The 144179-nt window shown below is 43.4% G+C and overlaps 1 protein-coding gene across 1 annotated transcript; it reads left to right on the top strand.

Moving 5' to 3' along the window:
• Window positions 1–87546: 87546 nt before the first annotated feature.
• On the top strand, window positions 87547–142621 carry LOC122931473 (heparan-sulfate 6-O-sulfotransferase 3-like). The gene is made up of 2 exons (XM_044285538.1): window positions 87547–87626; window positions 141913–142621. Exons 1-2 carry the CDS (start codon window positions 87547–87549, stop codon window positions 142619–142621), a joined length of 789 nt encoding a protein of 262 aa, XP_044141473.1.
• Window positions 142622–144179: the final 1558 nt, after the last annotated feature.

The following is a 144179-nucleotide window of genomic DNA, read 5'->3' as shown; positions in this document are numbered from 1 at the left end:
ATACAATTATAGATCTGACCGTGATCAGTTTTGATCACTTCCAGATACTATAAAAGTACAAATGCTGATTAGCGATACGCTAATCAGCGAATAACGGACTGCGGTGCGGTGGGCTGGGCGCTAACTGATCCCTAAACTACCTAACCAAGGGGCCTAAACTATACTGAAACCTAACAGTCAATAACAGTGAAAAAAAAAAGTGACAGTTTGCACTGATCACTTTTTTCCTTTCACTTGTGATTGACAGGGGCGATCAAAGGGGTGATCAAAGGGTTAATTGGGGTGCAGGGGGGTGATCTGGGGCTAAAGTGTGATGTTTGGTGTACTCACTGTGTAGCCTGCTCCTCTGCTGGATCCAACCGACGAAAAGAACCAGCAGAGGAGCAGGCAGCCATATAACAGATCATATTTACAAATATGATCTGTTATCTGGCACTGTGATTGGATTTTTAAAAAATCAGCAACCTGCCAGCCACGATCATTGGCTGGCAGGTTGCTGACTAAATGCTCCTCTACGAAATGCCGGCCAGAACTGCGCATGCGCGGACCGGCAAAGCGCGTCATCTCGCGTCTCGCGAGATGACGCGTATATGCGTGACTGTGCGCAGCGCTGCCGCCTCCGGACCGCACATCTGCGTTAGGCGGTCCGGAGGCGGTTAAAGGGTTTCTATCGCCTCGTTTTGACATAATTAGCTATCAGACACTAGCAATCCGCTAGTGTCTGCTCTACCAAACAATGCTATTATAATACCTTTGTGTGCAGCCGTTTGCCTAAAAAAGTTACTTTTATTGATATGCTAATGAGCCTCTAGGTGCTATGGGGGCATCTTTTCAGCACCTAGAGGCTCGGTCTACTCACACAAAATGCCGCCCAGCGCGTCCCTCCAGCCCGCCCATCTCCTCTGGAATGCGATCCTCCCTCTGAGCCAGCGGACGAATTCTTGTACCTGCGCCGTGTGCGTCTGTATTCGGCGCAGGCGCAGTGACTGTCTGAACGCTCCCTGCGCCGGCATCTCCACTACACCTGTGCCATCTGTTCCTCGGAGCACTCTGACGTAATCGGCGCAGGCGCAGTGGAGATGTCTGTGCAGGGAGCGCTCAGACATTCACTGCGCCAGCGCCGAATACAGATGCGCACGGCGCAGGTGCGAGAATTCGTCCGCTGGCTCAGAGGGAGGATCGCATTCCAGAGGAGATGGGCGGGCTTGAGGGACGCGCTGGGCGGCATTTTGTGTGAGTAGATCGAGCCTCTAGGTGCTGAAAAGACGCCCCATAGCACCTAGAGGCTCATTAGCATATCAATAAAAGTATGTTTTTTAGGCAAATGGCTGCACACAAAGGTATTATAATAACATTGTTTGGTAGAGCAGACACTAGCGGATCGCTAGTGTCTGATAGCTAATTATGTCAAAACGAGATGATAGAAACCCTTTAAGTAACAATATGAGAATACCCCTTTAAGATAATTAGCAGAGATATTGAGTGAGGCGAAAAGACTAGGTTTGGTCAAAATGACGGAATACACCTACATGCTACCTGATAACCCCATCACGCCTGTGTTTTATGCTCTGCCCAAAATACATAAGGGGGTGAACCCTCTCAAAGGCAGACCCATAGGGTCTGCGATCGGTAGCCTCACGGAAAAGGTCAGAAATGATGTTGATGTGATGCTATGCCCTTTTGTGTTTAGCCTACCCATATACGTTAGGGACTCGATGGATGTGCTCAGTCGTCTTAATGACGTGGTATGTGAGAGGGGTACACTCCTTGCCAGCTTAGATGTAGAAGCCCTCTACAGCTCCATCCCACATGATAGAGGATGTGAAGCTGTGAGGGCTTTCCTGGCGGAAAGGGGGGGCACATCTAAGATCAAACAATGAGTTAATTATTAATTTGCTGACCTTCATCCTGCAGAACAACGTATTCCTGTTTGACAGACAGGTCTTCCACCAGCTCAGGGGAGTCGCGATAGGCAGCACTTGTGCCCAAACTTTCGCAAATCTCTACCTGGGCTGGTGGGAGAGAGAGAGGTTGTTTTTGGAGAGAGCATGAGTCGTAGGACCTTATGAATGTTATGGCTGAGCTTCATCGAAGACGTGTTCATATTGTGGGACAACACCACCTCTGCCTTTAAGGATTTTGTGTCTGCCCTGAATCAGAACAATCTAGGCCTATATTTCACCAGTAAGATTCATGACACCAAACTGACATTTCTGGACCTCACCATCAAGATTGGTCCTGATAGGACAATCACAACCAACATGTATACGAAACCCACGACTACAAACACATTACTTAGGTGAGAGACTAGTTATCCACTCTCAATTAACCCCTTATGTATCGGGTTCATTTTCAACTTAAGCACCAGGCCATTTTTTGCAAATCTGACCAGTGTCACTTTAAGTGGTGATAACTTTAAAACGCTTTGACTTCATGACACTGGTAAAACAAAGTAAAAGAAATTTGGAAAAATTAGCAAATTACAATTTCTCTACTTCTATAATACATAGTAATACCTACAAAAATAGCTATTACTTTACATTCCCCATATGTCTACTTCATGGTTGGATTTTTTTGGGAATGACATTTTATTTTTTGGGGATGTTACAATGCTTAGAAGTTCAGAAGCAAATCTTGAACTTTTTCAGAAATTTTCAAAAACCCACTTTTCAAGGACCAGTTCAGGTCTGAAGTCCCTTTGTGAGGGGCTTACATAATAGAAACCACCCAAAAATGACACCATTCTAGAAACTACACCCCTCAAGGTATTCAAAACTGATTTTTATAAACGTTGTTAACCCTTTAGGTGTTCCACCGGAATTAATGGAAAATAGAGATACAATTTCAAAATTTAACTTTCTTGGCAGATTTTCCATTTTAATAATTTTTTTTCCAGTTACAAAGCAAGAGTTAACAGCCAAACAAAACTCAATATTTATGGCTCTGATTCTGTAGTTTATAGAAACACCCCATATGTGGTCGTAAACCGCTGTACAGGCACACGGCAGGACGCAGACGGAAAGGAATGCCATACGGTTTTTGGAAGGCAGATTTTGCTGGACTGTTTTTTTGACACCATATCCCATTTGAAGCCCCCTTGATGCACCCCTAAAAAAATAGAAACTCCAAAAAAGTGACCCCATTTTAGAAACTATGGGATAGGGTGGCAGTTTTGTTTGTACTGTTTTAGGGTGCATATGATTTTTGGTTGCTCTGTATTACACTTTTTGTGAGGCAAGGTAACAAGATATAGCTGTTTTGGCACCGTTTTTATTATTTACAACATTCATCTGACAGATTAGATCATGTGGTATTTTTATAGACCAGGTTGTCACGGATGCGGTGATACCTAATATATATTCTTTTTTTTTTTATTTATGTAAGTTTTACACAATGATTTCATTTTTAAAACAAACAAAATCATGTTTTAGTGTTGCCATAGTCTGAGAGCCATAGTTTTTTAAGTTTTTTCGCGATTATCTTGGGTAGGGTATGATTTTTGCGGGATGACATGACTGGTGCGTGTGACTTTTTGATCGCTTACTAATACACTTTTTGTGAAGTAAGGTGACAAAAAATTGCTTTTTTTACACCGTTTTTTTTTTTTTTTACAGTATCCACCTGAGGTCATGTGATATTTTTATACAGCCAGTCGATTCGGACGCAGCGATACCTAATATGTATACTTTTTTTATATTTATGTAAGTTTTACACAATATCATTTTTTAAACAAAAAAAATCATGTTTTAGTGTCTCCATATTCTGAGAGCCATAGTTTTTTCAGTTTTTGAGCGATTATCTTAGGTAGGGTCTCATTTTTTTGCGGGATGAGATGACGGTTTGATTGGCACTATTTTAGGGTGAATATGACTTTTTGATCGCTTGCTATTACACTTTTTGTGATGTAAGGTGACAAAAAATAGTTTATTTAGCACAGTTTTTATTTTTTTCTTATTACTTACCGTAGAGGTGGGAATTTGAGGGATAAACTGGTACACAGTTCCTTCTCCACTCCGGGGCGTGACACTTGGCTACCCAATAGACCACCGGGTACTTTCAACTGTAGTGGATTTGTGGCTTACAAAGCTACAAAGAATGGGAAGAAGTTTGTAAGCACCACCACAAAAAGAGCTATGTGATTCGGTCTTTTATCGATTGTAGACCAGTGTGAGTGGTGTACGTGGCAACATGCTTATGCAAAGTACAATATGTTGGAAAAACAAAACGTGAGTTTCAACGTTGCATCGGTGAACATCTGCAGGATATTTCTTATAAAGCCGATACACCAATTGCCCAGGATGTCACCCTGATAAGACCGATTGTATTAGGTTTCAAGGAATTGAGCACATCAGAACATCTGCGCATGAGGGCGATGTGGATAATCTCTTCCTCCGCAAAGAGGCCCAATGGACCTTTACCTAACAGACTGTTAAGCCTCAGGGTTTAAATTCATTTATTTCATATACTAGCTTTATTCAATAATATGTGCCTGGGCCAGGCCTCTGAGTTCTGTGACTGAGTTACACCTGTCAATATGGTCCCCAACTATTAACGACCAGGGTCACAACATCCCTGCGATGACCTGACTATGTCTGAGACCTTGTCTAGGTTTTCTCGATTTACTGCTGTTTTGATCTGTTTACACAATTCATTGGTGTTGACATCTGTCAAAAATGGTCCTCAGCTATTTATGGCCAGGGTCTTAATATCCCTGTGATGATTTGAATATGTGTGTGACCTCCGTGAGGTCTCTTTGATTTACTGTTGTCCTGACCTGTTTATACAATTCATATGGGTCCATTTATTTATGTCACAGGCGGGGATATTTAATAGCCCCTTTTGTATGTGTCTATCTTCACCACATGAGTGTGGCTACTGTGAACATTAGGACACGTACACTGAGGATTCATTGACTTATTCAGTATACTCTTCATATACACATTGTGGAATGATTGATACATCCAGTGTATACTTGGGTGTATGCATTTTTATTATGGGACACTCCTTTCCGATTGTCATCTTGCTGGGAGTCCATGCTGTGGGTCCATTGGGCTCTGGCATGTCCTGGATGCAATGGTGCTGTCTGAGATTCACTCCCCTATATTATAATTACCCCCATGCCTTCTCCAACGATGTGAAGTGCTGTCCTTTGGCAGTGTCCCTGATCCATTGGCTCCCACGCTGCTAATGCCAGCCTGGGGGGCATGGCCTTTTTCTTCTTTATCAGCAGCGCTGGGTGCACGCGCGCTACGGCTGTCCCAGTGCCGCAGGTTAGGTGTCTGGACGATATGTACCAGGGCGTGCAGCATTTTCTTAGTATTTGTGTGTCTGTCTTATTTTACAATTGCTCCTGATGACTTAGCTGCATAATTAATAGCAGCTTAAGAAACGAGTCGAGCCAGGCTGTCCATCCTGAAGAGATAGGGGACAGCTTTAATGTAAAGAGTGACACATTGAGGTAGCCATATGCAATTGAGAGTCAAAGGGTAGCATATTTATACATATACACTGCAGTTAAGTAACTGGTTATATATTGGGGGAATACTAATGTGGGGGAGTGCTTTTGCTAGGTCTCCACCCCCCTGATTTCTAGTTACCAGCCTGCTCCCTTTGTATATATACAGCCCTGGGTTTTGGTCTGAGGGGTTAATAATATACCCTTTACCAGTGGACTATATATGTATTTTTAATTACACGCTAAGTTAAAAATACCCACTTTTCTTTTCTTTTTAACCATCAGAATAAAAATTATATTATAATCCTTGTATAGTTAAACACAATTGTTTGTGGTCGCCTACTTCTTACAAGATTATTTAGTGAACTGACAAGAGATTTATTTTTTGTCTACCACAAAATCGTACCAATAGAAACTAGAGCCCATCCCGCAAAAAAACCAAGTCCACAGACAGCTACATTGGCGGATTTTTTTTTTAATGGATATTAGTATATATGCCAATGCAAAATACAATTAATTTTTATTAAAAAAGGGATTTTATGATGCAAAAGTAGAAAAACTAAAAACTATATACATTTGGTATCACCATAATTGAATTAACCTGCAGAATAAATTTATCATATATACAATTTGCAGAACCCCAGAAAAAAATAAAAATAAAAAACACTGACAGAAATAACATTTTTGCCCAACTCACCCCTCCCAAAAAATGAAATAAAAAGCGATCAAAAAGTCATGTTTACCCCAACATGGTGCCAATAAATACTATAGCACACCTTGCAAAAGACAAGTCCTTAGACAGCTACATTGGTGGAAAAATAATATGGATCAGGGGTGTAGCTATAGTGAAAGTAAGGGAAGTGGCTGCAATAGGGGTAGGAGGACTGAAAGATTTTATTGTCAGGGCCCCCTCAACACTATAATAAAATGACATTATATACAATTACATTATATACAGGATTTCACAGGAAGAAGGTATTGCTGGGGTGGGTGGGGGGAGCTGTTCAAAAATGTATATGGCGCCCAGTCACTTCTAGATACGCCACTGTTATGAAATACAAATGACGCTTCTCCCTTCTGAACGCTGCTGTGTCCTCAAACAGCAGTTTATAACCACATATGGGGTATTGCTATAGTCAGGAAAAATATATAACAAATTGTGTGGTGCATTTTCTCCTGTTTCCCCTTGGGCTACAGCAGGCATCCTCAAACTGCGGCCCTCCAGCTGTTGTAAAACTCCCACAATGCCCTGCTGTAGGCTGATACCTGTAGGCTGTTCGGGCATGCTGGGAGTTGTAGTTTTGCAACAGCTGGAGGGCCGCAGTTTGAGGATGCCTGGGCTACAGCAAAATTTTATTAAAAAAAAAGAAATATTTCATTTTCACAGTCAAGTGTTTCCAAATGCTTGTGGAGTCAAAGCTCTCACTGCACCCCTTGATAAATGCCTTGAGTGTTGTAGTTTCCAAAATGTGGTCACTTTTGGGGATTTTCCACTGTAGGGTATCCTCTAATGCAACATGGCACCTGAAAACCGTTCCAGCAAAATCTGCCCTCCAAAAACAATATTGTATTCCTTCTCTTCTCAGTGCTGCTGTGTGCCTTTTAAGAGGTTTACAATCATATATGGGTTGTTTCTGTTAACTGCAGAATCAGGGTAATATTGTACATATTAAGGTTTGAATTGCTGTAAAACCTTTGTTTTATAAAAAAAAAAAAAAGGATTAAAATGGAAAATCTGCACAAAAAATAAATCACTTTTTTAAATTTCACCTCCACTTTGCTTTAATTCCTTTGGAACGCATACAGGGTTAACAAAGTTTAAAAAATCCGTTTTTGATGTCTCCTCTATTCAAATAAACTGCACCTACCATCTGCACTTGCACTGTTCAGAGTTTAGTGCAGGTTCAACGTGTTTGAATAGAGCAAATTGTGACTGTGACTAGTTTTTCTAAAATATATCTAATGCGAGATAAAAATCCATTTACCTCCTATGTAAGTCTATCTTATAGCTAAATGATCTTCTTAAAGGGGTTGCCCAGCTGCACATGTGCTGGGAAAGCTAGTAATAATTTTTATTATTGAACTATCAGTCCTGATGTTCAATAGTTTAACCACTTGCCTACCGCCGAATAACTTTCTATGTCGAGGCAGTAAGCTCTTATCTGTAACCCGACGTATAAAAGCATTGGGTTACATTGCAATCAGCCTGTGTCCTGTGCCTCCGCAGATCGCTGTGACCGTGCTGTCATTAGACAGCTGTGGTCACATGGAGGTGTGCCGTGGCCAGCTGGAGTGGTCAGGCAGAAATAGATGCTTGTAGCATCCAGCTACGAGTGTCTATTACATTGTAAAATCTAAAAGCAGGCAGGGAGAACTTTTTGTAAAGTAAGACCGCCACCTGCTGGCTTTAAAAATGAAATGTTAGCCTGCAGGCTGGGAATTAACCTCTTCCTGCCTTGACTGTGGCAGAAAGGGGTTAATTCACTTTAAAAAATAAAATAAATAATAAATAAATTAAAAAATTAAAAAAATTAAAAAATGTACTATACAAAATCCTTAAAATGTTCAAAAGTCGCTTTAAAGATTTTTCTGGCAGTATAGTGCGATAGAACCAGCAATCGAAAAATAGGCAGCCAAAATCCAAAATGCGCTCCAGTCTTTTAAAGTTTTGCGGCGGGCCCAGCCAGTAGATAAATTACATAAATAGCATCCATTTTCAGGGTAAAATCCTACGGGAATGGTTTTAGAAATGTTTTGTCTTGAAACCTTTTGTAATAGTTATTAAAAAAAAATTATAACAAAGAAAATGTTCACAGTTTTTCCTTAAGTTTAAAAAAAAATATTATATACAACATCTAATGGCACAAAAGGTCTAAGGTGTCCCGTGAAAAATAATATTAAATATTTGTAGGCTGGCTCAGAAATTAATCAGTTATTTGCAGTTAGACAGACGCATTGCTACAACTGAAAAACTGGCCTGGTAAGGAAGGGGAATAAACACTCTGGTACTGAGGTGGTTAAAATGAATAATTCATGTTTATACGCAGGTCAGGGGAGCTGTCCCAAAGTCCCGGCACTGTGCTGGGAACATGGCCGCTGATGGAGAATTACATCCATCAGAGGCCTCCATTCATTTATACCAGGGTCACACTGGGCATGCACTATTTTCGCTGTCAGTTCTGATGTAATTGAATGGAGATCGCTGATAGATAAAATTTTCTTTTAGCAGCCATGTTCCCAGCACAGGGCTGGCAATGTGTCCATCTAAATCTCTGAGAATAAAGCTATCTTTCGAAACAACTGAAACTTATTGTTATTCTAGTTACTTCCATATCTCATTAGTAATTAGTGTTCCCCTTAATAAACTCTCCCCTCTCAAATATATCCTGATTGCAACAGCCAGGCTAATCTTTCAGTCAAACATATACTGATGCCTCCACCCTGTACCTCACTGTACTGGTTACCTGTACACTATAGGTGAAACTTTTCAGACTCACCCACAAAGCCCTGTACAATGCTGCACGTCCCTAAAAATCTTCTCACTCATCTCTGTCTACCATTCTACCAATGCTTTAGATTCTGCCATCTTTCATAATCTGAACTTCCCAATCCAGGATTTTTATGGAGCTGCTCTGATTCTCTAGAATGTGCTACCCCAACTAATTAGGTCAAATCCCAACATCCACATCTTTAAAGAGGTTTTGCCATCTCAGTTAATGGGGGCATATCGCTAGGATATGCCCCCATGGTCTGATAGGTCTGGGTCCCACCACTGGGCCCCGCACCTACAATGAGAATGGAGTGGGGAAATGAATGGAGGGCGGCTGCATATGCACAGTGCCGCCATAGAAATGAATGGGAGCAGGGGGGAGCAGCGCTTGGTGGTGGACGATCCCTGGGAAGTTCGCGGTCCTACAGCCACAGCTCTCCCCGCTCTGTTCTCATTGTAGTTGTAGGTCCCAGAGGTGGGTCCCACACCATGAGATGGAAAAAAAAACTTTAAGCATGGCCTACAAATACATATTTTGTGAGTGGTCTATCACAATCCCTAATCTACTGCTTATCTTCCTTCACCCCCATTCTATATTACTACTCAGGATCAGTTCCGTTCATCCAATAGTAACTACACACTCAATGCACTGAAATTCCCTTCATACAGTATCCAAGTATACACAGATACTGGGTGGTGACCAGCTTATGTAGCTTTATAGGGTATTCTCTACTGTGTTTGATAAATTATGGCTATTCCATAGTACAAAACAAGCACTTTTTACCTTTTGGGTCATCCCTGATCCCTCATAGATTGTAAGCTCTTTCAGTAGGACCCTGACTCCTATTGTTTGACTTGTTGATTAATATGCTACTATGTAATGTATTATTTTGTCTGTACCATACCCGCTGATTGCAAAACCCTTTACTATATGTAATGTTATGGGGGAAATTTATTAAAACTGGTGTCTCGTAAGAAGTACATTTAAATAACATGTGACACATTTATTAAAAAGTGAATAGACCTATGGTATTTATAAATTTGGAACATCTTCTGACATCGTCAGTGCACTAGAAAAAACTAATCTATGCCAGTTATTAGCTGCCTTAAAGTTAAGCTATAATTTAGGCCATCTTTTAGTGTAAATTATAATACTGTATCTGCTGGGCCCCAAAACCTCACACATCAACAACAGCGTAAAACTGAAAAAAGTTGTCATTTTTTTATGGCACTTATGGCATGGCACTTATGCAAAAATTTGGAACACCTCCAGCCTTTGATACATTCGCCCTTATGATTGGTTTACATATATATACAGTAATAGTAAAGCAGGTTATGCACTCAATATTAATACCCACTTTTGCTTTATTTCTCAAGAGGATGGAGGTCTTATGGTTAGCATATATTATCCCATTAGTGCATTTGTATCCCTACTATACATTTTTTTTATAGCTAACATTTTGCCATTTACAGACTGTCCACGGGCTGTAAATGTTGCAGACACTACATATTGGTAGATGTAAATTCGTTCTTAGAATATGACGCTTGGTTTCATATTTCAAAATAACTCAGAAACAGCATGAAATGAATAAAATATAATATAAAGTGATGCCTCTTTCATTTGAAATAAGTGAAGTAAAGGTCTCAGCTGACAGGACACATTTAAGGCAAAAGAACTTAAAATTAAAATGGAAGAGTAGCTTTAGGAAAAATGTGCATTGTTCCATTGTAATGTTTAATACTCCTGGTTGCTCTTAGTAATCCTCAGCCTTCCAGGTTCTCTGTGTCTCAGCAAAGTTAGTGTTTTATTTTGATTTATACCATGCATTGTGCAGATAATGCTATTGACTGTCGAAGTCCCAATTATGGAATTTCTATGACTTTGTAGTTTGTCAAGTGAAAAATAATAACTGTGCTTAGACTTGTGCAAGCTTGATGTGGAATATATTTCACGGTAGCAAATTTTGTTGCTTACATACTTCTTTGAAGGGGCCTAGAGCTGTGCTGTAAGAATATTATATTGTATTGCAAACCTAGAATGCAAATGCCATAGACTTTCCCTTCCAAGATGCTAGTAAAACTATCTGACTAATATCAAAGTATTGCTTATTTATTTTCTATTATGTTATGGCTTAATAAAGGTTATTTTGCATTATTTTTAAATATCTCTAATAATAATGATAATTTTTATTTATATAGATATAAAGCATATTATTTGTGGAAGTAATAAAAAATAATTTACTACAAATATTCCGATACTCTATTATACTATCAGTTTTAATTGTTAGCATTGTTTGCATGTATGCAGTTGCTATGGGTTAAATTCATAATCAATCAAAGGAAACTCTAAAGAGCCGACATTGGGCCACTGAGAGATTTTTTAGAAAAAGCTTTATGCCGTTATTGTGAAAAGTCACGGCATATGTATGCCATAATTTGTGACTTTTCTAAAGGGGCGTAGACCACTTTCTGGCACACGGAGGGGCAGAGATACAACTAATTTATTGAGAGGCATCAGCCTCTTAATAAATTAGGTGTAACTCATTCCAGTACAGAGAGATCAAGACTAGTGTATGAGTTGGAAATTACAGAAATACATGCTACATATTTATAAAGCGGCTTACCACCATATTTGCATTTTATCATTTTTAGTTGTTTGGCCATAATATTAAAACCATTGACAGCTGACATAAATAACATTTTTTATTTCAGAACAATGGCACTTGTCAAGGGATGGTATATAGCAGGCAGTGAGAGCAACTAACAAGGACCACATTGTAATGATTAGAAAACTAGTTCAGATCATTTCTAAAACTAACAGTGGTTCGTACCTACCAAAAACAGTCAATGGAATGATAAACAGGAAAACAGTGACAGGGTCATGGCTACCCAAGGTTCATTGGTGTGTGTGTGCGTATGTGCGTGTGTGTAAAAAATAAAGGGCAGTCCAGTCCCGCAGAAGATTACCATAGCACAAATTGATGCAAAAGTTAACACTGGCTGTGATGGCAAGGTTTCAGAACAGTGAATCCCAGCTTTCCCATCTATTGGGTTGCATAGCCACCAGCATTCAAATAATATGCAATTTTGACAATACATTCCCTTCAAGGGCTCTAGTTCTGTCTTGCTACTAGGTATCACAGGGCACATTCAAAGATTAATATTGGTTTTAATGTGATCGCTTGAACCTACAGAAATGTACATGTATTGCATATTTAGGTCTCTAATGGTATGTTTTGAATGACATATATTCTTTCAGGAAAAAGGTTGATAGTTATTTGAAAGGTCTATATGGTAGAATTCCCTCTGTACTGTAAATATGTAATGTGCCAAAAATTCTAAAATACGATTAAGATAATAAGGTAAAATGATACTTTATTATATCCAAAAGGTGAATAAGTAACCATGAAACACATAAAAGATATAAACGATATATAAAATCAAAAACAGAAAAAAATAAAACATCAAAACAGTTCACATTACATATAACTCAATTCACAATTCTACAATAACCCATTGTAAAGTTCAATAACTGATGTCAAAAATCTATTTCCTATACTGGTTTGTACTACAGCAAGGAATGGACAGATCTGTTATAAAAAGTACTATGCTGCACATCCACCATGAAGTGTAAAGGATGGTTTCAATTCTGCACAATGGCCTAAACTTCTTCAACATTCTTAGCTGACCTACATCCTCAAAACTTTCAAATGAACATTCACCTACCTTTCTTGTCTTCTTTATCAATAAGGCTAATTTATTTGCATTAACCATAACACTATCACACCAACTTGCCACCACAAAAAATATTGAAGCAGCTATTACAGTTTGGTAAAACATTTCTAGTATTTTTTCACGCACATTAAAAGACCTGGGCTTCCTAAAGAAGTATAATCTAATGAACCCCTTTTGTAAACCTTGTCTGAATGTATCCTTCAATCCAACTTCTTGCCTTTGTGAACTTCCAAATACTTATAGGTCCCCATTCCTCATTTTGACCATCAGTCACTACGCATGCAGCATTTTCTATGCTTCTTCCAAAATTCATAACCATCTCCTTTGCCTTAGACACATCAAGAACTGGACTGTTTATTACAAACCACTCCAGCAGTATAATTTCCTATATTCTTGTTTACATCCTTCTCTAACACAAACATCAATCACAGAACCATCAGAAAACTCCTGAAAATGACAAAACTCTGTGGTGTACTTAAAATCAGCCATATACAAAGAAAACAAAAATACCATCTCTTAGGGTGCACCAATACTATCACTTGGTATGGGAGAGAACAACCTCCACTAGAAATAAGACATACAATCCAGTTCTCCTTCCAAAAGGACAAGAGTACTGAGTGGCCTTGAGGGTACTCTTGGGGGTGCTCTTTTTGATAATGGAGACCAAGTGTGCATGAGGAGTATTGTAGTCCAGCCAACATTGCTAAGCCTTTATGGAAAACATTTTTTTTTTTTTAAAGAAAGCTTATTTTGGATATCTTTTCCAGAAATCCAAAGGTATGCAAATGATCTATCCTTAGAAAAACACTATGTCTATCTGATGCCAGCAGATATAAGTTACTAATATTTGCATATACTGTGCCTTGAAAAAGTATTCATATCCCATTGAACTTTCCACATTTTTTTATGTAACACCTACAAACTTACATCTATCTTATTGGAATTTTATGTGATAGACCAACACTAAGTAGCAAGTACGGTATGTGTGACGTGAAAAGAAAATGATATATTTTTCAAACTTTTTAATAAATAAAAATCTGAAAAATGTTGTGTGTATTTGTATTCAGCCCCCCCCCTTCCCCCAAAGTCAATACTGTCCATCCATATGACCACATCTTGCTGCGATTATAGCTGCAGGTCTTTTGGGGGTTTGTTTGCCCATTCTTCTTTGTAAAATAGCTCAAGCTCAGTCAGATTTAAATGGAGAGTGTCTGTGAACCGCAATTCTCAAATTTGCCATGGATTCTCGATGGGATTTAGGTTTGGACTTTGATGGGGCCATTCAAGCACATAAATATGTTTTGAAATAAACCATTCTGTTGTAGCTCTGGCTGTATGTTTACGGTCATTGTCCTGCTGGAAGGTAAACATCTGCCCCAATCTCAAATTTGCAGACTCTAACAAGTTTTTTTTCAGGATTGCCCTGTACTTAGTTCCATCCATCTTCCCATTAACTCTGACCAACTTATCTGTCCTTGCTGAACAAAATCATCCCCACAGCATCATGCTGCCACCACAATGCTTCACAGTAGTAATAGGGTGTTCAGGGGGATGTGAAGTTAGTTTTCCACTGTACATAGTGTTTTGCATTTAAACCAAAAAATTCAGCTTTGGTCTAATCTGACCAGAACACTGGCTTCCACATATTTACTGTGTCCCCTATGTGGATTGTGGCAAATGATACTTCTTATGGCTTGCTTTCAAAATATTTGTGGAGTATATAACTAAAAGTTGTCCTGTGGATAGATTATTCCACCTGAGCTGTGTATCTCTCCAGCTCTTCCAGAGTGACTATTGGCCTCTTAGCTGCTTCTCTAAATAGTGATCTCCTTGCCTGGTCAGTTTAGGTGGAAGGCCATGACTTGGTAGGTTTGCAGTTGTGCATACTCCTTTCATTTTCAGATGATGGATTGAACAGTGCTCATGTGAACAGTGAGATGTTCAGAGTTTGGGATTTTTTTTTATAACTTAACCCTACTTTACACTTCTCCATCATTTTATCCTTGACCTTTCTGGCATGTTGCTTAGTTTTCCTAATACTGTTAGATCACTACTGTTCTCTAACAAACCTTTGAGGCCTCCACAAAACATCTGAGAATAAAATATATACAATTGGACTCTCTTTAATAATTAGGTGACCTCTTAAGAGAATTGGCCACAATGCATTTTATTTAGGGATATCAAAGTGCAGGAGGAAAAATCACAATGCTTTTCAGATTTGTATTTATGCATGATTGTGTATCATTTTCTTTTCACTTCACCCATACTTGCTACTTTGTGTTGGTCTATCACATAAACTTCCAATAAAATACATTTAATTTGTGGATGTAAAGTGAAAAAATGTGTAAAAGTTGAAGGGGTATGAATACTTTTTCAAGACACAGTATGTTTCCCAGAAATACTGAGGAGCAATGACTTGACAATCCTCCTTATGTACTTTTGGTCTCCCTAATGAGACAGAGTACCCTCAAAGCCACTCAGCTAACCAGGGCAATTTTCTCTTGAGACACCCAACACTCTTGGAAGGAGAACTGAATTGCATGTTTCATTTCTTGTGGAGTATTTTCTGTTTTATTTATTTTTTCATCTAGTCCTGTTAATTTACCTACCCTAACTTTCCACAATTCTCTTCTAACTATCTCAGAATTAACACATTGTCTCTCTGTCCAGTTCACTTACTTTGTCACTGTTGTAAAGTTAGCACCCTCACTCATACCCACAGAGCTAAACCTATTAAAATGATCATTTAACAAGTTTTCCCTAATGACAATCCTGCACTCCAAATCATGCTTAGCCTTAAAAAAGAGTTGCAATTTACTTTATGATAGTATTATTCTCCAACCTTCTAATCCATCAAATTTGTCGTCAATTTATGTCTCAACCTCTGCTGAATCTGCTTTATTAACTTATCTTATTTCTTATCTCCATTCTAAGCGCTTGTTTGTTCCTGTTTGGCTTGTCTTTCAAATCTTTTGCATTCGAAGATTAGGAAAACACCTTACCTTTTTTTAACAGAACTATAATGTCCACTGTCCATTTATATCACCTTCAATTGGTGTGGGTCAAAAACAAAGAACAGGTGCAAGTCTTTCCATTATACCTTATCCCTTTCTAGCCTCCACACCAGGTTTCGGCTCAGAATCACTGATGGATGTCACTGATCAAATGCTTACCAAATACAGACTGTGTGAAAGAAGCCTTTTATTGACTCTATTTCCTCAAATGTATATATCTTTAGTATGCTGCCTGCAGATTGCCCTGCATTATTTACATAAAATATTACCTTTAATACTTTACTTTGAATATGTGACCAATGCAATGTGAAAAGAATATTTTATTTCAAAATTATACTTATAATTCTGCTTTTTATTTATTGCAAGTAAATATTGCATTTGTAATTGTTTCAGTTTCGACAGCCTATTAACATAGCATTATAATACTGAAATAATTATAGCAAGAAAAAAAAAGAATATTTAAAGAAAGAACATCGTAGGCTTGAGCATAAGTATAGTAATTTCCACTTCTATTTCAAAGTCTTTCACTTATCTATTAATTCTTCTTGTAATGTTATTTATATCTCTCTGCTGAGAATGTAGCTGTATACTTTTATATATATTTAAGGCAAGTTAATAACACGTGGTTGGATTTACTTAGTAGTTTTCCTTACTAAATAATGCCTTTTCAAGTGTTCACCTGACTGCATAATATATGGGTGACACAAAGTAAGTACAATTCACAATTCTACATATACTGTATATTTAATTTACCTCTTTCCTGAAATGTTCAACAATTATTTGCCTTGGGAATTTACTGTTCGACTTTATTTATAGTGCTGATTAACATACCTACCAATATAAACCAGAAAATACACAACGTTATCTGTAATGCATAGATTAAAAAAAAAAGGGTAAATTATCTGTTTGTGATCAAAGCAGAACCAAATTATGATGTGCTCACAATGGTAATAATTTTGTTAATGGTAAAATATGTACGATAGTTAGTAGAGATGAGCAAACTTTAGCAAAATTTGATTCGGCTGCTTCACCCAATTTTACAAAACAATTCTCTTCATGATGAATTACTTTGTCACGAAGCGCATTTTTTTGTAAGTAGCAGGTGCAATGACAGGGAGCAGCACCGCTCCCCATCATTGTATACATGAGTTCGACATCTGAGTGTAAAAACAGTGTAAAATTTTTATCAAACTTGCCTCCTCTATGGGCCGGCCGCCTCGTGATGGGCCGGCCGCCATCATGCTTGAAGAGCTGGCGCAAAATCTCGCATGGCCCGAGATGACGTCACCAGGGACGGGATTTCGGCCGAGATTTTCAATCAAGATGGTGGCGGACGGCACATCGCGAGTAAATGGAGGAGGCAAGTATGAGTTTTTTTGTTTTTTACACTATTTCAGATTAAATCAATTCACTAAAACAAAGCACGAGGAAATTCGGCTTCGAGGCGAATTGAATTTATCCTGAAATTCGGATCGAATTCCATTCGGTGGGATTCGATTCGCTCATCTCTAAAAGTTAGTAATCAAACTTATTTCAGTTAATTGTTCAAGAATTATTGAATACATGTGAACAGGTTGAATATTATGTTTAAAACTTTCTACATTTCATAATTTCCTTTGCTTGGGGTATGCTTGTTGTTGAAATGAATGGTTATCTATGAGATGTCAATATACAGTATATTGGAGGAAAGTCTGCCAAACCTGCCAACGTTAGTGGGATGTCCCAACTTTCCCCCAACTGTAGGTCTTGAGCGATAGAGGAGTTGGAAATGTTGGATATCAACATCCCTGATCCTGTGTTCTCATAAGAGGTAATCTACTGCCAGATTTGTCTCGCTACAGCTAATACCCCTCTCAATAGAGCCAAAGATGCATATGTGATGAAGAATTGTCAGACAAAGGTGCATTCACCTGACAAAGGTTGAAGATGAATGGAAATATGAAGAGAAGGAAATTACATTGCTAGTTCATGACTGCAGCTGTCAGTTTGACTTAAATATACATAAAAGTGTGACTGCAGTAGTAAAATGTCCAGGGCTGACATACAAGTAGAATCATATACAGATTGAGTACCTACTGGGTGAAACATCTAGTTCTCAGCCTCCAGAACATACGGCTTAGAATTGATACAGCTATTTTTCATTGCATTTTTCAATTTCTGTAGTATGCAAATTTGCTGATTTCATAGATCGAGTGATCACAACTGAAAGGGAATATACTCTACATGTCAAAAATTTGGCTTGCTAGCAAGGATAGTTCTTACATATAAAAATGATTGAATAATTATTACCGACATACAGTAGTATTTAAGTACAATGATTATTATCTTTATATGGAAAATTATATTTTTTTACTGTATTATTTGTTAGGGTACCTGTACATGCAGTCTGTGGAATTGTGACAGGCTTCTCTCAACAGGCAATTTTATATGGGAGGCTGTAGATCTTTCAAAAGGCCTTAGGCTGATATAGCATCCGATCATTATGCTACAGCATCACTATGGGGCTCTTATCAGAGGATAGAAAAAGCCCCCTCCTATTGACTACTGCATCTGAGGAGTTAAATGTCTGGAATCTTAGTTATCTTTGATCCTGGTCATTGTGGTTGTGTGCAGGGCCGGTGCAAGGATTTTTGCCAACACAAGCGAAGCTACATTTTGGCGCCCCCCCCCCCCCCCCCCATCCATGATCACATCATTACCCCCCCGCCCGGACGGCCCTGGACCCATCCATGATCACATCATTACCCCCCTAATGTGTCACATTTTACCCCCCCCCAGGCACATCATGTGACACCCCCCTTCCCCCCCAATATTAATGATTGTTGTTTTGTTATAAATTTAACGCTCATCTCATCATTTTGAATTAATTTTAAAGGGAGTCTGTCACCACATTTTAGCATGTTAGACCGTTAAAATAGGGTTATGTGATCCAGCCAGAACATATAAACGGTACCTTTGTGGTAGAAAACGGACTTTTCAATTTGCAGAAAACGAACTTATAAGATTATCTTCTGAGCCCTCTCAAGTGCCCAGGGCGGTCTCTCAATCCTCGGAGCCCCAGGCAGGCACCTCCTAAACGGCTGATAACTCCGCCCTCCGTGCGCCTCTGCCCACCCTCCTCTGCCCACACCATCGCATTGCGCATGCGCCCGCTACGATTTGTACCGCACAGCCACAGTGGAAAGGGACAGGGGAGGGGAGTAAACGGGCGGGCAGAGGCGCACGGAGGGCGGAGTTATCAGCCGTTTAGGAGGTGCTGCCTGGAGCTCCGAGGATTGAGAGACCGCCCTGGGCACTTGAGAGGGCTCAGAAGATAATCTTATAAGTTCGTTTTCTGCAAATTGAAAAGTCCGTTTTCTACCACAAAGGTACCGTTTATATGTTCTGGCTGGATCACATAACCCTATTTTAACGGTCTAACATGCTAAAATGTGGTGACAGACTCCCTTTAAATCAAATGATCATATTAATTATTATAAAATAACATTCAAAATTCAATTGGGACCTACCCTAACAAGTCCTGACCCCTGTTTAGTCCTGAAAGCCTGCCGAGTGCCAGTGTGCGTCTTCTGTCTGAAGGTCTGACTGACTCTGCTGAAGCCTGAATATATATGACTGACTGAAGAATCATGATCTGATCTAAGGGTACTTTCACACTTGCGTTGTTTGATTCTGGCAGGCAGTTCCGTTGCCTGAACTGACTGCCTGATCAGGCAAACTGTATGCAAACAGATGTAATTTTTTTCTGACTGATCAGGCATTTTTCAGTCAGAAAAATGCATTGCAATACCGGATCCGTTTTTCTGGTGTCATCAGGCAAAACGGATCCGTTTTTTTTTTCATTTTTAAAGGTCTGCGCATGCGCAGATCGGAAGGACGGATCCGGCATTTTGAATGCCGGATCCGGCACTAATACATTCCTATGGAAAAAAATGCATTCAGGCAAGTCTTCAGTTTTTTTCGCCGGAGATAAAACCGTAGCATGCTACGGTTTTCTCTTTTGCCTGATCAGTCAAAACGACTGAACTGAAGACATCCTGATGCAAACTGAACGGATTGCTCTCCATTCAGAATGCATGGGGATATGCCTGATCAGTTATTTTCCGGTATAGAGCCCCTGTGACGGAACTCTATGTCGGAAAAGAAAAACGCAAGTGTGAAAGTACCCTAATCTGATGATAATTCTGATTCTGATACAATTTCTTGGCGGGCGCAGGCCATGGCTGCCGTCTGACTCTGCTGAATATATTATGTCTGAGTGACTGAATTAGATCAGAATTCGGTCACTCAGACATAATATATTCAGCAGAGTCAGACCTCAGACGGCAGCCGCGGCCCGCGCCCGCCAAGAAATTGAATCAGACTTATCAGATTATGAAATACAACACTTTCATTGTAGCTACTATTATCTGACCTAGAAGAATTTTGCTCATTTCAATATACTGTATGGTACAGAGCAGCCTTTCAGTATAATACAGTACATATCTATGCGCCTTGTGTATTAACAGCACATACATAGTTCCTTTCACTTGGCTTGGCTAATGCTGTTAGCTGTACTCACTCTTCATCTCTAAGCCTGTAACATCTTTCAATTTCTTGGCGGGCGCGGGCTGCAGCTGCCTGTGTCTACTCACGCCCCCCTGTGCACTGCAGGTCAGGTGACTTGAGTTGTCAGTCACTAGTAGTGGCAGCCAGAGCGGTGCGCTGCTGAGTCAATGAATGAATATCTATCATTCATCTGTGCTCATCTATCTCTGCCTGCCAGTGCCTAGCTGCTGCTATGTTGCTCTGACTAGCACTACGAGTCCGGCAGGGCGGCCCAGCCAGCACACAGCCGCACTCGCACACTGTCCACACAGGGGGAGGGGGGCGGGGCAAGTGATATCTGTTGCCCTGAGTGAGTCCCTGTCCCTGACTACTGTCTCTAGACTAGACGAGCGCCGCGGCCGCGTCCGCGGCCGCCGGCCGGCACACGCAGGGTGGGCGCGGCAGGTTCAAGTCAGTCAAGTCATAATAAAAAAAAAATAAAAAAAAACATTCATCCATTCTTCCGCCCTGCGCAGGGCGCGCCCTAAGGCGACCGCTTGGTCTGCCTTATGGTAGCGCCGGCCCTGGTTGTGTGTCATCTGAATCACACAGCTGGCACCTGCTGCATAAAGAGTGGACTTTGCTTGTGAGCTCGCTCCATTCACCCCTCCTGCATCTGACACATACAGGCATGTCAATATGCTTAGGGTAGGGTGTCAATATCAGATTAGGGGAGTCTGACTCTCAGAACTCCCACTGATCAGCTAATTTAAGGGGGTTCAGCACTCCAGCGACTGTATACCAGGTAAAACTATTAACATTTTGTAGCTGCTGTAACTGGTTTTTTTAGGTCAATGCCATGTACTTGAATGGAACTGAGCTTCTAAGAGCATCAGTTCCTGCACAGCTTCGACAAATTTGATAGAACTGTGCTTAGTAAGCAATGAAGGGGACAGGATGCTTACTGGAGTGCCATAGTACCCAATCAACAGATCAGTGAGGGTGCTGAGAGTTTGACCTCTGCCAATCTCATATTGATGTACCATGTAAAAAATAAATAAAAAATCATCCTACTATCCTCTCACTACATTGGATCCTGGCATAAACTTAAGTGTCGTCAAAAGTGTGCCACATCCTTTTCCTTTAGATAGCTCCTTATCAAATTCTATAATAAGGAATGAGAAGGATTCTATTTTTAGTAAAAAAAATTACAAAATCCCCTTTAGATGGGATGCCTCCAGACTAAGCTTGGTTTCCTATTAAAATAACAATGTGGCCTCCTGCCAATTCTTCCTCCTCACCTTTCTGTGACAGCCAGTGGCCAACTCACCTTAAGGCACAAGGGTCAGGGGACCATCATTTGCCCAATAGGCCAGGGTATAAGTGGGGATCCTAAACGATTAAACATGTGGATAAGACATACATGTCAAATATAGGAAAATTCCTTTAAAGGGACACTAAACCCTGAAAAACAACAAACAAGCATAACCTGCTAAATAAAGTCTGTCTTTAGTTCTTTCTACATGGTCACTTGCAAGTGGATAAACAAATATCCAGCAGTCAGATGTGTTTTTTACTCCCTGTCTCTCAATCTTCAGCTGGGGAGAAGCTCTGTGCATAAGCATCTCTTAACACTACATTGACCATATGTGTGCAGGGGTACGAAACAAAACCAGTACTTTTACACTGCAGAAAGTGCTGCCTATGTTTCCCAGGTGCCTGAATGTCAAGTTTGCCTATTTAGCCAGGAAGGATTTACTCATTGCCTGTCTGGGCAAATTCATCATTGACATTCATAAGTGTTGGAGACATGGATTACAAGTCTTGTGGAGCTGTACAATCTGAGCATATAATGTAACCTTTACAAATAAGTGCAAATAAACCAGCTTTCCCAGGACCCTGAATCTGTGTATCTATGACATTATTTATGAGTAGATAAGGAAATTTATCTTGGATATTTAGTATTCTGCAGTCTATTATGGTTTCACATAGTAGTGACCCAGCTTTCTTAGGACCCTGAGAGGCAAATCTGCCTAGCTATGACACTATTTATGAGTGGGGTGGGGGATTTATCTTGGTAGATTTCGAATTTGTATTCTGCAGTATACTATAGATCCACTTGGTTTTAACTAGGAATGAGTGAAGTTATGAAAAATTTTATTCGGATGCTTCACTGAATTTCACAAAGAAAATTGATTCATCACAAATTACTTAGTCACAAAGCAAATTCCCTTGCATGCATCGGGCGCAATGACGGGGAACAGCGATTGCGCTGGCCCCATCATTGAACCCCCTCAGATGCTGCGTTCATTGCTGATCGCAACATCTGAAATAAAAATTAAGGCCTTTCAGGGGCTAATCCAATACAAAAAAAAAAACATACTGACCTTATCCATTTGATTGCTGTTAAAAGAAACCGCATAAAATCCATATATTTTTTTTTTTACGTCATCATGCTGGCTGGGCGCTGTGGTGTCATCGCTGATGATGTCACGGCACCCGTCCAGCGCGCTGATGCAAACGTCACCCTACATGAAATTTTGCGTGGTTTCTGCAAATAAGATTGCTGCGATTGCCTCTTCGCGCGCAAATATATAAGGTCAGTATGTTTTGTTTTTAGCACCATTTCAGGAAAAATAGATTCATTACCACGAAGCGCAAGGTAATTCGCCTTTGCTGAAAATCTAATTTTTCCTGAAATTCGGTTTGAAGTCCACCTTGGATACTTCGATTCACTCAACACTAGTTGTAACACAGTTTTCCCAGGACCCTGAAAGGCAAATCTGCCTAGCTAAGGCACTATTTTGGGAGTAATGAGAAATTGAGACTGATTTATTTAGGTAGACTTATCATTATTATTATTATTATTATCCTTGTTACAGGGCCATAACTTATTTATTTTACTCACTTAAGAAGCGCCAATAAACTCTGCAGTGCTTTAATGGTAATATCATCATTAACTTGTTACCCAGCTTTGCCGGGACTCTGAATGACAAATCTGTCTATGGAAGATTTGTTACTCGAATTCTTGATCAGCTCCTCCAGGTTCCTGGTTAGAAAATCCAGCTAGGTATTCTCCAATACCTGGGATTTATAAATTCATATACAGGCTGATCAGGCATTCTGCAATCTGGGAACCATCTGTGTGGGCCTACTATTGGGGCATATTAATTATATAAAATATGCACAATGCCACCCTGATACACCATGTGAATTTATCATGTGGTACTAGGGCAACATCATCTGTTGTCACCAGTGCAACTGCACAGTCTTTCCAGAACCCTGAACTGCAAGTTTGCCTAGCTATATGAAGAAATGTATCACTACATAAATAGGCAAATTCTGAATTGACCTGTCTGGGAGTTCTGAGTGACAAACTCTGCAGAGATGTAATAGAGGCCACACTTAGTACATACATTCTGTATGCACTATAACCATTCACATAGTAGCAGGACAACCATGAATATAAGTTACATAGGTATTTTGATCTCCAGTATACTACCACATGTTACCCAGCTTGTCAAAACTGCTGAAAGGCAAACCTGAACACTTATGCAGTGAAGGAAAGCATTTACACTATGAAAGTGGGCAGATCAGCTATTCAGCGGAATGCTCTATGGCTGGTATTATGTATATACTACATCTGGTACTATGGTACTATGGCTGGTGCTGTTGCCAAATCTGTTTTGTTCTATTAGTAATTAGGAGATTCCTTTCAACAAAATGGCCACTCTCCCTGTGTAGACAAATATAATGCTGCCAAAACCCAGCCCCCTATTCCTAGACTTCCTGGATCACCTGCACTAGCATCAAAGAAGGAGAAGGAGGGTGAGAAGACATGGCTGCATCCTGACATAGCAATGCACTGCTTTGTTATTTTATTTTCTGATGTCTGCAATTGTGATATCTGATTAAATAAGAGCAAATAACAAAGACAAAAAGGAGATGATGTTACTTTTTTAATTCTGGGGTTATTGTCCTTTTAATACATTATGACAGAATTTTTTATTATATTATTGCATTGTTATTGTTTTAAGCTAAAAATATTTTTTTCAATTGCTCTTTATCAAAATTACGGAATCCTTTATTCTGTACATGGCTGAAATACTCTACTGCCTGTGGATTTTCTGTCTTTTCCGTCATTTGGGGAGCCGAGGGACTCCTTATGTCAGCTCCCAGATGTCCTTATAAACAATCCTTATCTTACTGATAGGAATGTGGCTTACATAAGTGTTTTTGACCTCTTAGTAGTTTAGAGATAAGGGTTATTAGATGACCAGCACAAACTGAAAAGTCAAAGTACCAGTCACACAGATAGAAAAAACAGTTAACCCTTTGTGACAGAATGGCCCAATATTTTAAATAAAGGCCAATTGAAAAAAAGATTTTTAGCCAAAAATGAGTAAAATGCAATTGTAAGCAGAAATTGCCTCCAAAGGTGTATATAGCCTTTAAAGAAAACCTCTTTCTCACCTTTATTTTTATTTTTTATATTTTGCTAGCATCTAGGAACAAATCAGATTTTATTGAATCCAATAAGAATTACAGCAAACTTGAGCAGTATACAATGTACATCATACACTACAATAATAATCACCAGCATCAAAATTACTGCTGAAGTCATGTTTCAGAAAGATTGTGCATATAATCTATTACTACACCAATTTCCAATTTAATAACAACTAATAGCATAAAAAGTTACTCCTAAATTATTTTATACTTCTTCATCTCTAGAACCCAGTCAAATAAAATTTCTGCATATGAATTTGTCATTACCTACTGTTTTATTGATCTTTAGTGAATCAAACCCTTGAATTGCACCCAGTTTGACGTAACATTAATATTCCTTAAAATCTGATTTCAGCAGCTTGATATAATAATTCTTTTCCAGATTCACAGTCTGCCACAGAATTTTATTTTTCTCTTATTCTGTGCAAGAACTATTGATTTACTCCTGATATGAGTTTAATAGGTTCAACTGAAGAGCTGTTTTTAAGTGTTGTGGACTTTTTTATTACTTCACAAGCTTTCTGCATATACTCTTGGTATTTTTTCAGACAACAATGTAACAAAAGACTGGCATGATTATGAATGTTCAACTTTTCTATTCTCTAGGGAACTATAAAGTCAATATGGCAGCAATAGATTTTAACGGTATAAATTTTGAGAAGGTCATTTCAAAGAGACAGAGTTGAGGTTGAGCTCTTCAATATCCAGCCATTCAATATTGCAATAAAATGTGTTGCCATAGCTCTCTATTTTTTAATTATTTGTAGAAAATAAACAATTGCGTACATGCAGTAACAAATTCTGTCTCTGGTGCATATTTAGATTTTGAACCTCAAACCATATATGCTTACTTTTAAGTAAATTACAATAGTATACAAAGCATCTATCATCTATCTTCATATAGTTAGCTCAGTTTTCCATTAAAAGTATCACCATGACTTTTCACAATTAGCTCTTAATAAACACCTCTTACAGTATGTTTATTATATCAGCCCTGAATTTCTGCTCAGATTAGGTAAAATAGATAGAGATAGATAGAAGGTTATTTAATAGCTAGAAAAGTCCAGTGCTGAACAGAAAGCTACCATGACTGGGCTGTGTATCCACTGTAACTGCAGATCACAAATGCTGCAGATAGGCATTGATCATGACAATCTAAGGGCAGTAGAGATGGACCACCTGGGCGACCCTGGTAGTTATGTCCATGAATAAGAATTCATCTTCAGTAATGAGTTTATGAGGTTTTATTCTGCCAAATTCTTCTCTTAAAAATTCCCAGGCAGAGCTTTACTGAGGAGAGCTTTCTACATTGAGCTGCTTTTCACCTCCTCCCCACTGCTGAAGAACACATATAGCATCCAACCAGAAAACTACTACAGCTGTCACTCAGATCAGTAGGGATGGGCTTTGAAGCAGCTCACTGCAGAGATCAGGTAGCACTTCATAGTGAGGCTCTTCCTTGGGCACTTGCAAAAGCAACATTTTACAGACTGAAACGTCATATTCTCTTTTTGCACACATAGGGGGAGATTTATCAAGACTGGTGCTTTCTGATCCTGTCTTGATATTCCCTACGCTGCTGGAGGATATGGCTAATTTATGAGGAGCTATATGCCTTGTCATAAATTAGGTAGGCGAATCCTCCTGAAGTCCATGTGCCTAACTAGAAATCTACGACATCTCAGAAAGCTGGTGTAAATGAAGATAAATAGAGATGAGATATCGAAGTTGACAAAGTGGAATTCGATCTAAATTTCAGGAAAAATTTGATTCGCACAGAGCAGGGACAGAGGTAGAAAATACAGATCTGGTAGAGTTTAACACTCATGCTTTATGAGATGTGTTATCTAAACTAAATGCGTTAAGCAAACACCTTCAATTGCTTTTCAATGGCTTTTGTTTCAAGTTGAAAAATTGGATTGGCTCACCCTCCAATTGTTATGGAATGGGTGCTCCCCCTAAAAGATATCCCCAATCTTCTAAGGTATATAAGTAACTAAATGTTTAAGAGGGGCACACCTGCATCTAATAATCACATGGAGCTGCAGCCAATACGTTTAATATTATTTATTTGCACCAAATAATAATTAACCTTCTCCGGACCGCCGTACGCAGGATATACGCGTCCTCCCGCGAGAGCCGAGATTTCCTGTGAACGCGCGCACGCAGGAGCGCGCGCTCACAGGAACGGAAGGTAAGATTTTTACGGATCCACTGATACATGGATCGGATCCGCAAAACGCATACGGACGTCTGAATGGAGCCTTACAGGGGGGTGATCAATGACAAGGGGGTGATCACGCATATAGACTTCCTGATCACTTCCCTGTCATTGATCACCCCCCTGTCATTGATCACCCCCCTGTAAGGCTCCGTTCAGACGTCCGTATGATTTTTACGGATCCACTGATACATGGATCGGATCCGCAAAACGCATACGGACGTCTGAATGGAGCCTTACAGGGGGGTGATCAATGACAAGGGGGTGATCACCCATATAGACTTCCCGATCACCCCCCTGTCATTGATCACCCCCCTGTAAGGCTCCGTTCAGACGTCCGTATGATTTTTACGGATCCACTGATACATGGATCGGATCCGCAAAACGCATACGGAGGTCTGAATGGAGCCTTACAGGGGGGTGATCAATGACAAGGGGGTGATCACGCATATAGACTTCCTGATCACTTCCCTGTCATTGATCACCCCCCTGTAAGGCTCCATTCAGACGTCCGTATGATTTTTACGGATACACGGATACATGGATCGGAGCCGCAAAACACATAAGGACGTCTGAATGGAGCCTTACAGGGGGGTGATCAATGACAGAGGGGTGATCAGGGAGTGTATATGAGGTGATCACCCCATATACACTCCCTGATCACCCCCCTGTCATTGATCACCCCCTGTAAGGCTCCATTCAGACATTTTTTTGGCCCAAGTTAGCGGAAATATATTTTTTTGTTTGTTTTTTCTTACAAAGTCTCATATTCCACTAATTTGTATCCAAAAAATAAAATCTCACATGAACTCACCATACCCCTCACGGAATCCAAATGCGTAACATTTTTTAGACATTTATATTCCAGACTTCTTCTCACGCTTTAGGGCCCCTAAAAAGCCAGGGCAGTATAAATACCCCACATGTGACCCCATTTCGGAAAGAAGACACCCCAAGGTATTCCGTGAGGGGCATATCGAGTCCATGAAAGATTGAAATTTTTGTCCCAAATTAGCGGAAAGTGAGACTTTGTGAGAAAAAACAAAAAAAAATCAATTTCCGCTAACTTATGCAAAAAAAAATAATTTCTATGAACTCGCCATGCCCCTCATTGAATACCTTGGGGTGTCTTCTTTCCAAAATGGGGTCACATGTGGGGTATTTATACTGCCCTGGCTTTTTAGGGGCCCTAAAGCGTGAGAAGAAGTCTGGGATCCAAATGTCTAAAAATGCCCTCCTAAAAGGAATTTGGGCCGCTTTGCGCATCTAGGCTGCAAAAAAGTGTCACACATCTGGTATCGCCGTACTCAGGAGAAGTTGGGGAATGTGTTTTGGGGTGTCATTTTACATATACCCATGCTGGGTGAGATAAATATCTTGGTCAAATGCCAACTTTGTATAAAAAAATGGGAAAAGTTGTCATTTGCCGAGATATTTCTCTCACCCAGCATGGGTATATGTAAAATGTAAAACACATTCCCCAACTTCTCCCGGTCATTTTTTACAGATTTAGATTGCAAACTACTTCTCACACATATGGGCCCCTAAATTGCCAGGACAGTATAACTACGCCACAAGTGACCCCATTTTGGAAAGAAGACACCCCCAGGTATTCCGTGAGGGGCATGGCGAGTTCCTAGAATTTTTTATTTTTTGTCGCAAGTTAGTGGAATATGAGACTTTGTAAGGAAAAAAATAAATAAAAAAAATCATCATTTTCCGCTAACTTGTGACAAAAAATTAAAAATTCTAGCGACTCGCCATGCCCCTCACGAAATACCTTGGGGTGTCTTCTTTCCAAAATGGGGTCACTTGTGGGGTAGTTATACTGCCCTGGCAATTTAGGGGCCCAAATGTGTGAGAAGTACTTTGCAATCAAAATGTGTAAAAAATGGCCTGCGAAATCCGAAAGGTGCTCTTTGGAATTTGGGCCCCTTTGCCCACCTTGGCTGCAAAAAAGTGTCACACATCTGGTATCGCCGTACTCAGGAGAAGTTGGGGAATGTGTTTTGGGGTGTCATTTTACATATACCCATGCTGGGTGAGAAAAATATCTTGGTCAAATGCCAACTTTGTATAAAAAACTACGCCACAAGTGACCCCATTTTGGAAAGAAGACACCCCAAGGTATTCCGTGAGGGGCATGGCGAGTTCCTAGAATTTTTAATTTTATGTCGCAAGTTAGTGGAATATGAGACTTTGTAAGGAATAAAAAATAAATAAAAAAAATCATCATTTTCCGCTAACTTGTGACAAAAAATAAAAAGTTCTATGAACTCACTATGCCCATCAGCGAATACCTTAGGGTGTCTACTTTCCGAAATGGGGTCATTTGTGGGGTTTTTCTACTGTTTTGGCATTGTAGAACCTCAGGAATCATGACAGGTGCTCAGAAAGTCAGAGCTGTTTCAAAAAGCGGAAATTCACATTTTTGTACCATAGTGTGTAAACGCTATAACTTTTACCCAAACCATTTTTTTTGCCCAAACTTTTTTTTTTATCAAAGACATGTAGAACAATAAATTTGGCGAAAAATTTATATATGGATGTCGTTTTTTTTGCAAAATTTATGTCATTTTTGGGCAAAAAAAAGTAAAAATGTCAGCAGCAATAAAATACCACCAAATGAAAGCTCTATTAGTGAGAAGAAAAGGAGGTAAAATTCATTTGGGTGGTAAGTTGCATGACCGAGCGATAAACGGTGAAAGTAGTGTGGTGCAGAAGTGTAAAAAGTGGCCTGGTCATGAAGGGGGTTTTAGCTAGCGGGGTTGAAGTGGTTAAAACAAATGAGGTACCTCAATAATTTTTGTTTCAAGATAGCATGATGAGTTAAGAAATTTGAATTAAGAGTTTGAGTGCTACATCTGTACTTTAAAACTTTTATTTTGCTGTATAGAAGTTCAGGGAAAGGATAGGGAGGATTAATTCCACAGTATTGAGGCAGAACAGGGTTCAGTAGGGGAGTTAATAGCCTGGGTAATAGGAGCAATCCTATTACACCTTGCTGCACTGACTACGGATCCAAATTGCCATTATACAGCTCTGTCATTCCAGCAAACCGTTCTTGTTATTGGGGTGAAAGTGCTTTTTTATACAGCCATTAACAGGGTTTATTACAAGGAAATATGTATATGTCTTATTTGCCCTTGTGCAGTTATATGTTCTAAAGCTTTTTTGGGCTTGTATTAGTGGAAAAAAATTGGCTATTAGCCGTTGTGTGGTGAACTGAGAAAATTACAGCCCTTTTTGATTTGATTCAACTTTATTGTCATTACACATATATAAATACAGGGTAACGAAATACAGTTTGCATCCAATCAGAAGTGCAAAGAGCAGCAAGTGAAATAAAAACAGGCTATATACAGATAAGGGTAGTGTAGAAAGTAGGAATAGTTATGTACAGATTATGTACAGATAAATTAAGTATACAGGTGTTTATATTGCTATATAGAGAGCAAGTATACAGATGTACTATGTACAAATATACAGATGTACTGATGTAGACATATATAAGGATATACAGATGAACTGTTTCTATATTGATATACAGATTTATTATGAACAAGTATACAGATGTACTATGAACAAGTATACAGTTGTGCTATGTATATACAAAGTTACTGATGTATAGTAAGCAGATCTGCACAATGCTATAAATATATAGCTTCAGAAGTGGAAGAGTAGCACTATGAACAGACTATAATAGTGAACAGTGTAAGTGTAAGTACTATAAGTGCAAGTACGTACTATAACAGAGACTTATGCTATGACAGTGTTTCATGGCAAAAAATATTATTTGCCGTTCAGCAGTGCAGTTATATGTTCTAAAGCCCTTTTTGGCATAAATTAGTGGCAAAACAATATATATTATTTGCCGTTCAGCGGTGCAGTTATATGTTCTAAAGCCCTTTTTGGCGTGCATTAGTGGAACAAAAATAAATATTATTTCCCATTCAGCGGCTCAGTTATATGTTCTAAAGCCCTTTTTGGTGTGTATTAGTGCAAAAAAATAAATATATATATATATATATATATATATATATATATATATATATAATTTGCCACTCAGTGGCTCAGTTAAATGTTCTAAAGCCCTTTATGGCATGTATGTCACCTTGCCACTCTGTGGTCTCCTGATGCTGCTGCCACCCCTGAGGAAGCCAGCAGAGCCTGGCGATACGCGTTGGGCTTTCTTCCTGACCACCACGCTTACCCCCACTATGCCATCCAAATGATAAGTATCTATTTTTGTTGATGGATTTCATGCACTTTAATTTGCAATATATTAATTTATGTGGGGGTGTGTCCATGTTGTTGTGGTGAACCAGGGTGGCATGTGTATATGGGTGATTCTCATGGCCTTGATTTGTTGTATACAATGATTTTAAACTGATTCCTGTTGTGTCTGTTGCTTTAAATAAATTTGATATATTTTTAGATGTGCGGCTTCTATCTCAGTATTCTTTTTTCTTTTTTGAATTATACTGTGTATTCAATACCATGTGCGAGCACTCTCATTTGATTTTTGATGTGCCCCTGTTCTCTGAATTACATGCCACCTGCACACTATGTCACCATGCCACTCTGTGGTCTACTGATGCTGCTGCCACCTCCACACTATGTCACCCCGCCACTCTGTGGTCTCCTGATGCTGCTGCCACCTCCACACTATGTCACCTTGTCACTCTGTGGCCTCCTGATGCTGCTGCTACCACCTTCACACTGTGATTGTGCCACCCTGCGTCATCCTGATGCTGCTGCCACCTACACACTGTCATTTTACCACCCTGTGTCCTCCTCCTGATGCTGCTGCTATCTCCATGCTGTGTCATTGTGCCACTCTGTGGCCTCCTGATGCTGCTGTCACTTTCACACTCTCATTGTGCCACCATGTGGCCTCCTCCTGATGCTGCTGCCGCCACCTACACACTCTGTCATTGCATTAATTTGTGGCCTCCTGATGATGCTGCTGCCACCTCCACACTCTGTCATTGTGCCACTATGTGGCCTTCTGATGCTGCTGCCACAACCATACTGTCATGGTGCCACTCTGTAGCCTCCTTCTGATGCTGCTGCCGCCACCTCCACACTCTGTCATTGTGCCACTCCCTGGCCTCATATTGATGCTGCTGCCACCTCCACACTCTGTCATTGTGCCACTCTGTGGTCTCCTGATGCTGCTGCCACCTTCACACTCTCATTGTGACACCATGTGGCCTCCTCCTGATGCTGCTGCCGCCACCTCCACACTCTTTCATTGTGTTACTTTGTGGCCTCCTGATAATGCTGCTGCCACCTCCACACTCTGTCATTGTGCAACTCTCTGGTCTCCTCATGCTGCTGCTGCCACCTCCACACCCTGTCATTGTGTCACCCTGTGGACTCCTCTTGATGCTGCTGCTGCCACCTCCACACTCTGACATTGTGCCTCTCTGTCGTCTCCTCATGCTGCTGCCACCTTCACACTGTCATTGTGCCACCCTGTGGCCTCCTCCTGAATCTGCTGCCGCCACCTCCACACTCTGTCATTGTGCCACTCTCTGGCCTCCTGATGCTGCTGCCACCTCCACACTGTCAGTGTGCCACCCTGTGAACTCCTTCTGATGCTGCTGCTGCCACCTCCACATGCTGTCATTGTGCCACTCTGTGGTCTCCTCATGCTGCTGCTGCTATCTCCATACTGTCATTGTGCCACTCTGTGGTCTCCTTGTGCTGCTGCTGTTGCCACCTTTGCACTGTCATTGTGCCACCCTGTGCCCTCCACCTGATGCTGCTGCTGCCATCTTCACACTGTCAATGTGCCACCATGTGGACTCCTCCTGATGCTGCCGCCACCACCTTCACACTCTGTCATTGCGCTACTTTGTGGCCTCCTGATGATGCTGCTGCCACCTCCACACTCTCTCATTGTGCCACTCTGTAGTCTCCTCATGCTGCTGCTGCCACCTCCACACTGTCATTGTGCCTCCCTGTGGACTCCTCCTGATTCTGCTGCTGCTGCCACCTCCGCACTCTGTCATTGTGCAACTTCTGTGGTCTCCTCATGCTGCCGCAACCTCCACACTGTCATTGTGCCACCCTGTGATCTCCTTCTGATGATGCTGCCGCCAACTCCGCACTCTGTCATTGTGCCACTCTTTGGCCTCCTATTGATGCTGCTGCCACCTCCACACTCTTTCATTGCGCCACTCTGTGGCCTCCTTCTGATGCTGCTGCTGCCACCTCCACACGCTGTTATTGTGCCACTCTGTGGTCTCCTCATGCTGCTGCTGCCACCTCCATGCAGTCATTGTGCCACCCTGTGGCCTCCTCCTGATTCTGCTGCTGCTGTCACCTCCACACTCTGTTATTGTGCCACTCTGTGGCCTCCTAATGCTGCCACTACCTCCACACTGTCATTTTGCACCTTGAGGCCTCCTCTTGATGCTGCTGCCACCTCCAGATTTTGTTTTTGGGCCACTCTGTGGTCTTCTCATGCTGCTTCCACCTCACCACTATTTCATAGGGCTACTCGTTGGCCTCCTCTTCATGCTGCTGCTTCCGCCACCTCTACACTCTGTCATTGTGCCACTCTGTGGCCTCCTGATGCTGTTGTCACCTCCACGCTGTCATTGTGCCACTCTGTGGCTTCTTTCTGATGCTTCTGCCCCCTACAGACTTTTTCATTTGGCCACTCTGTGGTCTCCTCATACTGTTCCCACCCTCCCCACTTGATGACTGGGCCACTATTTAGTCTTTTGACCTGGCTGACATCATCATTTGTTTGACCCTTCTTCTGATTTGTCAGAAGGAAGGAAAAATGGGATGCACAACGGATCCTGTCTATGTAACAGCTGTAAGGCCTGCATGAGATGGTCCCTATTTTGCATCAAAATTGGCTTATGATTTGGTAGCCAAAAGCAGGAGTGGGTACAAAACACAGAAGACATACAAACCGGATTCCAAAAAAGTTGGGACACTAAACAAATTGTGAATAAAAACTGAATGAAATGATGTGGAGATGGCAAATGTCAATATTTTATTTGTAATAGAACGTAGATGACAGATCAAACATTTATTCCGACTAAATGTATAATTTTAAAGGAAAAATACGTTGATTCAAATTTTCACGGTGTCAACAAATCCCCCAAAAGTTGGGACAAGTAGCAATAAAAGGCTGGAAAAAGTAAATTTGAGCATAACGAAGAGCTGGAAGACCAATTAACACTAATTAGGTCAATTGGCAACATAATTGCGTATAAAAAGAGCTTCTCAGAGTGGCAGTGTCTCTCAGAAGCCAAGATGGGCAGAGGATCACCAATTCCCACAATGTTGCGCAGAAAGATAGTGGAGCAATATCAGAAAGGTGTTACCCAGTGAAAAATTGCAAAGACTTTGCATCTATCATCATCAACTGTGCATAACATCATCCGAAGATTCAGAGAATCTGGAACAATCTCTGTGCGTAAGGGTCAAGGCCGTAAAACCATACTGGATGCCTGTGATCTCCGGGCCCTTAAACGACACTGCACCACAAACAGGAATGCTACTGTAAAGGAAATCACAGAATGGGCTCAGGAATACTTCCAGAAACCATTGTCAGTGAACACAATCCACCGTGCCATCCGCCGTTGCCAGCTGAAACTCTACAGTGCAAAGAAGAAGCCATTTCTAAGCAAGATCCACAAGCTCAGGCGTTTTCACTGGGTCAGGGATCATTTAAAATGGAGTGTGGCAAAATGGAAGACTGTTCTGTGGTCAGACGAGTCACGATTCTAAGTTCTTTTTGGAAATCTAGGACGCCATGTCATCCGGACCAAAGAGGACAAGGACAACCCAAGTTGTTATCAACGCTCAGTTCAGAAGCCTGCATCTCTGATGGTATGGGGTTGCATGAGTGCGTGTGACATGGGCAGCTTGCATGTCTGGAAAGGCACCATCAATGCAGAAAAATATATTCAGGTTCTAGAACAACATATGCTCCCATCCAGACGTCATCTCTTTCAGGGAAGACCCTGCATTTTTCAACAAGATAATGCCAGACCACATTCTGCATCAATCACAACATCCTGGCTGCGTAGGAGAAGGATCCGGGTACTGAAATGGCCAGTCTGCAGTCCAGATCTTTCACCTATAGAGAACATTTGGCGCATCATAAAGAGGAAGGTGCAACAAAGAAGGCCCAAGACGATTGAACAGTTAGAGGCCTGTATTAGACAAGAATGGGAGAGCATTCCTATTTCTAAACTTGAGAAAGTGGTCTCCTAGGTCTCCAGACGTCTGTTGAGTGTTGTAAGAAGAAGGGGAGATGCCACACAGTGGTGAAAATGGCCTTGTCCCAACTTTTTGGGGATTTGTTAACACCATGAAATTCTGATTCAGCATACTTTTCCCTTAAAATGGTACATTTTCTCAGTTTAAACTTTTGTTCCGTGATTTATGTTCTATTCTGAATAAATATTAGAAGTTGGCACCTCCACATCATTGAATTCAGTTTTTATTCAAGATTTGTATAGTGTCCCAACTTTTTTGGAATCCGCTTTGTACAAATATTCCATTCACATGTCATCTCTGTTTTGGATCCACTCCTGTTTTTTTTGTGCTTTAGCAATACTGATGGATTACTGACCAAATGCTGACCGAGGCGGATGCTCCACAGACAGGATCCGTTTTTTGTGGGTTATTGTTATGACACATCAGATGAAGGGCAAAATAATTAGTGACGTCAACACAAACTTACTTGTTTTGCCATCTGTCTGTTCTTATCCCTTGATTCTTACTGTTTCCCGAGTCAGTCGTTCTTCAGCTCCGTCCCTATTCGGGTACCAGAAATTGTGAGCGCAATGTGCACTTTTCTGCCCCCCTAACACGGCTCCTGATTAGATAGTTTTTGCAGCATCTTATCTCAAGGTTAGCATTCTTTAGCAGGGTATCATATGAAAATAAGAAAGAACAGAATCTATCTCGTCTTAAGGTAACTTTGAGGCATAAACAACTTGACCAAAGTTTACCACAGTTCAGACCATTTCCACCACACTGTTCATACTCTGCAGTGATTCTATTTCCAGCTTTATTAATACAGATTAGCAAAGTTTTAAAAATTCTATTTGGCTGAATACCAGCCACAGCTTCTGCTTGTTCACTATATTATATGGCAGCTAGTTTTCAGGATCCTGTCCTTTATGGCAATAAGCCAGTGGCCATGTTTGATCCATCCATTTTGTTCAGCCCTCCTGGTTTTAACTAGAGATGAGCGAATTTCAGGTTATGAAATTTGTTCACGCTTCGTTTACTGCCAAAAGACAAATTACGTTATGGATTCCGTTACCACGGACCATAAGGCAATTCTATGACGAAATGCATAAAGGATTGCTTTTAGAGGCATTCTGTTATTCATTCTGTGATAATAGAAGTCTATGGGCTGCAAAACGGATACGTCCCATTTCCGTTATGCAGGGGAGTCCTCTCTAGTTTTAATGTTAATACATTTTAAAAGCAAAATACCATTAAGTTCATAGCATGGAAGGATCCCAGACCTTATGGAGGAATCCACATGGGTTAAAATTTCGTTGTACTGCACGGCGACATATAATTTGTTTAAAATTTGTCAGGGCTGTCGAGTGATGCAGAATAAAATTTTCATTAGCTAGGAATGATGAATTTGGGCCCAGAGGATGAAGCAATTTGTCTGGTAATATCGTCATAGTTCCAATCATAAACAATTGCAATAAGATGCTGAATAATTTTTTCACTAAAAGATTATTAGCTACAATAAATTTGGTTGGAGTTGGAGGAATGATTTGTGTGGTTCATTCTGATAACCAACGAGACTCCTCCATGTTAAGTAGTTAGTGGACCCCAGGTGGTCCACGTCCAACATCTTCGAAGGGCAAGTGGTGTACACTAAAGGGATCGCCGAAAGGTGTGGGTAACCCACTCAACACTGTTCGTCATAGGCTTCGGGGATTGTAATATAGAGGCAGAAGAATTTTTTAGCGAACAGATCATATTAGTGTTGATGAATTTGGGTACAATGCACACTTGTACAGCGTGAAATATTTAACTAACTGTATTATTAAAATAACTGACAAACCCTGAATGTTGCTGCAGTAAACTGTGATGCACACAGTAATATATTACACCTGTAGCTGCAGTAATTAAAGCTCTAACGTGTATTAAAGATTCATGAAGTTAAGAAACTCATACTTTGACCGTGGCCTAATACTCACACTCTGTAATGCAACAGCAAACAGAAGCCATTAGCTGTGAAAAATTTCTCTCCACTGCACAACTGAACAGGACAAAATATTTAACTGTGGCCTAATACTGATGCCATGTAACGCAACAGCTAACAAAAGCTGCGCAGTTGAACAGTGCAAAATATTGCTAAATCTCCCCCACTAACTGTATGAGTAAGATAAAGGATTAATTCTTAATGTAGGTTCAGTAGAATGTCATGCACATGGCGAAACACTTTACCTGCAGTCTCCCTACTGTCTAGCTACAGTCTTAAAGCAGTGCACTGTCCCTGCATTCACCCTCTCCAACATTCTTTTTTAAACCAGCTTTCAGCAACACTGTCCCTAGCGCATGAGTGCTTGGCATATCTCTCCCTATGCCTTGAGACCACATGGGATGAGACTTTTATAGGGCTGTGACATCGCAGGGGGATGGCCAACAGTGGATTGGCTGCTGCACAGCATTATGGGTCATATCAGGTTCCTGGGCTTCTTACTTTGTAACACGTGCAGCCACCATTTTAGGAAAAACTGATTTGTTAACACGAAGCATGAAGAAGTTCAGATTCATATCAACTCAAATTTTTCCTAAACTTCAGATCGAATTCCATTTTGGTTACTTCAATTCTGCAGCACAGAATATATCTAAAATAAGAGATTGACTGCAAATGTGTCAGCAGTTCAACAAGATGCTGACGGCGATATATTAGACCACCCTTTAATACTGAGGCACAGCTTTTCTATATAAAAATTAGCATTAACTAGGATTGTGGTAGCAGTTGAACAAGATTCAAACAGTGCTTACACTCAACCTGCACTGTCCCTGCAGTCTACCTATGCTCTTTGTATTCTCTCTACATAGTTACTTGTATATGGTCAGGGGTTAATTGCCCCTTATTGCTCGTAATTAACAGAGTAGCTCCTTCCTTCTTGATCAAGGTCACGCCCCCAAGGTGTCACATGATCGGAGCTATGCGCTCCTACCTCAGAAAGGGGGACACTTACCTCCAACAAACTAGGGATCTAAAAGGTGGATATTAACCATGGCTTAGGAACTTAAACTATAATAGGAAAGTGAGGACTATATTAATGAGCATTGACTCAGGATGTTAATTGCCAAAGATGCACTGAGCATTGAATAGTGCCCACTAGCTATACCACCAATATGGTATCAGACTTCACATAATATCCATCAAAATATACGTTACTGTATACGGGCATAAAACATATTAAATGCTGTTAGATAGTGATAAAAGTTTATAATAATTCCATCACCTTACAGCACTAATAGCCCACAATACGACATTAGCACCTAGCCATTGATAGCCAACCAACAATTTGGCCACTATTAATTACCATACAGTGCATCATACTCTTTTGAATAAAACCCATTAAGGGGGTTATGATCACTCTGTACTATGATCCATTTGTATCATAACACAAACCCCCTGAGTGGATAAATGAGGCAATGTAAAATTACCATATACTACAAAAAACAAAGGATAAGTGGTCGTTTAAACCATTGGGACACACTGTTCTTAATCAAAAGATCCATTGATCTTCCTTTCTGAGGAGACTCTGATCATAGTTTCCACCCCTTGGGGAAGGCCTGACAAACTCAATGCCCTGGAATTTGATCACCCCCACATCATCATTGTGGCATTCTGCCTCAGGGCAGGCTGCGGATGTATCTGATTCATTCCGGACATCAATGAGGTGTTTGCTAATTCTCCTTCTGAACTCTCTGCTGGTTTTACCAACGTACTGTATTCCACATATACAGGTGACTAAATACACCAAGCCTGTTGTCCTACAGTTGATAAAAGTCCTGATAGCATAAGTTAAACCAGTACATGTGCATTGAAAGGTGCTGCCTTTCTTGATTGCCCCACATGCACGCAGCTACTACAATGATAGGTGGCCCGCAACAAGTTGGTAAGTCAATCCGTTGTGTTCAAGGGAGGTTCATAGAAACTGTGGACCAATCAGTCCTTGATATTTCTACCTCATCTATATGTAATGGATGGAGCATCCCCCACTAGATGCTCAATATCAGGGTCAGCTTGTAGGATCTCCCAAGAATGAGAAATAATCTCCCTCACTTGGATGTGGGCATCATCAAACTCCCCGATAATGCGAGGATGTGCAATTGTGACCTCTTTTTTGCAACAAAGAGGCACACACCTTTGGCCCTATAATGAATTTGTGTGTAAGTTAATAGAGTTAATTTTGAATCACAACAACTTTATGTTTAATAAGAGGATCTACCACCAAGTGAAGGGCATGGGGATGGAGAGCCCTTGTGCCCCCACGTACGCTAACCTTTACTTTGGGTGCTGGTAACGTGAAGTGGTGTTCGGGGAGGGCATGATTAAGTCTGCATCATCAATTATGTTATGGTTAAGATTATGGTTAAGATATATTGATGATGTACTAATTCTGTGGAAAAGGGACAAAAATACCTTTGATAAGTTTGTCCGGGATTTCAGTAACCATGATTGGGGGTCTTCATTTCACGTCTGAGATCCACGATCACACAATCACGTCCCTTGACCTTACTATTTACAAGTATTCTAATGGGTGCATCGGCACTCGTCTCTTTCAGAAAGAAACAGTAACTAACAGCTTGCTGGATTGGAATAGCTGTCATCCACTGCCCTTAAAGCGTGGTATTCTGAAGGGGCAGTATTTGCATCTTCGTTGCAACTGTACCAGCATGCAGGATTTTCATGCAGCTGCAAATGATTTGAGACAGCGTTTTTTTTACGCCGTGGTTATCTAATGGGTTGTATTCAAGAGAGTATGATGCACTGTATGGTAATTAATAGTGTCCTAATTGTTAGTTGGCTATCAATGGCTAAGTGCTAATGTCATAGTGTGGGCTATTAGTGCTGTAAGGTGATGGAATTATTATAAACTTATATCACTATCTAACAGCATTTAATATGTGTTATGCCCATATACAGTAACATATATTTTTTGGGATATTATGTGAAGTCTGACACCCTATTGGTGATATAGCTAGTGGACACTATTCAATGCTCAGCGCATCTTTGACAATTAACATCCCGAGTTAATGCTCATTAATATAGTCCTCACTTTCCTATTATAGTTTAAGTTCCTAAGCCATGGTTAATATCCACCTTTTAGATCACTAGATTGTTGGAGGTAAGTGCCCCCGATTTTGTAGCCAGTGTTACCAGGTAGGAGCGCACTGCTCCGATCATGTGACACCTTGGCGGAGTGGCCTTGATCAGGAAGAGAGGAGCTACTGGTTTAAATGCTTCGCGGCCGCACTATTGTCAGAACGCTGCCTCTACATAGTGGAATGTAGCACACTCGCTGCTCTGAAATTAATGAATGAAACTGTGTGTTTGAGACCGGGCTCCTAAGGATGTTGTCAGTTAGGAAACGCGTTGAGCCATGGAGTATGAGCAAATAGCATAGTTCAGCAGTTTTTGTTAATTACGAGCAATTAGGGGCAGTTAACCCCAGACCATATGCAAGTAACACTGTGGCTGAGGCCAGCTGCTTGTGTTTGCAGCGTGTGTAGCTATCAGCCCTCCCATTTGATACAATGATAGAGTGATGTTCATCACTTTCAATATTGTAGCCAGTCAGGGGTTTGTAATTTAAATCACATGTTTCAGCTTTGTGTCCGTTTTCATTTGTTACATTAAGTGAACATTGTGGGTGATGGCAAATGGTACATATTACAAAAAGCCTATAGTTGAGGGGCAATAAGGGAAAGTAATTGAGCTGGTTTATTGTGGCTCAATTTCCATTCTGTACCATTTATCAGACTATTTACCTAATAAAGACTTTGTGTGTATCCCCTCCCATCTTTTAATTTTTAAGATAATTAATAAACTTTTTTTGCTTTATTTTAGCGTCCCTAGTTTGTTGTCAGTATATAATTTGCAGGTGTGTTGGCACTATCAGCCATCTGTGAGCCCTGATAAAATAATTTTTTTCCTTAACTTTGGATCGAATTCCGCTTTGATACGCTGAACACTAGTTATGAAGATAATTTTGGTATGTTTTGTCTCACTTTCAGATTTGTATTTACAGGTATTTTTTTTTTTAAGCACAAACTATGGGATTGTTTGGATGATAGAACCATTGTAAAACATAAATAGTGACAGGGTGCTTTTAAAACAATTGATAGTTTGATTGTCAATAATTTCCTTTAAAGCATTTTAGATGTTTTACAAAAGTTGCCACAGTATTTCCACTTTGGTGCTTTTATAAAAAAAAAAAAATACATACAAAAAGCACTTAATGCAAAAAATAACTTTACATTGTCGTTGTAAATTGCAGCAAATACAAGAAAATATGCTACTAAGTTTGTTCTCAGCAGACATAACTTTTTTCATGAAGTGATAATAAACTAATAACAAATGTAAAAAGAAATGTTACTCCCCTTTCATGCCTTAGCTGTAAAAAGATTGTAAAAAGTTTTACAACTTTTTTATAAGTCGCAGTTGATATATTTAACAGCTTGACAGGCTAACCATGTACACTTTACCACCCACTTCTTACAGCTGGGTTGCAAAATTTAAAATATTGCAAAATTTTTGTGCACATAAGCTAAATTTGTATAGGGAGAATTTATCTTTTCAATAGGGCAGTTTTCTGGCATAATAACACTGTGTTTGTGACTTTTTTAACAACACTTGCAAAACACAAATGGCATCTTAGGTCTGCGTTTTGTGCCTTTTGCCCTCCTTCTGTCCACCACAGATGTGGATGCCATACAACTAGAGTTGAGCGAACACCTGGATGTTCGGGTTCGAGAAGTTCGGCCGAACATCCCGGAAATGTTCGGGTTCGGGATCCGAACCCGATCCGAACTTCGTCCCGAACCCGAACCCCATTGAAGTCAATGGGGACCCGAACTTTTCGGCACTAAAAAGGCTGTAAAACAGCCCAGGAAAGAGCTAGAGGGCTGCAAAAGGCAGCAACATGTAGGTAAATCCCCTGCAAACAAATGTGGATAGGGAAATGAATTAAAATAAAAATTAAATAAATAAAAATTAACCAAAATCAATTGGAGAGAGGTTCCATAGCAGAGAATCTGGCTTCCCGTCACCCACCACTGGAACAATTCTAGTAAGAAGCAGGGCGGCAATACCAGAGGGTTAGACGGATCGTTAGTGATAGGGATATGTGTCAAACAAGATTAGACGATATGACCAATAAATTTAGAGAGCGAGGCTACCCCCCTGATCTATTGAAAATACAGCGTAATAAAGCTGAGATTACACCACCAGATAGAACTAAGAAAGAAACAAGGATCCCCTTAGTGATTAAATACCATCCCTGGTCCCAGCGCCTTAGGACTATTGTTAATCAACATTGGCACATATTATCTAAGTCCTATCCACGGATAGGAGAGTTCCAGAGGCCACCCATGATATGCTATAAACGGGCAGAAAATATTAGGGATAAAATAGTCCGGGCGGATGTGGGAAGTAATAAAATAGAAAGAGGACAGAGTACTTTATCTACACCTAGACGGGGCACTTTTCCTTGTTTAAACTGTGTCAATTGTTCCAGCGTTATAAAGGGTTCATGTTTCTCCCACCCTCACTCAGGTGAAAATATTCCAATAAGGGGCACGTTCACTTGTGATAGTAGATTTGTGGTTTACATTCTTAAATGTCCATGTGGATTACTATATGTGGGGGAAACCTCAATGAGAATGAAGGACAGACTAAGTAAACACAAATCTACTATCCGTAAACAGAATTTATTACTCCCAATACCCCTTCATTTTTATGATAAAAAACACAACATCTCGCAGTTGAGGTATCAGATTATTGAAGGTGTATCATTACCCCGTCGAGGGGGTGACAGAAATAAATTGTTATTGAAAAGGGAGGCTTACTGGATCCATCGTCTTCAGACAATGGAGCCCAGGGGCCTCAATCGTGAGTACAATGTGTCCTGCTTCCTATAAGGCATTCGGCCTTATGCAATCTGATAAATATATTTCTTTTTTTCTTCAGCGTGATTAATCACTGCAAGAATGGACTATGTGACTGAAAATCTTCGCCAGTATAGAGTGGATATGTTTTTTGCGAATTTTCAATTGCGAATTTTCAGTTGCGAATTTTCAATTGCGAATTTTCAATTTTCAATTGCGAATTTTCAGTTGCGAATTTTCAATTGCGAATTTTTCAATGCGAATTTTTCATTGCGATTATTTGATATGCGAATTTTATTTAATGAGGGAGGCGGAGCTTCTTTGATGATGTCAGTTCCTTTGTGTTTCATTTATGTATAAATAGCTGGAGTGTAAGATGTTTTATGCAGTCTGATGAAAGCACATCTGTGCTGAAACGCGTCACTATGCCATTTTGAATATGTGACTGAATAAATCTACATTGTGATCTACATCAGCGAAGTGCCGGTCCTTTCCTTTGAAACCACCACTGGAACAGTCCATTCTCAGATATTTAGGCCCCGGCACCCAGGCAGAGGAGAGAGGTCCCGTAACAGAGAATCTGTCTTCATGTCAGCAGAGAATTAGTCTGCATGTCATAGCAGAGAATGAGGCTTCACGTCAGCCACCACTGCAACAGTCCATTGGCATATATTTAGGCCCAGCACCCAGGCAGAGGAGGGAGGTCCCGTAACAGAGAATCTGTCTTCATGTCAGCAGAGAATTAGTCTGCATGTCATAGCAGAGAATGAGGCTTCACGTCAGCCACCACTGCAACAGTCCATTGGCATATATTTAGGCCCAGCACACACACAGGCAGAGGAGAGAGGTCCCGTAACAGAGAATCTGTCTTCATGTCAGCAGAGAATTAGTCTGCATGTCATAGCAGAGAATGAGGCTTCACGTCAGCCACCACTGCAACAGTCCATTGGCATATATTTAGGCCCAGCACCCAGGCAGAGGAGGGAGGTCCCGTAACAGAGAATCTGGCTTCATGTCAGCAGAGAATCAGTCTGCATGTCATAGCAGAGAATGAGGCTTCACGTCAGCCACCACTGCAACAGTCCATTGGCATATATTTAGGCCCAGCACACACACAGGCAGAGGAGAGAGGTCCCGTAACAGAGAATCTGGCTTCATGTCAGCAGAGAATTAGTCTGCATGTCATAGCAGAGAATCAGGCTTCACGTCACCCACCACTGCAACAGTCCATTGGCATATATTTAGGCCCAGCACCCAGGCAGAGGAGGGAGGTCCCGTAACAGAGAATCTGTCTTCATGTCAGCAGAGAATCAGTCTGCATGTCATAGCAGAGAATGAGGCTTCACGTCAGCCACCACTGCAACAGTCCATTGGCATATATTTAGGCCTAGCACACAGGCAGAGGAGAGAGGTCCCGTAACAGACAATCTGGCTTCATGTCAGCAGAGAATCAGTCTGCATGTCATAGCAGAGAATGAGGCTTCACGTCAGCCACCACTGCAACAGTCCATTGGCATATATTTAGGCCCAGCACACACACAGGCAGAGGAGAGAGGTCCCGTAACAGAGAATCTGGCTTCATGTCAGCAGAGAATCAGTCTGCATGTCATAGCAGAGAATCAGGCTTCACGTCAGCCACCACTGCAACAGTCCATTGTCATAAATTTAGGCCCAGCACCCAGGCAGAGGAGAGAGGTCCCGTAACAGAGAATCTGGCTTCATGTCAGCAGAGAATCAGTCTGCATGTCATAGCAGAGAATGAGGCTTCACGTCACCCACCACTGCAACAGTCCATTGGCATATATTTAGGCCTAGCACACAGGCAGAGCAGAGAGGTCCCGTAACAGACAATCTGGCTTCATGACAGCAGAGAATCAGTCTGCATGTCATAGCAGAGAATGAGGCTTCACGTCAGCCACCACTGCAACAGTCCATTGGCATATATTTAGGCCTAGCACCCAGGCAGAGGAGAGAGGTCCCGTAACAGACAATCTGGCTTCATGTCAGCAGAGAATCAGTCTGCATGTCATAGCAGAGAATCAGGCTTCACGTCAGCCACCACTGCAACAGTCCATTGTCATAAATTTAGGCCCAGCACCCAGGCAGAGGAGAGAGGTCCCGTAACAGACAATCTGGCTTCATGTCAGCAGAGAATTAGTCTGCATGTCATAGCAGAGAATCAGGCTTCATGTCAGCCACCACTGCAACAGTCCATTGGCATATATTTAGGCCTAGCACACAGGCAGAGGAGAGGTTCATTCAACTTTGGGTAGCCTCGCAATATAATGGTAAAATGAAAATAAAAATAGGATTGAATGAGGAAGTGCCCTGGAGTCCAATAATATATGGTTAAGGGGAGGTAGTTAATGTCTAATCTGGACAAGGGACGGACAGGTCCTGTGGGATCCATGCCTGGTTCATTTTTATGAACGTCAGCTTGTCCACATTGGCTGTAGACAGGCGGCTGCGTTTGTCTGTAATGACGCCCCCTGCCGTGCTGAATACACGTTCAGACAAAACGCTGGCTGCCGGGCAGGCCAGCACCTCCAAGGCATAAAAGGCTAGCTCTGGCCACGTGGACAATTTAGAGACCCAGAAGTTGAATGGGGCCGAACCATCAGTCAGTACGTGGAGGGGTGTGCACACGTACTGTTCCACCATGTTAGTGAAATGTTGCCTCCTGCTAACACGTTGCGTATCAGGTGGTGGTGCAGTTAGCTGTGGCGTGTTGACAAAAGTTTTCCACATCTCTGCCATGCTAACCCTGCCCTCAGAGGAGCTGGCCGTGACACAGCTGCCTTGGCGACCTCTTGCTCCTCCTCTGCCTTGGCCTTGGGCTTCCACTTGTTCCCCTGTGACATTTGGGAATGCTCTCAGTAGCGCGTCTACCAACGTGCGCTTGTACTCGCGCATCTTCCTATCACGCTCCAGTGCAGGAAGTAAGGTGGGCACATTGTCTTTGTAGCGTGGATCCAGCAGGGTGGCAACCCAGTAGTCCGCACAGGTTAAAATGTGGGCAACTCTGCTGTCGTTGCGCAGGCACTGCAGCATGTAGTCGCTCATGTGTGCCAGGCTGCCCAGGGGTAAGGACAAGCTGTCCTCTGTGGGAGGCGTATCGTCATCGTCCTGCCTTTCCCCCCAGCCACGCACCAGTGATGGACCCGAGCTGCGTTGGGTGCCACCCCGCTGTGACCATGCTTCATCCTCATCCTCCTCCACCTCCTCCTCATCCTCGTCCTCCTCGTCCTCCAGTAGTGGGCCCTGGCTGGCCACATTTGTACCTGGCCTCTGCTGTTGCCAAAAACCTCCCTCTGAGTCACTTCGAAGAGACTGGCCTGAAAGTGCTAAAAATGACCCCTCTTCCTCCTCCTCCTCCTCCTCCTCCTGGGCCACCTCCTCTTCCATCATCGCCCTAAGTGTTTTCTCAAGGAGACATAGAAGTGGTATTGTAACGCTGATAACGGTGTCATCGCCACTGGCCATGTTGGTGGAGTACTCGAAACAGCGCAACAGGGCACACAGGTCTCGCATGGAGGCCCAGTCATTGGTGGTGAAGTGGTGCTGTTCTGTAGTGCGACTGACCCGTGCGTGCTGCAGCTGAAACTCCACTATGGCTGCTGCTGCTCGCACAGTCTGTCCAGCATGTGCAAGGTGGAGTTCCACCTGGTGGGCACGTCGCATATGAGGCGGTGAGCGGGAAGGCCGAAGTTACGCTGTAGCGCAGACAGGCGAGCAGCAGCAGGATGTGAACGCCGGAAGCGCGAACAGACGGCCCGCACTTTATGTAGCAGCTCTGACATGTCGGGGTAGTTGTGAATGAACTTCTGCACCACCAAATTCAGCACATGCGCCAAGCAAGGGATGTGCGTCAAATTGGCTAGTCCCAGAGCTGCAACGAGATTTCGCCCATTATCACACACCACCAGGCCGGGCTTGAGGCTCACCGGCAGCAACCACTCGTCGGTCTGTTGTTCAATACCCCGCCACAACTCCTGTGCGGTGTGGGGCCTGTCCCCCAAACATATGAGTTTCAGAATGGCCTGCTGACGTTTACCCCGGGCTGTGCTGAAGTTGGTGGTGAAGGTGTGTGGCTGACTGGATGAGCAGGTGGAAGAAGAGGAGGAGGAAGCCGAGAAGGAGGAGGTGGCAACAGGAGGCAAAGAATGTTGCCCTGCGATCCTTGGCGGCGGAAGGACGTGCGCCAAACAGCTCTCCGCCTGGGGCCCAGCTGCCACTACATTTACCCAGTGTGCAGTTAGGGAGATATAGCGTCCCTGGCCGTGCTTACTGGTCCACGTATCTGTGGTTAGGTGGACCTTGCTACAGATGGCGTTGCGCAGTGCACACTTGATTTTATCGGATACTTGGTTGTGCAGGGAAGGCACGGCTCTCTTGGAGAAGTAGTGCCGGCTGGGAACAACATACTGTGGGACAGCAAGCGACATGAGCTGTTTGAAGCTGTCTGTGTCCACCAGCCTAAATGACAGCATTTCATAGGCCAGTAGTTTAGAAATGCTGGCATTCAGGGCCAGGGATCGAGGGTGGCTAGGTGGGAATTTACGCTTTCTATCAAATGTTTGTGAGATGGAGAGCTGAACGCTGGCGTGTGACATGGTTGAGACGCTTGGTGACGGAGGTGGTGGTGGTGGTGTTGGTGGTACATCCCCTGTTTGCTGGGCGGCAGGTGCCAACGTTCCTCCAGAGGCGGAGGAAGAGGCCGAGGCGGCAGCAGCAGAATAGGCCGAGGCGGCAGCAGCAGAAGAGGTAGCAGGGGGAGCCTGAGTGACTTCCTTGGTTTTAAGGTGTTTACTCCACTGCAGTTCATGCTTTGCATGCAGGTGCCTGGTCATGCAGGTTGTGCTCAGGTTCAGAACGTTAATGCCTCGCTTCAGGCTCTGATGGCACAGCGTGCAAACCACTCGGGTCTTGTCGTCAGCACATTGTTTGAAGAAGTGCCATGCCAGGGAACTCCTTGAAGCTGCCTTTGGGGTGCTCGGTCCCAGATGGCGGCGGTCAGTAGCAGGCGGAGTCTCTTGGCGGCGGGTGTTCTGCTTTTGCCCACTGCTCCCTCTTTTGCTACGCTGTTGGCTCGGTCTCACCACTGCCTCTTCCTCCGAACTGTGAAAGTCAGTGGCACGACCTTCATTCCATGTGGGGTCTAGGACCTCATCGTCCCCTGCATCGTCTTCCACCCAGTCTTGATCCCTGACCTCCTGTTCAGTCTGCACACTGCAGAAAGACGCAGCAGTTGGCACCTGTGTTTCGTCATCATCAGAGACATGCTGAGGTGGTATTCCCATGTCCTCATCATCAGGAAACATAAGTGGTTGTGCGTCAGTGCATTCTATGTCTTTCACCGCTGGGGAAGGGCTAGGTGGATGCCCTTGGGAAACCCTGCCAGCGGAGTCTTCAAACAGCATAAGAGACTGCTGCATAACTTGAGGCTGAGACAGTTTCCCTGGTATGCATGGGGGTGATGTGACAGACTGATGGGGTTGGTTTTCAGGCGCCATCTGTGCGCTTTCTGCAGAAGACTGGGTGGGAGATAATGTGAACGTGCTGGATCCACTGTCGGCCACCCAATTGACTAATGCCTGTACCTGCTCAGGCCTTACCATCCTTAGAACGGCATTGGGCCCCACCATATATCGCTGTAAATTCTGGCGGCTACTGGGACCTGAGGTAGTTGGTACACTAGGACGTGTGGATGTGGCAGAACGGCCACGTCCTCTCCCAGCACCAGAGGGTCCACTAACACCACCACGACCATGTCCACGTCCGCGTCCCTTACTAGATGTTTTTCTCATTGTTATGGTTCACCACAACAACAAATATATTATTTGGCCCAATGTATTGTATTCAAATTCAGCGGGATATAAATTTGAGGCCTAGTATTTAGGTGCTGGGTGACCGGTATGGATTTAGTGACAGAATTAGACTTGGAAATGCACAGAAGCGTGTGTGTGAAGTTATTCTGAATGACCCTATGTGCACCTTGAATATTATATACCCTTTTAGGGATAGATTTCAAATAGCTCTGATATAGCAGAAACCACTAAATTATGAAATTGTTAAATTGGGAATTGTATTTCAACCCAGAACAAGAAATGTGCTTGAACGGACACTAAATAACTCGCCCAGCTACAGCACTAAGGACAGATTTATCTGGATATAAATTTGAGGCCTAGTATTTAGGCGCTGGGTGACAGGTATGGGTTTAGTGACAGAATTAGACTTGGAAATACACAGTAGCGGGTGTGTGTGAAGTTATTCTGAATGTCCCTATGTGCACCTTCAATATGATCTACCCTTTTAGGGATAGATTTCAAATAGCTCTGATATAGCAGAAACCACTAAATTATGAAATTGCTAAATTGGGAATTGTATTTCAACCCAGAACAAGAAATGTGCTTGAACGGACACTAAATAACTCGCCCAGCTACAGCACTAACGAGAGATTTAGCAGGATATAAATTTGAGGCCTAGTATTTAGGCGCTGGGTGACAGGTATGGGTTTAGTGACAGAATTAGACTTGGAAATACACAGTAGCGGGTGTGTGTGAAGTTATTCTGAATGACCCAATGTGCACCTTGAATATTATATACCCTTTTAGGGATAGATTTCAAATAGCTCTGATATAGCAGAAACCACTAAATTATGAAATTGCTAAATTGGGAATTGTATTTCAACCCAGAACAAGAAATGTGCTTGAACGGACACTAAATAACTCGCCCAGCTACAGCACTAACGAGAGATTTAGCAGGATATAAATTTGAGGCCTAGTATTTAGGCGCTGGGTGACAGGTATGGGTTTAGTGACAGAATTAGACTTGGAAATACACAGTAGCGGGTGTGTGTGAAGTTATTCTGAATGACCCAATGTGCACCTTGAATATTATATACCCTTTTAGGGATAGATTTCAAATAGCTCTGATATAGCAGAAACCACTAAATTATGAAATTGCTAAATTGGGAATTGTATTTCAACCCAGAACAAGAAATGTGCTTGAACGGACACTAAATAACTCGCCCAGCTACAGCACTAAGGACAGATTTAGCTGGATATAAATTTGAGGCCTAGTATTTAGGCGCTGGGTGACAGGTATGGGTTTAGTGACAGAATTAGACTTGGAAATGCACAGTAGCGGGTGTGTGAAGTTATTCTGAATGACCCTATGTGCACCTTGAATATTATATACCCTTTTAGGGATAGATTTCAAATAGCTCTGATACAGCAGAAACCACTAAATTTTTAAATTGCTAAATTGGGAATTGTATTTCAACCCAGAACAAAAAATGTGCTTTGACGGACACTAAATAACTTTCCCAGCCACAACAGGACAGCGGTAACGAGAGATTTAGCGGGATATAAATTTGAGGCCTAGTATTTAGGCGCTGGGTGACCGGTATGGATTTAGTGACAGAATTAGACTGGGATATGGCCAAAAAATAACCACACTATTGCTGGTTAAATGCACTTGGTGATGGGCGCAGCTTGCCCCTGATGTAGTATATGGCCAAAAAATGAACAGACTATTGCTGGTTAAATGCACTTGGTGTCACAGCTTGACCAACCACACTACTGAGGGTTAAATGCACTTGGTGACGGGCGCAGCTTGCCCCTGATTTAGTATATGGCCAAAAAATGAACAGACTATTGCTGGTTAAATGCACTTGGTGTGATAGCTTGACCAACCACACTACTGAGGGTTAAATGCACTTGGTGTGACAGCTTCACCCTGATGTAGGCTTTAGCCAAAAAACAACCACACCATTGAGGGTTAAATGCACTTGGTCGCAGCTTGTGCTGGCGCACCACAAGACACAAAATGGCCGCCGATCACCCCAGAAAAATGTGACTGACAAACGGTCTGGGCAGCCTAAAAACAGTGAGCAATTGAGGATCAGCAGCTCAATGATCCACAGCTGCAGATCGATCAGTTAATCAAGTCCTTTGGAGGAGTTAATCTGCCTAATCTCGCCCTACTGTCGCAGCCGCAACCTCTCCCTACGCTAATCAGAGCAGAGTGACGGGCGGCGCTATGTGACTCCAGCTTAAATAGAGGCTGGGTCACATGGTGCTCTGGCCAATCACAGCCATGCCAATAGTAGGCATGGCTGTGATGGCCTCTTGGGGCAAGTAGTATGACGCTTGTTGATTGGCTGCTTTGCAGCCTTTCAAAAAGCGCCAAGAAAGCGTCACAAAAGCGCGAAGAAAGCGACGAACACCGAACCCGAACCCGGACTTTTACGAAAATGTCCGGGTTCGGGTCCGTGTCACGGACACCCCAAAATTCGGTACGAACCCGAACTATACAGTTCGAGTTCGCTCATCCCTACATACAACTCACCGTGCCATCCGGCGTTCTGGCCAATCACCATGTTGCAGCCTCCATCCTCACACTCCCAACTACTTCCCCAGCCAATGGCTAAGGGTTCCTGGGTATTTAAAACACCTCCTACAGGCAGAGGGTGCGTGAGCTTTAATTTCCCTGGTGACATGCAAAGGCATTTGATAGTCTAATGCTTTTGCAATTTAGCAGCATTTATCCTGCATTATTTCCTTCCTTTATTTCCTGCTATGTTCCAATCTGGTACCCATCTTGCCTGGGTGCCACTGCACATTTGGATAAGTTCAGCTCTGTTCGTGTTTCAGTTCAATACCCAGTCTGTCTACCCAGTCTGTGTTCAATCTAGTTCCCAGCCTGCCTGACATGTGTTTGCTTCACCACAATCCTGCCCAAATGTTTATCTTGTGTCTAACCTCAATTATGTTAACTGTGCACTGCAAGGGTATCAAAAACAGGTTTCAAGCCTTAGTGACTGTTTAGACTGTACCTGTGGTTTTCCTGTGTTTCTGTTGTGTTTTCTATATTCTGAGCCCCTGGTGCTTGCACCGGAGTCCCAGACCCAAGTGAGACAGCTGCCAACTAAAAAATGTTGGTCCAGTAGCCACCCCACAGCGAAGTCCAGTTTTTCTTTTTTTTGTGTAAAAGAAGACTGAAATTGACGCTATCTTGGGGCTGGTGTACATTTAAGTTCAGGCTTCACGTCAAATATTAGTTTCATTCTTTGGCAGCACAGGGGATGTCATAGACCAGTGCATAATGCAGGTTTAAGATAAATCCCCTTCCCCTATTGTATGACTTTTTGAAGCCAGAATTAAGAGTGCAGATCTTGATAAATTCTATTATGTGCTTATTTGCCCAAAATTGTTGAGACATTTTAGGGAGGAATTTGTCATAGACCAGCAATTTACACCAGAAAACTGGTGTAAAAGAAAATACATAATTAAACCGTGCCTGCTGTCCCCAACCAATGCCCACCCTTACCACACACCCTTCTCCAGAATGTGGTGAAGGCTGGACAGAAACGCCACTTGTGCCAAAATGTAGGCGCAATCGCATTTAAAAAGTTGGAAACACTGTTTGCAACTTTTGTATGCCAGAAAATTGCACTGGGCAGAATGTTTTTAAAATTGGGATAGGTAGATAATAGATATATATATATATGCAGCCATACGTTTTTGGAGCTAAATTTTAAGTCTTATGTCACCTATCTGTAAAAAAGTATGCAAAGTGATTCCCTGCTTTCTTCCAAATCCTATTTCATCCTTGTCAACCAAGCTTTTTCATATCAACAGCTAGATTCACATCACATTGCCTGCTGTACACCTATCCAAATGAGAGGTGATAAATACTCTGGGGATTTTCTGGGACCCAGGCGGACATGCATATAACATGAAAGGTATTAGAAAAAATTGTAATACCCTGCTCCAAAATTTCATGAATCCGACATTTAGTCCTAGTTATGTGACGCTCCGTTGACATCCCTTCCTTTACCAGGTTTCCTGACTGGTTTTGGATGGAATACCACTTCCACTGTGAATACACTGAATAGGACCAAAAGTATTCCTCTCCTCCTCCGCTTGTGCACAAATGAGGTGGATTCAGGATTTTGCATTTCTGCCAGTGAGGGGAATAATTTTGCCCCATCCACAGTGGAAGTAACGTCCCATCCATGGCCCAAGAAGAAAACATGACAAAACATGTGATTTCAATGGAAGCAGGATCCCAGAAGAAGTCACATAACTGAGTTCCCAACCAGCTGATCCATTCAACATCGGAACTGTAATTATATTACAAACTTTCTTACACAGGTGTGTTATATGTAATTAAGGTGAATTTGCAGGGTCCGCTGGGTCCTACAACACCCTTTTAGGTTGAAAGAGGTTTCCACTGTGGGATTCACACAGATCCCAAGAATGAGGAACTCCCATTTCTCCTGGCCAAAATGACCCCAGAGAGAAAGAGCTCCATAAAACTTCAGAAAAGTTGCGGAAATAGTTAAGTGAGACTTTTTATCTTCAGTTTGTGTCCCCTTTGTACAATGAACAGGGCTAAATCAGTCTGTTATGAGTCACTCATAGCTTCACATTTTCTTGTAACCTGATCACACTGTAACATCTACATATATAGCCATAATATTGCACATTTTGTAGCTGAAATATAACCCATAATGTCGTCTGTTTACAAAACCAAATATATTGTATATGGTGCAGCTGATATACTTTATAAGTTACAATACTTACATTTTCTCTTCCCTGTTCCCTTAAGTAGGTGCCTGTAACGTTAGATATTTTAGAAGCAAAACAAAGCAACAATATTGTAGAGGTTAATTACCCCAGTAATTAAAAACCATCAAGTTATTTGGAAGCTGTCATCTGGGATAAACAGTTTTATATAATCTCTACACTTGAATTAATTTGATGGGAAAGACTGTAGGTCAGTGCAATATTTCTTATTGCTTTTCTGCTTATATTTTTCCCTGCTGCCCTGGGAATTGAATTCTGAGATAATTATAAGGGTATGGTTCCTGTTATTATATATTTCCAGCAGTGGTATTAAATGAAATAAAGTTTCATGTAAAGTAGTCTGGGCATCCAGTTGTAAAGAATAAAAAATTCTAATGCTAATGGACACCTGTCATCTAGACAGATCCCTATCACTCAGCTTCATGTTTTTTGATGCAGCTTTTGAAACCAAAACTAGGTGTGGATTCAAAACAGAGAAGTAATATATGTAATTAATACTTACTACTGATTTTGGTTTTAAAAACTGCATTAAAAACCTGAAAGCGTGGCCTAAGGTCAGGTGATCCAGCATCTAATAAGCACCTTTGATTTTGGGGTCATACCACTAGGAGATTTTTGTGCCACTGATGTTGACATCACCTAGTATACAGAAATCACTGATGCCAATTATAGCACTGCATGATGCATTATTCTATTGTACTTCCCTTAGAGGAGCTTTAGTGAATGAATCAAATTTCCTATGAATTTTCTAAAAACTTTGATTTCAATCTTTTGGGATTTGACACACACAAACCACCCAAAATAGTGGCCGCAATTTCGCGGATGAGGAGATAGAGACGATGAAGAAGGAGGATTAGATGACTGGTGGGCATATCCATAATGCCTTGCAGTCAGCCAATCATGAGGGAATATACAGTAGCTGTGATGCAGTGATGACTCCAATGACTGGAGTGGACATGTTATAGGTACTACAGCATACAGTATAACATCCCAACTAGGAACTGCATATGTTTTCTGGGCCTATACATTGGATATATAGGACATCTGGCAGATAGAGAAAAGAGATCTTAAACACAGAATACAGCTAGTTTAGTGTTAAAGAGATAAATTTTAAGTAAAGAGAAGACACTAATATATTTATAATTAATTTAAATTATAAATTTAAAAACCTAAAGATAGGTTTAACTTAAAAACCTAAGATAGGTTTTAGAGACAAGTTTGTTATCGTGCATTTTCCACATCCACACTGTACTGCTGATGCTCCCCAAAAGAAGGAAGAATTTTTGGGCCACTTGTTGAGAACACACCACTGATTTTTCCAATGCTGCAGTGTGTTTGTGTGTGTATAAACACAAGTAGGCATCTGCCCCTTTTAAGGAATAACTCTTGAACTGCTTGCTTGTTCAGAACCAGCCACTGTGTATTTCATTAGTGATGAGCGGCAGGGGCAATATTCGAATTTGTGATATTTCACGAATATTTCTGCACATATTTGCCATATATTCGCGAATTCGAGAATTTGTTATCTCCAGCCATTATTTTCTTGATTGCGGAAATCGGCAATTGAAAAATTTGCAATAAAAATTTGCATTGCAGAAATTACGAAAATTCTCAGTCAACACTACTCCTAAAGTCAAAGATATTGCAGCCTTCTCATTAGCCCACAAGCTAGAAGCAGGGAGGGATCATGTGTACTGATAAAAAAAAAATCTATATCACTATATTCTAAATATTCACAAATTCTCGAAGTGCCGATATCGCGATAAAACGCTTAAAATGTGCAATTCGAATATTCGTGATCAACACTTTTTCAATACTACCGTGTGCATAAACACAGACAGACATCTACCTCCATTAAGGTAAAAAATTTTTTGCTTTTGTACCACTTGTTCTGAATAAGTTACTGTTTTTCTGATGCCACTGTGTGTGTTTAAGTACCAGCAGGTGTTTACCCCTGATAAGGGACAATTTTTGAATCTTTGAAATTTCTAAATTGTGGCAGATTATGATTGCACAGTGTCTTTTTAAACAGGCTGTATGTTAACAGCAATAAACATGTGTTTGCCCATACCCTTATATGTCACTGTCATTCTGATCTTATTTACCTCTTGCAGTCTTTATGTCTAAGAGCTTGAAATGAGGGAGAGAGAGAGAGAGAGAGAGAGAGAGAGAGAGAGAGAGAGAGAGAGAGAGAGAGAGAGAGAGAGAAAACAAATATTAAAAAAAGAAAAAAAAAGATAGGTGAAGTGGCTGAGGTAGCTGGAGACTATGCATGCTCAAGATACTGTTACAGGTACATTATTGTAGCTGAAGGGGTTAATAGTTCAGACATTTTAGGAGATGACACCTATTATGTTTTCGTTTATTGTTTATTTTCATATGTAACATTGGGGTGGTTTAAATTTTGTGCCCCTGAAATAAATAATACAATCCACTTCACCCCTGAAATAAATAATACAATGCACTGCACCCCTGAAATAAATGATACAATGCACTGCACCCACGGAATAAATTATACAATACACTGCACCCATGGAATAAACAATACATTGCACTGTGCCCCTGAAATTAATAATGCCTAAATTAAATAATACATTGCTTAGTGCCCCTGAAATAAATAATGCAATGCACTGCGCCCCTGAAATAAATGATACAATGCACTGCACCCACGGAATAAATAATACATTGCACAGTGCCCCTAAAATAAATAATACAATGCACTGCTCCCCTGAAATAAATGATACAATGCACTACGCCTACGGAATAAATAATACATTGCACTGTTCGCCTGAAATAAATAACACATTGCAATGCGACGCTTAAATAAATAATACTAAGCACTGCGACAACCCCAAAAAAATAATACATTGCGACCCCTGAAAAAAATAATACCAGAATTAAATATATATGGACAGTGGCGTACATATAGAAATAAGGGCCCCATAGCAAGGATCAAACCAGGCATGACAGAACGCTTCCGTGGGGTTCCGTTCTGTGCTTCCGTTCCGCACCGCATCTCCGGATTTGCGGACTTATTCAAGTGGAATGTTACACGTGCCCCGTGTATTGCGGACCCACCGTATGGGGCAACGGCTGTGTGAAAGAGGCCTAAAAGTTTTCGCCTTTCAGTAGAAGCGGAGATGATCCCAACTAAGGCTACTTTCACACTACTGTTTTAAGTTTTCAGGTATTGAAATCCATCATAGGGGCTCAATACTGGAAAAAACGCTTTCGTTTTGTCCCCATTCATTGTGAATGGGGACAAAACTAAACTAAACAGAACGGAATGCTCAAAAATGCATTTTGTTCGGTTTAGTTGCGTTCCCATACCGAAGAGTAAACTGCAACATGTTGTAATTTGCTTTCCGTCCTGGGATGCGGAGCAAGACGCATGACCCCCAATGCAAGTCAATGAGGACAGATCCGTTTTCTCTGACAACGGGTGTTGTGGAAATCACTGTTAAGGAGATGAGGTACTGTAGAGGTCACTAATAAAGGGACGGCCGCTGTGGAGGTCACTGTTAAAGGGGCTGTGGTATATCTTCTATATAAAAAGAACCTTCATATAAAAGAGAGGATCAAAAAAATATATATATCAACAAAAATTATATGATCCTTCAGACGGACATAAACGCCTCTAAGTTCTTTCATTAAGTATCTTAATTTGATTTGTGCAAGCAGTGAAACAAAGGGACAATTGTCTATGCAAAATATATGTCGTTGATTATAAAACAAAGAATATAAAATCAATACAATTGTAAAACAAATAATGAAGTTATAAAATAATACGCTAAATATGCCACACGGTGGTGCTAACATACCCCTATCTCATTAGCATAGTACAACTTAGTTACTTATAACAACCAGTGTCATACCTTTACCAAACAGACCAAAAATGTATATACCAAGAGAAATTTAGGATCTTCTGTTTATCAAACAGGCTATAACAATAAAACATGGATTATACAGGAAAATAAATGTTATCCCTTGACTCTGTTTCCCTATGACCAATCAAAAATATATGATATTAATATGATAAAATATTCAGCTCGGCAATCAGACTATAGAAAATATATTCCAAGGGTTTAGTCCTCTTTTCAAATAATGTCAGATCTTCCATTAACAATATGCATCTGTGCTAAGAGAATAATCACCATTATGGAGGTACCTAACACTATATATTCCCACAATATAGGGACTCTTGACTATATACCAAGAGAAATATCTTATTAATATCACGAGTAGTAAACACAATATATGTTACCGGGTCAAAGGTAGACAGAGTTCAGATGGGACCAGTTCCCAAAAACTTTCCTAGTAGTCCCAAAAAAATAATCCTAGTTTCTTCTGGTATAGTTTTCTTTTTGAGTTTTTCTTTTGGTTTTTAATTGAATCCCTTGATGCTCTGCACACGAGAAATTATTCCCCACCTTATCTAAGAATCATCCCCTTCTGGATTAGGGATCTCCAATCAGGTAAGGTGGGTGTATTTGCATGTTAATAACACACGACATGTATAAAATAAATGGTAAAATAATATAATATTGTCCATCTGGAGGTACTGTGGTACTGCAGATGAATATCACAACCTTAAACATTAATTCTAAATACCTAATAATTTGTTAACATGACCTTCTTAACTGTATCAATATACATCATTGAGGAAGGTCTTTTCCTGACACTTTTAATTACCCATAACCTAGACTTGTTGGAGTCACTGTCTTCTCCTATCTTTTTGAATATATGTTATAATGGATAACGGTATATGATGGCCTTGATACTCGGCATCGGGACTTATATACTTTACTTAGCTACATGGATAAATAACTACCGTTTTAAATACCATTTAACTCTTCTCAGAAAACCAATTACCAGAAACTTATTTCAGTGTTTCTGTATCTTCTACAGGATATATTCTAAATGACACATACATGATATTATATATATATATATATATACATACACACAGTACAGACCAAAAGTTTGGACACACCTTCTCATTCAAAGAGTTTTCTTTATTTGCATGACTATGAACATTGTAGATTCACACTGAAGGCATCAAAACTATGAATTAACACTGTGGAATTATATACATAACAAAAAAGTGTGAAACAACTGAAAATATGTCATATTCTAGGTTCTTCAAAGTAGCCACCTTTTGCATAAATCGCAGGTTAACAGCAGCTCAGATTAGAGACCAGGTCAATGCCACACAGAGTTCTAGCAGCAGACATATCTTTAGAACAACTGTTAAGAAAAGACTGTGTGAATCAGGCCTTCATGGTAGAATATCTGCTAGGAGACCACTGCTAAGGACAGGCAACAAGCAGAAGAGACTTGTTTGGGCTAAAGAACACAAGGAATGGACATTAGACCAGTGGAAATCTGTGCTTTGGTCTGATGAGTCCAAATTTGAAATCTTTGGTTCCAACCACCGTGTCTTTGTGCGACGCAGAAAATGTGAACGGATGGACTCTACATGCCTGGTTCCCACCATGAAGCATGGAGGTGTGATGGTGTGGGGGTGCTTTGCTGGTGACACTGTTGGGGATTTATTCAAAATTGAAGGCATACTGAACCAGCATGGCTACCACAGCATCTTGCAGCGGCATGCTATTCCATCCGGTTTGCGTTTAGTTGGACCATCATTTATTTTTCAATAGGACAATGACCCCAAACACACCTCCAGGCTGTGTAAGGGCTATTTGACCATGAAGGAGAGTGATGGGGTGCTGCGCCAGATGACCTGGCCTCCACAGTTACCGGACCTGAACCCAATCGAGATGGTTTGGGGTGAGCTGGACCGCAGAGGCAAAAGGGCCAACAAGTGCCAAGCATCTTTGGGAACTCCTTCAAGACTGTTGAAAGACCATTTCAGGTCTTGAAGCTCATCAAGAGAATGCCAAGAGTGTGCAAGGCAGTAATCAAAGCAAAAGGTGGCTACTTTGAAGAACCTAGAATATGACATATTTTCAGTTGTTTCATACTTTTTTGATAAGTATATAATTCCACATGTGTTAATTCATAGTTTTGATGCCTTCAGTGTGAATCTACAATTTTCATAGTCATGAAAATAAAGAAAACTCTTTGAATGAGAAGGTGTGTCCAAACTTTTGGTCTGTACTGTATATATATATATATACAGTATAATCTATCCCCTGTAGTATTGTTCCCACATATATACATATATATAAAACATATATATATATATATATATATATATATATATATATATATATATATATATATATATATAAATAAATATGTGTATAAAATACTCTCCCCAGTGTAGTATAGTGCTCCAAATATATCTTTAAGGCCTCATCCACACAACCGTATTTTTAATCCCCATCCGATCTACATTCTTTGCAGCAGTTCCAATGTGGACACATTAATTTCTAACTCCGTGTTCTGCCCGTATCCGTGCCGGGCTGTATGTTATAGAACAAGTCCCATTCTTGTCTGCTTTGTGGAGAAGAATAGGCATTTCTACAATGGGGCATGTGAAAAGTGCAGACCACAAAACAGATATGGTCATTTGCAGGAGACCTAAAAGTAGGGCTAGGAGGGGTTGGATTGAGAATTTGACACAGTGTGGTTAAGTGCACCATTTCAAATTTCACCTCAGGCAGCAGAAAGGCTAGAATCAACCCTGGCCAGAGCCAGTCTGATAAATGTTTTTTCCAATGTCAAATTACTTTCTGGATAAACTCACTCTACTCATTCTGTGACATTGTGATCGTTAAAGATCATTAACTCATTTGTCATTGACTCTACCTAAGTCCTGACCATTAATCAAAGCTTAACCTCCCAAACAACTTTTGAGTGGAGTGCATTCATTATGAAATATTTAATTCAATCATAGGTTAAGCCCTTCCTGACATCCGTCATAATAGTACGGCGGATGTCTGTTCTTTAACACCATAACAACCGGGTGCCTGCTGCTTCACTTCCGTATTTTTTTGCGAACTCATTGACATCAATGGTTCTTTGGTCCGCATTTTGCGAACATATTCATTTTGTAGAAAAGACACATGAATGTAGTAAGCACATGGATGATTGTTGTGCTTTCCAGAAAAAGATATAACATGTGGTATACTTGGCCGCAGAATGCGGACTATAGACCCATTGAAGTCAATGAGGGACATTTATTAAGCTCTTTATGCCACTATTGTGGTGCAAAAAAGTTGCAGATTATGGCACACGCCATGTTTGCACCATAATTTGTGACCTTTTGAGGTTCTCGCCACTTTTCTCAAGTGCCGATAAAAAGGGTGTGGCTTAGCTAGAGGGGCATGGCTTAGTGCCCCCCACCGCATTTACTATAATTTTTCCCGAAAGTGGCAGAAGTTATAGTTGAAGTCTACGCCTGTAGCTGGCATAGACTTAAGTTTCTAACACATGGCAGGGCAGAGATGTGCCTGATTTGTTAAGCTTAATAAATTAGGCTATCTCACGCCAGTGTAAGGAGAGGTTCACTTTAAAATTTGTCCTATCCAGCACTTGGACTACTATACTTAATGAAGACATTACATACATGGTACAAGAAAGTGCCAACATAGTATTAGTATTACTAATATTAATAATATTTTCAGTGATCTATGCTAGATTCGGATCCTCAATTCTCTATGCCAGTGAATTCCAAATGTAATTGGTAGATTGTAGAGGCCAAAGCTGTTCATAGGTTGCTCTGGTGGAGGAACTATACAGTATTTTCCACTGTGTAGAGAATAGAGAGTGAGCATATTGTGCCAATTTATGTCACTGTTTCTGTTTTCCAGTCCAGAAAACCATGTGGTCAGTGAACGGGGTATGCACCAAAGACAGGACAGAGTGTAGGTAGGCCTGAACCTGGGCATTGAGGTGGCCGGTCTAGTCGTGGTGATTTGCCTCAGACTGGCACATCACATGAAAAAACAGCTCCATCATGTAGAGGAGACTAAACTTACAGCTGCTACCACTGCTTCTGCAGCTTCTGCTGCTAGTGGCAGCGGGAGGTGGGTTACTCTGGTGGGGACTGAGATGGGTCTCCCTTTCAGATACTCTGGTGGCAGTCATCTGCTCTTTGAAAGCTATGGATAGCTATATGCACAGTGTTTTCTGGAAACAACATAATTTGGCTTCTGTCATTCAGAGGGATGAATACATTCCTCCATTTGGCTTTGATAGCAATGGCTATCCACTAATCATCAAACTGCTTGATGTCAATGATAAGCCACATAAGCATAAAAGCATACAGGTTGCCATTCTGGCCAGCATGCCTGAGAAAGGCAGTTCTGTCGCTGCAAGACCAAGAGAACGTTCCTTGCCATGTAAGAATGGCTGAAATGTGAGGACAGTCTACTGGAGATTGCTAGCACCTTGCACAAGCCAGTGTACTTTAAAAAAAACTGTTGCACGACTAGGTTAATGACAGCCACCATGCAGGAAGCATGTGTTTTTTCCCCCAGGTTCAAGGATGTCACAATGTTGCAGCCATTGGCGCTGCCCACCTTGCCCAGTTGGGGTCGGTGGGTTGACAGCCAGCGGGATGTTTGCTACTTTATGTACCTTAGCAACTGCTCGCCTGGGTGGTTACTCTCACCCAAGAAGATCAGCTCCAACACCGCATGGCAAAACTTGACACATGTGATAGGAAGGAGGGAGAGTGGAAGCTACACTGTGCCCTGCTGCTGTTGGGAATGGGAACATGTCTATGGAGGAGGAGGTGGAGGAGGCAAATAACTGCCTGGTTTGTGAGCCAGGCCCACACAATTATGGACCTGGCAATCGCAGGGATCGGCCGACGTCCTCCACCATGGGAGAGTACAAGACAGAGATGGCTTTTTTTTGGTAGAAATAATGCTGGCTAGGTATCTTCCAGAAAGGCAGAGGACATGCCATCAGCTCCCTAAAGGCAACAGACTGTACCAAATGGTACAGCAGCGACTGCACCACCAGCAACTTGAGTTGTTTCCTCGCCACGCATTCCGTTATCAATGGTTGACAATGGAGTGTAGGAGGAGGAGTCTGATTGGGAGATACAAAAATTGAGGATGACTATGTTAAAGACCCTATACTGAATGTAAATGTGGCATGGCTGCTGAAAGGGATACTGGGTGAAGGAGGAAACTCTTTTTGCAGTAGCTGACTGCAGCCTATGTTTTCCCACAGGATGGGATAATGCTGCGTCATGTGGTTCAATAGTGCTGTGGTACTTATATTTTCTGTTTGGCTGCCCATTGCTTATTTTACTCTTACAGAACTTGCAACTTGCAATGCTTCTGTCTTCAGACAGTGTGGAGATACACTTCCAGACAGGAGATGCTCATGCTGAGCTATAGATAGCAGAGCTTGGCTTAGCTCTTGCACATTTTAGGCATAATGCACCCACAGTGTCAATAGCATCACCAGATCCCGAAGTACATATTGCCTTGGTTGACATTTTGGAGGTACATCTCTTAGATTTTTTTGCTGTTGCTGCCACCACCCTCCTCCTCTGATGTTACCTCCTCCTCAACACCCCGATCCAGTTCCTAGGTCCTGTCCAACACATAATCGTCATCTGAGTCCTCACCCTCAATGCCCCTTTTATCAGACTAAGATATCATGGTGGGCTCCTTGTATCTCCTACCCTGCTCTGCATTTGCCCCAACTACCACTATCGCTGTCCCCACCGCCAATACCGTGCCTACAGGTGCCACTATTACCACCACCAACACAGCTATGTATGGGGTCCCCAGCCTCCTTCTGATCCTGCTCCTCAGAGCAGTCCAAACAGGGAGACTCTCTTGATTATGTGCTGTAGGGCATGGTGGGTTTTTCTTGTCATTTCTTAAGAAAAAGGAAGGAGCCCCAATAGGAAGTGCAGCGAAGACAGAGACTCCACTGAAAGCCCTCTCTGGGGCTACAAGGAGAAGAAGCAGGAGGATTGCTGTGAACCTTGGCTCCATGCCATGGTGTCAGACTCAGAAGTCAAAACCACATCATCATGCTGCGACTGAGAGGAGGAGTGAGCCATCCAATCCACAATCTTATTCTCTTTCTCCTTAAAGATAGTGTTGCGTATTTCTGAAGCCAGGGACAAGTGCTACTGCTATTACCGCTAGTGTTGAGAGAATCAAAGTTGACAAAGTCAAACTCGATTCAAATTTCAGGAAAAATTTGATTTGTCACGAATGCAAATTTCCTGGCGATTTATGGTAACAGATCAGATTTTTTTTTTTTATGGCTGATGCACATTTTACAAAGTGAAAGTAAGAAGCCCAGGATTGAGGGATCATCCATAATGCCATGCAACCAGTCAATCAGCAGATAGCCAGCCCCTGTGGTGTCATAGCCCTATAAAAAGCCTAATCTTGCCCAGTCTCTGAAACTTTCCAATGAGATGAGCATAGGGACAGATATGACAAGTGCTAGGGAAAGTGATTAGGAAAGACTTTATTTGAAACATTAGTTTTCAACAGTTCAGGGACAACCCTGAGATAATGTAGGGAGATAATAGGGAGACGTTATCCACACTATAGTGATAGTGCAGGGGCCAATAGAACAGTGTATTGCTTGGCTAATAGAGAAGCCACTCTCTTAAACCACTGTCTGATACTACTGATTTTGGGGTGAACAGGTTCTGTAGCAGTTTATGTGGAATCAGCTGATGGTGTAAAAGGGGAGCGCTCCTTTATACCTGACACTAACATTGACCTGGCCTGACCGCAACTGACCAAATAAGTGAAGTGTGAACTGATTCTAAGAGTGATACCTGTCAAATCTCATAATGACGCACAGTTTCACTACCACAGCGGACTAGCTATGCATGTTTCTGAAATGCACAGTGATATATACCGATATGCATGCTCCCTGCAGCCGGGAAATAGTTGATTTTTAATGTGTTTCATCACAAATTAATTTGGATCAAATTAATATTTTTAGAAAAATGTGGCAAATCGTCCGAATCGAATCTTTGCAAACTTTGCTCATCTGTAATTACTACTGGCCACATAGCTAGTGCTGCTACTCTCCACATTCCGGCTCTGGAAGAACAAGGCCTGGCCTTCGATTTTTTGTTTGGAACTAGAGTTGAGCGAACACCTGGATGTTCGGGTTCGAGAAGTTCGGCCGAACATCCCGGAAATGTTCGGGTTCGGGATCCGAACCCGATCCGAACTTCGTCCCGAACCCGAACCCCATTGAAGTCAATGGGGACCCGAACTTTTCGGCACTAAAACGGCTGTAAAACAGCCCAGGAAAGGGCTAGAGGGCTGCAAAAGGCAGCAACATGTAGGTAAATCCCCTGCAAACAAATGTGGATAGGGAAATTAATTAAAATAAAAATTAAATAAATAAAAATTAACCAAAATCAATTGGAGAGAGGTTCCATAGCAGAGAATCTGGCTTCCCGTCACCCACCACTGGAACAGTCCATTCTCAGATATTTAGGCCCCGGCACCCAGGCAGAGGAGAGAGGTCCCGTAACAGAGAATCTGTCTTCATGTCAGCAGAGAATTAGTCTGCATGTCATAGCAGAGAATGAGGCTTCACGTCAGCCACCACTGCAACAGTCCATTGGCATATATTTAGGCCTAGCACACAGGCAGAGGAGAGAGGTCCCGTAACAGAGAATCTGGCTTCATGTCAGCAGAGAATCAGTCTGCATGTCATAGCAGAGAATGAGGCTTCACGTCAGCCACCACTGCAACAGTCCATTGGCATATATTTAGGCCCAGCACACACACAGGCAGAGGAGAGAGGTCCCGTAACAGAGAATCTGGCTTCATGTCAGCAGAGAATCAGTCTGCATGTCATAGCAGAGAATGAGGCTTCACGTCAGCCACCACTGCAACAGTCCATTGGCATATATTTAGGCCCAGCACACACACAGGCAGAGGAGAGAGGTCCCGTAACAGAGAATCTGTCTTCATGTCAGCAGAGAATTAGTCTGCATGTCATAGCAGAGAATGAGGCTTCACGTCACCCACCACTGCAACAGTCCATTGGCATATATTTAGGCCTAGCACACAGGCAGAGCAGAGAGGTCCCGTAACAGACAATCTGGCTTCATGACAGCAGAGAATCAGTCTGCATGTCATAGCAGAGAATGAGGCTTCACGTCACCCACCACTGCAACAGTCCATTGGCATATATTTAGGCCTAGCACACAGGCAGAGCAGAGAGGTCCCGTAACAGACAATCTGGCTTCATGTCAGCAGAGAATCAGTCTGCATGTCATAGCAGAGAATGAGGCTTCACGTCACCCACCACTGCAACAGTCCATTGGCATATATTTAGGCCTAGCACACAGGCAGAGCAGAGAGGTCCCGTAACAGACAATCTGGCTTCATGACAGCAGAGAATCAGTCTGCATGTCATAGCAGAGAATGAGGCTTCACGTCACCCACCACTGCAACAGTCCATTGGCATATATTTAGGCCTAGCACACAGGCAGAGCAGAGAGGTCCCGTAACAGACAATCTGGCTTCATGTCAGCAGAGAATCAGTCTGCATGTCATAGCAGAGAATGAGGCTTCACGTCACCCACCACTGCAACAGTCCATTGGCATATATTTAGGCCTAGCACACAGGCAGAGCAGAGAGGTCCCGTAACAGACAATCTGGCTTCATGTCAGCAGAGAATTAGTCTGCATGTCATAGCAGAGAATCAGGCTTCATGTCAGCCACCACTGCAACAGTCCATTGGCATATATTTAGGCCTAGCACACAGGCAGAGGAGAGGTTCATTCAACTTTGGGTAGCATCGCAATATAATGGTAAAATGAAAATAAAAATAGGATTGAATGAGGAAGTGCCCTGGAGTCCAATAATATATGGTTATGGGGAGGTAGTTAATGTCTAATCTGGACAAGGGACGGACAGGTCCTGTGGGATCCATGCCTGGTTCATTTTTATGAACGTCAGCTTGTCCACATTGGCTGTAGACAGGCGGCTGCGTTTGTCTGTAATGACGCCCCCTGCCGTGCTGAATACACGTTCAGACAAAACGCTGGCTGCCGGGCAGGCCAGCACCTCCAAGGCATAAAAGGCTAGCTCTGGCCACGTGGACAATTTAGAGACCCAGAAGTTGAATGGGGCCGAACCATCAGTCAGTACGTGGAGGGGTGTGCACACGTACTGTTCCACCATGTTAGTGAAATGTTGCCTCCTGCTAACACGTTGCGTATCAGGTGGTGGTGCAGTTAGCTGTGGCGTGTTGACAAAAGTTTTCCACATCTCTGCCATGCTAACCCTGCCCTCAGAGGAGCTGGCCGTGACACAGCTGCCTTGGCGACCTCTTGCTCCTCCTCTGCCTTGGCCTTGGGCTTCCACTTGTTCCCCTGTGACATTTGGGAATGCTCTCAGTAGCGCGTCTACCAACGTGCGCTTGTACTCGCGCATCTTCCTATCACGCTCCAGTGCAGGAAGTAAGGTGGGCACATTGTCTTTGTAGCGTGGATCCAGCAGGGTGGCAACCCAGTAGTCCGCACAGGTTAAAATGTGGGCAACTCTGCTGTCGTTGCGCAGGCACTGCAGCATGTAGTCGCTCATGTGTGCCAGGCTGCCCAGGGGTAAGGACAAGCTGTCCTCTGTGGGAGGCGTATCGTCATCGTCCTGCCTTTCCCCCCAGCCACGCACCAGTGATGGACCCGAGCTGCGTTGGGTGCCACCCCGCTGTGACCATGCTTCATCCTCATCCTCCTCCACCTCCTCCTCATCCTCGTCCTCCTCGTCCTCCAGTAGTGGGCCCTGGCTGGCCACATTTGTACCTGGCCTCTGCTGTTGCAAAAAACCTCCCTCTGAGTCACTTCGAAGAGACTGGCCTGAAAGTGCTAAAAATGACCCCTCTTCCTCATCCTCCTCCTCCTCCTCCTGGGCCACCTCCTGTTCCATCATCGCCCTAAGTGTTTTCTCAAGGAGACATAGAAGTGGTATTGTAACGCTGATAACGGTGTCATCGCCACTGGCCATGTTGGTGGAGTACTCGAAACAGCGCAACAGGGCACACAGGTCTCGCATGGAGGCCCAGTCATTGGTGGTGAAGTGGTGCTGTTCTGTAGTGCGACTGACCCGTGCGTGCTGCAGCTGAAACTCCACTATGGCCTGCTGCTGCTCGCACAGTCTGTCCAGCATGTGCAAGGTGGAGTTCCACCTGGTGGGCACGTCGCATATGAGGCGGTGAGCGGGAAGGCCGAAGTTACGCTGTAGCGCAGACAGGCGAGCAGCGGCAGGATGTGAACGCCGGAAGCGCGAACAGACGGCCCGCACTTTATGCAGCAGCTCTGACATGTCGGGGTAGTTGTGAATGAACTTCTGCACCACCAAATTCAGCACATGCGCCAAGCAAGGGATGTGCGTCAAATTGGCTAGTCCCAGAGCTGCAACGAGATTTCGCCCATTATCACACACCACCAGGCCGGGCTTGAGGCTCACCGGCAGCAACCACTCGTCGGTCTGTTGTTCAATACCCCGCCACAACTCCTGTGCGGTGTGGGGCCTGTCCCCCAAACATATGAGTTTCAGAATGGCCTGCTGACGTTTACCCCGGGCTGTGCTGAAGTTGGTGGTGAAGGTGTGTGGCTGACTGGATGAGCAGGTGGAAGAAGAGGAGGAGGAAGCCGAGAAGGAGGAGGTGGCAACAGGAGGCAAAGAATGTTGCCCTGCGATCCTTGGCGGCGGCAGGACGTGCGCCAAACAGCTCTCCGCCTGGGGCCCAGCTGCCACTACATTTACCCAGTGTGCAGTTAGGGAGATATAGCGTCCCTGGCCGTGCTTACTGGTCCACGTATCTGTGGTTAGGTGGACCTTGCTACAGATGGCGTTGCGCAGTGCACACTTGATTTTATCGGATACTTGGTTGTGCAGGGAAGGCACGGCTCTCTTGGAGAAGTAGTGCCGGCTGGGAACAACATACTGTGGGACAGCAAGCGACATGAGCTGTTTGAAGCTGTCTGTGTCCACCAGCCTAAATGACAGCATTTCATAGGCCAGTAGTTTAGAAATGCTGGCATTCAGGGCCAGGGATCGAGGGTGGCTAGGTGGGAATTTACGCTTTCTATCAAATGTTTGTGAGATGGAGAGCTGAACGCTGGCGTGTGACATGGTTGAGACGCTTGGTGACGGAGGTGGTGGTGGTGGTGTTGGTGGTACATCCCCTGTTTGCTGGGCGGCAGGTGCCAACGTTCCTCCAGAGGCGGAGGAAGAGGCCGAGGCGGCAGCAGCAGAATAGGCCGAGGCGGCAGCAGCAGAAGAGGTAGCAGGGGGAGCCTGAGTGACTTCCTTGGTTTTAAGGTGTTTACTCCACTGCAGTTCATGCTTTGCATGCAGGTGCCTGGTCATGCAGGTTGTGCTCAGGTTCAGAACGTTAATGCCTCGCTTCAGGCTCTGATGGCACAGCGTGCAAACCACTCGGGTCTTGTCGTCAGCACATTGTTTGAAGAAGTGCCATGCCAGGGAACTCCTTGAAGCTGCCTTTGGGGTGCTCGGTCCCAGATGGCGGCGGTCAGTAGCAGGCGGAGTCTCTTGGCGGCGGGTGTTCTGCTTTTGCCCACTGCTCCCTCTTTTGCTACGCTGTTGGCTCGGTCTCACCACTGCCTCTTCCTCCGAACTGTGAAAGTCAGTGGCACGACCTTCATTCCATGTGGGGTCTAGGACCTCATCGTCCCCTGCATCGTCTTCCACCCAGTCTTGATCCCTGACCTCCTGTTCAGTCTGCACACTGCAGAAAGACGCAGCAGTTGGCACCTGTGTTTCGTCATCATCAGAGACATGCTGAGGTGGTATTCCCATGTCCTCATCATCAGGAAACATAAGTGGTTGTGCGTCAGTGCATTCTATGTCTTTCACCGCTGGGGAAGGGCTAGGTGGATGCCCTTGGGAAACCCTGCCAGCGGAGTCTTCAAACAGCATAAGAGACTGCTGCATAACTTGAGGCTGAGACAGTTTCCCTGGTATGCATGGGGGTGATGTGACAGACTGATGGGGTTGGTTTTCAGGCGCCATCTGTGCGCTTTCTGCAGAAGACTGGGTGGGAGATAATGTGAACGTGCTGGATCCACTGTCGGCCACCCAATTGACTAATGCCTGTACCTGCTCAGGCCTTACCATCCTTAGAACGGCATTGGGCCCCACCATATATCGCTGTAAATTCTGGCGGCTACTGGGACCTGAGGTAGTTGGTACACTAGGACGTGTGGATGTGGCAGAACGGCCACGTCCTCTCCCAGCACCAGAGGGTCCACTAACACCACCACGACCATGTCCACGTCCGCGTCCCTTACTAGATGTTTTTCTCATTGTTATGGTTCACCACAACAACAAATATATTATTTGGCCCAATGTATTGTATTCAAATTCAGCGGGATATAAATTTGAGGCCTAGTATTTAGGCGCTGGGTGACCGGTATGGATTTAGTGACAGAATTAGACTTGGAAATGCACAGAAGCGTGTGTGTGAAGTTATTCTGAATGACCCAATGTGCACCTTGAATATTATATACCCTTTTTGGGATAGATTTCAAATAGCTCTGATATAGCAGGAACCACTAAATTATGAAATTGCTAAATTGGGAATTGTACTTCAACCCAGAACAAAAAATGTGCTTTGACGGGCACTAAATAACTTTCCCAGCTACAACAGTACAGCGGTAACGAGAGATTTAGAGGGATTTAAATTTGAGGCCTAGTATTTAGGCGCTGGGTGACAGGTATGGGTTTAGTGACAGAATTAGACTTGGAAATACACAGTAGCGGGTGTGTGTGAAGTTATTCTGAATGACCCAATGTGCACCTTCAATATTATATACCCTTTTTGGGATAGATTTCAAATAGCTCTGATATAGCAGGAACCACTAAATTATGAAATTGCTAAATTGGGAATTGTACTTCAACCCAGAACAAAAAATGTGCTTTGACGGACACTAAATATCTTGCCCAGCAACAACAGTACAGCGGTGGGTAACGAGAGATTTAGAGGGATTTAAATTTGAGGCCTAGTATTTAGGCGCTGGGTCACCGGTATGGATTTAGTGACAGAATTAGACTTGGAAATGCACAGAAGCGTGTGTGTGAAGTTATTCTGAATGACCCTATGTGCACCTTCAATATTATATACCCTTTTAGGGATAGATTTCAAATAGCTCTGATATAGCAGAAACCACTAAATTATGAAATTGCTAAATTGGGAATTGTACTTCAACCCAGAACAAAAAATGTGCTTTGACGGACACTAAATATCTTGCCCAGCAACAACAGTACAGCGGTGGGTAACGAGAGATTTAGAGGGATTTAAATTTGAGGCCTAGTATTTAGGCGCTGGGTCACCGGTATGGATTTAGTGACAGAATTAGACTTGGAAATGCACAGAAGCGTGTGTGTGAAGTTATTCTGAATGACCCTATGTGCACCTTCAATATTATATACCCTTTTAGGGATAGATTTCAAATAGCTCTGATATAGCAGAAACCACTAAATTATGAAATTGCTAAATTGGGAATTGTACTTCAACCCAGAACAAAAATGTGCTTTGACGGACACTAAATATCTTGCCCAGCAACAACAGTACAGTGGTGGGTAACGAGAGATTTAGAGGGATTTAAATTTGAGGCCTAGTATTTAGGCGCTGGGTCACCGGTATGGATTTAGTGACAGAATTAGACTTGGAAATGCACAGAAGCGTGTGTGTGAAGTTATTCTGAATGACCCTATGTGCACCTTCAATATTATATACCCTTTTAGGGATAGATTTCAAATAGCTCTGATATAGCAGAAACCACTAAATTATGAAATTGCTAAATTGGGAATTGTACTTCAACCCAGAACAAAAAATGTGCTTTGACGGACACTAAATATCTTGCCCAGCAACAACAGTACAGCGGTGGGTAACGAGAGATTTAGAGGGATTTAAATTTGAGGCCTAGTATTTAGGCGCTGGGTGACAGGTATGGGTTTAGTGACAGAATTAGACTTGGAAATACACAGTAGCGGGTGTGTGTGAAGTTATTCTGAATGACCCAATGTGCACCTTCAATATTATATACCCTTTTTGGGATAGATTTCAAATAGCTCTGATATAGCAGGAACCACTAAATTATGAAATTGCTAAATTGGGAATTGTACTTCAACCCAGAACAAAAAATGTGCTTTGACGGACACTAAATATCTTGCCCAGCAACAACAGTACAGCGGTGGGTAACGAGAGATTTAGAGGGATTTAAATTTGAGGCCTAGTATTTAGGCGCTGGGTCACCGGTATGGATTTAGTGACAGAATTAGACTTGGAAATGCACAGAAGCGTGTGTGTGAAGTTATTCTGAATGACCCTATGTGCACCTTCAATATTATATACCCTTTTAGGGATAGATTTCAAATAGCTCTGATATAGCAGAAACCACTAAATTATGAAATTGCTAAATTGGGAATTGTACTTCAACCCAGAACAAAAAATGTGCTTTGACGGACACTAAATATCTTGCCCAGCAACAACAGTACAGCGGTGGGTAACGAGAGATTTAGAGGGATTTAAATTTGAGGCCTAGTATTTAGGCGCTGGGTCACCGGTATGGATTTAGTGACAGAATTAGACTTGGAAATGCACAGAAGCGTGTGTGTGAAGTTATTCTGAATGACCCTATGTGCACCTTCAATATTATATACCCTTTTAGGGATAGATTTCAAATAGCTCTGATATAGCAGAAACCACTAAATTATGAAATTGCTAAATTGGGAATTGTACTTCAACCCAGAACAAAAAATGTGCTTTGACGGACACTAAATATCTTGCCCAGCAACAACAGTACAGCGGTGGGTAACGAGAGATTTAGAGGGATTTAAATTTGAGGCCTAGTATTTAGGCGCTGGGTGACAGGTATGGGTTTAGTGACAGAATTAGACTTGGAAATACACAGTAGCGGTGTGTGTGAAGTTATTCTGAATGACCCAATGTGCACCTTCAATATTATATACCCTTTTTGGGATAGATTTCAAATAGCTCTGATATAGCAGGAACCACTAAATTATGAAATTGCTAAATTGGGAATTGTACTTCAACCCAGAACAAAAAATGTGCTTTGACGGACACTAAATATCTTGCCCAGCAACAACAGTACAGCGGTGGGTAACGAGAGATTTAGAGGGATTTAAATTTGAGGCCTAGTATTTAGGCGCTGGGTCACCGGTATGGATTTAGTGACAGAATTAGACTTGGAAATGCACAGAAGCGTGTGTGTGAAGTTATTCTGAATGACCCTATGTGCACCTTCAATATTATATACCCTTTTAGGGATAGATTTCAAATAGCTCTGATATAGCAGAAACCACTAAATTATGAAATTGCTAAATTGGGAATTGTACTTCAACCCAGAACAAAAAATGTGCTTTGACGGACACTAAATATCTTGCCCAGCAACAACAGTACAGCGGTGGGTAACGAGAGATTTAGAGGGATTTAAATTTGAGGCCTAGTATTTAGGCGCTGGGTCACCGGTATGGATTTAGTGACAGAATTAGACTTGGAAATGCACAGAAGCGTGTGTGTGAAGTTATTCTGAATGACCCTATGTGCACCTTCAATATTATATACCCTTTTAGGGATAGATTTCAAATAGCTCTGATATAGCAGAAACCACTAAATTATGAAATTGCTAAATTGGGAATTGTACTTCAACCCAGAACAAAAAATGTGCTTTGACGGACACTAAATATCTTGCCCAGCAACAACAGTACAGTGGTGGGTAACGAGAGATTTAGAGGGATTTAAATTTGAGGCCTAGTATTTAGGCGCTGGGTCACCGGTATGGATTTAGTGACAGAATTAGACTTGGAAATGCACAGAAGCGTGTGTGTGAAGTTATTCTGAATGACCCTATGTGCACCTTCAATATTATATACCCTTTTAGGGATAGATTTCAAATAGCTCTGATATAGCAGAAACCACTAAATTATGAAATTGCTAAATTGGGAATTGTACTTCAACCCAGAACAAAAAATGTGCTTTGACGGACACTAAATATCTTGCCCAGCAACAACAGTACAGCGGTGGGTAACGAGAGATTTAGAGGGATTTAAATTTGAGGCCTAGTATTTAGGCGCTGGGTGACAGGTATGGGTTTAGTGACAGAATTAGACTTGGAAATACACAGTAGCGGGTGTGTGTGAAGTTATTCTGAATGACCCAATGTGCACCTTCAATATTATATACCCTTTTTGGGATAGATTTCAAATAGCTCTGATATAGCAGGAACCACTAAATTATGAAATTGCTAAATTGGGAATTGTACTTCAACCCAGAACAAAAAATGTGCTTTGACGGACACTAAATATCTTGCCCAGCAACAACAGTACAGCGGTGGGTAACGAGAGATTTAGAGGGATTTAAATTTGAGGCCTAGTATTTAGGCGCTGGGTCACCGGTATGGATTTAGTGACAGAATTAGACTTGGAAATGCACAGAAGCGTGTGTGTGAAGTTATTCTGAATGACCCTATGTGCACCTTCAATATTATATACCCTTTTAGGGATAGATTTCAAATAGCTCTGATATAGCAGAAACCACTAAATTATGAAATTGCTAAATTGGGAATTGTACTTCAACCCAGAACAAAAAATGTGCTTTGACGGACACTAAATATCTTGCCCAGCAACAACAGTACAGTGGTGGGTAACGAGAGATTTAGAGGGATTTAAATTTGAGGCCTAGTATTTAGGCGCTGGGTCACCGGTATGGATTTAGTGACAGAATTAGACTTGGAAATGCACAGAAGCGTGTGTGTGAAGTTATTCTGAATGACCCTATGTGCACCTTCAATATTATATACCCTTTTAGGGATAGATTTCAAATAGCTCTGATATAGCAGAAACCACTAAATTATGAAATTGCTAAATTGGGAATTGTACTTCAACCCAGAACAAAAAATGTGCTTTGACGGACACTAAATATCTTGCCCAGCAACAACAGTACAGCGGTGGGTAACGAGAGATTTAGAGGGATTTAAATTTGAGGCCTAGTATTTAGGCGCTGGGTGACAGGTATGGGTTTAGTGACAGAATTAGACTTGGAAATACACAGTAGCGGGTGTGTGTGAAGTTATTCTGAATGACCCAATGTGCACCTTCAATATTATATACCCTTTTTGGGATAGATTTCAAATAGCTCTGATATAGCAGGAACCACTAAATTATGAAATTGCTAAATTGGGAATTGTATTTCAACCCAGAACAAGAAATGTGCTTGAACGGACACTAAATAACTCGCCCAGCTACAGCACTAGGGACAGATTTAGCTGGATATAAATTTGAGGCCTAGTATTTAGGCGCTGGGTGACCGGTATGGATTTAGTGACAGAATTAGACTGGGATATGGCCAAAAAATGAACAGACTATTGCTGGTTAAATGCACTTGGTGTGACAGCTTCACCCTGATGTAGGCTTTAGCCAAAAAACAACCACACCATTGAGGGTTAAATGCACTTGGTGACAGGCGCAGCTTGCCCCTGATTTTGTATATGGCCAAAAAATGAACAGACTATTGCTGGTTAAATGCACTTGGTGTGACAGCTTCACCCTGATGTAGGCTTTAGCCAAAAAACAACCACACCATTGAGGGTTAAATGCACTTGGTCGCAGCTTGTGCTGGCGCACCACAAGACACAAAATGGCCGCCGATCACCCCAGAAAAATGAGACTGACAAACGGTCTGTGCAGCCTAAAAACAGTGAGCAATTGAGGATCAGCAGCTCAATGATCCACAGCTGCAGATCGATCAGTTAATCAAGTCCTTTGGAGGAGTTAATCTGCCTAATCTCGCCCTACTGTCGCAGCCGCAACCTCTCCCTACGCTAATCAGAGCAGAGTGACGGGCGGCGCTATGTGACTCCAGCTTAAATAGAGGCTGGGTCACATGGTGCTCTGGCCAATCACAGCCATGCCAATAGTAGGCATGGCTGTGATGGCCTCTTGGGGCAAGTAGTATGACGCTTGTTGATTGGCTGCTTTGCAGCCTTTCAAAAAGCGCCAAGAAAGCGTCACAAAAGCGCCAAGAAAGCGACGAACACCGAACCCGAACCCGGACTTTTACGAAAATGTCCGGGTTCGGGTCCGTGTCACGGACACCCCAAAATTCGGTACGAACCCGAACTATACAGTTCGAGTTCGCTCATCCCTATTTGGAACCCTTCCATATTCCTGACATTTACTGACCTAAAAGTACTCAGTCACACAAAGTATGGAATGGTTTGCAAGTCTTTTTTCTGGAATCAAAAGAAATACAGACGCAATAATATGTTCTTCTCTTTCCACAAATACAATGAAGACACCGCTACTGACAATTGACTTTGGAAATAATACAGTAACCATGCCACTAACAGATTTGGGCATAATGTCCCTTTGCGTTTAAATGTGCAGATTCAGAAAAAAGCTTTTACTAGTGTAAAACACAAGTTGTCAATCCCCCCTTCCCTCACACCAACATTTAAACTATCTGAAGATTCAATGACATGGTCTGGTCTGGTATGTTAAGTTATCACCCAGAAATTTAATGTGGTACCCTCATTATTGTAAGGCAAAATATACTATTTTCCAAAAGCCCCCAAAAATTTTTTTTTAGCTGTCTGGAGATGCGCCGACATGGATATCTGCCTTGTATTTTACATTATTACTCAGAGATTTAAACCGCTACTCTCTGTATTGTAAGACACATGTGTATTGATATTTTCCCAAACCCCCAAAAATAAAGAAATGTAAACAATTTAAAACTTTTTGGGATGCACTGACATGCAGTTCATATTATCACTCAGAGATTTAAAATGCTAGTCTCTGTATTGTAAGACACAGATATATCCCATTTTTGCTATTTTCACAAACAACCCACCTTTTTCCCAATTAAAATTAACCGCCTCCGGACCGCCTAACGCAGATGTGCGGTCCGGAGGCGGCAGCCCTGCGCACAACGACGCATATACGCGTCATCTCGCGAGGGCCGGGATTTCCTGTGAACGCGCGCACACAGGCGCGCGCGCTCACAGGAACGGAAGGTAAGAGAGTGGATCTCCAGCCTGCCAGCGGCGATCGCTCGCCGGCAGGCTGGAGATCTGATTTTTTTAACCCCTAACAGGTATATTAGACGCTGTTTTGATAACAGCGTCTAATATACCTGCTACCTGGTCCTCTGGTGGTCCCTTTTGTTAGGATCGACCACCAGAGGACACAGGTAGGTCAGTAAAGTCGCACCAAACACTACACTACACTACACACCCCCCCCCGTCACTTATTAACCCCTTATGAACCCCTGATCACCCATGATCACCCCATATAAACTCCCTAATCACCCCCCTGTCATTGATCACCCCCCTGTCAGGCTCCGTTCAGACGTCCGTATGAATTTTACGGATCCACGGATACATGGATCGGATCCGCAAAACACATGCGGACGTCTGAATGGAGCCTTATAGGGGGGTGATCAATGACAGGCGGGTGATCACCCATATACACTCCATGATCACCCCCTGTCATTGATCACCCCCCTGTAAGGCTCCATTCAGACGTCCGCATGATTTTTACGGATCCATGGATACATGGATCGGATCCGCAAAACACATGCGGACGTCTGAATGGAGCCTTACAGGGGGGTGATCAATGACAGGGGGGTGATCACCCGTATACACTCCGTGATCACCCCCTGTCATTGATCACCCCCCTGTAAGGCTCCATTCAGACGTCCGCAAGATTTTTACGGATACATGGATACATGGATCGGATCCGCAAAACACATACGGACGTCTGAATGGAGCCTTACAGGGGGGTGATCAATGACAGGCGGGTGATTACCCATATACACTCCCTGATAACCCCCTGTCATTGATCACCCCGCTGTCATTGATCACCCCCCTGTAAGGCTCCATTCAGACGTCCGTATGTGTTTTGCGGATCCGATCCATGTATCCATGGATCCGTAAAAATCATGCGGACGTCTGAATGGAGCCTTACGGGTGGGGGGGTGATCAGTGACAGGGGGGTGATCACCCTGATCACCCCCTGTCATTGATAACCCCCCTGTAAGGCTCCATTCAGACGTCCGCATGTGTTTTGCGGATCCGATCCATGTATCCATGGATCCATAAAAATCATACGGACGTCTGAATGGAGCCTTACAGGAGGGGTGATCAGTGACAGGGGGGTGATCACCCTGATCACCCCCTGTAATTGATCACCCCCCTGTAAGGCTCCATTCAGACGTCCGCATGTGTTTTGCAGATCCGATCCATGGATCCGTAAAAATCATACGGACGTCTGAATGGAGCCTTACAGGGGGGTGATCACCCTGATCACCCCCTGTCATTGATAACCCCCCTGTAAGGCTCCATTCAGACGTCCGCATGTGTTTTGCGGATCCGATTCATGGATCCATGGATCCGTAAAAATCATACGGACGTCTGAATGGAGCCTTACAGGGGGGGGGGTGATCAGTGACAGGGGGGTGATCACCCTGATCACCCCCTGTCATTGATCACCCCCCTGTATGGCTCCATTCAGACGTCCGCATGTGTTTTGCGGATCCGATCCATGTATCCATGGATCCGTAAAAATCATACGGACGTCTGAATGGAGCCTTACAGGGGGGTGATCAATGACAGGGGGGGTGATCACCCTGATCACCCCCTGTCATCGATCACCCCCCTGTAAGGCTCCATTCAGACGTCCGCATGTGTTTTGCGGATCCGATCCATGGATCCGTAAAAATCATACGGACGTCTGAATGGAGCCTTACCAGGGGGGTGATCAATGACAGGGGGGTGATCAGGGAGTCTATATGGGTGATCACCCCCCTGTCATTGATCACCCCCCTGTCATTGATCACCCCCCTGTCATTGATCACCCTCCCCTGTAAAGCTCCATTCAGACATTTTTTTGGCCCAAGTTAGCGAAAAAATTTTGTTTGTTTTTGTTTTTGTTCTTTCTTACAAAGTCTCATATTCCACTAACTTGTGTCAAAAAATAAAATCTCACATGAACTCACCATACCCCTCACGGAATCCAAATGCGTAAACATTTTTAGACATTTATATTCCAGACTTCTTCTCACGCTTTAGGGCCCCTAAAAAGCCAGGGCAGTATAAATACCCCACATGTGACCCCATTTCGGAAAGAAGACACCCCAAGGTATTCCGTGAGGGGCATATTGAGTCCATGAAAGATTGAAATTTTTGTCCTAAGTTAGCGGAAAGTGAGACTTTGTGAGAAAAAAACAAAAAAAATCAATTTCCGCTAACTTATGCAAAAAATAAAAAATTTCTATGAACTTGCCAGGCCCCTCATTGAATACCTTGGGGTGTCTTCTTTCCAAAGTGGGGTCACATGTGGGGTATTTATACTGCCCTGGCTTTTTAGGGGCCCGAAAGTGTGACAAGAAGTCTGGGATCCAAATGTCTAAAAATGCCCTCCTAAAAGGAATTTGGGCACCTTTGCGCATCTAGGCTGCAAAAAAGTGTGACACATCTGGTATCGCCGTACTCAGGAGAAATTGGGGAATGTGTTTTTGGGTGTCATTTTACATATACCCATGCTGGGTGAGAAAAATATCTTGGTCAAATGCCAACTTTGTATAAAAAAATGGGAAAAGTTATCTTTTGACAAGATATTTCTCTCACCCAGCATGGTTATATGTAAAATAACACCCCAAAACACATTCCCCAACTTCTCCTGAGTACGGCGATACCAGATGTGTGACACTTTTTTGCAGCCAAGGTGGGCAAAGGGGCACATATTCCAAAGAGCACCTTTCGGATTTCACAGGCCATTTTTTACACATTTTGATTGCAAGGTACTTCTCACACATTTGGGCCCCTAAATTGCCAGGGCAGTATAACTACGCCACAAGTGACCCCATTTTGGAAAGAAGACACCCCAAGGTATTCCGTGAGGGGCACGGTGAGTTCCTAGAATTTTTTATTTTTTGTCACAAGTTAGCGGAAAATGATGATTTTTCTTTTTTTTTCTTTTTTCCTTACAAAGTCTCATATTCCACTAACTTGCGACAAAAAATAAAAAATTCTAGGAACTCGCCATGCCCCTCACGGAATACCTTGGGATGTCTTCTTTCCAAAATGGGGTCACTTGTGGGGTAGTTATACTGCCCTGGCAATTTAGGGGCCCTAATGTGTGAGAAGAACTTTGCAATCAAAATGTGTAAAAAATGGCCTGCGAAATCCGAAAGGTGCACTTTGGAATATGTGCCCCTTTGCCCACCTTGGCTGCAAAAAAGTGTCACACATCTGGTATCGCCGTACTCAGGAGAAGTTGGGGAATGTGTTTTTGGGTGTCATTTTACATATACCCATGCTGGGTGAGAAAAATATCTTGGTCAAATGCCAACTTTGTATAAAAAAATGGGAAAAGTTATCTTTTGACAAGATATTTCTCTCACCCAGCATGGTTATATGTAAAATAACACCCCAAAACACATTCCCCAACTTCTCCTGAGTACGGCGATACCAGATGTGTGACACTTTTTTGCAGCCAAGGTGGGCAAAGGGGCACATATTCCAAAGTGCACCTTTCGGATTTCGCAGGCCATTTTTTACACATTTTGATTGCAAAGTTCTTCTCACACATTAGGGCCCCTAAATTGCCAGGGCAGTATAACTACCCCACAAGTGACCCCATTTTGGAAAGAAGACATCCCAAGGTATTCCGTGAGGGGCATGGCGAGTTCCTAGAATTTTTTATTTTTTGTCGCAAGTTAGTGGAATATGAGACTTTGTAAGGAAAAAAGAAAAAAAAAGAAAAATCATCATTTTCCGCTAACTTGTGACAAAAAATAAAAAATTCTAGGAACTCACCGTGCCCCTCACGGAATACCTTGGGGTGTCTTCTTTCCAAAATGGGGTCACTTGTGGCGTAGTTATACTGCCCTGGCAATTTAGGGGCCCAAATGTGTGAGAAGTACCTTGCAATCAAAATGTGTAAAAAATGGCCTGTGAAATCCGAAAGGTGCTCTTTGGAATATGTGCCCCTTTGCCCACCTTGGCTGCAAAAAAGTGTCACACATCTGGTATCGCCGTACTCAGGAGAAGTTGGGGAATGTGTTTTTGGGTGTCATTTTACATATACCCATGCTGGGTGAGAAAAATATCTTGGTCAAATGCCAACTTTGTATAAAAAAATGGGAAAAGTTATCTTTTGCCAAGATATTTCTCTCACCCAGCATGGTTATATGTAAAATAACACCCCAAAACACATTCCCCAACTTCTTCTGAGTACGGCGATACCAGATGTGTGACACTTTTTTGCAGTCAAGGTGGGCAAAGGGGCACATATTCCAAAGAGCACCTTTCGGATTTCACAGGCCATTTTTTACACATTTTGATTGCAAGGTACTTCTCACACATTTGGGCCCCTAAATTGCCAGGGCAGTATAACTACGCCACAAGTGACCCCATTTTGGAAAGAAGACACCCCAAGGTATTCTGTGAGGGGCATGGCGAGTTCCTAGAATTTTTAAATTTTTGTCGCAAGTTAGTGGAATATGAGACTTTGTAAGAAAAAAATAAAAATAAAAAATCATCATCATTTTCCGCTAACTTGTGACAAAAAATAAAAAGTTCTATGAACTCACTATGCCCATCAGCGAATACCTTAGGGTGTCTACTTTCCGAAATGGGGTCATTTGTGGGTTTTTTATACTGTTTGGGCATTGTAGAACCTCAGGAATCATGACAGGTGCTCAGAATGTCAGAGCTGCTTCAAAAAGCGGAAATTCACATTTTTGTACCATAGTTTGTAAACGCTATAACTTTTACCCAAACCATTTTTTTTTTGCCCAAACATTTTTTTTTATCAAGGACATGTAGAACTATAAATTTAGCGAAAAATGTATATATGGATGTCGTTTTTTTTGCAAAATTTTACAGCTGAAAGTAAAAAAAGGCATTTTTTTGCCAAAAAATCGTTACATTTCGATTAATAACAAAAAAAGTAAAAATGTCAGCAGCAATAAAATACCACCAAATGAAAGCTCTATTAGTGAGAAGAAAAGGAGGTAAAATTCATTTGGGTGAAAGTAGTGTAGTGCAGAAGTGTAAAAAGTGCTCTGGTCGTGAAAGGGGTTTCAGCTAGCGGGGCTGAAGTGGTTAAAATAAAAAAATTTAATTGTCCGGAGATGAAACAAAATGGTTTTCAGCCTAGTAGTTTGCGTTATTACATTGAACACTACTGTATTTTATCTGTATTGTAAGACACACGTATATTGCTATTTTAACAAACCCCCACAAAAACTATCTGGACATGCACAGACAAGGATTACGGCCTAGTAGTTCATGTTATCACTCAGAGATTTGAAATGCTACTCTGTGTTGTAAGACACATGTAAATTGCTATTTTCACAAACACTGCCACCCCCCTCAAAAAAAAATTAAAAAAAATTGAAATGTCTGGAGATTACATGATATGGATGTTTACTCGTATTTAATTTTTTTGACTTAGAGATTTAAACTTTTTAAACTAAGCTATGTTCCCAAGCCCAAATAAAGAATTAAATACATTTGAACTGTCTGGAAATGCCCTGACACTGATTTTGGACTCGTATTTCACATTTTAGCTTAGAGTCTTAAATCACTACCCTATGACACACACATATTGCTATATTCCCAAACCCCCAAAAATAAATAAATGTGAACTGTCTGGAGATGTCCTGGCACAGATTTTGGACTAGTATTTTAGGTGTTTTCACTGAGATTTCAAATGCGATATATCCTCTGGATAGTAAAACACATGTTGCATAGTTTTGAGCTTATCCCCCTTCACACACACACATACACATTCTGTTTCTGTTAAGGCTACTTTCACACTTGCGTTCGTGGTTCCGCTTGTGAGTTCCGTTTGAAGGCTCTCACAAGTGGCCCCGAACGGATCCATACAATGCATTCTGAGTGGATGCGGATCCGCTCAGAATGCATCAGTATGGCACCGCTTGGCCTCCGTTCCGCTCAGCAGGCGGACACCCGAATGCAGCTTGTAGTGTTCGGGTGTCCGCCTGGCCGTGCGGAGCCAAATGGATCCGTCCAGACTTACAATGTAAGTCAATGGGGACGGATCAGTTTGACATTGACACAATATGGTGCAATTTCAAACGGATCCGTCCCCCATTGACTTTCAATGTAAAGTCTGGACGGATCCGTCTGACTAACTTTTAGACTTAGATTTTTTAATGAAATATAATGCAGACGGATCCGTTCTAAACGGATCCCATCGTCTGCATTATAGGAGCGGATTCGTCTGTGCAGACACCAGACGGATCTGCTCCGAACGCAAGTGTGAAAGTAGCCTAAAATGGAGGAAAGAAAGAAATGTTCTTGCAGGTAGCTACTTTTTTGGGTTCTGCAGCAGCTGTGTTCTAAGGCAGTAACTGCAGCTAGAAGGCACTACTTAGTCTCTCCCTTTACTCTTCATCCCACTAGAATAAAAGCTTGATTACGACCATATACTGTCCCTACGATCATTTTTTGTCAGACACTGCATAGACCCACCCACCCTCAATCACAGCTCAACACAGAATAAATGGAGGGCCACAGCAGCGTCTCGCCAATAATCTTCTTTATTCAGGATCACACCTCACAGCAAGGCATACAAAATATTCTGCGGCAACGTTTCGGCTAGAGATAGCCTTTGTCAAGCATGTTAGCAATTAAAATCACAGCCTATAAATAGCACATGATAAACCCACCCACACCGCTAAGCAACCAATGGAATTTCAGTATATGTGTAACACACCTGTATGATAAATTAATGAGCACTGGCATGATGAGACAAGTGAGCCAGCTGCAATAAATCGCAATCCTACCTGTGTGGGGTCATCATGCACAGACCTCCTCCGTCCATCCAGCGTCCCATAGTCGGCAATGCGCATGTCCGCATACGTCATCACACACGTCACCACACGGCGACATGCGTATGACGTGCCCAACTGGATCCCGATGCATAGTCTGCGCCGGGCTACTTGCGTCATCAGGCGGCGGACGGCGGACGTCACAAGGCCACTCCCCCCTGACGCTCCAGGCTGACGTATGCATGAGGATTCAATGGGACTGTCAATAGAGGGCGATCGCACCACCGTCAAACCTGAACAGTGTGCAGAGCGCTCACTAATGAAATTATAATTGGACATTAAAGGCGCATTGCACAGACTATTAGCGCAAGGACAGGCCAAAGGACAGGGAACATAAAAAAATATGGACACCACACAGGCGCAGCAGGCATAATAAAATTTTTTTTTAAAAAAATAAAAAATCACTATGTGTTAACAACAGATAACACTCTCATTAGGCACAAATTCTCATTGATAAATCATATACCATATCAAGGTGTTTGTGGAAAAAAACCACATATTCATCATAGTGCTATAAAGCGGTGTGATTGAGGCAAATAATTAAAAAACATAGCAAAATTACTGTAACAGAAGAGAAATATATGAAAACAGCCCAGTGTCTCTTCACCACCCCACACCAACAGCCGTGTTAGAGATTTGATCAAATCCAGAATTAGCTGATACCAGCCACATTAAACTCTAGATTTAAACCAAATGGCTGTAAAGATTTCAATGTGTAGATCCATTTGAGCTCCTTCTTCCTTAATATTGCGTCCTTGTCACCCCCTCTCCGTAACGGGCCCACACTGTCAATAACTCTAAAGCGAAGCTGGTTAACAGAATGCCCCGCCTCCACGAAATGTTTCGCAACGGGCTTATCCATGTTCATCTTGCGTATGGTACTCTTATGTTTGTTAATACGTTCTCTGACTTCCATGGTGGTCTCTCCTACATAAATAAGGCTGCAAGGGCACTGGATGGCATAAATCACATCCCGTGACCTGCAGGTGTAATAGCCCTTGATTTTATATTTTTTCCCACTGTAAGGGTGGGAGAAATATTCACCTTTGAGAACGTTACCACAATTACAACAAGATAAACATGGATAAGTCCCGTTTTTGCGCGGTGCAAGAAGTTTTTGTGTGGATGACTGGCCGCCTATGTCGGACTTAACCAGTCTATCACGGAGGCTAGGGTTCCGCCTGTACGCCATCATCGGTGGGGACTTGAATTCTTCTATATCTGGCAGACCCCTTTGGAGTATATGCCATTCCTTTCTAAGGATATGGGCGATGTCGCCACTGTCCCGGCCGAAGATGGACACAAACGGAACCCTAGCCTCAGAGCTCGCCTTTGTTGATTTCCGTAGTGCAGTGCACCTGTCAACCAGCTTCACCCTCTGTTTGGTTCGAACAAGTAGGGGTTTCGGGTAACCTCGTTCCAAGAAACGCGTGCACATAGTGTCAATCCTCTGTGCACATATTTCTTCATCGGAAACTATTCTCTTTACCCTTAAGAGCTGACTCCATGGGAGGGAGTCAAGCATTCTATATGGGTGATAGCTATCATGCATGAGTAAAGTATTGCGGTCAGTGGGCTTCCGATAGAGGTCCGTAGCCAAAAGACCCTCCATCACGTAAACACGCACATCAAGGAACTGCAACTCACTGGAAGAAACAGTTACAGTGAATTGCAGACCCGGGACCCCCGCATTCAAATGTAGATGAAATGTTTCAAGTTCATCCATAGTGCCTGTCCAGATCATAAAGATGTCGTCGATGTAGCGCCACCAACATAGGACTCTCCCAGAAAACGGGGAGTGATACACGAGTTTGTCCTCCACCTCAGCCATAAAGATGTTAGCGTAGGTGGGGGCCACGTTCGACCCCATGGCCACACCCCGCTGCTGCTGATAGAAGGTGTCCCCGAAGAGGAAGTAACTCCTCTTCAGGACCACCTCCAAGAGGCGGAGGACAAATCGGCACACCCCCGGGGAGAGCCCCATGTCGGCCAGGGCCACATCGACGACACCCAGCCCATATGTATGGTCAATCGATGTGTACAAAGATACTACATCGAAACTAACCAACAGAAATTGGGCGGGCAGTTGTAAATCCTGTAACTTGGAAAGAAAGTGCCCAGTATCCTTGATATAGGATGGGGCGGAGGTCGCCCGGACCTGCAATAACTTGTCCAGAAAGACAGACAATGGATTGAAGACCGAGCCCCTACCAGAAACAATCGGTCGACCCGGTGGATCAATCAATCTCTTGTGAATCTTGGGGAGTATGTATAACATCGGGGTGATAGGGTGGGGCACCGTGAGGTATTGGTACAAACCATCATCTATAATTGAACTCTGTAGTGCCTCCTTCAATATCACCCCGATGTCACGCATGATATCCCATTTGGGGTCCCCGGGTAGTTGTTTATATACCTCAAGATCACTCAATTGTCTGTCTATCTCTCCAACGTACATCGCAGTGTCCATGACGACCACCGCCCCACCCTTATCAGCAGGCTTGATGGTAATACGGGAGTCTCGTTCCAATGCCATGATAGCCTGTCGTTCCTGCATCGAGAGGTTATTCCTACCACCACTAGTGGGACTTAAAGATTCGATCTGCTTATGCACTATGTGAATATATGATTCAACCACATGGTTGGTATGAGGTGGTGAAAAGACACTGGGTTTCCTGAGTTGTAATTCTTTACATGTGAGTAACGCAGTATTATTATTACTAATCACAGGTTTTTTATTGCCATCAACATTCTTAGATGCAAAAAAACACTTTAAATGTAAGTTTCTAAAGAAACGTTGTAAATCCAACTCTAAAGAAAACCAGTCTCTATCAACAGTAGGAGAAAAGCTTAGTCCACGACTCAATACCCGTGTCTGTACAGGGGTGAGTTGCACTGAGGAAATATTTATGACTAATTGTGTTATCTCCGCGGATTGCGTCTGGTTGATCTCGCAGACATCACTTGATTCTGAACAGGAGTCAAAAAGACTGACCACGATGGAGTTACACCTGAGCACTCTGAGAGAGTATTATAGGAACCGCCGGATCCCGAGAGGTCTGCGGTCTCACTTACGACCCAACCTCTTTCCTAATGACACAGATTTCTGCATGAAATTCGAGGCGGTGAGTAATAAATACTCCTTTGAATTGATTTTGCTCAATATTGACTTTCTGTGTAAGGAGGTGGAGAAAATTAAGGGTATGATTGTCGAGCTTAATGCGCAAATCCAGGCTTTAATCAGTGTGGATGAATATACGGCACACACTGATAAAATAGCACAGCAAGCCCTACGCCACAGAAGTGAAACCGAACGTGTTAAAAGAGAAAAGTGGCACCGTGATCTGGAAGATTACCAGTCCGGAAAAGTGTACAATTGGCGTAATCAACAGCCACAAGGAAAGCCTAGGAGGAGGCGCAATAAAAGGTTTGACCACAACCATTTTGGCTTCTCCACCGTCTCCGATTCCACGGATGAACCCTCCACGTCAGCCCCTTTTTTAGGTCAACCAGGCGACGGGGATGTCGCCAGGGTGGAAGAAAACACCATCGGTCACGTAAAAGGGAAACCACCTCAGAATCAAGTGATGTCTGCGAGATCAACCAGACGCAATCCGCGGAGATAACACAATTAGTCATAAATATTTCCTCAGTGCAACTCACCCCTGTACAGACAAGGGTATTGAGTCGTGGACTAAGCTTTTCTCCTACTGTTGATAGAGACTGGTTTTCTTTAGAGTTGGATTTACAACGTTTCTTTAGAAACTTACGTTTAAAGTGTTTTTTTGCATCTAAGAATGTTGATGGCAATAAAATACCTGTGATTAGCAATAATAATACTGCGTTACTCACATGTAAAGAATTACAACTCAGGAAACCCAGTGTCTTTTCACCACCTCATACCAACCATGTGGTTGAATCATATATTCACATAGTGCATAAGCAGATCGAATCTTTAAGTCCCACTAGTGGTGGTAGGAATAACCTCTCGATGCAGGAACGACAGGCTATCATGGCATTGGAACGAGACACCCGTATTACCATCAAGCCTGCTGATAAGGGTGGGGCGGTGGTCGTCATGGACACTGCGATGTACGTTGGAGAGATAGACAGACAATTGAGTGATCTTGAGGTATATAAACAACTACCCGGGGACCCCAAATGGGATATCATGCGTGACATCGGGGTGATATTGGAGGAGGCACTACAGAGTTCAATTATAGATGATGGTTTGTACCAATACCTCACGGTGCCCCACCCTATCACCCCGATGTTATACATACTCCCCAAGATTCACAAGAGATTGATTGATCCACCGGGTCGACCGATTGTTTCTGGTAGGGGCTCGGTCTTCAATCCATTGTCTGTCTTTCTGGACAAGTTATTGCAGGTCCGGGCGACCTCCGCCCCATCCTATATCAAGGATACTGGGCACTTTCTTTCCAAGTTACAGGATTTACAACTGCCCGCCCAATTTCTGTTGGTTAGTTTCGATGTAGTATCTTTGTACACATCGATTGACCATACATATGGGCTGGGTGTCGTCGATGTGGCCCTGGCCGACATGGGGCTCTCCCCGGGGGTGTGCCGATTTGTCCTCCGCCTCTTGGAGGTGGTCCTGAAGAGGAGTTACTTCCTCTTCGGGGACACCTTCTATCAGCAGCAGCGGGGTGTGGCCATGGGGTCGAACGTGGCCCCCACCTACGCTAACATCTTTATGGCTGAGGTGGAGGACAAACTCGTGTATCACTCCCCGTTTTCTGGGAGAGTCCTATGTTGGTGGCGCTACATCGACGACATCTTTATGATCTGGACAGGCACTATGGATGAACTTGAAACATTTCATCTACATTTGAATGCGGGGGTCCCGGGTCTGCAATTCACTGTAACTGTTTCTTCCAGTGAGTTGCAGTTCCTTGATGTGCGTGTTTACGTGATGGAGGGTCTTTTGGCTACGGACCTCTATCGGAAGCCCACTGACCGCAATACTTTACTCATGCATGATAGCTATCACCCATATAGAATGCTTGACTCCCTCCCATGGAGTCAGCTCTTAAGGGTAAAGAGAATAGTTTCCGATGAAGAAATATGTGCACAGAGGATTGACACTATGTGCACGCGTTTCTTGGAACGAGGTTACCCGAAACCCCTACTTGTTCGAACCAAACAGAGGGTGAAGCTGGTTGACAGGTGCACTGCACTACGGAAATCAACAAAGGCGAGCTCTGAGGCTAGGGTTCCGTTTGTGTCCATCTTCGGCCGGGACAGTGGCGACATCGCCCATATCCTTAGAAAGGAATGGCATATACTCCAAAGGGGTCTGCCAGATATAGAAGAATTCAAGTCCCCACCGATGATGGCGTACAGGCGGAACCCTAGCCTCCGTGATAGACTGGTTAAGTCCGACATAGGCGGCCAGTCATCCACACAAAAACTTCCTTGCACCGCGCAAAAACGGGACTTATCCATGTTTATCTTGTTGTAATTGTGGTAACGTTCTCAAAGGTGAATATTTCTCCCACCCTTACAGTGGTAAAAAATATAAAATCAAGGGCTATTACACCTGCAGGTCACGGGATGTGATTTATGCCATCCAGTGCCCTTGCAGCCTTATTTATGTAGGAGAGACCACCATGGAAGTCAGAGATCGTATTAACAAACATAAGAGTACCATACGCAAGATGAACATGGATAAGCCCGTTGCGAAACATTTCGTGGAGGCGGGGCATTCTGTTAACCAGCTCCGCTTTAGAGTTATTGACAGTGTGGGCCCGTTACGGAGAGGGGGTGACAAGGACGCAATATTAAGGAAGAAGGAGCTCAAATGGATCTACACATTGAAATCTTTACAGCCATTTGGTTTAAATCTAGAGTTTAATGTGGCTGGTATCAGCTAATTCTGGATTTGATCAAATCTCTAACACGGCTGTTGGTGTGGGGTGGTGAAGAGACACTGGGCTGTTTTCATATATTTCTCTTCTGTTACAGTAATTTTGCTATGTTTTTTAATTATTTGCCTCAATCACACCGCTTTATAGCACTATGATGAATATGTGGTTTTTTTCCACAAACACCTTGATATGGTATATGATTTATCAATGAGAATTTGTGCCTAATGAGAGTGTTATCTGTTGTTAACACATAGTGATTTTTTTTTTTTTTTTTTTATTATGCCTGCTGCGCATGTGTGGTGTCCATATTTTTTTATGTTCCCTGTCCTTTGGCCTGTCCTTGCGCTAATAGTCTGTGCAATGCGCCTTTAATGTCCAATTATGATTTCATTAGTGAGCGCTCTGCACACTGTTCAGGTTTGACGGTGGTGCGATCGCCCTCTATTGACAGTCCCATTGAATCCTCATGCATACGTCAGCCTGGAGCGCCAGGGGGGAGTGGCCTTGTGACGTCCGCCGGCCGCCGCCTGATGACGCAAGTAGCCCGGCGCAGACTATGCATCGGGATCCAGTTGGGCACGTCATACGCATGTCGCCGTGTGGTGACGTGTGTGATGACGTATGCGGACATGCGCATTGCCGACTATGGGACGCTGGATGGACGGAGGAGGTCTGTGCATGATGACCCCACACAGGTAGCATTGTGATTTATTGCAGCTGGCTCACTTGTCTCATCATGCCAGTGCTCATTAATTTATCATACAGGTGTGTTACACATATACTGAAATTCCATTGGTTGCTTAGCGGTGTGGGTGGGTTTATCATGTGCTATTTATAGGCTGTGATTTTAATTGCTAACATGCTTGACAAAGGCTATCTCTAGCCGAAACGTTGCCGCAGAATATTTTGTATGCCTTGCTGTGAGGTGTGATCCTGAATAAAGAAGATTATTGGCGAGACGCTGCTGTGGCCCTCCATTTTTTCTACATGCCATTGGACCGCTTTGGATCTGCGATCCCCTGCCCAGCTGTTGCATGTTCACCATTTGTTGCTCTTTACAAGCCGTCTGTGTTGCTGCTCCTGAACAAACTTATCAGCTCAACACAGAATGTCATTCTCCTCATTTTGCGAGGGAACCTCCTTGCCTGCTGCAGCATTGATTGGCTCATCCAGGTTGTCTGCCTGTGAACCAATCAGGGCAAGCCACTCTCCCCACTTCCTCTCAGGATCTTGTGAGCATCCTTCTTCCTCCCTCATGCTTTTTTCTACTGATATGTAGGGTTCGTCTGCTGACGAAAGTTTGGAAGGTGGTTACAAACTGATTGGCTCATCGATAGATAGATAGTTGAAAGATAAATAGATACCTTTTATTTTTTTTTATTTTTTTTTAGGAATGTTGACTTCAGTTTAACACCATACATTTAGTGCAATCGACATTTGTGTCTGCTTTGTTTTAGGTCCTGTTATAAGCTGGTACTTGTCCTTCCTGGAATATGAGCCACTGTTGCCAGTAAAAAAGATATATTGTATAAAAAGATGACATGTGATGGAGGAAAGCCTAACAGCTATGCCTACAAAAACAGTGTTTCACAGAGAGATCATTTTAAGACTGATATTGATTCGTGTAAGATAGATGCATCTTAGAATGGTATTGTTTGGTGGATCATTAATCTTCATACAGCCTCTCTATGCTTCCCCAAGTGTTTAGCACTTGATACTAGGTGATAAATAAAGGAGCACTATTCTTTCACACAGAGATGTTTCTGTTGTAAAAACCCAATATGTCACACTGAAGTTTTTCTAAGATTGTGTATATGTAGAAAACCAGCTAGCAAAGTGAAAATCAGCTACTTCAAGTTTCAGTGTTTCTTATTTAAAATATTTTTTAAAGAAAAAACTTGGCAGCTATGTCTATGCACACCCATGGAGGAAACTGTCATCAGACTGTTCACTAATGACTCCTAAGCTCAGAATGACAACTAATATGGATAAATGTATAGACAATGTGATTCAACTCCTAAGCCACTAAAGAATTTTGAAAAAAATAAATAAGTAAACCAAATAAATACTACACACTAGTCATAGCTTTGATACCACAGATTAAAATCACAAGTTAAAAAAAGGTCAGGAATGCCAGATGGAGAAGATACTGTCAAACTCTCTCCTTGTACATACAGTGCTCATACATGAAGCAACAAGTATACTACCAATCACCAAAAAAAACGTACTAAAACGAAATAAATAATCTAACAAATTTAAAATTCCAATATAACAAAGAAAACAGAACTGATCAGTTCATAATAATCTACAGCAAAATGCCAATGCAAATGAATTAGAAAGCAGTAATCAATATATAATAGTGAAGTATAATTTTCTAGTAAGAATGACCCAAACAGATATAGAAAGCAATGATAAACTGCAAAGTATAAAGTAAATCTGAGCCATTCACTAAGAATAACCTGGACCATGGAAGGCCCCTGATACCAAAGATTTGTTTTCCCATCTACATTTTAAAGGAATAAACAGATAATTAAATGCAAAAACTGGAGGAGACCATTGCAATTTATTCTTTGTCAAATGCAATTTATCTAGATTGACACTTCACAGTAGTTTGTTCAGTATCACAAGGCTAAGCTCCAAATGTTATTAGTAGTGTTGGGCAAAGGGAAGCATTCAAAGTGGAATTCGGTCCGAAAATTAGGTAAACTTCGATTCTGAATGAATCTAAATTTCCTTGCGCTTCATGGTAATGAATCAGTTTATCCTAAAATGGCGGCTGCACATTACAAAGTGAAAGTAAGAAGCCCGGGAACGTGAGATTAACCATAATGCCATGCAGCCAGCTAATCCACAGATAGCCACCCCCTGTGATTAGAGATGAGCGAATTTTTCAAAAATTCGATTCAGCGTTTTGCCGAATTTTGAGGAAAAATTTGGTTTGATCCAAATACATAAGGGAGTCTGCTTTGTTAGTGAAAGAATACTGTGAGTCCATATGACATGCAGATGACAAGCGTCACTCTTATAATCACTGCATACGTCACTTATTTTGGCAGTCACAGGTCCAAAATTGACCAATTCAAGTATGAACTCAGCCTTACAGGTCAATGTTAGTGCCAAGTTGAAGCGCACTCCATTTACACCCTCATCAGCTGATTCCATATAGATAGCTACAGAACCTGTTCTATTAAACGCTTATACAATTAGAGCCCCCTGACAGACTGGAGAGGGTGTCAGCAGACTGGAGAGGGTGTCTGATCCGTCAGAACAATAACCCACAAAAAACGGATCTTGTCTGTGGAGGATTTGGTCAGTAATCCATCAGTATTGCTAATGCCCCAAAAAACTGGTGAGAATCCAAAACAGAGATGACACGTGAATGGAATATTTGCGTGTCTTCTGTGTTTTGTACCCACTCCTGTTTTTGGCTACCAAATCACAAGCCAATTGATACAGGGCTTACAGCTGCTACACAGACAGGACCTGTTGTCTGTCTCTATTTTCCTTCCTTCTGACAAATCAGAAAAAGAGTCAAATAAATGGTGATGTCAGCCAGGCTGAAAGGCAAAATAGTGGCCCATGCCACAGAGTGGCACAACGACAGAGTGTGGAGGTGGCAGCAGCATGAGGAGACCACAGAGTAGCCCAGTGGCATAGTGGTGAGGTGGCAGTATGAGGAGGTCACAGAGTGCCACAATGACAGAGTGTGGAGGTGGCAGCAGCATGAGCAGGCCACAGAGTGTGAAGGTGGCGGTGGCATCAGGTGGCCACAGAGTTGCACAATGAAAGAGTGTGAAGGTGGCATCAGCAGCATCAGGAGGAGGCCACAGAGTGGCACAATGACAGTGTGGAGGTGGCAGCAGCATGAGGAGGTCACAGAATGGCACAATGACAGAATGTAGAGGTAGCAGCAGCATGAGGAGGCCACAGAGTAGCACAATGACAAAGTGTGGAGGTGGCAGCAGCATGAAGAGGCTACAGAGTGGCACAATGACAGAGTGTGGAGGTGGCAGCAGCATGAGGAGGCCACAGAGTGGCACAACGACAAAATGTGGAGGTGGCAGCAGCATGAGTAGGTCACAGAGTGGCACAATGACAGAGTGTGGAGGTGGCGGCAGCATCAGGAGGCCACAGAGTAGCACAATGACAGTGTAGATGTGTCATCAGCATCATCAGGAGACCACAGAGAGGCAGGGTGACAGCGTGGAGGTGGCAGCAGCATGAGGAGGCCACAGAGTGGCACAATGACAGAGTGTGGAGGTGGAAGCAGCATGAGGTGGCCACAGAGTGGCACAATGACAGAGTGTGAAGGTGGAAGCAGCATGAGGAGGCCACAGAGTGGCACAACGACAGAATGTAGAGGTAGTAACGGTAGCATGAGGAGGCCATAAGGTGGCACAATGACAGAGTGTGGAGGTGGTGGCAGCATGAGAAGGCCACAGAGTGGCACAATGACATAGTGTTGCGGTGGCGGCAGCATCAGAAGGCCGCAGAGTGGCAAGGTGACAGTGTGGAGGTGGCACCAGCAGCATGAGGAGGAGTGGCAAGGTGACATAGTGTTGAGCTAGCAGCAATATCAGGAGACCACAGAGTGGCAAGGTGACATATTGTGGAGGTAGCAGCAGCATCAGGAGACCACTGAGTGACCCAGCGACAGAGTGTGGAGGTGAGTGGCAATAACAGTGCACGCTGATGATGGTGGGTGTAAGAAGGAGCACTTGGCATCAGATGTGTGGAATCAAGTTGGTGGCAGCATCAGAATAGTAGCTGAGTCAGGTAGCTAGAAGGAACCGGTCTCATTTTCTCAAGGTTTGGGTGAGGCAGCATGGATGATCTAATCTGATGCATCAGGCATTGGTGGGTGGAAATCCTGGCTGATCCACGCCTGATTCATCTTGACAAAGGTCAGTCTCTCCACATTTATGGTGGACAGATGAGTGGTGTTATTATGGACCCTGCCGCACTAAACACCCGCTCTGATGCCACACTACTGGCTGGACAGGACAGCTTTTCCAGGGCAAACTCGGCCAGTTGTATCCACAAATCCAGTTTAGCTGTCCATTAGTCCAGCGGATCTTCAATGACGGCTGGCAGGGTGCACTCCAAGTATACCACCACCTGTTGGTTCAGGTTCAGCTCTATATCTAGCTGCTGGTGAGTAGTTTCTTCACTAGGTGGGTGAAAGCTGCTCATCAGCGACTCTAGACTCAGGCTGCTGCTGATGGAGCTGGTCCTGCTCCTGCCTCCCCACCCCTCCCCAGCAGCCATGGCAGTGGAACATGAGCACAGAGGGCCCCACTGGTCAGACCTGCAAGAGGATGGACGATGGCGCAGTTAGGCCCCTATTTTGGACCGGTAGCGAGGGTCTAATATGGTGGAGAGCCAGTAGTCATCCCTCTGCCAAATGGTGACAATTCGACTGTCACTACGCAAGCAAATGAGCATGCATCGGGCCATTTGCGCTAGTGACTGGGAGGGCCTCCACCTCTGCCTCGTCTTCCTCATCGCCCTGGAGCTCCTATGGATGCATCTGCTCCTCCTCTCCTGTCACCTGAGTAGAAAAACCACCCATTTCGCTACACATTGCTTGTGCTCCAATGTACTTCTCCTCCTCTTCCGGTTCAGCCCCCACAGGACTCATGTAGCCATGAGATCTAGGCGCCACGTCTCCAGTCCCCTGACCAGCCAGATAAAGTAGTATCTGTTCCAGGACATGAAGCAGTGGAATGACATCGTTCATGCAGCAATCCTGCAAACTAACAAATAGCGTGGCCTCATCAAAGGGCCTGAGCAAACGGCAGGTGTCACGCATGAGCTGCCACTGGCTGACATCAAAGTTACACAAGGGCGTACTCCTGTCCTCTTAGATCATCAAGAAATTGTTTATAGCCTTTCTCTGTTTGTATAGTCGGTCCAACATATGGAGGGTGGAATCCCAACAGGTGGAAACTTTGCATATAAGCCTATGTTGGGGATGCTGTTCTACCGCTGCAGCTCAAGGAGGGTGTGCATTGTGGTGTAGGAGTGGCTGAAGTGCATGCAAAGTTTCCTGGCCATTTTTGGGATGTCTTGCAGATGGGTGGAATACTTCAGGGACCACTCGACAACCAGATTGAACACGTATGCCATGCAGGGCACATGGCTCAGCCCTCCTTGACGCAGCACCAGCACCATGTTCTTCCTGTTGACGGTCACCATGGTTCAGATTTTTAGTTGTCGCAGAGAAAGCCAGCATTTTATTGCTTGTTGAAGGACACGGAGCAGTTCCTCCCCTGTGTTAGTCCGTTCGCCCAGGCAAACCAAGTGCAGAAAAGCGTGACACCACCGTGCCCTGCACATGTGGTATGCTGGAGGGCCCCTGTGAATTGTCCCTGCAGTGGAGGCTGAGGATATGGTGGAGGATGAGGAGGCAGAGGCAGACATTGTCGCAGGACCAACAGCGTGGCAACATGGAGGCGGAAGCGGCATCACCTGGCCAAGTTGCTGGTGTGGCTGGACAGGAACCACATTCACCCAGTGGGCCGTAAAGGACATGTATTTTCCCAGACCGTAGTTAATCGCTACACACGTTGGCACTGCTGTGCACTTTGGCAGACACCAACAGGCTCAAGGACTGGCCCACCTTCTGTTCTACATGTGTGTGAGAAAGGGCTGGTACTGCCTTTTTGCCAAATAGATGATGGAGTGGGACTCTCCACCTCGGCTTGGCACAAACCATCAGTTCTCTGAAAGGTGCAGAGTCCACCACTTGGAAAGGGAGGGACTGCAGCAACAGCAACTTGGAAAGAAGCACATTCAGCTTCTTCACCGTTGGATGCATACATGCATACTGTTGTCTCTTGGCAATCGGCTTCGGTGATCGATTGCTGACGGAATGACTGATGAGGAGTAGGAGGGTGAGGAACAGAAGCATCAAGACCAGCAGATGATAGAAGGACAGACCGCTCCCTTCAGCTGAGGTGGTGGAGCCTTGACTGCATGAAACTTGCTGCATATGTTGACGGAGGGCCGTGGGGCCAACATTGGCACCCTTGCCATGCTTCACCTTTTGCCCACATATTCTACATATGGCAAATTTTACCTCCTCCGGCTGCTTAAGAAAAAACTACCACACTGCCGAGTAGGTGATTTTACACCCAACACTACGCACTGACTGACTGCTACCACTGTTGCCTCGGTGAACCCGTAGGCTCCTGCGAAGTGGGTCTACCCCGGGCACGTTTGGCTCCCGACCTCCCACTGCTGCCACCCTGCTGACTCCCGGCCACGCTAGCTAGCGACTTGCTTTCTCCATCGCTGCCACACAGGCAAGCTGCCACCCTCTTCTCCCGATGATGATGAAGCCCGTTCGTCACCCGACTCCCAAGTGCGATCAGCTAAATCATCATCTTAGAGTACTGTCTGCATGTCACTAATTGTCACCACCAGACATCTGAGAAGCTCTGACAGACGTTCTTCAGAACCTCCTCCTTGAGGTTCCTTTTGTTTTGCTTTCGTTTTCTCATCTCGTTAGCCTCTCTCAGCTGTCATGTAGGTGCACTGATTGCATCCCTTTAAATCCCTTCCCATACTGCATCACTTTGCGGTTTATACAACTTCCTTGAGTGTGTGCATGCTGGATGCTACTACTGAGTCTTCTACAGATAATTTTTGTTCATTCATTTGTATTTTCCTGTTTGCTGGATCCCAGGTGACCCTGACTCCCTCCGTATCAAGTGTAGGGAGCCGGTGGTCGTGTCCCCTCACTATTATAGGGTGTTCAGGTGTTATGCAGTCGAGGAATGAGGATATGTGATCATCTACCATTGAGATTTTTGCATAGGCTGAGCAGTTAGGGAGAGAGACAGGTCTGTTGCAGGGCTATCCCTTTGGTTCCTTAGTTTTGGATCCAGTTAGTCGGATCTTCATTTTGTGTCTTCTAGTTTTCTGTACACCTTCCGGGACATTATAAACCGCCAAAACCATCTTAAGCATGAATCCGGTTTCAACCTTGATTGACCGCATGCAGGGTCTTTCACTGGAGGTAGAAGATCTCCGGAAAACTGTCTCTCAGTTTGAGGTGACCGTTTCTGCTTGCGTTCATGGAATTTGTTCTGAGCCTAAAATCTCGCTTCCGGTTACGTTCTCCGGGGGTAGTGAGAATTTTGTTCGTTTTAGAGAGGCTTGCAAACTCCATTTTCGCCTACTTTCCCATTCCTCTGGTGATGAGGAGCGGAGGGTGGGGATCATCATCTCGCTGCTTAGGGATAACGCTCAGTCTTGGGCCTTTTCGTTGCCTGTGGGGGCACTGCCCCTCCGTTCAGTGGATGAATTTTTTTAGCCCTGGGTCAGATATATGATGATCCGGATCGTATTGCTCTGGCTGAGTCTAGACTATGTCTTTTATGTCAGGGTAAACAATCCGCAGAGATATACTGCTCAGAATTTCGGAGATGGGCAGCTGATACTGGTTGGAATGATGCTGCACTCTGAAGTCAATTTTGCCATGGTCTTTCAGAGGGATTGAAAGATGCATTTGCCTTTCATGAGAGACCTACCTCCTTGGACTCTGCCATGTCTTGGGCCGTTCGTTTTGACAGACGTCTTAGAGAGAGAGGAGAGATCACTCCTTCCTGTCATACTCAGTCCAAGGAGAGTGCGGCGGTCTCATTCAGTGCACAGGGGTCTCAGTCACTCTCAATCCTTTCTGAGCAGGGGCCCATGCAGTTCGGTTTGCTAGCCTCTGACAATAGAGGATTCAGCTCTCATAGGAAGGTTTGTTTCTGTTGTGGAGGTATAAATCATTTGGCAAATGTTTGTCCCTCTAGGAGATTTAGGCAGTTTTTTGAGAGTAATAAAGAAACAAAAAGAAAAAAATCCTCTAAAAACTTTCCATCTGTTACTACAAGGTTGATGCGGAAATTGAAGGTTTTCCGTTTGACTGTAGTTCCCGTTTTGTCCTACCTGCCAGGGTGGCGCTAGAGAGCAAGAACATTTTTTTGTGAGATTTTCGTAGATAGTGGAGCAGCTATTAATCTCATTGATAATCAATTTGCTATAACTCATGGTTTCCAGGTATGCACTTTGGGAAAGGATATACCTGTTTTTGCTATTGATTCCGTTCCACTTTCTCAGAAATCGTTAAAGGGCATAGTTCACAATATCCGTTTGATTGTGAGTGATACTCATGTTGAGGATGTGTCATGTTTCGTCCTAAGCGGGTTGCCTACTCCTCTAGTGTTGGGGCTACCCTGGCTCACTAAACATAACCCCACCATTGATTGGCAAGCGAGGCAAATAAATGGTTGGAGTGACTTTTGCAGAGAGAATTGCCTCACAACATCTGTTTCTGAGGTTTCTACTAAGACTGTACCATCTTTTCTCTCAGAATTTCTCTCCACTTCTGGTTTTCGCATGGACCCTTAGAAGGTCCGCGCTGTGCTTGAGTGGGAGCTTCCTGAGAATCAGAAGGCGCTGATGCGTTTTTTGGGTTTTGCCAATTATTACAGGAAGTTTATTTTGAATTATTCTTCTGTTGTTAAACCACTCACTGATATGACTAGAAAGGGGGTAGATTTTTCCTCCTGGTCGGTAGAGGCGCATAAGGCCTTTTCTAATATCAAGGAGAGTTTTGCTTCCGCTCCCATCTTGGTACAACCTGATATTTCTCTACCCTTCATAGTTGAGGTTGATGCTTCTGAGGTGGGTGTGGGTGCGGTCTTATCTCAGGGTCCCTCTCCTGCCAAATGGCGACCGTGTGCCTTTTTCTCGAAGAAATTCTCCTCCGCAGAGAGAAATTACGATGTGGGAGATAGGGAGTTGTTGGCCATCAAGTTAGCTTTTGAGGAATGGCTAGAGGGAGCCAGACACCCTATTACCGTGTTTACTGACCATAAGAATCTGGCCTACTTGGAGTCAGCCAAGCGTCTGAACCCGAGATAGGCCAGATGGTCTTTGTTCTTTTCAAGGTTTAATTTTGTTGTCACGTTCCGCCCTGGGGTTAAGAATGTGAAGGCGGATTCCCTGTCACGTTGTTTTCCGGGAGGTGGGAATTTTGAAGACCCGGGTCCCATTTTGGCTGAAGGTGTGGTGGTCTCTGCTCTTTATCCTGAATTGGAGGCAGAGGTTCAGGTAGCCCAGTCAGAGGCTCCTGATCTTTGTCCTCCTGGGAGGTTGTTTGTGCCTCTCGCTTTAAGGCACAAGATTTTTAAGGAGCACCACGATACTGTCCTTGCTGGGCACCCGGGGGCAAGATCTCATCGCTCGGAGATTCTGGTGGCCGGTGCTTCGTAAGTCGGTTGAGGGTTTTGTGGCAGCCTGCGAGACCTGCACTTGTGCCAAAGTCCCTCATTCACGGCCATCAGGTCCTCTCCTTCCGTTACGCATTCCTTCCCGTCCTTGGACACATCTGTCCATGGACTTCATTACGGACCTGCCTCGTTCCTCGGGGAATACTATGATTCTGGTGGTGGTGGACCGTTTTAGCAAAATGGTGCATTTCATTCTTTTTCCTGGCTTGCCCAATGCTAAGACGCTGGCGCAGGCATTTATTGATCACATTGTCAAATTGCATGGTATTCCTTCAGACATAGTCTCTGATAGGGGCACACAGTTTGTTTCCAGATTCTGGAAGGCTTTCTGTTCTCGCTTGGGGGTTCGGTTGTCATTCTCTTCTGCTTTCCACCCACAGTTGAATGGCCAGACAGAGCGCGTCAATCAGAATCTGGAGACATATCTGCACTGTTTAACACCTGAACACCCTATAATAGTGAGGGGACACGACCACCGTCTCCCTACACTTGATACGGAGGGAGTCAGGGTCACCTGGGATCCAGCAAACAGGAAAATACAAATGAATGAACAAAACTTATCTGTAGAAGACTCAGTAGTAGCATCCAGCATGCACACACTCCAGAAAGTTGTATAAACCGCAAAGTGATGCAGTATGGGAAGGGATTTAAAGGGATGCAATCAGTGCACCTACATGACAGCTGAGAGAGGCTAATGAGATGAGAAAACGAAAGCAAAACAAAAGGAACCTCAAGGAGGAGGTTCTGAAGAACGACTGTCAGAGCTTCTCAGATGTCTGGTGGTGACGGTACCCCTCCTTCTACGAGTGGACTCCGGACACTCAGAGCCCACCTTCTCAGGATGGGACCTATGGAAAGCCCTGATGAGACGAGTGGCCTTAATGTCCGTCACTGGGACCCACATCCTCCAGCAACCCTGTTATTGGCTGTATCAAACAGCTCTTGTGCCCCAATAACAAGAATGGTTTGCTGGAAGGACAAGCTGTATAATGGCAATTTGGATCCCCAGGCAGTGCTGCAATGGGTAATAGGATTGCTCCTATTACCCAGTCTGTAACCTTCCCTACTGAACCCTGTTCTATATAAATGCTGTGGAATAATTCCTCCCAATCCTTTCCCTGCACTTATAAATCATTTTTTCACCACAATCAAGTCTTTGCTATCACTGTCCCTAGCACCTACAGACGTCTCTTCCTGCACTAAGTACGCTGGTGAACGGCAGAATCTAAGATGGCTGACTCTATTTATAGGGCTGTGACACCACAGGGCTGGCTGCTGATTGGGTGCATGCTGGCATTATGGGTGATCCCGCATTCCCAGAGTTCCATGCTCCATGTCCTCACACGTGTAGCAGCCATTTTAGGAAAAATGCGATTCATTACCTCGAAGCATGAGGAAATTCGGCTTCGGTGCGAATCAAATTTTTCCTAAAATTCGTATCAAATTCCACTTTGTCAGCTTTGATTCGCTTATCTCTATAAAACCCTCATGCCGCGCAGTCCTCGCCACTGGCCTGTGAGCTGAGCATGGGGAGAGACGTGGAAAGCGCTCATGCACTGGGAACAGTGTTGCTGTTTAATGATTAATAGAGGAATATTGGAGAGGGAGAGTGCAGGGAAGGTGCAGGGAGACTTATTCTGCATCAGTTTAATTTATTTATTCCTACATTTATTTATTTCTACATCAGCTGTAAATGTAATTCAATACCAATAAGATGGAAGCCTTTTAATATTTTGGTGCCAGCCTGCCATCTAATACTATCCAGTCTGCACCCCTTAGGGAGGCCAGGTCTAAACAATGACCATCCTTATCTTTTGCTGGCTTTACTTCTTCCAAATGAAGTCTCCATGTCCTAGAAAAGTCTTAAAGATGCAGAGAGAGGAGGAAATGGATGTTCCCGATGACATATTCTCATTGATATTAGATGGTGTGGAAAAGGAGGAAAAGCAGATGGCAGAGGAAGTGCTCCCACCTGTAGGGCAGGAAGTGCTGGGGTTAGAGAAGTGGGTATGCCAGAGCTGATTAATATTCTGTGTTTACTGTAAAAAAAAACTATAGGAGATTGCAGGGAAGAACAGCAATAATATGCATATTGTCCCCCCAACATAACCAGTCAAACTCCACACCAGTAACAGCCCCCATTTAAAGGTGCCATTATTCTTCATTATTAAATGAAATGCAGCTGCGGTTTAATTGACTGTGCATTTCTTCACCGTAACATGGCTGCAACTTGCCACAGCACGTACACTCTGTATGGCAATACCAGGCAGAGTGGCCTGGGTATACCTGATTTTGAGCAATTTGTGACAAATTAATTTGTAACTAATCAAATTTCTTGGCTAACTTCGTGAAGTTGCTGTATCATATTTTTCAAAGCTGTGCTCATCTCTATTTATTGGCAAGTAAATTTGGTAATTAGCCTTATGGGTTTTGATAAAACTGGTAAAATGTGAAGTTATTGCACAAAAATATTAAACAGATTGTTTTCATTAAATGATGTAAAAAAAAAATCACAGGATAAATAGTAAAAAACGTGAGTACAAAATACTTTAAATCAAAATATTTTGTCAGACATTGATTTAATGCATTGGTATAGTGAAAATCTTGAAAAGCACAACTCCTGACAAAATAGGGATACATATAGAATGTTGCACAGGGGATGTAGCACATTGAATGATATTTTAATAAACTACAATATTTCAGAGGCAATTAATGACTTATGAAGAAGTGTTCAGCTGAAAAACACAGCTTTGTAATTGTATATTCTGTTTTAGGAATACTCTTGTTTGAGTGTAGAGTACTCATCTGTACATAGTAGGGGGCTAATTATTTTTTATAGACATGATGGTGAATAACAATTGGATATAACTTGCTCCTTTGCTTTTCCCAATAAAACATATAAAAGTTTACTGTAATTTGTGTTTCCTTGGAGAGTACTGTATGTTATCACAAAAAAAACATTATAGTGCAATGAACTGTGCCAAGAAATTTCTCAGCTAAACACCATCCCAGATTCTCAATAACAGAGACTGTGAATTAACAGCATTCATCAGCACAAAGCAAAATGCAAAGTAGAAGAAGGTAAATATACAGTAGTTCATTGGTTCATTAGTGTACAAACTGTGATAAAACTTACTGTACTATCCGTAGAAAAATATTCAGTGCATAATTCCACAATGCTAGTTAGATGAATATATGAATTATGCATAATATTATATTATTTTATTATGTATGATAACAACATTGCCATCTACATCAGGTTGCTATTCTATGCAGGAAAATTCCCTATTGAACACAAGTAGCTGCGATTTTTTATTGTACTTTTCATTATATGCCTAAAATATGTTGTGTATACATTCTGACTGTAAAAACATGGCATAGGACTGTAAAAGATTATATAGCAGACAGTGAATTATATAGCAGTTACATATTTCAGAGAATTGATTCTCTATATACAGAAATAACATTGTGGACAAATATTTAGTATAATGACAGCTTTGACTGATGTTTGTATTGTTCATTTGGTTCCTAAATGCAAAGTTAACCAACTTTCTGAATAGTCTAAAATGTGTTAACATTTTGCTAATGTAGAGTTTGTGTGATATCACTCTTAGTCCTTTTGATTCTAACATAAATCTAATAGCAAAATTATCCTGGCTAAATCAGCTCTGCCTGGTCTCCTCTTGCCTCCTCTCAGTGGTAAATAGTGTTGAGCAAATTAAACTGTGCAAAGTGGACTTCGATATGAATTTCAGGGAAAATTTGATTCACTGCAAAGCAAATTTCCTCACTGTTAAAGGAAATATTAATTATTCATATTTTTGTTAATGGGGGGGGGGGGGGGGGGCTTTTGTTGCCTTGTGTTTGTTATGTAAAACATCTCCAGCCATGCTGATGTTATCAAAAGACAGAGGATCTGCATTGATTCTCTGTCCTTTGAAGTGGCTGAAACTGGACATCATTGTTCAGTTGTTGGCCTCCCTTCCTGCAGGTGCACTCAGTTGAATCACGCTGCTTTGCTTGGTCCCCAAATTAGGCTAGTCAAACTTTGGTTACCTGATAGGCCTCATTGTATGCCATGATGACACCCAATATGCAGCTTAAAGGGGTTGTCTCACCTGATAAAGTCATAGGGCCAGATTTATCATTAGCTCAAGTCAGAATAATGGAGTGAAAAAGTCGCAAACTTTTGCGCAATCGCTTAAACTGTGCAAAAATATGCGACTTTTATTGGCTCTGCACTATGCTCGCCAGTTTTCTGAAAGTGGGCGTGTTTTCTTATGTAAATGAATCTCTAGACAGATTTACTATTGCAACAATTTAAACAGTCGCAAAAAATGTGCAAAATCACTCCAGTGAGGACCATGCTTTTTAAAAGAACATGTGACTTTTTCATAAAGACGTGCGACTTTTGTAAAGCTGCTTACTGACGGATAAACTGCTGCCATCAAACCACATTTATTACCGTCTTAAAGGGCCCATCATAAATCTGACTTAGCTAAAACTGACTTTAGCCATATGTGAAAGTGGAGTGAGCTGTCAGAGTATTGATAAATCTGGCCCATAGTTATTATATGATGGTGTATGTATATGATGTTATTTTCATTCACTTTCTAATGTACTTCTATTTTCTATATGGCTTCTCTTCACAGTTTTCTTTAATTATAGCTTCCTTTATACCCTCCTCGTCTCTAGGGGTTACGGCCACCACTGGAATGCACTTGCGGTGGCCGTGCTTGCACACTAGGAGAGAAATATCCGGCCTTTCCGTTGAATCGCGTGATCGAGCGTACATAGAGGCCAGTGTATGCGCATTCTCTCCCATTCCCGCCCACCTCGTATGTATTCTTGGATTAGCTCCTGCACCTGGCCACCTCGATCTTCCTATTGAACAGCTTCAGGGCATGCTAAATAGTATAACAGGTTCGGGGCTTGCATAAATAGCCTCGACCCTGTAATATACAGATCGCAAGTGCCGGCTGTCATCTTGTGAAAGACAACTGTAGGAAGCTACAGGTCTGACCTGATAGTTTTCTACAGGGGCTGGCAGAGGGATCCTATCTGTCTCAAGTTAAACTTATCAGGAGACAGACTTTTGTCTGGGACCCACTGTTATCTCTATATGCAAATATACAGAGATAACAGTATATTTAGTGAGCTAAGGGCTGCTTGAGTGAGCGTGCATGGAGAGGTAAGGGTTACTGTAAGTCAGGAGGAGAAGCCCCCGCCCCGCTCCAGCTTGAAGCCCAAAGAGCAGCAGAGAGGCTCGGAAGGCAGAAGGTGAGACAACCCCTTTAATTGCCAGGAGATGAATATCCTCCTATTTGGATGTTCTTTTCATTTAGAGGAACTCCGCCTAAAAAATATATGTGAACAGAATATATTATCCCTTAATGCTATAATATTTTCAATATTCTGTGGCATCGTAACTTGAAACCGCATTTCACATTGTTGCCACATAAAGGAAGATTGGACCAATCAGGGTGGCTCACTGTATTACCAAGCTGCTTGTGCCAATTGGCGGTCCACTAGCATCCCACTGAGATAAAGTTCCTTGTTCTTACAGATCTATACCTATGTCTCATTTGAACAGCCCAATTAGGCATCACTAATAATGATTGCCACATTTTATTTTTATGCCAACACTGTACAGTGTCGGGAAAGTAAATGCTCTGGTACCAAAGACAGTAAAATCATTGTCATTCTGGGAGATTTTGACCTTCTTCTTTCACATACAATACTCTTGATTTCTGCACCTCAACAGAAACTGAACAGCACCAAATATAGGGAGAGAGTTCAATAATGATGGTAAGGGTACACAGAGGTGCAGTGCAACAGCCAAAACAAAGTAATTACTGAATAATGTCAGCACGATAGAATTGCCTCATCAAAGTGCAAATCTTCGGAATAGTAGGCACAGTTCTTGAGCATTACACAAACCAAAGTACAGGGTAACAGGGCCCAACTCACAGACAAAAATTGGTGGCAAGGGAGACTTTGGTAGCTTCCCCTCAGATTTGATGTCTAACAATATTTAACTAGTGCAGGGGAATATTCCAGCTCATTCCTGGCATGGTCCTCCGAAGGCCTGCACTATTTCTTAACTCTGGGTACAGATGTAGCCTTTTTATACAGTTGTGGTGTTACAGAGCACTGGTGGTACAACACCTTTGCACTATCTGCACCATCAGTGCCCTGCAGTTATGCTATGCTATCCCACACTGGCACCTGTGACTCTGAGCACTTCTTATACCACATCTTTGCCCGTTTCTGACTTGCTTTGTGACTCTGTGACCAAGGTCCATTTCTGGACTGAACCATCAGACTACAGTCAACATCTCCCGATAACGCTTATTGCCATTTTTGGGCTACACATGCATTTTCCACTGTTTTGGAATTTATCAGCAAATATTTGAACTGGATTGCATCTTTCGCTCAAGTGTGCTATGGTGCACCGATTGAAAAGATTTCCCTTCCACATTGCACCGAACACTAATCAACACAGTTCGGTCCTTTCTACTCTTCCTTACAGACACATCTTCCATTTAGATGAACACATCAACTGTTAACTGCATACTATAGTAATTTATTTTTTCATTCTGCGTGCAAGGCATATCATCAGTAATGTGAAATATGCCTATTGTTGATCAACCCATCAAAAGAAACCTGAAAATCCACCTCTTCCACCTACAACCAATGACCCTGCTGCCTCTATACCGCCATGACCAACTTAACCCGCACCTACTGCGTCCTTCTCCCATACCATGTAGATTGTAAGCCCTCACGGGCAGGGCTCTCTCTCCTGCTGTACCAGTTTGTAACTCATCTTGTTTATGATTAGTGCAATTGTTTGTTATGTATGTGCATCGCTTATCATATGTACAGCGCTATGGAATGAATGGCGCTTAAATAATAAATAATAATAATAATAACCCATAAGTAATTTACCTCAATGGCAAGTGACGGCTCCAAATGGGGTTGTCTTATGCTAGACCTTTGAGGCTTACTACTATGACAGAGCCTTCCAACTACCACCCCAGGGGCCAGTACTACTCTGGTAATATACTGGTCCCTGAAGCAGATCCTGCTCTCCAAAAAGAAGGGGACTTACAGCTTCCAGTAACTACTGTATGTCTGAATTCTACATGTAAAAACTCAGTGTATCTGTGTTATTTATCTGTAGATAGATAGATATACTGTATAATGGCAGTTATATAAACACTGACCTTTCCATTTTTAGCCTTTTCAATATAAAACTAAAGCAAACAAAAATTTACATTTTATGGTACATCATTTATTAAACAGGGTTTAATTATTCATTGTTATTCTATGATTAATTAATTTAATTCCCTAGGTTTTAATGCACTGCCTCTTGTCTATTTAGTTTAACATTCACACATTTGCTACTACAGTTCTTTGATGTATGAGTTTAATCTATTTTTATTGTTAGGTTTGTCATACTGCCATATGCAAGTAGCAAATTACTCACCTCAAAACAACATCTAAGGTTTTTTTATTCCTTATTTTCTTTCTTCATTGCATTACTTTCATTGTTCATCTTTAGTCCTGCAACACAATTGTATAACTAACCTGGCTATCTATTATTTCTACATGAACTGGTAAAGGCAATGTAGATGAAGAGTTTGTTAGCCAGGTCATTTAAACAACCAGCAAATGCTGAAGCTTGTTCCTGCAAGGACTATTTTACATTGGGAAATGTCAAGGCAAAATGGCAAGCATAATCATTACTATAATATTATGTGTAATCTAGTGGGAGAGAAAAGTGCAGTGAAGAGTTAGCTTGTATATGATTACATCCAATACCAGAGGGGCTTATATGTTATGTGCTTCATTGTACAGATACATTTAGTTGCATTTAAATGATTCAATTATTTATTAATCTTCATGTTTGCATTATTACATTGTATATAATAGTCACTTTTATATTACCCATATGAAATTGGGTAGACAGCCTTTTTGACAGAGAAAAAACAAACACAAAAAACACAAAAAAACTATATATGTATATATGACATATGTGAATAAAGACACATTTTTTTCACCGTTTACAGAGATATGTCGTGGATTTCTATACATATTTCTATACATATTTGTGCACCCGGACGCTGGCCCCCGGATAGCTGTCTTTGAGGAGTGCTGCCCTGTTTTTGAAATTATATATATATATATATATATATATATATATACACACACTCACCTAAAGAATTATTAGGAACACCTGTTCTATTTCTCATTAATGCGATTATCTAGTCAACCAATCACATGGCAGTTGCTTTAATGCTTGTAGGGTTGTGGTCCTCGTCAAGACAATCTCCTGAACTCCAAACCGAATGTCAGAATGGGAAAGAAAGGTGGGCTACAAAAGCAGAAGACCCCACCGGGTACCACTCATCTCCACTACAAATAGGAAAAAGAGGCTACAATTTGCACGAGCTCACCAAAATTGGACTGTTGAAGACTGGAAAATGTTGCCTGGTCTGATGAGTCTCGATTTCTGTTAAGACATTCAAATGGTAGAGTCCGAATTTGGCATAAACAGAATGAGAACATGTATCCATCATGCCTTGTTACCACTGTGCAGGCTGGTGGTGGTGGTGTAATGGTGTGGGGGATGTTTTCTGGGCACACTTTAGGCCCCTTAGTGCCGATTGGCCATCGTTTAAATGCCACGGGCTACCTGAGCATTGTTTCTGACCATGTCCATCCCTTCATGACCACCATGTACCCATCCCCTGATGGCTACTTCCAGCAGGATAATGCACCATGTCACAAAGCTTGAATCATTTCAAATTGGTTTCTTGAACATGACAATGAGTTCACTGTACTAAAATGGCCCCCACAGTCATCAGATCTCAACCCAATAGAGCATCTTTGGGATGTGGTCGAACGGGAGCTTCGTGCCCTGGATGTGCATCCCTCAAATGTCTATCAACTGCAAGATGCTATCCTATCAATATGGGCCAACATTTTTAAAGAATGCTATCAGTACCTTGTTGAAACAATGCCACGTAGAATTAAAGCAGTTCTGAAGGCAAAAGGGGGTCCAACACCGTATTTGTATGGTGTTCCTAATAATTCTTTAGGTGAGTGTATATATATATATATATATATATATATATATATATATATATAGTCAAGGCTGATTTCAGCTTGTTATTGTGTGAGGGCTTTATAAGCTCCCCTCCCACAAACACTCAGCGCTGGCATCACTCAGTGCTTCCCGGGTCACGTCAGTTTCGCTTCACTCGGCTTCAGCCAGGTAAGTATGGCCGCCGGGGTCCTACCTTCTCTCCGCATCCCCGCCACCTCCTTTTCTTCAGCAAGCCCTCTTGTCCTCTTCCCAGCACCTCCACAGAGAGGCCACCCCCATCCCACCTACTTTGCTGCGGCGCTCGCAGAATTCGCCTGCCGGGTAGACGCCGTTCCTCCGGCTTTCCCAGACGGCGGATCTCGCGCTCCTTGCGATCCAAGGTGGGGGGGGGTGGTTCAGGCTACTCCCCGTCCACGCCTCTCCTACGTCACAGCCACAGCGGGGCCGGAGGCACAGAGCAGCTCAAGCTCCCCGCAATTGGCCAGCCATAATCGGCTCGATCAGCACTGTTGCCTCTAAATAACAATCCTTCTTTCCCCTAGACCTGTCCACAACCTGTTTCAATCCAGTTATGTTTTGTCCTATCTATGTCTCCCGCCTCTACACATCACTAACCCATGTTTCTCTGCTATTGTCTACCTCCGATATACGTCATTCTTGCCGCACGTTGTCACATTCTTGTTTTCCACCTGTTTGCATTATACAGGCAGCATCTCTCCTGTACACAGCCTGTTTTCTTTATTTAGGCGACATCTGTCTTATCCGTTCTCACGCTTGTTTGCGTTATTCAGGCCACTTTCCGTCATCCACACAGCCTGTTCTTCGTATTTCAGGCCACGTCTTTGTCATCCATGTTTTACACCCGTTTACGTTATTCAGGCCACCTTGTTTAATGTACACAGCCTGTTTTCGCTATTTAGGCGACATCTGTCTTATCCGTTTCTCACGCCTGTTTATGTTATTCAGGCCACCTTCCGTCATGTACACAGCCTGTTTTCGTTATTCAGGCCACGTCTCTGTCATATCCATGTTTCATGCCTGTTTACGTTATTCAGGCCACCTCGTTTTAATGTACACAGCCTGTTTTTGTTATTCAGGCTACGTCCTTGTCATCTCCTTGTCTCACACCTATTTACATTATTGAGGTCATGTATATTTCTGTTTCATCCATGTCACACATGCCATACGCTGCCATGTCCTGGTCCACTGTCAGTTAAAAATCCGATTCTGGTAGCGCCACCACGAGTCAACAGGACTTTTTTATTTTCAGCTTCCAGCATGTCATGTCACTCAGAAATTGACGAGACCTTTTCCATTCTGTTATCCCTGGCATCCGGCCATGCTAGTGTGGGGTCACTCAGGAGCTGGAAGGTCCCCAAAATCATAGCGGAGCTAAGCAAAAGAGGGATCCGTTACCCAGCTTTGGCCCGGAAGGTGGAGTTATACCGGCTCCTGGTATCTGATCACCCTTCCTCCGGAGAGCAGGTGTTGATGTCGACAATCCAGTTGTCATTGATACAGCTCCACACCACCATTACCAACTTATTTACATCAATTTCAGACTTCCAGAACAGGCTGTCGGCAGTGGAGTCAAGATATCTGCCACCCAGGCCTTCCCACTTCTCCTCTCCCAGTCGCTTCCACGTCCTAGTCTGCACCCCCAGGTAGAGTTCCCGCCTTGCCCGAAGTAGCCCCATCTCATTTCGTGACTGATAAAATCAAACGGGACATCTTGGAGGGGGAAGACGTAAATCTGGCCGCCATTCTCATAGCCACCCACGACACGGTACAGAATTGAACCATCGCGTGCGAAAACGTGTCGATAGCTCTCAGGTCCAAGGATGCCCGATTGAATAGGAACCTGTCAATCCCAGAGTTCCCTGGCATTTAGCCTGTTCAGGGATATAATTTGTTCCGCCTACCCAGAAAGGCACCAGGAACTAGATTTATACCTGTGCAGGGTCACGGACCTGGGACACAAGTATGGAAAGTATGCGTTTTATGACTACCGCCGCTCCTTCTCTGCCAAAGCCGCAGCGGCCCTAGCCCTAACCCAGTTCCAACGGGTAACCAATTGGGCATCCCTGGACATGGAGCTCTTCTGCCGGCATTTCACCGGGCTCAAAGCCCCTGCTTGCACTTCATGTCAGTCAATCCTGCATTCCTTTCATTGGTGCCCAAATCCAGCCTTCTTGTGTCCCAACCTAGGCCTGCGGCAGGCACTTCAGGGTCTCAGCCAAGACAAACCAGGGGTACTGACAAACTGGGTCGTACCATTGTCTTCCTAGGTAACAGCCAGATTTGCAATAACTACAACTTGGCAACCTGCAATTATAACCATTGCAAAGCGCTCCACGTCTGCTCCACATTCTTCAGAGCCCACCCCCTGTCAGTTTGCCCAAATAGAACCGCCAGAAACAAGTGACTAGGCGGGGTCAACGTGGACCTGTTAGCAGCGCTCCTCCGTGACCATCACAACCCCAACCAGGTACTATTCCTAATCAAGGGTTTAACAAAGGGTTTCCATACTGGTCTCATGGCCCTTCCTCAGTCTTCTTGGGAAGGCCCTAACCTCAGGTCCTCAGTTACTGATGCCGTTTCGGTGGGTCCTCTGATTCGGGCCGAGCTGGAGAAGGGTTTCCTCATCGGGCCTTTCTTTAGTATTCCTTTTGACTATTGGAGGATCAACCCCATCGGCATCGTCACCAAAAAATTCTCAAATAAAAAATGATTAATCTATGACCTCTCAGTGCCTCATGGCTCAGGCATCCCTAGCCTCAACTCTCTAGTTCCTTCAGAGGAGTTCTCTATTAAATACTCCTCACTCAGCGAGGCCATCTCACTCATTCTTCTGGCAGGCTCAGGGGCATGGCTGTCCAAAGCAAAACTTGCGGACGCCTTTAAGTTGTTACCCATCAACCCACAACTTTGGAATTTTACGGCTTAAAGTGGGACGGCCTGTACTACTTCGCCAACTGCCTCACCTTCGGCTAAAAAAGCAGTCCATGGCTATTCGATCAGTTCCTCGGCATAGTCTTAGACACCCAAAAAATGGAAAAAAGACTGCCAGAGGAGAAACTGTCCAAAAGGAGGTTAGCAGTCTCCCCCTGAGGTGGCCAGAGATACCCGAAGTAGGGGTCCTCATAGACTGGTCCTGTGAGGAACCACAACAGGCAGGTGGAGACGGGACCGAGGGCTCTCCACCGAGATGCTGGGCAGCTGGTCCAGACCCTCAGCAGCAGCCGGAGTTGCCAGGTGTGGACGCAGGTGGTCCTTACTCGCAAATGTTGAGGGACCTCACAGACTGGTCCTGGGAGGACCCACAGATGGCAGGAGGAGATGGGACCAAGGTCTCTCTACCGGCCCTACAGGGATGCTGGGCCGCCTGCCCAGATCTCCAACAGCAGTGCATATCACAGGGAGAGGAGACAACTGGTCTCTCTCCCCAGCGGCAATCTGAGTTCCAGGGGGAGGAGATGCTGGGTCCCTCTGCCCTACAGCAACCAGAGTCCTGGGGAGGAGAGGCAACCGGCCTCACCTTCCAACAGCAGCCAGAGATACCGGGAAAAGGGGAACACAAACCCCTCTACATGGGCGCAGATGAGACCGCAGGCTCGGTGACAGTCCTACAGGGATGCTGGACGGTCGGTCCAGATCCCCAGCCATCTCCACAGGGATACCAGGAGGAGGAGGTAAGCAAGCCCTCCCCTTCCCAGCTACTTCCCAACCGAGTTCTGGGGGCAGGGGATGAGCCTGCGATACCCACTGATCTCTCCAACCGAGTTCTGGGGGCAGGGGATGAGCCTGCTGATACCCACTGATCTCTTCCCAGGGGAAAAGCTGGCATCTGGGCAGAGCACCGCTAGCCTCGGCTCCACCAACTCCCTTGTTACAGGACTGGCTTGCACCCCCCTCACCCCAGCGGAAGAGTTGGCATCAGGGCAGAGAGCCGCTAGCCTCTGCTCCACTGACCCCCTTGTTACAGGACTGGCTTGTACCCCCCTCGCCCCAGCAGAAGTGCTGGCATCAGTGCAGAAAACCACTGTCCACTGTTCCCCAAGTAGCCCCAGCGGTTTGCCTAGCTGCACCAGGGAGACTGAGGATGCGGAACTGTTTCACCACAACCTGGGACCTACAGACCAGCACTGTCCCTGATGGGTGAGTTACCCTGTTAACTATTTACCGTGGGTGGGAAACTTTGCTAATGTTTCTTTGTGGGTGGGCTTCCCGACTAATCTAGGTACTGACCGACAGAAGGTCAGATACCAGTTTAGTCTTAACCCCAAAGGGAAGATATGTGACAAACTCCCCTCTTTTGAGGTTGCCACAAGGGCTTGGAGAGCACTACTTGCCAGCCTCTTACCATGTGATTATGGTCCCATATTGTATGCACCGGTTTTATGCAATAGCAGCTTAGTTATATAAGTTCAAGTATTTTTCTGTCTTTGGAATTGTATTGTATGTTATGTGAGGGTACCCAGATAGCTAATTTTAGTGTATTCGTGTAATCTGAGTGCCATTCACCTAATAATATGCACTCAGACTTGAGATATCTGGGGATATGTTAAATGTCTGTGTTTACTGTAAGGGTTGTGACATTGTATGTTTAAATGGTGATTTCTGTCCTGTTGTCTCCACATGTGTATTAGCGATTTCCCTTTGTCCTGAGAGATAATTGAATTGCTCCTCAGGTGTCTCCAGGGCAGAGAGGAGGAAACCATGATGCATTGTGGGGATGTATTGTGTCTGTGTATCCCGAATTGCTGCATATCTGTCCTGTGCCACAGTCTTCCTTCTGGTCCCCTAGGGGCGTGTCAACCAGATGGGGACCTGTATAAATACGGGCGTTATCCCTCAATATAGAGTTCCTGCTTTATACCTTCATGAAGTTTTGGCTCATGTTTGGGGAATGCGATAACTACACTCTTGGGGATTGCTATATCACAATACTCCCCTGAGTATAAGCTCTTGTAAGAGCTTGTTCATGGTTCCTGCTCTCTGGATGTAGGAGAGGTTCACCCACTGGAAGCTGAAGCCCGGTCTTGGGTCAAGTGTGGGTGGAGGACGGTGAGACCCCAACCAAGCTACGGCGGTTCGTGGGGTCTGCAGTGCGTATGGTGTCAAGTGGAGTGCTTGGAGTCCTCAGAAAGCACTAGGAGCATCTATCGACGGAGGTACCCGGTTGGGGTGCTAGGAGATCCGTTACAGTCACCAACACCACAAACTTGGCTATAATTCCATCAAATTATACATGTCAGGCGTGCAATACTACTGTACCTTAAAAAATCTTGATAGTAGGGTGATCTTCGCGTCCCCCGCAATCAAGGCAATCCTTAGGGGGATTCCAAAAAGTTGCAAACCCTGCACTCCAAGCAGACAACCAGTTTCAGGGGAACTGTTTAGAAAGCTCTCAACTTCCCTAGACAGCAATCCAGGCGGCCATGTATTCAGGCTTCTACGGTTTCTTGCGACCAGGATAATTCACAGGTTTCTCTCCCAAATCCAAGGGCCTAACTAAGAACCAGCTAGCTTTGAATCACGATCATTTCATCTTGCAACTACCTTTCACCAAAACATCACAATCAGGGCCTCCAGTCCAAGTGAAATATTTCAAATACTTCAATAAGTGGTGCCCAGTCCAGGTTTTAAACAAATTAATGAGCTCCTTGGGTCATTTCTCCCCAGATAGCCCGCACAGTTCGGATCCCGCATCCATCTACTAGTTTCAGGCCTAGGTTTTGATCCCCAAACCATATCAGGACACTACTTCCAGATCGAGGCTGCCTGTCACCGCCAGATCTCTGAGAAGCTTTGACAGACGTTCTTCAGTACCTCTTGCTTGAGGTTCTTTTGTTTTGGTTTCGTTTTGTCATCTCGTTTCCCTCTCTCAGCTGTTATCAAGTTGCACTGAATGCATCCCTTTATATCTCCTCCCATAATGCATCACTTTGCGGTTTATATAACTTCCTGGATTGTGCTCACTGCTAGTTCCTCAGATAAGTCTTTTCCTTTATTTGTGTTTTCCTGTTGGCTTGATTCTAGGTGACCCTGACTCCCTCCGTATTAAGTGCAGGTAGCCGGGTGAGAGATATAAGCGTGTGGCGGATAAGAGACGTGTGCCTGGTCCGGACCTGAATGTGGGTGATCTGGTGTGGTTGTCTACTAAGAATATCAAATTGAAGGTTCCCTCCTGGAAGTTGGGTCCTAAGTTTATTGAGCCTTACAAGATTCTGTCCGTCATCAATCCCGTTGCCTTTCGTCTTGATCTTCCTCAGACTTGGAAGATCCATAATGTTTTTCACAAGTCCTTGTTAAAACCTTATGTCCAACCCATTGTACCCTCCTCTTTGCCTCCTCCTCCGATTGTGGTTGATGGTAATCGTGCAGGGAGCCGGTGGTCGTGTCCCCTCACTATTGTAGGGTTTTCAGGTGTCACACAGTCTAGGTACGAGGACATGCATCTTTCTATCATAAAGATCTTTGCATGGGCTGAGCAGTCAGGGAGTGCTCTAGGGCTTTTATAGGGCTTACCCATTTGTTCCTTAGTTTGGGATCAAGTCAGTCGGATCTATACTTGTGACTTCTAGTTTCTGCAACACCATCCGTGACACTGCCTCCAAGCACAATGTACCCAGTCATATCATCCGTAAAATGGGTCGTTGGGAAACATCTTGCTTCACCAGGTACATTCCGCCATTCCCAATCCACACCAGGAAATTTCAGTGCAAACTAGTTTTGTAAACCATGTACCCATTCAATAAAATCCTAAAATCTACCCTGCTTGACTTTTTGGCCCCTTATAGGCTACCCACTTTTGCGGCTATGGGCGCAATCCAGGCCTGTTTAGTTAGTCAGTATCATGGATAGGTTTATTCCTTGGCACCGTCACGCCAGCTCCAGTATCTGTAGCCACGACCATAATTGTCAAGGCTGTTATTGTGGGAGGGGCGTAGGCTTTATAAGCTCCCCTCCCACAGATACTCAGTGCTGGCGTCACTCAGTGCCCCACCCTCCCTTCCCTTTTTCAAAGGCTTCCTCAGGATGTGCCCCCTTATAGGCTACCCACGTTTGTGGCTATGGGCACAATCCAGGCCTGTTTAGTTAGTCAGTAGCATAGATAGGTTTATTTGTTGGCACCGTCACACCAGCTCCAGTATCCGTAGCCACGACCATTATATATATATATATATATATATAATTTTCAAAGAAGAGGCAGCACTCCAGAATTTCGGTAAAAACGACCCACTTTAATTTCCCCTGTGCAACGTTTCAACTGCTCCTTGCAGTCTTTTTCAAGCATAGCAATCAGTGTCACAGCATATATTTATATACCCACAATCCTTAGTGAGTTCAATTAACAGAGTGATTTAACAATAACATGATCAATTTCATATAAAAGGACAAATAACATATAAATTCCTTTCAAATTCATCTGTGGAAACCTGACTTCATTTCATATACCGAAGCAGCAATTTTGTACATAGTCAAATATCCTAAGTCATATATAGATATATATATAGACATTAACATATTAATAAAGTGCCTCGTGCTTTCAATCAATGTGGTCACCTGTATGTGCTAATTATGCGGTCAACAGACTGCACTCCAACAACTACTTGATACAGAAGATTGGAATCGGTATGACCAAAACTGTATTCAATATCTAGACAGATTTGTAAAAGAACAGGAGATTATCAAGAGAAGAAAATGGCTTAGAGATTCTGATGATTATGCAAAAGGAAGAATATACACCTGGCAGGAAGACACACAAAGGAGACAGGTGCCATCTTATCGACCTACAGCAAGGAAACCCTATTCACAATCCAACCAGCATCAGCAGCAACAACAAAATAATGTGACTACCGCACCTATAATGGACAATGCACTATCTTCATCGATGCCTTTTTTAGGCCAGGGACCTGCACCAAAAGAACCATACTCTAATGAACGGGTCCAGTTTCTCGACACAATGGTGACAATAGTTGGTAATATGTTGTCCACTGACATCTTCACCAAGCCCACTGACTGCAACACACTGCTGCGGTATGAAAGTTGCCACCCTAGACCCTGCATTGAGTCCCTACCGCGCAGTCAATTACTGCGTGTGAGGAGAATCGTGCAGGATCCAGAAAAATTGCCTGTGAGATATGGACAGATGATCAACAAATTTAGACAACGGGGGTACCCACAAAAAAATCTTGAAAAACATCTAAGGAGGATACAGCTCCCGCAGGGTGAAGAGGGAAAGAAATCAAAATTGAGAGCTAAACAGATTCCATTTGTATCAACATATTCGGAACAGAGTAGTGATATAGCGAATATACTGAGAAAACATTGGCCTATTCTGCAGAGCAATTTTCCTAAGATCGAATTACTAGCTAGACCTCCTCTCTTTTCATATAGACGGCCAACTAACCTACGTGATAGGCTGGTGAAGGCCGATGTCCCTACCAAAAAGAAGACACAAACATTTCTCGGCACAAGGAGAACGGGATGTTTTCCGTGCCTGACGTGCGTGAATTGTACATACATGATGAAGGGCAATGTGTTTACACATCCAGATACTGGGGTCCAGTATGATATCCGCCATTATCTGACATGTGATAGCACATTTGTCATATATGTGCTTAAATGTCCATGTGGCCTCCTCTATGTGGGGGAGACCACATGTGACATGAAAACGCGTCTGAATAATCACCGTTTCTCAATAAGACGTAAAAGATTGGATTTACCGGTTCCAAAACATTTTGTAGAACGTGGCCATACGGAAAAAGATCTGAAATGTATGATCATAGATCAGGTCCAAAGAGGCAGACGAGGGGGTGACCGCACATTGACCCTTAAACAACGGGAATTGCAATGGATTCATCGCCCTACAGTCACTCAAACCACAGGGTCTAAATGTGGACTTTAAATGGAATATAATGTAGAATGTTGGAGAGTGTGTCTCTCTTATTTTTTCAATGTATATGACCCCCTGGGGTTTTCTTTCCCCTGGCTCTTTTGGTTATGTGATCACCTTTAGTGTCTGGCATTTTATTAATTACTTTCTCTATTTTCCCTTTTTTTTTTCAGAAGGATTCAACTCTGAAAGGGATTCTATTATATTTCAAGTACATTGTGCGGCGGAGGAGGATGATGGCGACCGCTTAAAGAGGTCCCATAGGAGAATAGGGTTGGAACTATGACTTTACACCTAAACAAAATGGATGAGTCGTGAATGGAGGAAATCATATGTTGTGGGGATGAGGGGGTGGATGCAGACCATAGGGGTGAAGGGTGTGGAAACACTTGGCACCAGGGATCTGCGGGTCTGCATGGAATATCACTTTGTGAGACGTCCATGTAGGCCACACCCCTTATTCTCCTAGATAAATACATCCTATACTAGGACTATATCCTCTGATATTTACGGCTTGATATCCTTATATTCATAACAATCACCTAGGAAGATTTGAATTCAGACTGATGTACAACCCGCTTGCTCCCTATATGGGGCTTCCGTTCCCCCTGTATGCCTCACTGCCTGTTTCTCTCCGACCCTGGAGATTGTGATAAGTGTGGGTGAGCGCTTCCCTGTTGCTAGGCTACGGCTCCCATGACTAGTCATGTGACCCGGGGGCCGGACACGGAGGCGTCCTCTCGCATCGTCGCGTTTCAGGGGCGGGTCTTGGCGGCTGGTGCGAACGTCATGGCTGACGTCACTATGGAGCGCGGCCTTGGAGTTTGTACTTGGTTGCCAAGATATGGAGCATGCGCAGTGGAGATAGGGGAACGCTGAGACGGCTGCCGCCATCATCTTACCTCTTGCTGTAAGTTTTAAACCACGCGGCCTGTTGACCGCATAATTAGCACATACAGGTGACCACATTGATTGAAAGCACGAGGCACTTTATTAATATGTTAATGTCTATATATATATCTATATATGACTTAGGATATTTGACTATGTACAAAATTGCTGCTTCGGTATATGAAATGAAGTCAGGTTTCCACAGATGAATTTGAAAGGAATTTATATGTTATTTGTCTTTTTATATGAAATTGATCATGTTATTGTTAAATCACTCTGTTAATTGAACTCACTAAGGATTGTGGGTATATAAATATATGCTGTGACACTGATTGCTATGCTTGAAAAAGACTGCAAGGAGCAGTTGAAACGTTGCACAGGGGAAATTAAAGTGGGTCGTTTTTACCGAAATTCTGGAGTGCTGCCTCTTCTTTGAAAATTCTATAACCATACCTGACCGAGTGGCCTAAGGTCAGAGGATTCCTGCACCCGACTACATCCACAAGTGCTGCTGCTCTTTCTTTGTATTGTATATATATATATATATATATATATATATATATATCAAGAAAATCCAAGGCAGCACTAACCGTACTTCAGTCTGGAGTGCCAGCAGTACAGACGCAACCAACCGTCCAAATGTATGCAAAAAGAAGAAAAACTGCAGCACTTCCAATGTGGTTAAAGAAAAGTGAAGTCCTTTCAGTCCGCTTATCAAGCACTGAGACCTTTTTTTCATATATATATATTGTAGAAAGGCACAAGGGACCATCATAGATGGAAGATATGTGTCACCGAGGTTCCTGGCCTCGGTGAAGTAGGAGCCAGTAGTGTAAATGTCCGCAGCAGTTGCTGATGGACACTTTGATAGTTAGCATAGCTGTGAAAAGCTAATCCGGGCCGGCTCTTACTGGGAGCAGCCAAAGTTCAGGGAGGGTTGGCTGTTCCCCATGGTCCAGGCCGGGTTTTGACGGGCTTACAAAAAGTCAGCCAGCAGGGTCAGTGGTGTGATTACCTGGCTGATGGTGGAGCTCTGTGTAGCTGTGTGTTTTGGAGCCGAGTGAAAACCAGTGGGTCTCTGCCGAGAGACAAAGGACAAAGCAAGGTTCCCATCCACTCCGTGGGGAGTACGGTACTGTGCCCTAAAACTTGCTATGTGATTTTTCAGATTCAAGATTGAACTGTTTTTCTTTAAGTGTCTGCTGAAGTAAGCTGATCACTACCGCCTGTTGAACTGTGGTGTGCCAACAATAAAAGACATTTATTACTTTGATTTCCACCACTAAAAGGCTACTGTGTATTTATCTGAAGGCTACCATTTGGGAAATCCCTACAATATATATATATATATATATATATATATATATATATATATATTAAACACAGTAAATGTTAAATTATTCCCAAAAGATATCAACTATAGCGTGCAGAAATTGAAATGAACTTGACTAGTGCTGGCAGATTGTAAAACTACTTTTATAGGGTCACATATTACTGCATAATGCAAAGCAACCTCACCTTGAGGAAGACACTACAGGGATCATATCATAAAACAGATGAGTGTCAGTGTTTAACACCTTATTCGCAGTTAAGCAAATAGTCATGTAGCCGCAGGTTGTGTTCCCAGGCGACTAAGAATGCCAAAATGCTTTTCATTTTTTCTCTTATCTACAGTAGTTTATTCTTAAATTTGACTTCAGTAGAAAAAACTATTAGTTAAAGAGGTTGTCTCATTTCAGCAAATGCTATTTACTTTATCATGAAGACAAACATAGGCGTGTGCAGCCTATTGCATTAGGGTGTGCACCCTTGAGCACAAACACACACACACCACGCGCTCGTACATATGTATTTATATATATATATATATATATATATATATATATATATATATGTATCCTTTATGCCATTAGCCCCATTATCAGCTCTTATGCCTCATTAGCCCCCGTTATGCCTCTCATTAGCCCTATTATGCCTCTCATTAGCCCCATATGCCTCATTAGCCCCCATATGCCTCTCATTTGCCCCCATATGCCTCTCATTTGCCCCCATTATGCCCCCAGCAGCCTCATTTTTATAAAATAAAAAAACACTAACCTCTCTGCTCCTGGATGCCGCCGCTCAACGCCACCCGCGATTTTCTTCCTCCTGATGTCGGCTCTCGGCTGTGTGCTCTAAACCGGCGCGCACAGAGTGATGTCACAAAGCCCTACACAGCTGACAGCCGGGGACCAGGAATCGGTAAGTACAGAGTGGTCACCGATTCCTGGTCCTCCGGTACTAATGAGCGCTTCCGAAATGGAAGCGCCTTATTAGTATTCGCCGGCCAGTGGGGCTCAAGAGGCAGCTGCTGGAGGTGACAGAACCTCAATTTGAGGCTTGATTAGGGTGTGCCTAGGCACACCCGGCACACCCCGTGCGCTCGCCTATAAAGACAAATTTAATACAAGGCACTTACTAATGTTTTGTGATTGTCCATATTTCCTCCTTTGCTGGCTTGATTAATTTTCCCATTGAGTTATACAAAGGAGGCAATATGGACAAACAATACATTAGTAAGTTGCTTGTATTTATTTTGTCAACATGATAAATGCCATTTGCTGAAGTAGGACAACCCCAGAAATATAGATTAATAGCAGAAGGATTCGGCTTCGCACAGGTATATTTCATCTATTTTATTTTATGTTTCCATGTGTTGTAAAAAGATAAACAGTTTCCCCATAACAGTGACCTCTACAGTACCCGCCTCTTTAACAATGACCAGTGACCTCCACAGTGCTCACCCCTTTAACAGTGATTTCCACAGTGCCCTCCCCTTTAACATTGACCAACCCTTTAACAGTGAAATTTATAGTGGCTGCCCCTTTTACAGTGAACTTCACAGTGCCGCCTCTTTGACAGTGACTTCTACAGTGTCTTCCCCTTTAACAGTGACCTCCACAGTGCCCACCCCTTTAACAGTGGCCACCCCTTTAACAGTGCAGTGACCTTCATAGTGCCCACCCCTTTAACAGTGACCTTCACACTGCCTGCCCCTTTAACAGTGGCCTCCACAGTGCCCACCTTTTTAATAGTGACCTTCATAGTGCCTGCACCTTTAACAGTGACCTCCACAGTTCCCGCCCCTTTAACAGTGACCGCCACAGTGCCTGCCCCTTTAACAGTGACCTCCATGGTACCTGCCCCTTTAACATTGACCACCCTTTTAACAGTGACCTTCATAGTGCCCGCTGCTTTAACAGTTACTTCCACAGTGTCCGCCCCCTTTAACAGTGATCTCCACAGTGGCCGCCCCTTTAACATTGACCACCCCTTTAACAGTGACCTTCATAGTGGCTGCCCCTTTAACAGTGACTTCCACAGTGCCTGCCCCTTTAACAGTTACTTCCGCATTGCCTGCACCTTTAACAGTGACCGCCTCTTTAACAGTGACCTCCATAGTGGCCCCTGCCCCCATGCATGTAGCAGTGTAGTTGGGCCGTCATATGTCATATAACTGAATATTTAAGGACTTGCGAACTGATAAAACTTGTGATCAGTTGTTATGACAACCTGGAGTAGGACCTGCAAGCTTCTATTGGCTAATAAGGGACATGTGACCGTGTAAATGGCAGTTCGGATTTAATTGAAAGGCTTGCTGGCTTCTATTGGCTAATGCAGGTCATTTTTGGGGAATATCTCCGTAACGGTATGTCCTAAAACCTTCTTGGACACCTGATGTACCTATGTGCAAAATTTGGTGAAGATCGATCCAGTCATTTTGTTGCGCAAAAAGAATATCTAGACGTCTAGACAGACAGGACACTAATTGTTATATATATAAGAGATATATCAGAAGGACCCGGCTTCTCACGGAGAGATTTCATCTATTTCATTTTATGTTTCCGTGTGTCGTAAAAAAATATCAACAGTTTCCCCATAACAGTGACTTTCACTGTGACTGCCCCTTTAACTGTGACTTTTACTGCGACCGCCCCTTTAACTGTGACTTTCACTTTCACCGACCCTTTAACTGTGACTTTCTCTGTGACCGCCCCTTTAAGGCCTCATGCACACGACAGTTTTTTTTCACGGTCCGCAAAAACGGGGTCCGTGGGTCCGTGATCCGTGACCGTTTTTTCGTCCGTGGGTCTTCCTTGATTTTTGGAGGATCCACGGACATGAAAAAAAAGTCGTTTTGGTGTCCGCCTGGCCGTGCGGAGCCAAACGGATCCGTCCTGAATTACAATGCAAGTCAATGGGGACGGATCCGTTTGATGTTGACACAATATGGTGCCATTTCAAACGGATCCGTCCCCATTGACTTTCAATGTAAAGTCTGGAGTTCTTTTATACCATCGGATTGGAGTTTTCTCCAATCCGATGGTATATTTTAACTTAAGGGGCCCCATCACCATGGGAACGCCTCTATGTTAGAATATACTGTCGGACATGAGCTACTTCGTGAACCTCAGATCCGACAGTATATTCTAACACAGAGGCGTTCCCATGGTGATGGGGACGCTTCAGGTTAGAATACACTACAAACTTTGTACAAGACTGCCCCCTGCTGCCTGGCAGCACCCGATCTCTTACTGGGGGATATGATAGCACAATTAACCCCTTTAGGTGCGGCACCTAAAGGGGTTAATTGTACTATCATATTCCCCTGTAAGAGATCAGGGCTGCCAGGCAGCAGGGGGCAGCCCCCCCCCCTCCCCAGTTTGAAAATCGTTGGTGGCACAGTGTGCCCACACCATCGCCCCCCCCTCCCTCCCTCTATTGTATTAAATCGTTGGTGGCACAGTGTGCCAACCACCATCGGCCCCCCTCCCTCCCTCTATTGTATTAAATCGTTGGTGGCACAGTGTGCCAACCACCATCGCCCCCCCCCCCCTCCCTCTATAGCAGTAACATTGGTGGCAGTGTGCGGTCTCAACAGTAGAAGATTCATACTTACCTGCTTGCTGCTGCGATGTCTGTGTCCGGCCGGGAGCTCCTCCTACTGGTAAGTGAAAGGTCTGTGCGGCGCATTGCTAAAGAACTGTCACTTACCAGTAGGAGGAGCTCCCGGCCGTTCACAGACATCGCAGCAGCAGGCAGGTAAGTATGAATCTTCTACTGTTGAGACCGCACACTGCCACCAATGTTACTGCTATAGAGGGAGGGGGGGGGGGCGATGGTGGTTGGCACACTGTGCCACCAACGATTTAATACAATAGAGGGAGGGAGGGGGGCCGATGGTGGTTGGCACACTGTGCCACCAACGATTTAATACAATAGAGGGAGGGAGGGGGGCCGATGGTGGTTGGCACACTGTGCCACCAACGATTTAATACAATAGAGGGAGGGTGGGGGCACACTGTGCCACCAACGATATTCAAACTGGGGAGGGGGGGGTCTGCCCCCTGCTGCCTGGCAGCCCTGATCTCTTACAGGGGAATATGATAGTACAATTAACCCCTTTAGGTGCCGCACCTGAAGGGGTTAATTGTGCTATCATATCCCCCTGTAAGAGATCGGGTGCTGCCAGGCAGCAGGGGGCAGTCTTGTACAAAGTTTGCAGTGTATTCTAACTAGAAGCGTCCCCATCACCATGGGAACGCTTCTGTGTTAGAATATACTGTCGGAAATGAGTTTTCACGAAGTGAAAACTTAGATCAGAAAAAGCTTTTATGCAGACGGATCTTCGGATCCGTCTGTATGAAAGCAACCTACGGCCACGGATCACGGACACGGATGCCAATCTTGTGTGCATCCGTGTTTTTTCACGGACCCATTGACTTGAATGGGTCCGTGAACCGTTGTCCGTCAAAAAAATTGGACAGGTCATATTTTTTTGACGGACAGGATACACGGATCACGGCCTCGGCTGCAAAACGGTGCATTTTCCGATTTTTCCATGGACCCATTGAAAGTCAATGGGTCCGCGAAAAAAAACGGAAAACGGCACAACGGCCACGGATGCACACAACGGTCGTGTGCATGAGGCCTAACTGTGACTTTCTCTGTGACCGCCCCTTTAACTGTGACTTTCTCTGTGACCGCCCCTTTAACTGTGACTTTCTCTGTGACCGCCCCTTTAACTATGACTTTCTCTGTGACTGCCCCTTTAACTGTGACTTTCACAGTGACCGCCCCTTTAACTGTGACTTTCACAGTGACCGCCCCTTTAACTGTGACTTTCACAGTGACCGCCCCTTTAAGTGCCTACGCCCCTTAACTGTGACTTTCACAGTGACCGCCCCTTTAACTGTGACTTTCACAGTGACCGCCCCTTTAACTGTGACTTTCACAGTGACCGCCCCTTTAACTGTGACTTTTACAGTGACCGCCCCTTTAACTGTCACTTTCACTGTGACCGACCCTTTAACTGTCACTTTCACTGTGACCGACCCTTTAAGCAGTAAAGAAATATGGCTGGGTTGTTATGGATGCCTGCCGTAAAACTGTGTTTATAGCAGTTGGGATTTGAAGAGAAAGAATCGCAGGCTTGTATTTGGGAGGGGGGCCTATTTTTTTGGGAATATCTCAGGAACGGTACATCCTAGAGACCTGTGACCCGGTCTAAAACCTTCCCGGACACCTGATGTACCTGTGTGCCAAATTTGGTGAAGATTGGTCCAGTCGTTTGGTCGCGCCACACAGTAGCATGTGCTATGCTTTTTCAGAAACCTTTCAAAAATTGTCCCTTATCGTAAGCAGATGATGTTGAAACACAGTGATATAGGATAAAAATAAATAAACAGTAGCTTGTTGGGACCAAACATCCAACAAATATGCTTTGACGGAGTCAGAATGCCTGTCCAAATAACATGCACAATTATCAGAAGTAAAAGTAGCTTGTTCTTGACAAGCCTAGAAAAATTATCCCTTTTAATTGGATGCAGCAGTACAGTGTGGATGTGGAAATGATAGGACGTTAGAAGCACGTTGGCAAAGTAGTAGCAGCAGCACAAGCACACATACAAGGCACTAGATAGTCTGTCTATGGGTGGTAGTAGTAGTAGTGTCACATTTAAGTGTAATGCAACAATTATAACAGGAATTGAACCAGAAGTGAACAGAAGGTAAACCATTTTCTACAAAGATCATTATACTGTCATCTTCAACATCATGTTTTCACTTGTGTTAACCATGATTACCTTCATATCCCTCATACTATTCAGTAACCACACTATCCCTAAACCTGACAAAGAGCTATTTATCTCACCTTCCCTACTATCCTCTCACCTGGCCACTTCTGCTCAACTCCTCCTACACACTCAGATCTTCTCCTCTAAACATGGTCAGCCCCCTCTTGCTCTATCCTACACTCACTTGCTAACCCTTGCTTTACTTCTCCTTATTGCTGGAGACATATCTCCTAATCGAGGCGTCCCTTGCTTTTTCCCCACGATTTTATCTCCCCTCCGTTACAAAGCCCTTGTCACTAATTGCACTCATTCCTCTAACCTCATACCCATTCACCCATTCGCATTCCATTAGTACCAAACTTTCCTACATCCACAACCTCTTTATCTCCATTACATTTTTATTACTTGGCCTCACAGAAACGTGGCTGACACCTAGAGAGACAGCCTCCCCTGCTGCACTATCCTATGGGAACCTTCAGTTTACTCACACCCCCTGCCCAGACTGACATGATGGTGGTAGTGGCCTCCTCTTATCAAGGAACTGCTCCTTCAACTCATCTCCACCCTTTCAAAACCTCCCCTCTTTCCAAGTCCACTCCGTATGCATCTTTTCTCCCTGCAACCTTCAAATAACCGTCATCTACCGTCCACCAGGCCATGGTTCTACCTTTATTGACCATTTCAATGCCTGGCTTCCTCACTTCCTCTCTGCTGACATCCCCTCCATCATCATTGGGGATTTCAACATTCCTATTGACACACAAAACTCAAACGCCTTTAAACTCCTATCTCTTACTGTCTCCTTTGGACTCACACAATGGTCCTCCACAGCCACCCACAGAGACGTACACACACTAGACCTTTTCTTTACCTGCCTCTGCTCCCTATCTAATCTCTCAAACTCTCCTCTCCCCCTCTCAGATGACAATCTTCTTACATTTTCATCCACTCTCTCCCCAACTGCTCCTCCAGTTCATAAACTACCACACCCTTGCAGAAAGCTCAAACACCTCTCCATTCACACACTCTCAGACTCTCTCTCACCACTATCCACCATATCTTTATACCATGACACTGACATAGCCGCTACTTTTTACAACACCACAATTACTTCAACCCTGGACTCAGTCGTCCCTTTCACACACACACACACACACACACACACACACACACCACAACCCGGCAGTCAACAACACTAATAAGACAACAAAAAATTGACAAGCTTCCAGAATCGCAGAACGGCCCTGGAAGAAAACTCACTCTAAGGAGGACTTTATCTCATACAAAGAAGCTGTTCTCACATTCAAGTCTGCACTCACCTTTTCTAAACAGAACAACTTCACTACTCGCATATCATCTTTCTTCCGTAACCACAAACAACTGTTTAATACCTTTAACTCTCTACACCGTCCCCCTGTGACCCCCTCCTACACCCCTCATTTCAGCTGAAGACTTTGCCTTATATTTCAGAGATAAAATCGATAAAATCCGTGAAAGCTGTAAACACCCCACACTACACCTGTACACAGCCTCCCAAAATTCTTCCCACATAACTCAGTTTACAGCCATCACAGAAGAAAAGCTTTCCAACTTAGTCTCCAAGTCACACCTTACCACTTGTGCCGTTGATCCTATCCCATCCCAACTGATCCCTAACCTCACCACTATAGTTATCCCTGCCCTAACCCATCTCTTCAACCTATCGCTAACTACTGGCATCTTTCCTTCCTATTTTAAACCTGCAACAGTCACACCCATACTCAAGAAACCTCCCCTGGACCCATCCTCTTTATCCATCTATCGTCCCATTTCACTGCTCCCACTTGCATCCAAACTCCTAGAGCAACATGTCCATCTCGAATTATCCTCTCATCCCACTCACTTTTTGATCAGATTTAATCCGGCTTCAGACCAAATGACTGCACTGAAACTGCCCTAACCAAAGTCGCCAACGATCTGCTAGCTGCCAAAGCTAAACGTCACTACTCTGTGCTCCTCCTTCTTGACCTTTCCTCTGCCTTCGACACTGTTGACCACTCTCTCCTCCTACAAATCCTCTCTTCCCTTGGCGTCAAAAACCTAGCCTTCTCCTGGATCTCCTCGTACTCCAATACCACCTCTATGCTGATGACCCTCAAATCTACTTCTGGCCCAGATGTTGCTTCCCTCCTATCAAGAATCCCAGCACGTCTGTCAGAAATATCTTCATTCTTCTCTTCCTGCTTCCTAAATCTCAACATGGAGAAAACTGAATTCATTGTCTTTCCCCCATGTCACTCAGCCCCACTACCTGACCTGTCCATCACAGTTAATAGCACAACACTTACTCCAGTCTCGCAGGCCCACTACCTGGGGGTAACATTGGATTCTGCCCTGTCCTTTAAGCCACACATCTAAACCCTCACCTCCACTTACAACTTAAAGGGGTTGTCTCATACTGGACAATAGGGGCATATCTTTAGGATATGCCCCCATTGTCTTATAGGTGCGGGTCCCACCGCTGGGACCCGCACCTATATCGAAAACGGAGCCCGGCAAGGTGGTGGCTGGAGGACTCCAGTCTGGCCAGCACCAAGCCTGCTCCTCATGGAAGTGAATGGGAGCGTATCGCACATGCGCGACACCGCTCTCATTAATTTCTATAAGGCCGACAGAAATAGTTGAGCCAGCACTTGGCTATTTTCTCCGGCCCCATATAAAATGAATGGAGGGCTGCTGTGCATGCGCAGTGTGCCCTCCTCCCCCAGGGTGGGACCCTCACCTATAAGACAATGGGGGCATATCCTAGCAATATGCCCCCATTGTCAATGAAGAGACAACCCCTTTGAGAACATCTTTCGTATTTGCAGCCTTCCTCACCTCTGAGACAACTAAAATACTAGTGCATGCTCTCATCATCTCCCGTCTTTACTACTGCAACATTCTCCTGTGTGGCCTCCCATCAAGTGGTCTCATTCTCCTCCAATCTATTCTCAACTCTGCTGCCAGGTTAATCCACCTCTCCCATCGTTTCTTCTTTGTCTACCCCCTCTGCCAATCTCTTCACTGGTTCCCCGAATTCAGTTTAAAATACTTACAACTACATAAAAGGCCGTCCACAACCTGTCCCCTCCTTACATCTTTGACCTGATTTCTTGATACAGTACAGACCAAAAGTTTGGACACACCTTCTCATTCAAAAAGAGTTTTCTTTATTTTCATGACTATGAAAATTGTAGATTCACACTGAAGGCATCAAAACTATGTATTAACACATGTGAAATTATATACATAACAAAAAAGTGTGAAACAACTTAAAATATGTCATATTCTAGGTTCTTCAAAGTAGCCACCTTTTGCTTTGATTACTGCTTTGCACACTCTTGGCATTCTCTTGATGAGCTTCAAGAGGTAGTCACCTGAAATGGTTTTCACTTCACAGGTGTTCCCTGTCAGGTTTAATAAGTGGGATTTCTTGCCTTATAAATGGGGTTGGGACCATCAGTTGCGTTGTGGAGAAGTCAGGTAGATACACAGCTGATAGTCCTACTGAATAGACTGTTAGAATTTGTATTATGGCAAGAAAAAAGCAGCTAAGTAAAGAAAAACGAGTGGCCATCATTACTTTAAGAAATGAAGGTCAGTCAGTTCTTTGAAAGTGTCCCCAAGTGCAGTCACAAAAACCATCATGCGCTACAAAGAAACTGGCTCACATGCGGACCGCCCCAGGAAAGGAAGACCAAGAGTCACCTCTGCTGCGGAGGATAAGTTCATCCGAGTCACCAGCCTCAGAAATCGAAGGTTAACAGCAGCTCAGATTAGAGACCAGGTCAATGCCACACAGAGTTCTAGCAGCAGACACATCTCTAGAACAACTGTTAAGAGGAGACTGTGTGAATCAGGCCTTCATGGTAGAATATCTGCTAGGAAACCACTGCTAAGGACAGGCAACAAGCAGAAGAGACTTGTTTGGGCTAAAGAACACAAGGAATGGACATTAGACCAGTGGAAATCTGTGCTTTGGTCTGATGAGTCCAAATTTGAGATCTTTGGTTCCAACCACCGTGTCTTTGTGCGACGCAGAAAAGGTGAACGGATGGACTCTACATGCCTGGTTCCCACCGTGAAGCATGGAGGAGGAGGTGTGATGGTGTGGGGGTGCTTTGCTGGTGATACTGTTGGGGATTTATTCAAAATTGAAGGTATACTGAACCAGCATGGCTACCACAGCATCTTGCAGCGGCATGCTATTCCATCCGGTTTGCGTTTAGTTGGACCATCATTTATTTTTTAATAGGACAATGACCCCAAACACACCTCCAGGCTGTGTAAGGGCTACTTGACCATGAAGGAGAGTGATGGGGTGCTGCGCCAGATGACCTGGCCTCCACAGTCACCGGACCTGAACCCAATCGAGATGTTTGGGGTGAGCTGGACCGCAGAGTGAAGGCAAAAGGGCCAACAAGTGCTAAGCATCTCTGGGAACTCCTTCAAGACTCTTGGAAGACCATTTCAGGTGACTACCTCTTGAAGCTCATCAAGAGAACGCCAAGAGTGTGCAAAGCAGTAATCAAAGCAAAAGGTGGCTACTTTGAAGAACCTAGAATATGACATATTTTCAGTTGTTTCCCACTTTTTTGTTATGTACAGGTCCTTCTAAAAAAATTAGCATATTGTGATAAAGTTCATTATTTTCTGTAATGTACTGATAAACATTAGACTGTCATATATTTTAGATTCATTACACACCAACTGAATTAGTTCAAGCCTTTTATTGTTTTAATATTGATGATTTTGGCATACTGCTCATGAAAACCCAAATGTCCTATCTAAAAAAAATTGCATATTTCATCCGACCAATAACACCTGCTGAGGTGTTATGGAGGTCCAGGATGCTTCGATAGCGGCCTTAAGCTCATCCAGAGTGTTGGGTCTTGCGTCTCTCAACTTTCTCTTCCCAATATCCCACAGATTCTCTATGGGGATCAGGTCAGGAGAGTTGGCAGGCCAATTGAGCACAGTAATACCATGGTCAGTAAACCATTTACCAGTGGTTTTGGCACTGTGAGCAGGTGCCAGGTCGTGCTGAAAAATGAAATCTTCATCTCCATAAAGCTTTTCAGCAGATGGAAGCATGAAGTGCTCCAAAATCTCCTGATAGCTAGCTGCATTGACCCTGCCCTTGATAAAACACAGTGGACCAACACCAGCAGCTGACATGGCACCCCAGACCATCACTGACTGTGGGTACTTGACACTGGACTTCAGGCATTTTGGCATTTCCCTCTCCCCAGTCTTCCTCCAGACTCTGGCACCTTGATTTCCGAATGACATGCAAAATTTGCTTTCATCCGAAAAAAGTATTTTGGACCACTGAGCAACAGTCCAGTGCTGCTTCTCTGTAGCCCAGGTCAGGCGCTTCTGCCGCTGTTTCTGGTTCAAAAGTGGCTTGACCTGGGGAATGCGGCACCTGTAGCCCATTTCCTGCACACGCCTGTACGCGGTGGCTCTGGATGTTTCTACTCCAGACTCAGTCCACTGCTTCCGCAGGTCCCCCGAGGTCTGGAATCGGTCCTTCTCCACAATCTTCCTCAGGGTCCGGTCACCTCTTCTAGTTGTGCAGTGTTTTCTGCCACACTTTCCTTCCCACAGACTTCCCACTGAGGTGCCTTGATACAGCACTCTGGGAACAGCCTATTCGTTCAGAAATTTCTTTCTGTGTCTTACCTTCTTGCTTGAGGGTGTCAATGATGGCCTTCTGGACAGCAGTCAGGTCAGCAGTCTTACCCATGATTGCGGTTTTGAGTAATGAACCAGGCTGGGAGTTTTTAAAAGCCTCAGGAATCTTTTGCAGGTGTTTAGAGTTAATTAGTTGATTCAGATGATTAGGTTAATAGCTCGTTTAGAGAACCTTTTCATGATATGCAATTTTTTTTAGATAGGAATTTGGGGTTTTCATGAGCTGTATGCCAAAATCATCAATATTAAAACAATAAAAGGCTTGAACTACTTCAGTTGGTGTGTAATGAATCTAAAATATATGAAAGTCTTATGTTTATCAGTACATTACAGAAAATAATGAACTTTATCACAATATGCAATTTTTTTTAGAAGGACCTGTATATAATTCCACATGTGTTAATTCATAGTTTTGATGCCTTCAGTGTGAATCTATAATTTCCATAGTCATGAAAATAAAGAAAACTCTTTGAATGAGAAGGTGTGTCCAAACTTTTGGTCTGTACTGTACATCCCCACACTTAATCTCAGATCCTCACAGAACCTCCTCCTCAGCTTTCCTGTCATCTGTTCCTCACACAATCGACTACAAGACTTCTTACGTGCCTCTCCCCACTCTGGAACTCACTACCCCAACACATCAGACTCTCCCCCAACATCCAAAGCTTCAAGAGTAACCAGGAAAGACCACCATCTGAATTGAGCATGCTGCCACCACACAGCCACATAAGCAGCCTATACTCTCTACTGTGTTCTCCCCTTCCCTTATAGATTGTAAGCGGGAAGTGTCCTCTACCCCTCTGTACCAGTCTGTTAATAGTTTCTTGTTTACTGTGTTTTTTATTTCTGTGTAACCCCAGCTGGATGTATAGCGCCATGGAATTAATGGTGCTTTAAAATAAATAATAATAATAGTGGTGGCAGTAATGGTTTAGCAGCGAGGAGTAGGAGCTGTAGAAGTGGCGGTAGCCATGTGGTACATGTTGGCAGGCATGCATCAGTAGTGGCATGGTGGAGGCAGCAACTGTATAGAACATGATGGTAGACAGGCAACACATTGGTAGGCAGGAAGGTAGCCAGATAGACAGCAACATGGGGAACCATCAGCAAAGCCAGATATATTCATCCTGCCTCAGCCGAAGGAGTGAGAATATTCTCCCGAATTCAGACTTGGTTCATCTTGGCAAAAGTGTTATTTTACACTGGCGGAGGACAACTTGGTCAACCCTCTACTGCGCTGAAAACCCTCTCCAATATGACACTGGAGGCTAGCCAAGAAAGAAAACAAACAGCATGCTTTGCTATTTTTGACTACTGTTCCAGTCTGTCTGCCCAGAATTCCATGGAGTTAGGGAACAGGTATGCACAGGAGACAGACAAGAGTGTAGGTAGGCCTTAAACTGGGCATTGAGCCAGGGGTCTTGGTTTGCTGATTTGCCTGAGCCTGGCACAGCATGGGAAAAAAACTGTTCCATCATGTTGAGGAGACATGCTGCATATTATACTGTTTGTGGTGGCAGGAGGTGCATGACTTTTCAGAGGGTGGGGAGAAAACTGTGGCAAGCTGCATACACAGTTTTATCTGATTATAATAATAATTTAGCCTCTTTTTTGGAGGGAGGAAAATATTCCTCCATTTTATTTTGATAGTAAAGTATCCAAAAGCATGTCTATCCAGTAATCATCAGACTGTTTGATGTGAATGATATGCCTCTCAGTATGTAAGCAAGTGAGCATACAGCTCGCCATTCTAGACCTTCTGGCTCCATCCTCCACTGAGACGATTGTGTGTCATGGCCGGTGACATCATTCTCCTGCTCCTCCACTTCCAACTCCTCCTCTTCCTCCTCCAGTGGCAGCTCCTCATTCTCATCCTCCTCCATTGGAGTACTTTGTAACTTGTGGGTCCTCAACAGCTACAGGGTGGACAGCAAGATGCATAAGCTGTTCTTCTTCTCCATTGTCCCCTGCTGCATGAGTGTCTGTTCTAAGATAAATATGAGGGGGATGATATCGCTCATGGTGTAGTTGTCCCTACTGACAACCTATGTGACCTCTAAGGCACCCGACAGGCGTCTTGGATGAGCTGCCACTGCCTGACCTTGAAACAGCATGTGCTCCCTGCTAAGGTGGTCTTCGTGCATTACAATTTTGTTCATGGCTTTCTGCTCTTGTACAGATGCTCTCGTATGTGTAATATTGAATTCCAGCGAGTTGGAATGTCACAGATTAAGTGGTGTAGCGAGCGGCAGACAGTTCCGTTGCTGTAAGCCCAGGAGAGTGTTCCTTGCCATGTAAGAATGGCTGAATTGCGAGGACAGTCTCCTGGACATTGCCAGAACCTTGTACAAGCCAGTTTACTTTTTTTTTAAAGTGGTGCCTGACCAGGTTAATAATGTGCCCCATGCAGGGAACATATGTTATTTCCCCTAAGTTCAGCGCAGCCATGATGTTGCAGCCATTGTCACTGACCACCTTGCCCGTTGGAGTTGGCAGGGTGACAGCCAACAAGATGTTTGTTGCTTGATGTACTTATGCAATTGCTTGCCTATGTAGATACTGTCTCCCAGGCTGTTCAGCTCCAACACTACATGGAAAAGTTTGACTTGACACATGTGATAACAAGGAGGGGGAAGGAGATTGACACAGAGCCCTGCTGCTGTTTGGGATGGGAGAGTGTCCATGGAGGAGGTGGAGGACGCGGATAAGTGCCTGGTGTGGGATCCAAACCGACACAATCATGATGAGGTCAAAAGGACCTAGCCTTGTTGCTGGGATGCTGCGTTTCTGCAAAAAAAATATTAACCCAGTGGGCTGTGAAAGACATGTACTGTCCTTGCCCATAACAGCTGCTCCAGGTGTCCACCATAGCATGTACCTTGCCAAACAGCAACAGTCACAAGGAGCCCACGTACTCCGCCACATGAGAGTACAAGACAGGGATGGCTCTTCGGGATAAATAATGTCTGCTAAGTATCTTTAAGCAAAGCTGATGCCATCAGTTTCCTAAAAGCAGCAGATTCTACTAAATGGTACGGCAGCAACTTCACTGCCAGCAACTTGACTAGCTGGAGATTTTGGTTGCGCACCAGCAGATTGCAGGGCATGTAAAGTTGCTTCCTGGCATCAGGTTCGTTATCGATGGCTGAAAACGAAGCTAGGGATGAAATGGAGTCTGAGCAGGAGAAGTAGGAGGTGATGATAATGATGTGAAAAACACGGTACTGCCCATGGATGCGGTCTGGCTGCCGCAAGGGAGACAGGGAGAAGGAGGACATTTTTGTTGCAGCAGCAGACGGCCACCTCTGTTTGCCCATGGGATGATGCTGCTTCATGTGGTTCAATAGATCTGTGGTGTCTATGTTTATGTATGCCTGTCCACTGCTTATTTACTCTTGCAGAGCTTGCATTGCGTAATGCTTCTGTCTTCTGGCAGACAGGAGATACTCACTCAGAGCTAGAGGCAACTGAGCTTGGCTTAGCTCTGGCACGTCTTGGGTCTATGCACCCACAGTGTCAGCAGCATCATCTGATCCCAAAGAAGATATATCTCTGGCAGTTCTTTGGGAGTTATATCACCAATGCTGTTTATTGCTGCTGCTGGCTTCACCCTCCACCTCTGATGTTACCTCCTTGGCACCCTTATCTGGCTCCCAGGTCCTCTCCAACACACAATCAAAGTCCACACCCTCCCTGCCACTTTTATCAAACTGTGATATATCATGTCGGGCTCCCTGCTCCTCCTCCATTGGTTGCTTGGTGTGCACAGAGGTAACTAAGAGCAACACACTATATGTGCAGGGTCTCCTCTACTGAATATAGATGCCCATATGGCATAGGTACAGTGGGTTTAGAGTAGGACCTGCCTGACTGAGACCACCGTGGTGTGGGTAGGTGTGCACAGATGTGTTTTGATCAAAATATATTTGCTAAGAGTCTCAGATTTATTAGAGTGAGGGCTTAGGCCATATATTATGTTTGCATCTATTGTTTAAGTGCATTATTTTCCATGATTTTATAAATGGAGCCATGCACATCCGCATATTTATTATCATATTGTGCAGGATGTTTTGTATCTTTTTTCCATGATTTTTAATTGGTATCCCCCCTCCAAAACGAAAAAGCTTGAACTGTCTAGAGATGCAAATAGTTCAGCCTACTTTTCAATGTTTTTTCACTGTGATGTAAAACATTACCTGTTGGATTGTAAAATATGTGTTTAAAACGCTACCCTCTGTATTGTAAAACACACGTTTCACACTTGTATTGCTATTTTTCACTTAACAAAAGTAACCTTAAACTGTCTGGAGATGTCCTAACACAGATTTCATACTAGTACTTCACATGTTTTCACTCAGACATTTAAAATGCTACCCTCTTGTTAAAAACAAGTTGCACACTTGTATAGCTATATTTCTCAAAAACCAAAAAGCCCTTGAACTGTCTGGAGATGAACTGACACAGATTTCGGACTAGAATTTAACGTGTTTTCACTCAGAGATTTAAAATTCTACCCTCTGTATTGTTAAACATATATTGTACACCAATATAGATTTTTTTGCACCCGCAAAAAAATATATATTTAACTGCTCTGTACCGGATTTCAGGCTATTATTTCAGGTATTTTCAGAAATTTAAAATGCTATTTATCCTCTGGATGGTAAAATATGTGTTTGTTCAAATGGGGGAAAAAAATATTTTCTTGCAGGTAGCTGCTCTTGAGTCTCTGTGGCAGCTGCAATTGTGCTAGAAGGCACTCCCAGCCTCAGCTCCTTACTTCTCTCTCCTTGACTGAAAGCTTTCCCTGCCATTCCTTATTCTACACAATTATTTTTTGTAATCTTTTACTAAGGCCTCATGCACACGACCGTTTTTTTTGCGGCCCGCAAAAACGGGTTCCGTAGTTCCGTTATCCGTACCCGTTTTTACTTCCGTGTGTCTACCTTGATTTTTGGAGGATCCACGGACATGAAGGAAAGTCGTTTTGGTGTCCGCCTGGTCGTGCAGAGCCAAACAGATCCGTCCTGACTTACAATGCAAGTCAATGGGGACGGATCCGTTTGAAGTTGACATAATATGGTGCAATTGCAAATGGATCCACCCCCCATTGACTTTCAATGTAAAGTCAGGAGTCCCTATTATACCATCGGATCTGAGTTTTCTCCAATCCGACGGTATATTTTAACTTGAAGCGTCCCCATCACCATGGGAACGCCTCTATGTTAGAATATACCATCGAATTTGAGTTACATCGTAAAAAAACTCATATCCGACAGTATATTCTAACACAGAGTCGTTCCCATGGTGATGGGGACGCTTCAAGTTAGAATATACTAAGAAGTGTGTATATGACTGCCCCCTGCTGCCTGGCAGCACCCGATCTCTTACAGGGGGCTGTGATCCGCACAATTAACCCCTCAGGTGCCACACCTGAAGGGGTTAATTGTGCGTATCATAGCCCCCTGTAAAAGATCAGGGGCTGCCAGGCAGCAGGGGGCAGACCCCCCCTCCCTCCCCAGTTTGAATACCATTGGTGGCCAGTGTGCGGCCCCCCCCCTCCCTCCCTCTATTGTATTATCATTGGTGGCCAGTGTGCGGACCCCCCCGGCCCCCCCTCCCTCCCTCTATTGTATTATAATTGGTGGCCAGTGTGCGGCCCCCCCCGGCCCCCCCTCCCTCCCTCTATTGTATTATCATTGGTGGCCAGTGTGCGGCCTCCCCTCTCCCCCCCCCCCCCCCCGATCATTGGTGGCAGCGTAGAGTTCCGATCGGAGTCCCAGTTTAATCGCTGGGGCTCCGATCGGTAACCATGGCAACCAGGACACTACTGCAGTCCTGGTTGCCATGGTTACTTAGCAATATTAGAAGCATCATACTTACCTGCTCCTCCTACTGGTAAGTGACAGGTCTGTGCAGCGCATTGCTTAATGATCAGTCACTTACCAGTAGGAGGAGCTCCCGGCCAGTCACAGACAGCGCAGCTGGTAAGTATGATGCTTCTAATATTGCTAAGTAACCATGCCGACCAGGACTGCAGTAGCGTCCTTGTTGCCATGGTTGCCAATCAGGGCCCCAGCGATTAAACTGAGACTCCGATCGGAACTCTCCGCTGCCACCAATGATCGGGGTGGGGAGAGAGGAGACCGCACACTGGCCACCAATGATATTAATACAATAGAGGGAGGGAGGGGGGGCCTGGGCGCGGCGCACACTGGCCACCAATGATAATACAATAGAGGGAGGAGGGGGGCCGCACACTGGCCACCAATGATATTCAAGCTGGGGAGGGAGAGGGGTCTGCCCCCTGCTGCCTGGCAGCCCCTGATCTCTTACAGGGGGCTATGATACGCACAATTAACCCCTTCAGGTGCGGCACCTGAGGGGTTAATTGTGCTGATTACAGCCCCCTGTAAGAGATCGGATGCTGCCAGGCAGCAGGGGGCAGTCATGTACACAGTTCGTAGTATATTCTAACTAGAAGCGTCCCCATCACTATGGGAACGCCTGTGTTAGAATATACTGTCGGATCTGAGTTTTCAAGAAGTGAAAACTCAGCTCTGAAAAAACCTTTTATGCAGACGGATCTTCGGATCCGTCTGTATGAAAGTAGCGTACGGACACGGATGCCAATTTTGTGTGCATCCGTGTTTTTTCACTGACCCATTGACTTGAATGGGTCCGTGAACCGTTGTCCGTCCAAAAAATAGGACAGGTCTTATTTTTTTGATGGACAGGATACACGGATCACGGAGGCGGATGACAAACGGTGCATTTTCCGAGTGTTCAACAGACCCATTGAAAGTCAATGGGTCCGCAGAAAATCGTGGAAAACGGAACAACGGCCACAGGTGCACACAACGGTCATGTGCATGAGGCCTAACTGTCCCTTAGAAGCTTGATTGTAAATGTACACTGACCCTAATATTGCTTTCTGTCAGACACGTGCATTAAAAAAAGTGCTGTGCACCATGTTACTGGATTCGTCCGAAGCAAACCTGAAAAGCTTTGGGTTCGTCTGGTGGACAAAATTTTGGGTAGTTCATTACGAACCTGGTTCATTACAAACTGAATTGCTCATCCGTAATCATACTATATTAACATTTGTAGGAGCCATAACAAAGAAAGATGGGAAAAAGTTTTAATGTTTGTCTAATGCAATCCAATGAAAAACATGAGTTGTCCACATACTTCTAGGGGACTAAAAGCTGAAGATTACCAGCATGGCAGTGGTGAATTCTTGTCAGTATTAAGTTATACCCATTTTGTGGCATCACTAGTCAATCACTGATTAATACTGTAGAATGCATAAGCCTGCTCCTTCCATCATATCACATCACACACTATCAAGAAAGATTTACTGGTCGATACAACTACCTTCATCTTGTAGTATAACCAAGCATCCCCTCTGGCATCTACTACAACAGTGATGGCAAACCTTTTAGAGACCGAGTGCCCAAAATGCAACCCAAAGCCCACTTATTTAAGAGTGAACACAGCAATTTAACCTGAAAAATGAATGGGGGTGTAACGGCATACAAGGAAATGCTCCAAACTCTGAATGGAACCTCATGAATAGCTGCTAGCAGACGAATAGAAAACACACCCAAGCGGCTTACACTCCTAGCAATCAGTCTCTAACAGCATACCGTGAATCCCCCAAAGAACGAGACCAAGCTCCGTGTTGAGGGTAAAGCAGTGGACAGCCAGAGCTGTGTGTTTATTGTTCTTATATAACATTGTTACACATTAGTACCACCCCCAGGGTTTTGTAAAAACAACCAATAAACACGTACAATACACTCAGACACTCCTATACAAAATCCTCCCCTCTGCCTGTGATACAATTACCTTACACAATGGGTTGATGTAATTATCACAGGCATGAGAATACACAGTTTTTAAACAATGTCTTCTGTCCTGGAGACATCCGAGGAGTAATTCAATTATCTCTCAGGACAAAGGGAAATCGCCAATACACACATGGGGACAATAGGACAGACATTACTATTCAAATAGACAATGTCACAACCATTACAGTAAACACTGTAATTTAATATATCCCAAAATGGCACGAATTAGACCAGGGGTTCAAAAGTTTGCAAAAGTCCTTTGTGAACAAAGGAAGCATGGCTTTTCTGCCCAAAACCAGTTTTTACAGAGTTAGGCTGTGTGAGATAATTAGCTTAACTGGATGTGGTAAGCCAACTAGGTACAGAAAATACCTCTATTCACAACCGCAAAACTACACAAAAATACATAACTCCTATCAAACTGAACAGAGCCCCCACATTCAACTTATCCCCAGATGGCTTGGATCTGAGCGCTCAATATATCCGAACAGCGCTCAGATGCCACAAACACAGTCAACTCGCCATGGGGTTTAAGTTTAGCATGGGCTGATGAGAGGGCCCATAATCCTGGGGTAAGAGGCTGGCAACCAGGCTTCTCCAGCACCCAGTGGCGAGGTTGGTTTTGCACCACAGGGGGGTGTCTGGGGGTCATTATACTGTGTAGGGGGGGAGGGGGGGTCACTGGGTGCCATTATACTGTATGAGGGGCACTTGGGGTCATTATACTGTGTAAGGGGCCCTCACACAGTATAATGACCCCTCAGTGGTCCCCTCACACAGTATAATGACAGTCCCCTTAATTCCCCCACATAGTAATTCTTGCCCCTTTGTGATAGCACACAGTAGTAATATCCATATCATGCCCCCTTCACAGTAGCTATTGCCATATGTGTCCCCTCACAATAGTTATGCCCAGATATGCCCCCTTCACGGTAGTTATGCCAGATTATGTGCCCCCTTCACAGTAGTTGTGCCAGATTATGTGCACCCTTCAGAGGATATAAAAAAAACCACGTGTAAATACTCACCTGGTTCCTCTGATGCTCAGATGCCGCCGCTCCACAGCAGCAGGAAACTGTCATACATTGCGCTGCTTTGTAGGAGGAGTGCAAAGATGATTCCCAGCTCCTCCTACAAAGCAGCGCGATGTGTGACAGTACATTGTGCTGCTTAGGAGTGCAAGCTGAGGTCATTGCTGGGATGGGCCTGGAGGATAAAAGGAACATAGGGAGATGAGTTGTGATTAGTGAATGAAAGGACCGTTAGCTCCCCTGTGTTCCAGCAATGATCGCTTACATCTGTATTGAAGGAAGCGCTCATAGCAGCCAGCCCTGCATGGCTTTGAGTGCCTCCTCTGTCATGTGTGCCCTTGTACTACGATAGACTTTTGGGTGCTATCCAGCAAATGCAGCCACTCAGACAGAGTCTCACTTCACAGTTTGAGAACAGTTGTGTTATAGCACCATTTTCAAGCAGCTCCTTTGTTTTAACTTGTACATCAAACCAGCAGATTAGAAGAAAATTAGAAAATAGGCATATTGACTAAAGACTAATCCAAGTTGATAATGTAAATCTTTGTACATGGCCCTTTTATGGTAATAGCTTTTATACTTTCATAAAAACACAAATAGAAGTGTTAACTAGTAACTAGACTCTAGATGATGTTAGACTGATTCTATTTGAGGATAACTTGGTTCAGAGAGTCTTGCCATGATGTTTTTAAGGCTCTGTAGTAATTATAGTTATAGCTATACAAATTAAAGTTGAATTAAATGATTACCTAAACAAGAAAATTCAGGGATAAATTAATTCTTTCCAGGACCTTAATTTCTATTAACAAACCATTTTAAACATTTTACATTTTCCCCTTGCATAGTAATAATAATAATAATAATAATAATAATAATAATAATAAAAAAATGTATTTATATAGCGCCACCATATTCTGCAGCGCTTTACAAATTCATAGGGTTCATGTACAAAACAAAAGTAACTGGCTAATATGCAACTGAAACACTAAGAGTCAGGGCCCTGCTCACAAAAGCTTACAATCTATGAGGAATTGGGGGTGACACATAAGGTAGTTGATTTTGATAAGTATGATTTGAGCCTTTATTGAACTGACAGGAGTGGTGCCGGCCAATCTTCTTCGGGTTTGGGACTACTAGAGGATCGAGTTTAGGCCAGACGAGTTGGTGGGGGAAAGGTTTAGTCTGGGTAAAGACATTTTAGGTAGCCTGATAAGCCTGCCTGAAAAGATGTGAAGCTGCCTGAAGGTGGAGAAGTTGGGTGGTAGATGGCGATGAGGGAGGAGATATATGGAGGTGCAGCACTGAGGAGAGCTTTGTGGGTGAGGGTGAGAAGTTTGAACTGTATTCTGTGGTGGATGGGCAACCAGTGAAATTACTGGCACAAACTAATAGCATCAGTGTAGCGGTTGGATGGATAGATGAGCCTGGCTGCTGCATTTAGGACAGGATTTGCATGTAAAAATGTTACATAAACAAACTTGCCCAAGCACTGAAATATAATTCAAGTTTACAACTAACTGTGTAATATAGATCTATCTTATCTGCCATTTGTATAATATTTATATGTTGCCTCTTTTAGGAACTTCTACTATATCACAATGCTGAGGGATCCTGTTTCTCGCTACCTGAGTGAATGGAAACATGTCCAGAGAGGAGCAACTTGGAAGGCCTCACTCCATGTCTGTGATGGACGAAGTCCAACACCAGATGAATTGCCAACGTGCTATCTTGGGGATGACTGGTCTGGCGTTACATTGCAGGAGTTCATGGACTGCAGCTACAACCTGGCTAACAACCGCCAAGTTCGGATGCTTGCTGATCTTAGTTTAGTTGGGTGTTACAACTTAACTCTCATGAATGAAAGTGAAAGGAATGATATCCTTCTACAGAGTGCTAAGAATAACCTGAAAAACATGGCTTTTTATGGTTTGACTGAGTTTCAAAGAAAAACACAATATCTATTTGAGAGGACATTCAATCTAAAGTTTATTTCTCCATTCACTCAATTCAACACTACCAGGGCCTCAAATGTGGACATTGATGAGTGGTCACGTGAACGAATTAAAGAACTTAACTATTTGGACATGCAATTATATGAATACGCTAAGGACCTTTTTTTACAACGTTTCCAGTATACCAGACAACAAGAGCACCAGAGAAAAAGAGAGAAGAGGAAGGAAGAAAGGAGGCTTCTTAGGGAACATAAAGCCCACCCACCTCACAAGGAAGAAATACCTACAGATGTTGCTACTACAGAAGACTATAATAGTCAGGTGGCAAGATGGTGACATTCCTGACTTTTCATTTCACAGTAAATGACAGATAAAATTACGTGAATTTGTTATCAAGAATTTTTAAAATCTTTTCAATTTGAACTTTCAAAAGGGAAAAAATATATTCATGTGAAAACATTTACTACAATGGGCAGAGGTTGAAGACTTTTACAGCCATTTCCAGAATAAGTTGCACCTACTGTAAGCTTATTTGTTCTATGGAATGTCACCATTCAATATAAAGATTATTCTTTGGACTTCAATAACTTCTTAAGTTTGTGACATGGTCTTGTGTCATCTGCCATTACAGTTTTTTAGACATGAAATGTCAACATAAAACACACAGGTAGAATTGTGGAAATGTCAAATGGACTTCTGTGTACTCTTCAAATGTTTGCTTGTTTCCTTTCTTTGCAGTAGATTAAACACTCTACCTTTTTCAATGTATGCAATTCAAACTATTTTTAGGTGATGTGATAAGATGAAAAAAAATGTTGTGTTTCATTAAAAGAAAGTATATGGGTAATAAAAATATTTACAGTAATTATGATTAAGCCGATTAATTGCCATTTTCAATATAAAATAGTGTACTTTCAATGAACCACATGACAAAAGGAATAAACAGATTTTTGTAATGTTTAATAATGAAAATGTGAATGATGTTTAAATATTTCATTATATTAATCTTACTGGCCATTATTTAAATAAAACTCCATTATTTCTTAGTATAATTTCTCAAAAACAACTTATTCTAGAAATACTAATTTTGCTGATTTTAAAAATATATAGAAAAAAAACAGACAAATATATTAAACTTACTTTTCACCGCCAAATATGATTCAGGGAGGTTGTAAACAAGGGTCTCTGTCAAATATCACTGTATAAGACAAGAATAAATTCAGCTACTACGTCTCAGCAATTTTAGCATTGATAAAGCTCTTGCTCAGATGGCATGCATCCATGGGTAATTAGGGAATTAAGCTCAGTAATTGGATAAACCATTGTATATATTCTTCTTAGATTCCCTTATAACAGGGTCAGTGCCATAAGATTAAAAGATGGCTTTAAAAGGTAAAAAGGTGGAACTGTGACATCTGTGGTATGTAAAATATTTTAATGTATTGTAAGAGATGAGCTGCAAAAGTATATAACAGGTAATAAATTAATGTTACTGTCAGTAAGTGTGGACCCACTATGCCAACTAACTGGTTTGACTCTGGGATAGTCCTGAGGATGTTATCCTGGTGGTCCCTTGGTTTTCACCCTTTAACCTCTATACAGGGATCTGGCCTTCACTGGAGGGGAGCCACTAGGCTGCCAACTCTTGGAAGAGCCCCAGTGTGGTTAACTGCTTACCCACTGGGGTCGGCAACACCAGTGCAAAGCACAGAGGAATCAAGCAATACACTTAGTCATAAAAAAGAAGAAATTGGGGCTGGCAGGATACATGTGATGCCATGAAACAATCCAAAGGTCAGGGCAGACAGCACAGGAACAGTATGGTGAAAAGGCACAGGTCAGGCCTAGCAAGATCTGCAGAGACCAATTGCTCAGGCAAGCAAGTGAAGAAACA

Source organism: Bufo gargarizans, chromosome 3 (assembly GCF_014858855.1).
Source record: "Bufo gargarizans isolate SCDJY-AF-19 chromosome 3, ASM1485885v1, whole genome shotgun sequence".
NCBI lineage: Eukaryota > Metazoa > Chordata > Amphibia > Anura > Bufonidae > Bufo > Bufo gargarizans.
The sequence above is the reverse complement of the archived record's forward strand: the minus strand, read 5'-3'. Positions and strand labels throughout refer to the sequence as shown.

What these genes read in the sequence shown, in the direction of transcription:
- LOC122931473 (XM_044285538.1), top strand. Translation starts at nt 87,547, where the DNA reads ATGGCATTGGAACGAGACACCCGTATTACCATCAAGCCTGCTGATAAG. An exon ending in GTCGTCATGGACACTGCGAT is followed by an intron (nt 87,627 to 141,912) that starts GTACGTTGGAGA and finishes TGCCTCTTTTAG; the next exon opens with GAACTTCTACTATATCACAA.